Genomic DNA, 144179 nt, shown 5'->3' with positions numbered 1-144179 from the left:
CTCCGAGGAAAGCAGTCACCACCCCAGAACCCACAATGGTAAGGAGAATTGTGGACTGAAATATTGCCTTCTGGCCACCACATCTTGCTAGTAGCTGACAAAGGTCATTAACTCTTTGCCTAGGAAAACAGGATTATACTGTCCCCAGTTTCATAAAGACATGACAAAAATAATATGTTTATGAGTAATGACATTCTTTCACTTCTTAAGCTAAAGAAACAATGAAAAAAATTGAGAAGAAGCTAAGTAAATTTTCTGTCGTTCTCTGGATAGAAAACGAGAAAGAATTTCTAGCTCTTTAAGATAGTTAGAATTATACTAAACTATGTGGCTCACACTTTCCCTAGAGCCTAGCCACTGTTTATTTAATAGAATTTTTTTTTTTTAAAGTAACAAGCCAAACGGTTTCTTGTATTTCAGAATGGATTCCCACTAAATTCAATTTCTCTTTGGAAGAGCACATTTCTTCTTACTGCTAAATTTGAACCTTAGAATTTTCGTTTGTTCGGCAGTTTAGTGGAAGGAATAGTATGTGGAAGAATCTAGTGGAAGCAATGAAGTAAAGAGTATGGGTTGAGTCTAGCCTGAGGCATTTTCTGCTGGATGATCTTGGACCCAGTTACTGAGCCCTGGGAGTCTCATTCTCCTGCTCTGGGCAGCAGGGATGGTGATAAAGGTCTTGGGATTTCCAGCCCCTGCTCTGGGCTCTGTGAAATGAGATGATGTAGGCAACCGTGCGTGCCTGTCCGCAACTATGTGTGTAACCCAGTCTTCCCTGACGAGAGCTAATTCTGGGCAGACTGCTGTTTCTAGAAAAGGTTGACTCCTAAATTTCATTTTATTTGCCTTAATTCACTACCTAGGTAGCTCACTCCACTTCAGGGGCTGTTTCTCCTAACAGTTTCCATCCTCCACAATTCCAGTAAGTAGATCGAATTGTCATTATTAACCATGCAATGTGTATAAAGCATTTCCTAGTGGTAATTAAGATATAAAATACATCTCATGTTGTCTGGTGAAAATTCATTACACAGGGGCACCTGGGTGGCTACTGGGTTAAGCATCCAACTCTTGATTTTGGCTCAGGTCATGATCTCATGGGTTGTGGGATCCGTCATGGGTCAGGCTCTGTGCTCAGCAGGGAATCTGCTTCAGCCTCTCCTTCTGCTGCTGCCCCTGCCCCTGCCCTCTCTCTCTCTCTCCCAATCTCTACAGAGAATAATTAAATTCTTAAAAAAATTCATTATACAAATCATGTGTTGCCAGGACAAGTTCTAACTAGAACTAGGAAAAAATTTGAAGACGACTGTAATTTTATGTGTATCTTAAAGTGCAGAAAGAGGAAAAATATCAGAGGTGTATAATCTGATTTCGTTCCAATTCAGACATGTTATACCTCATTTAAGTTAGCCTATGACTTGTGGTCCTGTTGCTATATTAGCTAGTGTCTTTGGTTTATCTTAAATTACCTTTGTAAGGGAAGACATCGATCTCCATGGAGTATTCTCATAGAGCCCCATTTCCAATCTAGAAGAATGGACTGGGCGATCTGAGTTTGTGCATATGCTATGTACTTCCTTGGATTTTGTCACTTTGATTTCTTCTGAGAGCATATGATCTAGACAATTTAAAGTATAAAATCTATTGAATTGGTCTCCTACCTGAACAACCATACATAGTCATTATCGAACGAATTTGAAAGAGAAGAAAAGGAATTAAGAAAAATCATTCACAATTCCATTACATAAAAGCAATCACTTAAAAGCTGTGCTTTTTAAAATTATTTGCATTTTTTTCAAGTACCCTTTTAAAGATCTTATTTATTTACTTGAGAGAGAGCGAGAGAGAGAGACCGCATGCATGAGAGATCAGGAGCAGGGGGAAGGGGCAGAGGGAAAAGCAGATTCACTGATAAGCGGGGAGTCCGATGTGGGACTAGATCCCGAGACCCTGGGATCGTGACCTGAGCCAAAGGCAGAGGCTCGACCAACTGAGCCACCCAGGTACCCTGTGTCTTGGTTTTACACAAATCTAAGTATATGTTATTATAGTAAGTACTGTACATGCTATTATATGTTCTTCATTTTCTTAAAAGATTTATTTATTTAAGAGAGAAAGTGCACGCATTGCAAGTTGGGGGAGAGGCTGAGGGAGAGAATCTCAAGCAGCCTCCCCACTGATCCCATAGACCATTTGGGGGCTCGATCTCAGACCTATGAGGTCACGACGTGAGCTGAAATAACCAGTCCATGTTAACTGACTGAGCCACCCAGGGACCCCAAGCTCTTCATTTCTAAGGCCTGAGTCCTATCCCATTGAGTGCTTATAATTCATTATTCTTCTATTTTTTGGTAACAGTAGTAGTTAACAATTTAGACTTAAACCTTTTAAGAAATGTTCAGATTAGGGGCCTGGCTGGCTCAGTGGGAAGAGCATGTGACTCTTGATCTCTGCTTTGTGAGTTCGAGCCCCACATTGGGTATAGAGATTACTTTAAAAAAAAAAAATAGATAAACCCTCCCCTCTAGACTTGTTTAAAAAAGAAAATTCAGCTTATTTTCTTAGAGTAAATAAAAGTAGAAATGCTGGGTGGAAGAATATGAACATTTCTCAGGCTCTTGATACATGTTGTTGGGTGATGATTTTTCAGTGACACTTATTTGTAATTCCTTTTTCTCCTTTAGGTATACTCGGGATAATAATGTTCTGAGCCTAGAACAGAGAAAGTTCTATGAAGAAAATGGGTTTCTTGTCATTAAAAATTTGGTGTCTGATGCTGATATTGAACGCTTTCGGTACAGTAACCCTTCGTTGTTTTACAAAAATAGGTTGGGTTTGCAGTGGGAATGGGAGTAAGATGAGCGTGTGTGTTCAGACAGTTTTCGGTGATTGGCTCATTGGGAAGCGGTTAGGGACGTGAGCTCTGGAGCCAGACTGGCTGGCTTTCATGTTAGCCAGACTACTTCCTGTTGTGTGTCCTGGAGCAACGCACTTTCTACTCCTCTGTTTTCACACCTGTAAAATGGGGATGAAAATCGTATCTAGGCCCTAGTGTCGTTGTGAGGACTGGATAAGGTGAAGGACACACAGATGCCTTTGAACGGGGCCTGGCCCATGGTTAGTGTGAGAGAAGTTATTTGCCATTATTACTCAGGTACACCACATCACAGACGGTTCCTCACTGTTCTGTTAGGCGAAGGAATAGGTGAGTCCCCGCAGTGAGCTCCGGCCTCTCAGTGAGGAGACAGGGGCTGCTGCGCTGGTCATTTTCTCCTCTCCGTCCTCAGAACTACTCAGCCTGACCGGGAGGTCAGTCTGGTGCAGAGACACCACCCTGCTCAATCTCGGAGACTCTTTGTACAGGACTGGCCAGACAGGTGCCTGGAGCCTGCAGTAATGACATCATCTGCCAATTTAATTTTCTAGGAAGGAGTTTGAAAGGATCTGCAAAGGGGAGGTGAAACCAGAGGGAGTGAAGATAATGAGAGATGTAACCATTCCAAAATCAGAATTTACTCCAAGTGAAAAGACGGTTTCAAAGATCCAAGATTTCCAAGAAGATGAGAAACTCTTCAGATACTGCACTCTCCCTGAGGTTCGAGAACTTTCCTGCGTTTTCTTTGCAAGTGAATAACGCACCTGCAAGCTTGCCTCTAGAATTGCTTCACTTTATCTGGCCCCTCTGTTTTGTGGCTGGTGAGCAGGGGTTCTCAAATGGGGGCGGACATTTGGCGGCGCCTGGAGCCGTGTTGGCTTGGCACATGGTGGGGAGCCTGTGCTTCTCTTGGGGTAGCGGTGGGCATGGTGGGTGGGTGAGCTGCTAATGGAGGCCAGGGATTCTACAGTGTGCAGAATAGTCCCCTCCCCCAAATGATGACTTATCCAGCTCCAAATGTCAGTAGTGGGCAGATGGAGAACCCTCTTCTGGAGTCTGGTCATTATTCTTGGTTGCGAAGGGCAGGAATTCTGCCCTAGAGACAGAGCCTCTCTCACTGTGGATGTGGGCGTATCGACAGGAGGGACATTGCACATCCTATTCACTGGACATCCATTTATTGTTTCTTTTTGTCTCATGAACTGGTCAGTAGAGGTTTAAGTTTGTGTTCAGGTTTAAACTCATTTTTTAAAAAATCCATATTCTTTAAGAGTAGTTCAGATTTATGAAGACATCCACATAGTACAGAAGGGCACAAGATGAAAAGGAAAGTCTCCCACCCTCCAGCTCCACTCACCGCCGAGCTTTCTGGTGTATTCAACTAGAAGTCTTTCATGGCTATGCAGGTGCATCTGTGAACCCCCACCTTTTGTGTCACGTGGGAACATACTGGTTGTCCACTTTGCAAGTGTAGTTTCTATACTTACAGTAGATCTTACACATCTTTATATATCACATATACATTAATCTATATCATACTTTTAATTATTGCCTAACACCACATTGCATAAATGTATCACAGTTTATGAACAGTTTATTTAGAATGGTTTTAAAGGACACATTGCAAATAGTAGATGTTAGAAATTATAACCCCAAGTGCTGTTAGAGAATTTGCCCATGGGGGCACCTGGCTGGCTCCATTGGTAGAGCAGACTACTTTTTTTTCTTTAAGATTTATGCGTTGATTTTAGAGAGAGAGGAGGGGGAGGGTCAGAGGGAGAGGGAGAGAGAAAATCTCAAGCAGACTCCCTGCTGAGCACAGAACCTGACATAGGGCTGGATCTCTGGACCCTGGAATCATGGCCTGAGCTGAAACCAAGACTCAGTTGCTTAGCCGACGGAGCCACGCAAGTGGCCCAAGCATGTGGCTCTTGATCGCTGGGTTGTGAGTTCGAACCCCAGGCTGGTTGTGGAGGTTAATTATAACTTAAAAAAAATTCTTTTAAAAATGGGACACCTGGGTGGCTTAGTTGGTTAAGCACCTGCCTTGGGCTCAGGTCAGGATCCCTGGTCCTGGGATGGAGTCCTACATCAGGCTCCTTGCTCAGTAGGGAGCCCTCTTCTCCCTCTAACTACTGCTTTCTTTCTTGCTCTCTCTGACAAATAAATAAAATCTTAAAAAGAAACCACATTTAAAATAATTTTAAAAAATAAAGAAAATTTGCCTCATAAAAAAGACTGTGTACAGGTAAGCCAGCTCTGATGTCCAGCCCCTTGGGTGGGGGACAGGAGGGGATATGACTTCCCAACCTCAAGTCCTGCTATGGAAATGGAAGTTGTGTGCATCCATCAAGGAGGAAAATCTTAAAGTTAGAGGCGGCACAGGGTAGAGTAAGCACGACCGGGACATCCGGGTTTCCCACCCCTCTAAAATCAGAACCCTGCACTTGCTGGTTCATGCAATGATTTTTAGGAGGTGGGTCATGCTTTTAGTAGTTCGGTATTTATTTGAATGTGTATTGGGAAAAAAACCCAACACATCCTACCTATGACCTCAGGAATATTATTAATCGGGATAAGATGTAAGTTAATTTGGAAAAATTATTGGCTAACTATATTGGGCACCTCCGTAAAGTGTGATAGAAATGGTAAAATGGCTCTTGAGTGTCACTGAAGTTTAGAAAATACTGGTCAGAGGCACCTGGCTGGCTTAATTGTGGGACCATGAGACCCTTGATCTCAAGGTCCTGAGTTTGAGCCCCATGGTGGGATTAGGGATTATTTAAAAAAGAAAGAAAGAAAATACTGCCTATGGAAATTGCAAAAGTTGACACGCTTTATAAACAAATAAATAGGAGGCCTGACTTCTAGGATTTTGGTTTCATTTCAAGTTGCCAATATTCCTTCTACACAGGATCAAACAATGAGAAAGCAGTAGAATATGCTTCATTTTTTGGAGTCAGAATTGGAGATTCAGTACTATCTTTTTCATTGAATTGGCTCCGCACACTTGGGCAGTTTATTAGCTTTGGGCTTATTTGTGTGGGGTGTTCACTCTAAAGGATTATTCATCCATGGGGGCGTTACTTTTCAGGGATCGCTGTGTGGTTTAGGCGGGCTGATGCATAAAGCCCCCTGCAGGTAGTCGGCACACGCTGCCGAGTCCTTGCTGCATGTACCCCTCCGTCGGTGGGTTAGATGTAAAGAGGTAGCACCCCAGTTGCCCTTCTCTTTTCCTCTGGGCTATGCATGGCCGTTGCCCATGTTGGGGCCTCTCACGGTCCCTTCTTTTTTTCTTAAGCAGGCTCTAGGCTCAGCGTGGGGCTTGAACACACAACCCCAGCTCAAGAGTTGCATGCTCTACCTACTGAGCCAGCCAGGCGCCCCTCATGGTCCCTCCTTATGAAGAGTCCTGGTGGGGGAGGAAGAGGAAGCTGCCTGCTCGCTGGGCAACTATGGACAGCTCCAGTTGAAAGAAGGTTTATCTCTGCCCTTCCCAGTTGATATCTCAGAGAAACACATGCCTCTCTCTCTTGTTTTTTTTTTTTTTTTTAGATTTTTATTTATTTATTTATTTATTTGTTTGACAGACAGAGATCACAAGTAGGCAGAGAGGCAGGCAGAGAGAGTAAGAGAAGCAGGGTTCCCGCTGAGCAGAAAGCCCGATGCAGGCTCGATCCCAGGATCCTGGGATCATGTCCTGAACCGAAGGCAGAGGCTTTAACCCACTGAGCCACCCAGGCGCCCCCACATGCCTCTCTTGTAGAAAAAGTGGTTAGGGTTCCAACCGGCTTGGAAAAGCCTCTTTAATTCAGAGTGTTGCAGACTTGCTGTTACAACTTTTTCCTGCTTTCAAGCTTTGTTTGCAATGTTGCGAAGTACTAAGTGGTTTTTAAATATATATATATATATATATATATATATATATATATATTTGTTTGTTTGGAGGGGAGGGGCAGAGGGAGAGAATCTCTAGTCAACTCCCCACTGAACAAAGGGCCCAGTGCAGAGCTTGATCCTGTGACTATGTGATCATGACCTGAGCAGAAATCAAGAGTTGGAAGCTTCACTGACTGAGCGACCCAGGTGCTCCTACCAAATGTTGAATGATGGCATCTTCCCTCTTGTACTGATAATTGTACTTTGTGCCACTTTTGTGCATTGGATTTCTTGTCAAACTTTTTTTCTTCTTTTACCTTAGATTCTGAAATATGTGGAGTGCTTCACTGGACCTGATATTGTGGCCCTGAATACAATGCTGATAAACAAACCTCCAGATTCTGGTAAAGGGCTCTTATTTGTTATGGAGAAGCCCCCCACTCCAAAAAAAAAAAAAAAAAAAAAAAGAAAGGCAAAGAGAGTTTAAGGTGTTCTAACTCTAGCTGTGTGTGTAACTGCTAAATTTGGATAACTAAATATATATGTCCTTTTATTTGTCTTAAAAACAATAGTGAGGTAGAAGAGCGATTTCCGATGTTAACAATAATTAGGGTTATTGTTGGATTTCCGGATGACTGACTGGCTTGCTGCTCAAAAGTTTGGTTTTAGAAACATGACTGCTCATATACCATAGGCTCCTATTATTATAATGATCATCCCTAAGCTTTGTTAACTATTCTCACCAATGATGGTGTGAATTCCGTTTTCCTGATTGAAGATATTATTATTATCAAAATTAAAGTTTTTGTATAAATCACATACATCACTTGACTTAAAATGTCTTGTGCTTGCTAAAATGTAGCTCCTAAGATCTCACTCCCAGGGAAACTGATTTGGAAGCTAAAACCCAGGAATCTGCACCAAAAAAATTGTTTTTAAGTAGGCTACATGCCCAGCGTGGAGCCCAACACAGGACTTGAACTTATAACCCTGAGATCAAGACCTGAGCTGAAATCAAGAGATGCTTAACTGACTGAGCTACCCAGGCACCCCCAAGAATCTACATTTTTAAAGCCAACCTCAGCTCTTGGTCCATGCTGAGAAATTCTACTCTACTAGCAGTAATAAATTGGTCCTTCAGAATTCTTTATTGTTTTCCACATTTTCCTGGAGAAAAAGAGGCCAGGAGAGCTTTATGTGACTAGCCTGTAGTGTAGCACCACGAAATCTCTCCTACCCTGGATGTCTTGCTTAGAGACCTCGTGGTTGGGCATAGGGGGACAGTACCAAGTTCAGAGTGCAAAACAGGGAACCACGAAAATGTGGTTCTGTGATCTCTGATTCTACACGGTGACAAGTGCTCTTAGTTCTGCAAAGAACTTCTTGGAAGCCTTTTATTAATTTATTTCCTGGGTAGTGTTCGTATCAGCCGCTTAGAGGGCTAACAGGGAACTTCAAATTTGGTTACTCTCTTCAGTTGACCAAACTTTTCTTTGAGTACTACACTCTGTGCCCAAACCAGAGGTACAAAGGATTAAAGCACAACAGAGATCGTAACTGTTATGAGTTGCTAGAGAATGGTGTGAATCCCCGGCTGTGAGAAACCCAGAACAAAAGCGTGGGATCTGGAGTCACCCTGTCGATTTGATATTCCAATTTGGTGCTTCTCTCTCCGGGCTGATTGTCTGTAGTGTGGTTTCGCTTCTTTGTGTTTTGGAGGGATAGTCATTGATCTGGTTTTCAGGCAGAGGAGATGAATTCTGAGGTGCAAGTGTGCTTCAACAGCAGGTTCTGTTTCAGGCAAGAAGACGTCCCGCCACCCCTTGCATCAGGATCTGCAGTATTTCCCCATCAGACCCAGCAATAACATAGTTGCTGCTTGGACAGCCATGGAGCACATCGACCGGAACAATGGCTGCCTGTGTGTGCTCCCAGGCACTCACAAAGGCGACCTGAAGCCACACGCTTATCCCAAGTGGGAGGTATAAATCCCTTCTTTCTTTCCTTTTCTTTTTCCTTCCTTCCTTCTTTCCTTCCTTCCTTCTATCTTCCTTCCTTCCCTCCCTTCCTTCCTCCCTCCCTTTCCTTTTTAGGATTTTATTTATTTATTTATTTGAGTCAAACACAGAGAGAGGCAGGGATAAAGGGAGACAGCTCATGATACTTGCTCGTGATACTTGTGAGAGGTGGCGTGGGCCGAGAGAGGCAGCGGGGGAGGAACACGGACATGTAGACTCTGGTGAGCACGAGCTCAACATGCAGCTTGATTTTGTGACCCTGAGATCATAACCTGATCCCAAAATCCAGAGTCTGACACCCGACTCCCTGAGCCACCGAGGTGCCCCTAGAAGAGAAATCTTAACCGGAATATTGATTGTTTTGATTTTATTTTTATTCATTTATTTATTTTAAACGATTTTATTTATTTATTTGATAGAGAGAGAGAGGTCACAAGTAGGCAGAGACGCAAGCAGAGAGAGAGGGGCAAGCAGGCTCCCCACTGAGCACAGAGCCCAATGCAGGGCTTGATCCCAGGGCCCTGAGACCATGACCTGAGCCGAAGGCAGAGGCTTAAACCCCTGAGCGCCCCAGGCGCCCTAATGTTTTAATTTTAGATCAGATTCCACACAGAACTTTAACAATGAGATGGCATTTCCTTTCTTAGCAAAACATTGTTTTATGTTTTGCAACCAGGATCAGGGAAAATTCAAAGATGTCATGTGGAATAATCATTTTTCTTTCAACACATTTTGGAAAGCTGACCAGTGTGGGGAACTCTGGTAGGCAGTGTATAGGATCTAAAATCATCCAGCTTCATTGCAGAGGTCAGACATAAACACCCACAAGACCAGATTCATGTATCAGCTGCCAAGTAATTCTAACCCACTGACCGCTAGGTCTCAGGATAAAGACGAGGGAGGAATCATCTCCTTCCTGCTAGAGAGATCATCGAAGGCTCTGGGGAAGGATGAGTAGTATTCCATTGCCTGCCTGTTGCATGGTCTATTGATTGAACTATTGAATGGTTTTGAGCCCACGAACGGTGAGATCAAATCAGCTCTTCAAGAATGATAATCTGGAGCTCTAGAGGAGGAGGTACTGGAGGTGAGGAGTCCAGAGGCAGAGAAACCAGAGAGGAGACGATGAGTGTTGTAGGCCTCAGACAATAAAGTCTGAAAACCCCAGAAGAGCACGTGTTGTTCAGGTGGGAAGAATGCATGTGGGTTTTTTGTAGGAAGTAAAGAATCTGGCTTTCAGGACTTCTGTCTCAATTAGTTAGAATTCTTACACTGAGGACTAGTGCCAAGTGAAAATCTTTTGAGTCTGGATTCTGATATAAAATCTGAAATGGTGAGATTCATAAACTGTTGAGGTGAATGGGAAAACTGAGCTGAGGTTTAGGGAAAGTTTGTTGCAGGCAACAGACTGGGCTGTGGCTGATTTAAGCCAAAGAGAGTGTCTTGGAGGGTCATAGGCACACCCTGAGTCCATGGATAGGCTGGCTGGCTCTGTTAAGCAGGAAAGTGGGAGTGTGACAGAGGGAAGTCAGGATGGGGCACCTGGTGGAGCTGGTTGAACTGGACCATGACCAATGCCTTTGATCGATCCTCTGTTCAGATACGAAGTGATGACAGTGGGAGCATAGGTTACATATCCACCTAGCCAGGAGAGAAGTACACTGGATGAAAGAGCCCAACACAGTCCAGCAGGAACGAATCCTTCCCCCAGAAGAATGTGGGACAGTCTTATGAAGGGGACTGGGATACTGTGCTCTCCCCATAACCATTACTTAAAACAATGACTGACATTGGAAGTAGTTCTAAAAAAGCACAGTGTTGTAATTTACTGTTCTTGCTTTACTCTGGTTGTGACATGAGTGCTTTCTGAGCTCAGGAAACTTGAACATTTTCTCTCTTCTAGCTTAAGAAAACAGTTTGCTTCCCAGAGGTACTCCTGAATTGGAAGAATGATTTAGGCAAAGTTACGGGGGAGAAGAATATCATGTTGGGAAAGTGTGATTACAGATTCATGCTGGAAAGGGGATCTCCCACGTTAAGTGCAAAATGCAAAGTTGGTCTAGATCTTCATTTATAATTCAGTAATGAAGGATAAGTGGAAATTTCAGATTCTTCATTTGGTCCCCCCAACCCATGATTTTTACAACCAGATGTCTGAGAAGTTTTTGTGTATTTACAGTTGCTTTTAAGAATCTTTTTATGTCTTTCTCTTGACAGAACTTAGGAAACCTTTGCTTTTCTTAATGAGTCATTGATAAAATTCTTAATCATTGGGTTCCTCAAATAGAGTCTTGGTTCTCTTACGTGTTCTAGGGAGGAGTTAACATGATGTTCTACGGGATTCAGGACTATGATGAAAACTGCCCCCGAGTGCATCTTGTGATGGAGAAGGGAGACACTGTTTTCTTTCATCCTTTGCTCATCCATGGATCTGGTTGGAACAGAACTCAAGGATACCGGAAGGTATGCATTCACATCACTGTACTTTCCAAGGAGGAATACATTAGAAACAAAAATGTCAAGATATGTGAAACTTTATGAGATTTCTGACATTGAACTAAACTGGCATTTAGTCTGGTCTACTTACCAGGAAATCTATGTGCTACCTCATGCTTTTTTGCTCATATCAGTAAGAAGCCAGGTGAGCTCAGGATCCTAATCGTGCTGATAATGAATTATGAACATTCATAGAATTGCTTCAGAGGAAGGACGTACTTGGGAGCCAGAAACAATGGGTGACATATAAAAATCATAAAATCTGGAATGTATATAGCTCATAGTAACACAAAAGGGGAAAGTTTATAAATCTTTGTTATTTGGAAAACCATTATCAATTCTAAGCAAATATTCTGAATTGGCTGCCCAGACCTCAGATTTTGCAGGCAGCCATATTGTTCATCCCTGAGTCCCAGAATTTGTTTTTAGCTTCAGAATGTTTTAAACACCTAATGATTTAAAACGGACAGAATTTCTCATAGTCCCAGATTTCTCGCTTCTCAAAAATTCGACAGATCTGACAGTACTGTGGACTTCCATTTCCCCATATAACATGGCTCTCCATACTATATTGGGGGGGGTTTGTGGGGGCTGAGTGAAACCTTCCAGTTTTTCACACTAACTACCGCTGTCTCCCTGAGGTCAAGGGTTAGTTTCCAGGTTTCATCTTTTATTCATTCATATTTCTATCAGGTTGACAGGGCCATGATGAAGGTGAGGCATGAAGACACTCTTCTGGATCAAAATTTAATGAGGCTGGGGGAAAGGTGCAAAAAAAAAAAAAACCCTCAGCATTCAAGTTAAATGAAATTTTAGGGCAGTATTTAGAAAATCAAAATTAATGGAAAAAATATCCACGACATAAGGTGGTATCTCTGAATCCTCCAGAACCTTACACCAGTTAGAATGGCAAAAATCGACAAGGCAAGAAGCAACAAAGGTTGGAGGAGTTGTGCAGAAAGGGGAACACGCTTACACTGTTGGTGGGAATGCAAATGGGTGCAACCACTTTGGAAAACAGTGTGGAGGTTCCTCAAAAAATTAAAAATAGAGCTCCCCTATGACTCAGCAATTGCACCACTGGGTATTTACCCCAAAGATACAGATGTTGTGAAAAGAAGGGCCACATGCACCCCAATGTTCATAGCAGCAATGTCCACAATTGCCAAAATGTGGAAAGGGCCAAGATGGCCTTCAACGGATGAATAGATAAAGAAGATGGGGTCCATATACACAATGGAATATTACTCAGCCATCAGAAAGGATGAATACCCACCATTTGCATCAACATGGATGGGACTGGAGGAGATTATGCTGAGTGAAATAAGTCAAACAGAGAAAGTCAATTATCATATGGTTTCACTTATTTATGGAACATAAGAAATAGCATGGAGATATTAGGAGAAGGAGGGGAAAAATGAAGGGAGAGAAATCAGAGAAGGAGATGAACCATGAGAGACGAGGGGCTCCAGGAAACAAACTGAGGGTTTTAGAAGGGCAGGGGGTGGGATGGGGGGATTGGGTGAGCCTGGTGAGGGATATTAAGGAGGGCACAGATTGCCTGGAGCACTGGGTGTTATACGCAAACAATGAATCATGAAACACTACATCAAATACTAATGATGTACTCTATGGTGACTAACATAACAATAAAAAAAAAAAGAAAAGAAAAGAAAAAATATCCATGATGGGCACAATGCCAGGGTTGTAAATAAAGACTAGATCGGACTCTCCACCAGCATCGCCCTCAGAAGTGTGCAAGCAGGGGTTATAACCACAGGGACATAAATAATATGAGTGTTCCTGAGTTTCACTAATGTGGGCCTTTCTTAAAATAAGATTTTATTTATTTATGGCAGAGAGAGATAGCAAGAGAGGGAACACAAGCAAGGGGGGAGCTGGAGAGGGAGAAGCAGGCTCCCCCCTGAGCAGGGAGCCCGATATGGGGCTCAATCCCAGGACCCTGGGATCACGACCCGAGCTGAAGGCAGACACTTAACCAACTATGAACCCTTAAAAAAAAATACAAAAACACATGTATATGGGTGTGCCCTTTTCCTCTTTGGCCTCAGGTGTCACTCCTCCTTGGCATGGTAGGGGGGCTACTGTGGGAAATGGAGTTTGTGACTCCACGGCATAGAAATTCGATGTTCTGGGCAAAGCAGGCTGTCCCTTCAGTAGGCAGTCACCTCAAGAGAACTAACTTGAAACTAGGAAAGTGAGTTTTAAGTTTCGATTAGCTTGTCAGTTTTTCAAGAACGAGGAGAACTAAGTAACCTCCATCTTACCTTCAGACAGAAACAAGATGGGGATGGTATGTGAATGCTATTGGACTCAAAGTGTCCATTTTATTTCAAAGGGGGTAGTGTGTATATTATTGTCCTTTGCCAGGTATTTTTGTGGGTTGTTGTTTGTTTGTTTTCATGATCCGTAGCCATTGAAATGACAACCCACCACACACTCAACTGAGTAACTAACTTCCCTGACTAAGAAAATGATGAAGAACCCTGGAACACATTCCTGTTTAGGACTTGAGGACATCCACACACCAGAAAAATCACAGGTTGAAAAGTTAAAGTCCTCTTACTCATGTCATTATGTTCCCTGCCCCCTTTAAAAACAAGTATCGCAGGGAGCTAAAAACCTCTTGTATTTCTCAGTCAGACTTAAACTGTACCTGGGGAAAAAGAGATACTGAACCCTGAAGAGACTAATACAGGACAGCATGGAACATTCTAGAAATCAAACGCTGAGTGAAATAGCTGACTTCCTAAAAGAAGTCTCCCTGTTCGGTCTGGTGTTAATGGAATGGGTTTTTTCCCAGTATTAACCCTGTCACTCTGCACAGGCAATTTCCTGCCATTTCGCCAGTGGGGACTGCCACTACATTGATGTGAAAGGCACCAGTCAAGAACTCACTGAGAGGGATTTTTCACGGATAGGAAAAAAATTATACAGAATTCCAGATGACGCCAGGCTGCAGGTATGTTTTTCTGAGATGCTAGGTTAAGACTTTTTTGTCTTGTTTTCTTCAGATGCTTAACAACTGTCATACCTGTTGTAATTTAGAAGGATAACGTGCTTTGTTTAGAGCGCCTTGCAGAAGCACCGCTGAGACCCACTAAGAATGACAGTGAATTTCAGCTTGTACGCGCTTCCCCAGCGGGGGCATCTGAGCACCCCGTGCTTTTTGATGTCTTTGGCCACGCTGTGGTAGGCAGGCTATTCTGTTCCAGGATGGACAGGTGGAAACAGAAAACAGATCTGGAGGAGAGCAAGTGAAGGACAAGGCTACCTTCTGAACGCACAGGAGGAAAGTTAGAGGCTTGAGCCCTCAACCATAGGCTTCCTTTATTTATAGAGCATTTATTTACATATCTGCGAATCCAAGGAGACTCCCGAAAGCCATACCTAAGCAGGTTTTGTTTGGGTCAGTTGGCATCTGGAGTTTCATGGAGCAGACTTCAGAAACCACTGATGCTTATCAGTGGGGATAGAGACATTATTTCGTACCTTTCTACTTAATACACATCGCTTGTAAATTCCTTGTAACTAGAACACTCAAAGCTGATGGTGGTCACCAGACAATCTGTAGTCAAAGCAAAAATAAACATATTTACTTTGTAAATGAAGTCCATTTTAGCCGCTGAACCAAGAAGCTGATCCTATGATTTAATTTGCATTAATCATAAATGCATGCATTTCCTATGGGGGAGACCCCCAAGGAGACCGAGTGTCATGATAACTCTGGGCCTTCCAGGACTCTGAAGAGTACCATAGAGCAGCGCTAAGCTACTGTGCCAGTAGGAGTCATCTTCTGAAACGCCTTCCCAGCTTAAGAATCTGACTTCTCCCTTGCCCCTTCTCCCTTTATAGCATCTATGACTCTATCCCATATCTGCAAAGGCTCTCATTTCACACTGTAGATGGTAGACCATCTTGTCCTTCTCCCTTGGTCCAGTGCTTAAAATGCATCATATTTTGTCAAGTGGGGATTCCGTGCAACACTCTGAATTTTAAAGCAGAAAAAAAATGCATATATTATGTTTGTGGTTTGTCAGGTTGTGGTAAGTGATTGCCTTCCCTATTTATTTCATTTACTTGAGAGAGAGACAGAGAGACAGAGAGCAGGAAGGGCGGCGGGCAAAGGGAGAGGGAGAAACAGAATCCCTGCTGAGTGGGGAGCTTAATGAGGGGCTGGATCCCAGAACCTTGAGATCATGACCTGAGCCAAAGACCGATGCTTAACGGACTGAGCCACCCTAGTGCCTCGCCTGTATTTATTTGAAAGTGTTAGTCTTGCGGATATAGTTCCTCAGCTTTACTTAGAATAATGATATTAATTTCTGCTACATAGTTCTTTGTGAGTTATGAGAGCTCTTTCAGATCTCTAGTCTTACTTTCCTCACTAAATCCCAGTGCGTCAGTCATTCTCACTTTTCTTTTTTCAAGATCTCTTTATTTATTTGAGAGAGAGAGAGAGAGTGCACACAATCGGTGGGGGGAGAGGAGGGAAGGGGAGGGAATCTCCAGCAAACTCCTCACTGAGTGAGGAGCCTGAGACAGGGCTCGAACCCAGCACCCTGAGATCATGACCTGAGTCGGACACTTAACTGACTGAGCCACCCAGGAACTCCTCACTCCTCGCTCTTAGGGAGAAAGTGAAAAGTCCACGAGGTTGGCCTGAGTGATGTAAGTGACAGAGCTACATTTTGGAGTCAGGTCCAATTCCAGAAGCATTTTTTCCACCTGACCTAGCTGTTGGCTCAAAAATAAACAAGAAACAAAAAAGTCTGAATTGTTTTATTAAGAACAAAGGAAAAAAAAAAACCCAAATCAAGCCATAACTCCTGACATCGTTTGCACTTAGGAGCAGATCACTGTAAATGGGGCAGTGTCTAAAGGAACACAGAACAAGGGGCAGTGTGGACTGTTGTGACCAAACACTGTGCTCAGCCGGTTGAAGACACCTGTGGTCAACAGCAGCGCCAGATAACTCAGGCTGACCTTCTGGGGACTTGCTCTCTTAGTTTGGTCAACACTATTCTAGATGTGGGCAAGTACATTATTTGGAGTCTTAGAATATGGTTGTTTTACCAGTTGATGGGAGTACTGTGCAGTTTTTCCATTTAACTGTTGGTAGATGCTAGAAATCTACTTCATCTCATGCTGAACAGATCCCTGTGTTCCATCAACTGACTGTGTTTGGTTTTATTTCCAGGATCTGTTTCGATTTAAAGTGCGGCTGGTGAAAGGAAAGAGGATCAACCTATGAGGTAGCCGTTTGCTTGAGCTCTTAGAGAGAAAACAGAACAAATCAAGGTGCCTGGGGAAAATGTTTTCTTAACAAGCTATCCTCATCTTTTCTGTCGCTTGTTCTCCAAATCATGACACGAGGATAAGATACTTGCTGGTATGTGGTTAGTTCTGCGTGCAGAGCTGTTGCTTTCATGGAGGAAGATATGGAACAGTGGTCAGTTCCTGTCTTCAGGAAAACTGAGGGTTGCGGCTAATAAATGTGCTTCATGTCTAATTTAAGTGTGTTGAATCAGTTTCTTTCATTCAGTCAGCTCTTTGCCCAAGCAGAAAGGTATCCTTTGAGACTCAGGGTACGTGGACTCTGGCATCCCTCTTCTGGAAAACCCACCACCCCCTGGCTTCCTGGCATGAGAGACTTCTCAGATCTAGAGCACCATCTAACACAGGCACGTGTGATGAAGGGCACTGTGGAGTAGAAATAAGGGGGGATGCTTGTGCTCTGACACAGGATTCCTTGCATGACTTCTCCAACCCAGGCAGCCTCCTTAAAAAAAAAAAAAAAGACCGGATCTTTCCAAGCTGTTTTTCTCTGTTCCTGAAGAAGGAAGACTAAGGTGGCTTCATCAGCTACTTTTTATTGGGTAAGGCAGCTGAAAACCCTCAGCATTTATGAACGACACCTAAACTCTTTCAAACTACAGGGACAATTTTAGATAGTTTAGGTTTCTAATGGGCACGAACTGGGAGAATTTATTTTATTTTGAAGATTTTATTTATTGTTTTTAAGAGAGACCTACACACACACACACACACACACACACACACACACACACAAGAGCAGTGGTGGAGAGGGGTGGAGCGAGAGGCAGACAGCCCCATGAGCAGGAAGCCCGACAAGGGGCTCAGTCCCAGGAACCTGTGATCAAGACCTGAGCCCAAGGCACAGGCTTAATCCACTGAGCCACCTTGGGGCCTCATGGAGGGGGGTTTTATTTTATCCAGTGCCAGATTTGTACACGAGTTGGGGCAGCAAAGAGACATAGTCTTGATTTTTAAAAATAACAAGTTGCTAAGAAATAACAAGAGTCCCTTTCTTGTTACTCTGCTAAGCACGGGTATTCCTAAATCGAGCTTCACTGTTTTTGTCAGTTCCTTTGTGAGGGCAGCCTATTTAAGTTTAGGCCCAGCTGGAAACTGAAGAAGGCAAGACTGTCCCTCACACGGCTTAAGGAAACCGGATTACGGAGTCATTGGACATAAAATGTACATGAGGAAAGCCTGTGTAAACAGCATGGAGGGAGCCCTGTTCCACCAAAAAGCCTTTTGAAACCAATTTCAAATGTAAAATAAATTAGAAAAAATAAACTTCAATAGGAAAACCAGATAGCACAATTTGTTACTTCCCTTATGCATTTTGGAGCGCATGCCAATGAGTCAATCAGGAAACAAGGCATCGCCCATTTTATCTGTGTCCCTCTGGTCCGTTCCTTCATCTCACAAAGACCCAACCATCCGTTCCGGGTAATAGGACTAGGTGTGGAACAAAGACAGCACCGGGATGAGTTAGGACGGATCCTTTGGTCTGTGTGGACCCACCTGGAAAAGGTGGGAGCGAAGGTCAGCAGCAAAACGAAGAGCTGGAAGGGGGCTATCAGGGCATCTCGGCAGAATGAGGACCAGCTGGTCTCACGGTGGGTGTACAGGGGATTTACCCTGGGGGAGTGTTTTCTTTGCCCAGACACTAACCTCAAAGGACTGTAGGAGGTACTCAAAGTGCACACCAAAGCAAACAGAAAGGATCCCCTTCTACCAAAGCGAATAGGAAGGATCCTCTTCTGTTTGTGAACACACAAATAAAGGGAAAGATACTTTTGCTCGTGGATGAGAAGAATTAATACTGTTAAAATGTCCACACTACCCAAAGTCATCTACGGATTCAGTGCAATACTTACCCAAATTCCAATGGCATATTTCACAGAGTAGAAGAAATCATTCTAAAATTTGTACGGAATCACAAAAGATCCCCAAACCACCAGAGCCATCTTAAGGAGAAAAAGGAAAGGTATCACCCTCCCTGATTTCAAACTACATCACAAAGCTATAGTCAAAGAGTATGTTACTGCTACTAACACAGACATACACATGAATGGAACAGATTGAGAGCCTAGAAAAGACCCACACATACATGAACAATCCATCTATGATGACAAAGGAACCAAGAACATAGAATGGAAAAAAGACAGTTTCTTCAACAACTGGTGCTGGGAAAACTGGAGAGCCGCATGCAAAAGAGCGAAACTGGAACGCTGTCTTACACCACACACAAAAATTAACTCAAAATGAATCAAGACATGAATGTAAGACCTGAAACCATAAAATTCCTAGGAGAAAACCAAGGCAGTAAACTCCTTGACATGTGCTTTAGTGACATCTTTGTGGGTATGACTCCAAAGGCAAGGGAAACAAAAGCAAAAACAAACAAATGGGACTCCATCAAACCAAAAAGCTTCTGCCCAGCAAAGAAAACCATCAACCATCAACAAGAGAAGGCAACGTAGGGGCGCCTGGGTGGCTCAGTGGTTTAAAGCCTCTGCCTTTGGCTCGGGTCATGGTCTCAGGGTCCTGGGATTGAGCCCTACGTCAGGCTCTCTGCTCAGCAGGGAACCTGCTCCCCCCACCCCCCCGCCTGCCTCTCTGCCTACTTGTGATCTCTGTCTGTCAAATAAATCAATAAAATCTAAAAAAAAAAAAAAAAAAACCAAAAACCACAAAATCAGATATATCTATAAAGGATTTCTCAAGTATTAATATGAGAGTGTTAACCAGGACATTAAAAAGTTACCAATAAAGGGGCACCCCGGTGGCTCTGTTGGTTGGCCATCTGACTCTTGGTTTCCATTTAGCTTGTAACCTCAGGGTCATGGGATCAAGTCCCACAGAGGGCTCAGCACATAGCAGGAAGTCTATTTGGATTCTCTCCTTCTCCCCTCCCCCACTCCCCTGCACAGGTGCATGAGAGTCTCTCTCTAGTAAGTGAATAAATCTTAAAAAAATTTAAAAGTAAAATTAAATAGCCATCATCCACGTTAGCGAGTCAAATCAATCTGGCAAATCCACTTACAGGAAGTTTGTGGGGTGCTTAAAATCCAGAAGACATTTATTTCTGTTTCCCAATTTTTTATTTTGAGCAAGTTTAAGCAAAAACTAACAAAATAGTACAACAGACACCTCTAGAAATGTTAAGTTGCTGATATCCTACCACACCTGCGTATGTAGAACATATGCACACAGACACACACACACGGGCATAGGCATAAACATTCCTTTGTTATTTAGGTAGAGTCACTGTCATAAGTAAACCTCAGGCATTGTGACACTGTCACGTGGCGGGTGGGGGGCATCCCCAGACGATCAGAGGATTTCAGGTGATCAGAGTGCCGTGAATCTAGCCACAGCATTTCCACGGCAGATTTTATAGTATGCGAGAGCTCCCGGATATAAAATCACTGAGGTAAGGAGGGCCCAGGTGGCTCAGTGGGTTAAAGCCTCTGCCTTTGGCTCAGGTCATGATGGTTAAGCATCTACCTTCAGCTCAGGGCTTGATCCCAGTGTCTTGGGATCCAGTCCCTCGTCAGGCTCCTTGTTCCAACTCTATATGAGTGGAGAAAAATACATGGGGTTTTAACACAAGTTTTCTCCTGGAGAGCAGGATCATGAGTGAATTTTAGTTTTGAAAAATTCTTTCTCTAGTTTCAATTTTTCTACAATGCATATGCACTACATTTGATCACAAAACTTCAGACCTTAAATATATATATATATATATATTTAAAAATACATATATTTTCAAGTTTTATTTATTCATTTGAGAGTGAGTGAGAGAAAATACAAGCGGGTGGAGGGGAAGAGGCAGGGGGAGAAGCCGACTCCCCACTGGGACCCCAGGATCAGGACCTGAGCAGAAGGCAGATGCTTAACTGACTGAGCCACCCAGACGCCCCCAACCATGTGTACATATATATGAAAATTACAAATGCCGAGCTGGAATATACACGAGGGGCCATGGAAGGCTGAATGTTCCAGCAGGACTGACAGGCCTCTTCATTCTTGGGCAATTAATGTGGCATCAGGACCGGTAGCCTTGCTTACCCCCAGCAGAGTCTCCCGGTGCCTGTCTCCCTCCCCTCTGGCCGCACACACGCCCCGGGGAGAAGGTCCACCTGCAGCTTGCCTGCCCTTGCGAGAGTCTTACTGTCTTCCTCCCCAGCTAGGTCGTGAACGCTCTGCTCACAGGAAGGGCTGCTGTCCACTCTTTTCCCCTACTTTGCAGACACCCCTGCACAAGGGAGGTGCTCAAGGAGTGTGCGGAGGTTTGCGGGTTGATTTTTCTTCACTTCATGCCAGGTAATTTACCCCAGGCCTCTTGACATTTCTCAACCCGAACAACTCTGTAAGGGGCAATTTTATCCTTTCATCTTCTGCTGGACTGATACGTATGTATCTTTGAGGTTCGAGTTCATGCTGAAAGATCACAAATCTGGGCAGCGCACAGCCTGTCAGTCCCTCAGACTACTTTTAATTATGGCTGATACCGGAAGCAGGCTCGGAGAAAATACAGTCGCATCTCTTGGTGTGGAAATGATTTATGGAAAGCTTGTCTTATACCCACAACACACAGCTAAATTATATTCGTGCTCCTAGAATTAGATTTATCCTGTTTTTCTTATTTTCATGTGAGAAGACCATGATCTTTATGGGACAGATTCTGAAATTGTAATTCAGGTCTAAAGGAATGGGAATGAGTGGAGTGTGTGCCTGGGTACATGTGTGTTTGTGTGGTTTTTTTTCTTCCTTTCCTCCGGTTTTTTTGTTTCTTTCCTCCCTCTCTCAGTTTCGTCATAAAATACGAGAGATCAGCGGTGCCCAGCAGAAAGGGAGTGGGGATAGTCAGATGTTGTCACCTGGAGAGATTTTTTCCTTGGGTTTGAGGTCTCACCCAGATCATCCAGGATGATCTCATCTTGAGATCCTTAATCATACCCGCAAGGATACTTTTTCCAAACAAGGTCACTTTCACCCTTTTGGGGGGTTAGGACAGAAACATACTTTTTTTTTTTTTTTTTTGGTAGGTGGGCATGACTTTTGAGGGGAGAAGCTCAGGAATTCTGTTTTGAGATGTCTGTTAGATGATGTGGAAGCAGGGTCTGGAATCCTCTGGAGAGTTCAGGCCAAAGATATACATTTGGGGGTCATCAGTTTACAGGAGGAAATTAAAGTCACAAGATGGAGGTTACTGGGGAAACCCGTGTGTATAGAAAAAAGCTGTCAAAGGAGCCTGGGGGTGAGGGAGGCCCAGTGAAGGAGGCTGAGAAGGAACAGGGAGGGAAGTTGCGTGTGTGTTTTGCTGGCTCCTGTGATGCTTGGGGTCTAATAAGCTTCTAAATGAGAACGGATCTTTGGGTGCACCACATGGTAATCGCTGGTCAACTTTGACCGGCACTTTGGGCGGAATGGGGAGGGTAAAAGATTGACTGGCTTCCAAAGAAAAGGAGAGGAGAAAAACGGGAGACAGGAAATGTATCCAATTTTTTCAAGCTTTGCTGCAGGAAGAATGGAGAAATGGGTGAGTGAGAGCTGGAGGAAATGGCATCACCAGGGAGCCTTCAAGAGATGGGGCGCTGGCAGCGGACTCCTATGCTAACAGTGGAAGAGGGGATCCAACAGGGTGGAAAAGAAAAGGCGAATCGCTTGAAGAAGGTTCTGGAATAGTGAAGACAGGAGATGGGGTCACTGCCCAAGGGGAGGGCTGGCCTTCGCTGGGAGCGCTGAACTGCCCCCACAGCTGAGACAGTCCAGGATGGGGACAGCTGCAGGTAATGGCCGAGATGCTGGCTTCTGTTTGATGCACGAATGAATCTGACCAACTTTAAACCTTGCTCCTGAATTACTGGGATACGATCATCTCTTCTTCTCAGGAAAGAATGGCATATTTGAATCTGGGATTGATCGCACTTTCTCCTTCGTATAATGAAAGAGTTTTGGGGCACCTGCTGGCTCAGTTGGTGGCGCATGAAACGCTTGGTCTCCAGGATGTGAGCTTTGGCCTGAGTAGGGTACAGAGAACTGAAAAATAAAATCTTTAAGAAATGGTCATAAGTGTGCATAACTCTTAAACAATTTAATTCAAGTTTCTTTGGTCATGCTAATTTTTTTTAGCTGCGCAAATATGGCTATTGTTAAAAAATCATTTTCTTTAACTTCTTACACATCTGGGGAGAAGTATTCCTCAGATGGTTTTGGAAATCATTGTGTTTCAATGTTTGTCTTCAAGGTTACTTACAGTGTTTGGGGACACGAAGCACTTTGCTTGAAGAGGATGGGAAAAGGTGACTTTGAAGTGATCTTCAAAATTCCAGCTTTCATAAGAATAAACACCAAATGCTGAAGAAGAAAGAAATGGTCATTCTTGTGATAAGGTTGGTTTTATTAGTTTTCCTCTTCCAACGTTCTCAGATATTTTTATTTTAATAGCACAATTATTAAAGATGTGTACTTAAGGAATTTCCAAATAATCCAAATCACTGTTTTTTAAAACCGGGAACATTCATCAAATTACCTGCGGAGAAATTATTGTTCTAATTCCCCCATGGGATCTTCAATGAGACATTTAAAACCCATCATCCTTTAATTTAAAAGAGGCAGACAATAATTGGAAGCATTCGCAGATTTCCTTCGTCTCTGAACAACCATCCACTTAAACCAGCTCACAGTAGAGCGGCAGGGATTTTCACACACTTGTAAAACGAGGTATTTGGGGGGAACATTAAAACTACGGGTGTGAGTAGTCTCGTCTCACTGTCTTTCCCATTGGTCAGGGAAGTCAAGAACTTTCAGGGCCTGTGTGGGTAAATGCCTTGCCCTTTCAATCATCTGGGTTGGCCTGAATCTAATTTACATTTGCAGTGCCCACTTTCCACCAGGCGAGGGCGGTAAGGACTCACGAGTCACCCACGCCCGGTCCAGGAGCCCTTTTTCTCAGAAGCAGGAAGATGGAGAATCTCTTTCCTTTACCTACCAAAGGCCAGATACTTCACTTTAAACTATGATAAACATAAGCGCCTCTCCTGAAGACCCCTGGCAATCCAGTCAACGAGTTCAGGATCAGGTTCCAGCCCTGGGACGATCAATTTGTGGGCGATGAGGTGAAGAACTAAGAGGGGAAGGCCCAGGACATTTCTGTCAACCTAAAAACATCTGAGAGTCTGGGTGGGGAGGAACCATGGAAAAAGGAGAGAGAACCCAAAGACGAAGGCCAAAGGGCTAGCCTTGCTCTGGATGTTGACGATTGTCCACCCTGCCTCAGGGGAGATAGGCAGCAGCTAATAAACTAATTTCTGAGTCCTGGCCTGCTTTTCTCCGTGAGTATGGCCGTTTCACCACGTTACAGAAAGACATCCCTTAAGAAACGATAACATGTTTGGGGCATCCAGGTGGCTCAACGCGTGAAGTGGCTGGCTCTTGATTTCAGCTCAGGTGGTGTTCTTAGGGTCTTGAGATCCAGCCTGGCCTCTGGCTCAGCGCTCAGCATGGAGTCTGCCAGTTCCTCTCCCTTTGCTCCTCCCTCTGCTTTCTCCCTTCTCAAATAAATAAATAAATAAAATCTTAAAAAAAAAAAAAAAGAAATGATAACATGTTTATAAGATGAGACATTCTGGAAGTTACTCTTTAAGACAAAGAAATAATGAGAACAATGAGGGAGAGCCAAGAAACAGTGAGATGCTGTGTCAGTCACCTGCAGAGACTAGATGGGAAGGATATTTCAGAAAGAATTTCTAGTTCTTATAGCCATTATGGACAACAGTATGAAAGGTCCTCAGGAAATTAAAAATAGAACTATCATATGATCCAGGATTCCCACTGGATTCCAGTTCCAAAGGAACTGAAATTAGATTTCAAAGAGATATCTGCACTCCTACGTTCACTGCAACGCTTTTCACAAGAGCCAAGATATGGCAACAACCTAAGCGTCTGCCCTCAAGTGAAAGGATAAAGAAAATACGGTAGGCACACACAATGGAATATGATTCAATCCTAATTAGGAAAGAGATCCTGCCAGTTGTGACAACAAATGACATTATGACAACATGGATGGAGCTTGAGGGCATAATGCTAATGGCATAATCGTTTAAGGCTACTAAGTTTCAGGTATGCTAGGTAAATGGTTCTGGAGCTCTACAATACAGTATAGTGTCCGTAGCTTGCAATGCTGCATTATCTACTGAAAATTTGCTAAGAGAGTAGATCTTATGGTTGTGTCCTTACCACGTACACACAAAATAATGAGGGTAAGAGTGTGGGAGGGAACTTTGAGAGGTGATGGATGTTTATGACCTTGATGATGGTGGCTGAAATCCTGTATACTTGTCCCTGAAGTATTTGAACTGTTGGAAAAAGAAAAAAAAGAAACAGAGAAAGAGAGAAGGAAAGGAAGAAAGAAGAGAAAAGAAAAGAAAGAGGGAAAAGAGAAAAAATGAGTGAAAGAAGGAAGAAGGGGCAGGCAAGGGAGGGAAGATGGAGGAAAGGAAGGAAAGAAGGGAGGGAGGGAGAAAGGAAGGGAAGGAGGGAGCAGCGTCTGGCTGGCTTGGTTGGTGGAACGTGTACCTCCTCACGCTGGGGTCATGAATTCGACCACCATGTTGGGTGTAGAGATTATTCAAATAAACTTAGAAAAAAAGAAAAAAAAGAAAAAGAACTCGTAGTTCTTTTTTTTTTTTTTTAAGATTTTATTTATTTGGCAGACAGAGATCACAAGTAGGCAGAGAGGCAGGCAGAGAGAGAGAGGAGGCAGCAGGCTCTCTGCGGAGCAGAGAGCCTGAAGCAGGGCTCTATCCCAGGACGGTGGGATCAAGACCCTGAGCTGAAGGCAGAGGCTTTAACCCACTGAGCCACCCAGGTGCCCCTAGAACTTGTAGTTCTTAAGGAAATTTAAAATAATACTAGACTATGTGGATCAGACGTGTTTCACGGAGTCATTTATTTCATGTACCTTTTTTTCTTTTTCAATGAAAGCCAATATGTTTCTAATATTTCACACTGGATTCCCAATAAATTAAACGTATTTTCTGAACAGCACGTTACTTCTAGGGCTGAACATCTGAATTGCTACTTCAGCAGCAGAGAGACAGACACGTGGGACAAACTAGACTGAGAGTTTGGGAATGTGGGTCATGTTTTGGCTCATTTCTCATTGGGCGACTTAACCCGGTTGCTGAGCCCTTCAAAACCAGTTTCCCTGCTTTGTGCGCCAGGATCTCCGTGATCGCGGAGGAGCTGGGCGCGCGGGCAAGAAGTCCGCCCCGGATCGTGGCCCAGTGCGTGGACCCTGGAGCCCCCGTATCTCCGCACAATCAGGAATTCCCAGAGTTCCGAGCGCTGGGCCAGGTCCCTTCCGCTCGTCGCCCCGCCCGCCTCCACAGTGAAGACTGAGCCCCGCTGTCTCAACTCCTCGCGGGAGCCATGAACCAGTCCCACGCAGGCACCCGCCTGCGCATCGTGCTGGGACACCTCGGCCAGCGCTCGGCCGGCGTCGGCGTATCCTTTGGGCTGCGCGGGGCTCGGGCTGCAAGTGTGGTGGCCTCCAGGGCTCATGGCGCAGCCGCCCAGCGGACTGTTCCCCTTCCCCCGCGCCCGCGTCCCGGCATTGGTGTCAGCTGTCCCGGGGTGGGGGGCGGGGAGGCAGGAGGGTTCCCAGCGCGGGTAGCCCCAAGCTCTCAGCCGGGGGGCCCGGCCTGCCCCCTGGGCGGCCGCGTGACAGTGCGGGCCTGGGGCTGAAGTGGCCCAGCCCCAGCCTCCCGGGCCCTCCTAGGGCCTCCTAGTGCCCCTGCCTTGCCCCCGGGAGAATGGAAGTTCTTCCTGAGGGCCTGCTCTCAGCTAGTGTGGCGTTTTCTGCACTTGGCCGCGCGTGATCCGACCGCCCAGAGCCCGAGGCACGCGAAGCACAGTCCCAGTCGCTCCTAAACAGGAGCGCAGGGCTGCCTGGAGCACCCGGGGAGGGCGGACACTCGGGCAACAGTGCACTCACACTGATCATTATCAGTCAATGTTTTGGTGTGTTTCTTTTCTGTGCAGTTACATAATTACAGCCATCCTGTATAGATAGCTTTTTGCACCCATTTTTTCATGGTTACTAACATTATATAGTAAGGACATGGAACATTTCCACATCATTAAAAAACCTCTCCGAGGAAAGCAGTCACCACCCCCAGAACCCACAATGGTAAGGAGAAGAATTGTGGACTGAAATATTGCTTTCTGGCCACCACATCTTGCTAGTAGCTGACAAAGGTCATTAACTCTTTGCCTAGGAAAACAGAGGATTATACTGTCCCCAGTTTCATAAAGACATGACAAAAATAACATGTTTATGAGTAATGACATTCTTTCACTTCTTAAGCTAAAGAAACAATGAAAAAAATTGAGAAGAAGCTAAGTAAATTTTCTGTCGTTCTCTGGATAGAAAACGAGAAAGAATTTCTAGCTCTTTAAGATAGTTAGAATTATACTAAACTATGTGGCTCACACTTTCCCTAGAGCCTAGCCACTGTTTATTTAATAGAATTTTTTTTTTTTAAAGTAACAAGCCAAACGGTTTCTTGTATTTCAGAATGGATTCCCACTAAATTCAATTTCTCTTTGGAAGAGCACATTTTTTCTTACTGCTAGATTTGAACCTTACAATTTTCGTTTGTTTGGCAGTTTAGCGGAAGGAATAGTATGTGGAAGAAACTAGTGGAAGCAATGAAGTAAAGAGTATGGGTTGAGTCTGGCCTGAGGCATTTTCTGCTGGGTGATCTTGGACCCAGTTACTGAGCCCTGGGAGTCTCATTCTCCTGCTCTGGGCAGCAGGGATGGTGATAAAGGTCTTGGGATTTCCAGCCCCTGCTCTGGGCTCTGTGAAATGAGATGATGTAAGCACCCGTGCATGCCTGTCCGCAGCTATGTGTGTAACCCAGTCTTCCCTGATGAGAGCTAATTCTGGGCAGACTGCTGTTTCTAGAAAAGGTTGACTCCTAAATTTCATTTTATTTGCCTTAATTCACTACCTAGGTAGCTCACTCCACTTCAGGGGTCGTTTCTCCTAACAGTTTCCATCCTCCACAATTCCAGTAAGTAGATCGAATTGTCATTATTAACCATGCAATGTGTATAAAGCATTTCCTAGTGGTAATTAAGATATAAAATACATCTCATGTTGTCTGGTGAAAATTCATTACACAGGGGCACCTGGGTGGCTACTGGGTTAAGCATCCAATTCTTGATTTTGGCTGAGGTCATGATCTCATGGGTTGTGGGATCAGTCATGGGTCAGGCTCTGTGCTCAGCAGGGAATCTGCTTCAGCCTCTCCTTCTGCTCCTGTCCCTGCCCCTGCCCTCCCTCTCTCTCTCTCTCTCCAGAGAATAAATAAATTCTTTTTTTTTTCAAGTTTTTTTTTTTTTTTTTTATTTGACAGAGAGAGACATAGCCAGATAGGGAACACAAGCAGTGGGAGAGGGAGAAGCAGGCTTCCCACCAAGCAGGGAGCCCGATGTGGGGCTTGATCCCAGGACTCTGGGATCGTGACCTGAGCCGAGGGAGATGCTTAACAACTGAGGCACCCAGGCGCCCCGAATAAATAAATTCTTAAAAAAAAATTCATTATACAAATCATGTGTTGCCAGGACAAGTTCTAACTAGAACTAGGAAAAAATTTGAAGACGACTGTAATTTTATGTGTATCTTAAAGTGCAGAAAGAGGAAAAATATCAGAGGTGTATAATCTGATTTCGTTCAAATTCAGACATGCTATACCTCATTTAAGTTAGCCTGTGACTTGTGGTCCTGTTGCTATATTAGCTAGTGTCTTTGGTTTATCTTAAATTACCTTTGTAAGGGAAGACATCGATCTCCATGGAGTATTCTCATAGAGCCCCATTTCCAATCTAGAAGAATGGACTGGGCGATCTGAGTTTGTGCATATGCTATGTACTTCCTTGGATTATTCACTTTGATTTCTTCTGAGAGCATATGATCTAGACAATTTAAAGTATAAAATCTATTGAATTGGTCTCCTACCTGAACAACCATACATAGTCATTATCGAACGAATTTGAAAGAGAAGAAAAGGAATTAAGAAAAATCATTCACAATTCCATTACATAAAAGCAATCACTTAAAAACTGTGTTTTAAAATTTATTTGCATTTTTTTCAAGTACCCTTTTAAAGATCTTATTTATTTACTTGAGAGAGAGAGAGAGACTGCGCGCGTGAGAGATCAGGAGCAGGGGGGGAGGGGCAGAGGGAAAAGCAGATTCACTGATAAGCAGGGAGTCCGATGTGGGACTCGATCCCGAGATCCTGGGATCATGACCTGAGCCAAAGGCAGAGGCTCGACCAACTGAGCCACCCAGGTACCCTGTGTCTTGGTTTTACACAAATCTAAGTATATGTTATTATAGTAAGTACTGTACATGCTATTATATGTTCTTCATTTTCTTAAAAGATTTATTTATTTAAGAGAGAAAGTGCACGCATTGCAAGTTGGGGGAGAGGCTGAGGGAGAGAATCTCAAGCAGTCTCCCCACTGAGCCCATAGACCATTTGGGGGCTCGATCTCAGACCTATGAGGTCACGACGTGAGCTGAAATAACCAGTCCATGTTAACTGACTGAGCCACCCAGGGACCCCAAGCTCTTCATTTCTAAGGCCTGAGTCCTATCCCATTGAGTGCTTATAATTCATTATTCTATTTTTTGGTAACAGTAGTAGTTAACAATTTAGACTTAAACCTTTTAAGAAATGTTCAGATTAGGGGCCTGGCTGGCTCAGTGGGAAGAGCATGTGACTCTTGATCTCTGCTTTGTGAGTTCGAGCCCCACATTGGGTATAGAGATTACTTTAAAAAAAAAAAATAGATAAACCCTCCCCTCTAGACTTGTTTAAAAAAGAAATTTCAGCTTATTTTCTTAGAGTAAATAAAAGTAGAAATGCTGGGTGGAAGAATATGAACATTTCTCAGGCTCTTGATACATGTTGTTGGGTGGTGATTTTTCAGTGACACTTATTTGTAATTCCTTTTTCTCCTTTAGGTATACTCGGGATAATAATGTTCTGAGCCTAGAACAGAGAAAGTTCTATGAAGAAAATGGGTTTCTTGTCATTAAAAATTTGGTGTCTGATGCTGATATTGAACGCTTTCGGTACAGTAACCCTTCGTTGTTTTACAAAAATAGGTTGGGTTTGCAGTGGGAATGGGAGTAAGATGAGCGTGTGTGTTCAGACAGTTTTCGGTGATTGGCTCATTGGGAAGCGGTTAGGGACGTGAGCTCTGGAGCCAGACTGGCTGGCTTTCATGTTAGCCAGACTACTTCCTGTTGTGTGTCCTGGAGCAACGCACTTTCTACTCCTCTGTTTTCACACCTGTAAAATGGGGATGAAAATCGTATCTAGGCCCTAGTGTCGTTGTGAGGACTGGATAAGGTGAAGGACACACAGATGCCTTTGAACGGGGCCTGGCCCATGGTAAGTGTGAGAGAAGTTATTTGCCATTATTACTCAGGTACACCACATCACAGACGGTTCCTCACTGTTCTGTTAGGCGAAGGAATAGGTGAGTCCCCGCAGTGAGCTCCGGCCTCTCAGTGAGGAGACAGGGGCTGCTGCGCTGGTCATTTTCTCCTCTCCGTCCTCAGAACTACTCAGCCTGACCGGGAGGTCAGTCTGGTGCAGAGACACCACCCTGCTCAATCTCTGAGACTCTTTGTACAGGACTGGCCAGACAGGTGCCTGGAGCCTGCAGTAATGACATCATCTGCCAATTTAATTTTCTAGGAAGGAGTTTGAAAGGATCTGCAAAGGGGAGGTGAAACCAGAGGGAGTGAAGATAATGAGAGATGTAACCATTCCAAAATCAGAATTTACTCTAAGTGAAAAGATGGTTTCAAAGATCCAAGATTTCCAAGAAGATGAGGAACTCTTCAGATACTGCACTCTCCCTGAGGTTTGAATTGCTTCACTTTATCTGGCCCCTCTGTTTTGTGGCTGGTGAGCAGTGGTTCTCAAATGGGGCGGACATTTGGCAGTGCCTGGAACCGTGTTGGCTTGACACACAGTGGGGACCGTGTGCTTCTCTCGGGGTAGCAGTGGGCATGGTGGGTGGGTGAGCTGCTAATGGAGGCCAGGGATTCTACAGTGTGCAGAATAGTCCCCTCCCCCAAATGATGACTTATCCAGCTCCAAATGTCAGTAGTGGGCAGATGGAGAACCCTCTTCTGGAGTCTGGTCATTATTCTTGGTTGCGAAGGGCAGGAATTCTGCCCTAGAGACAGAGCCTCTCTCACTGTGATATGGGCGTATCGACAGGAGGGACATTGCACATCCTATTCACTGGACATCCATTTATTGTTTCTTTTTGTCTCATAAACTGGTCAGTAGAGGTTTAAGTTTGTGTTCAGGTTTAAACTCGTTTTTTGAAAAATCCATATTCTTTAAGAGTAGCTCAGATTTATGAAGACATCCACATAGTACAGAAGGGCACAAGATGAAAAGGAAAGTCTCCCACCCTCCAGCTCCACTCACCGCCGAGCTTTCTGGTGTATTCAACTAGAAGTCTTTCATGGCTATGCAGGTGCATCTGTGAACCCCCACATTTTGTGTCACGTGGGAACATACTGGTTGTCCACTTTGCAAGTGTAGTTTCTACACTTACAGTAGATCTTACACATCTTTATATATCACATATACATTAATCTATATCATACTTTTAAATTATTGCCTAACACTGCATTGCATAAATGTATCACAGTTTATGAATAATTTATTTAGAAAGGTTTTAAAGGACACATTGCAAATAGTAGATGTTAGAAATTATAACCCCAAGTGCTGTTAGAGAATTTGCCCATGGGGGCACCTGGCTGGCTCCATTGGTAGAGCAGGCTACTTTTTTTTCTTTAAGACTTATGCGTTTATTTTAGAGAGGGGGGGTGTGAGAGTAGGGGGAGGGTCAGAGGGAGAGGGAGAGAGAAAATCTCAAGCAGACTCTCTGCTGAGCACAGAACCTGACATAGGGTTGGATCTCTGGACCCTGGATTCATGGCCTGAGCTGAAACCAAGACTCAGTTTCTTAGCCAACTGAGCCATGCAAGTGGCCCAAGCATGTGGCTCTTGATCTCTGGGTTGTGAGTTCGAACCCCAGGCTGGTTGTGGAGGTTAATTATAACTTAAAAAAAATTTTTTTTAAAGTGGGACACCTAGATGACTTAGTTGGTTAAGCACCTGCCTTGGGCTCAGGTCAGGATCCCTGGGTCCTGGGATGGAGTCCTACATCAGGCTCCTTGCTCAGTAGGGAGCCCACTTCTCCCTCTACCTACTGCTTTCTTTCTTGCTCTCTCTGACAAATAAATAAAATCTTAAAAAGAAACCACATTTAAAATAATTTTAAAAAATAAAGAAAATTTGCCTCATAAAAAAGACTGTGTACAGGTAAGCCAGCTCTGATGTCCAGCCCCTTGGGTGGGGAACAGGAGGGGATATGACTTCCCAACCTCAAGTCCTGCTATGGAAGTGGAAGTTGTGTGCATCCATCAAGGAGGAAAATCTTGAAGTTAGAGGCAGCACAGGGTAGAGTAAGCACCACTGGGACATCCGGGTTTCCCACCCCTCTAAAATCTGAACCATGCACCTGCTGGTTCATGCAATGATTTTTAGGAAGTGGGTCATGCTTTTAGTAGTTCGGTATTTATTTGAATGTGTATTCGAACAAATAACCAGCACATCCTACCTATGACCTCAGGAATATTATTAATCAGGATAAGACATAAATTAGTTTGGAAAAATTATTGGCTAACTATACTGGCACCTCTGTAAAGTATGATAGAAATGGTAAAATAGCTCTTGAGTGTCACTGAGGATTAGAAAATACTGGTCAGAGGGAGGAGTCAAGATGGTGGAGAAGTCCCAGGCTGAGACGACATCGGGTAGCAGGAGATCAGCTAGATAGCTTATCTAACCATTGTGAATACCTACAAATGCAACGGGAAATCAAAGAGAAGGGGAACAATTCTAGAAACAGAAAATCGACGACTTTCTGAAAGGTAGGACCTGCGGAGAAGTGAATCCAAAGCAACGGGGAAGACAGATCACGGGGGGAGGGGCTGGCTCCCGGCAAGCGGCGGAGCAACGGAGCACAAAATCGGGACTTTTAAAAGTCTGCTCCATGGAGGGACATCGCTCCAGAGGCTAAACGGGGGGGGGAAGCCCACGCAGGGTCAGCATAATCCCAAGTCCCGCGGTGTCACAGAAGGACAGGGGGTGTCTGAGTGCCACGGAGCTCACAGTTATTAGAGTGGGGAAGCCAGCTACAGCGACAAAGCGGAGGAGTGAGAGAGATTGGGAGGCCGCCATCTTCATTCCCGTCCTCCAGAACTCTACGGAAAGCGCTCAGGGAACAAAAGCTCCCGAAAGCAAACCCGAGCGGATTACTTAGCCCGGCCCCTGGCAAGGGCACTGCAATCCCGCCTGCGGCAAAGACACTTGAGAATCACTACAACAGGCCCCTCCCCCAGAAGATCAACCAGAAACCCAGCCAAGACCAACTTCACTCACCAAGAACAGTGGAATTCTAGAGGAGGAGAAAGCAAATCTTATCTGGACAAAATGACAAGGCGGAAAAACTCACCACAAAAAAAAAGTACAAGAGGCAGTACCGAAGGCTGGGGACCTAATCAATACGGACATTGGTAATATGACAGATCTAGAGTTCAGAATGACGATTCTCAAGGTTCTAGCCGGGCTCGAAAAAGGCATAGGAGATATTAGAGAAACCCTCACCGGAGAGATAAAAGCCCTTTCTGGAGAAATAAAAGAACTAAAATCTACCCAAGTTGAAATCAAAAAAGCCATTAATGAGGTGCAATCAAAAATGGAAGCTCTCACTGCTAGGATAAATGAGGCAGAAGAAAGACTTAGTGACATGGAAGACCAAATGACAGAGAATAAAGAAGCTGAGCAAAAGAGAGACAAACAAATACTGGACCACGAGGAGAGAATTCGAGAGATAAGCGACACCATAAGATGACACAACATTAGAATAATTGGGATTCCAGAAGAAGAAGAAAGAGAGAGGGGAGCAGAAGGTATATTGGAGACAATTATTGGAGAGAATTTCCCTAATATGGCAAAGGGAACAAACATCAAAATCCAGGAGATGCTCAGAATGCCCCTCAAAATCAATAAAAATAGGTCCACACCTCGTCACCTGATAGTAAAATTTACAAGTCTTAGCGACAGAGAGAAAATCCTGAAAGCAGCCCGGGAAAAGAAGTCTGTAACATACAAGGGTAAAAACATTAGATTGGCAGCGGACCTATCCACAGAGACCTGGCAGGCCAGAAAGAACTGGCATGATATATTCAGAGCACTAAACGAGAAAAACATGCAGCCAAGAATACTATATCCACCTAGGCTATCATTGAAAATAGAAGGAGAGATAAAGAGCTTCCAGGACAAACAAAAGCTGAAGGAATTCGCAAACACCAAACCAGCTCTACAGGAAATATTGAAAGGAGTCCTCTAAGCAGAGAGAGACCCTAAAAGTCGTAGATCAGAAAGAAACAGAGACAATATACAATAACAGTTACCTTACAGGCAATGCAATGGCACTAAATTCATATCTCTCAATAGTTACCCTGAATGTTAATGGGCTAAATGCCCCAATCAAAAGACACAAGGTATCAGAATGGATAAAAAAACAAAACCCATCAATATGCTGCCTACAAGAAACTCATTTTAGACCCGAAGACACCTCCAGATTTCAAGTGAGGGGGTGGAAAACAATGTACCATGCTAATGGACATCAGAAGAAAGCTGGGGTGGCAATCCTTCTTTCAGATCAATTAGATTTTAAGCCAAAGACTATAATAAGAGATGACGAAGGACACTATATCATACTCAAAGGGTCTGTCCAACAAGAAGATCTAACAATCTTAAATATCTATGCCCCTAACATGGGAGCAGCCAACTATATAAACCAATTAATAACAAAATCAAAGAAATACATCGACAGTAATACAATAATAGCAGGGGACTTGAACACTCCCCTCACTGAAATGGACAGATCATCTAAGCAAAAGATCAACAAGGAAATAAAGGCCTTCAATGACACACTGGACCAGATGGACATCACAGATATATTCAGAACATTCCATCCCAAAGCAACAGAATACACATTCTTCTCTAGTGCACACGGAACATTCTCCAGAATAGACCACATCCTGGGTCATAAATCAGGTCTCAACCAGTATCAGAAGATTGGGATCATTCCCTGCATATTTACAGACCACAGTGCTCTGAAGCTAGAACTCAATCACAAGAGGAAATTTGGAAAGAACGCAAATACATGGAGACTAAACAGCATCCTTCTAAAGAATGAATGGGTCAACCAGGAAATTAAAGAAGAACTGAAAAAATTCATAGAAACAAACGATAATGAAAACACAATGGTTCAACATCTGTGGGACACGACAAAGGCAGTCCTGAGAGGAAAATATATAGCGGTACAAGCCTTTCTCAAGAAACAAGAGAGATCTCAAATACACAACCTAACCCTACACCTAAAGGAGCTGGAGAAAGAACAACAAAGAAAGCCTAAACCCAGCAGGAGAAGAGAAATCATAAAGATCAGAGCAGAAATCAATGAAATAGAAACTAAAAAAACAATAGAACAAATCAATGAAACTAGGAGCTGGTTCTTTGAAAGAATTAATAAGATTGACAAACCCCTGGCCAGACTTATCAAAAAGAAAAGAGAAAGGACGCAAATAAATAAAATCATGAATGAAAGAGGAGAGATCACAACCAACACCAAAGAAATACAACAATTATAAGAACATACTACGAGCAACTCTACGCCAACAAATTTGACAACCTGGAAGAAATGGATACATTTCTAGAGACATATAAACTACCACAACTGAACCAGGAAGAAATAGAAAGCCTGAACAGACCCATAACCAGTAAGGAGATTGAAACAGTCATCAAAAATCTCCAAACAAACAAAAGTCCAGGACCAGACAGCTTCCCAGGGGGAATATTACCAAACATTTAAAGCAGAATTAATTCCTATTCTCCTGAAACTGTTCCAAAAAATAGAAATGGAAGGAAAACTTCCAAACTCATTTTATGAGGCCAGCATCACCTTGATCCCAAAACCAGACAAGGATCCCATCAAAAAAGAGAATTACAGACCAATATCCTTGATGAACGCAGATGCGAAAATTCTCACCAAAATGCTGGCCAATAGGATCCAACAGTACATTAAAAGGATTACTCACCACGACCAAGTGGGATTTATTCCAGGGCTGCAAGGTTGGTTCAACATCCGCAAATCCATCAATGTGATACAATACATTAATAAAAGAAAGAATAAGAACCATATGATACTCTCAATAGATGCTGAAAAAGCGTTTGACAAAGTGCAGCATCCCTTCCTGATTAAAACTCTTCAAAGTGTAGGGATAGAGGGCACATACCTCAATATTATCAAAGCCATCTATGAGAAACCCACTGCAAATATCATTCTCAATGGAGAAAAACCGAAAGCTTTTCCGCTAAGGTCAGGAACACGGCAAGGATGTCCGTTATCACCACTGCTGTTCAACATAGTACTAGAAGTCTTAGCCTCAGCAATCAGACAACAAAAAGAAATTAAAGGCATCCAAATCGGCAAAGAAGAAGTCAAACTATCACTCTTTGCAGATGATATGATACTATATGTGGAAAACCCAAAAGGCTCCACTCCAAAACTGCTAGAACTTGTACAGGAATTCAGTAAAGTGTCAGGATAGAAAGTCAATGCACAGAAATCGCTCGCATTTCTTTACACTAACAACAAGACAGAAGAAAGAGAAATTGAGGAGTCAGTCCCATTTACAATTGCACCCAAAACCATAAGATACCTAGGAATAAACCTAACCAAAGAGGGAAAGAATCTCTACTCAGAAAACTATAAAGTACTCCTGAAAGAAATTGAGGAAGACACAAAGAAATGGAAAAATGTTCCATGCTCATGGATTGGAAGAACAAATACTGTGAAAATGTCTATTTTACCTAAAGCAATCTATGCATTTAATGCAATCCCTATCAAAATCCACCCATTTTTTTCAAAGAAATAGAACAAATAATCCTAAAATTTATATGGAACCAGAAAAGACCTCGAATAGCCAAAGGAATATTGAAAAAGAAAGCCAAAGTCGGTGGCATCACAATTCCAGACTTCAAGCTCTATTACAAAGCTGTCATCATCTAGACAGTATGGTACTGGCATAAAAATAGACATATAGATCAATGGAATAGAATAGAGAGCCCAGAAATAGATCCTCAACTCTATGGTCAACTAATTTTCAACAAAGGAGGAAGGTATGTCCAATGGAAAGAAGACAGCCTCTTCAACAAATGGTGCTGGGAAAATTGGACAGCCACATACAGAAAAATGAAATTGGACTATTTCCTTACACCACACACGAAAATAGACTCAAAATGGATGAAGGACCTCAATGTGAGAAAGGAGTCCATCAAAATCCTTGAGGAGAATGCAGGCAGCAACCTCTTTGACCTCAACCGCAGCAACTTCTTCCTAGGAACATCGCCAAAGGCAACAGAAGCAAGGGCAAAAATGAACTATTGGGATTTCATCAAGAGCAAAAGCTTTTGCACAGCAAAGGAAACAGTTAACAAAACCAAAAGACAGCTGACAGAATGCGAGAAGATATTTGCAAACGACATATCAGATAAAGGGCTAGTATCCAAAATCCATAAAGAGCTGAGCAAACTCAACACTCAAAGAACAAATAATCCAGTCAAGAAATGGGCAGAGGACATGAACAGACATTTCTGCAAAGAAGACATCCAGATGGCCAACAGACACATGAAAAAAATGCTCCACATCACTCGGCATCAGGGAAATACAAATCAAAACCACAATGAGATACTACCTCACACCAGTCAGAATGGCTAAAATTAACAAGTCAAGAAATGACAGATGCTGGCGAGGATGCGGAGAGAGGGGAACCCTCCTACACTGTTGGTGGGAATGCAAGCTGGTGCAACCACTCTGGAAAACAGTGTGGAGGGTCCTCAAAAAACTGAAAATAGGGGCGCCTGGGTGGCTCAGTGGGTGAAAGCCTCTGCCTTTGGCTCAGGTCATGATCTCAGGGTCCTGGGATCGAGCCCCACGTCAGGCTCTCTGCTCAGCAGGGAGCCTGCTTCCTCCTCTCTCTCTGCCTGCCTCTCTGCCTACTTGTGGTCTCTGTCTGTCAAATAAATAAATAAATAATCGTTAAAAAAATAAAAAAAAAAACTGAAAATAGAACTACCCTATGACCCAGCGATTGCACTACTGGGTATATATCCTAGAGATACAAACGTGGTGCTCCGAAGGGGCACGTACACCCGAATGTTTATAGCAGCAATGTCCACAATAGCCAAACTATGTAAAGAATGTAGAGGTCCATCAACAGATGAATGGATAAAGAAGATGTGGTATATATACACAATGGAATACTATGCAGCCATCAAAAGAAATGAAATCTTGCCATTTGCGATGACGTGGATGGAACTAGAGGATATTATGCTTAGCGAAATAAGTCAATCAGAGAAAGACAACTATCATATGGTCTCTTTGATATGAGGAAGTGGAGATGCAATGTGGGGGAGTTGGGGGGAGGTAGGAAAAGAAAAAATGAAAGATGGGATCGGGAGGGAGACAAACCATAAAAGACTCAATCTCAAAAAACAGACTGAGGGTTGCTGGGGGGAGGGGGGACGGGAGAGGGTGGTGGGGATATGGACATTGGGGAGGGTATGGGCTATGATGAGTGCTGTGAAAGGTGTAAACCTGGCGATTCACAGACCTGTACCCCTGGGGATAAAAATACATTATATGTTTATTAAAATAAATAAATTAATAATAAAAAAAAGAAATACGAGAGGTTTTTAGCTCCCTGCGATACTTGTTTTTAAAGGGGGCAGGGAACATAATGACATGAGTAAGAGGACTTTAACTTTTCAACCTGTGATTTTTCTGGTGTGTGGATATCCTCAAGTCCTAAACAGGAATGTGTTCCAGGGTTCTTCATCATTTTCTTAGTCAGGGAAGTTAGTTACTCAGTTGAGTGTGTGGTGGGTTGTCATTTCAATGGCTACGGATCATGAAAACAAACAAACAACAACCCACAAAAATACCTTGCAAAGGACAATAATATACACACTACCCCCTTTGAAATAAAATGGACACTTTGAGTCCAATAGCATTCACATGCGATCCCCATCTTGTTTCTGTCTGAAGGTAAGATGGACGTTACTTAGTTCTCCTCATTCTTGAAAAACTGACAAGCTAATCTAAACTTAAAACTCACTTTCCTAGTTTCAGGTTAGTTCTCTTGAGGAGACTGCCTACTGAAGGGACAGCCTGCTTTGCCCAGAACATCAAATTTCTATGCCGTGGAGTCACAAACTCCATTTCCCACAGAAGCCCCCACACCATGCCAAGGAGGAGTGACACCTGAGGCCAAAGAGGAAAAGGGCACACCCATATACATGTGTTTTTGTTTTTGTTTTTAAGGGTTCATAGTTGGTTAAGTGTCTGCCTTCAGCTCGGGTCATGATCCCAGGGTCCTGGGATTGAGCCCCATATCGGGCTCCCTGCTCAGGGGCAAGCCTGCTTCTCCTTCTCCAGCTCCCCCCTTGCTTGTGCTCCCTCTCTCACTATCTCTCTCTGTCATAAATAAATAAAATCTTTTTTTTTTAAAAAGGCCCAAATTAGTGAAACTCAGGAACACTCATATTATTTATGTCCCCGTGGCTATACCCCCTGCTTGCACACTTCTGAGGGCGATGCTGGTGGAGAGTCCGATCTAGTCTTTACTTACAACCCTGGCATTGTGCCCATCATGGATATTTTTTCTTTTCTTTTCTTTTCTTTTTATTGTTATGTTAGTCACCATAGAGTACATCATTAGTTTTTGATGTAGTGTTTCATGATTCATTGTTTGCGTATAACACCCAGTGCTCCAGGCAATCTGTGCCCTCCTTAATACCCCTCACCAGGCTCACCCATGCCCCCACCCCACCCCCTGCCCTTCTAAAACCCTCAGTTTGTTTCCTGGAGTCCCTCGTCTCTCATGGTTCATCTCCTTCTCTGATTTCTCTCCCTTCATTTTTCCCTTCCCTCTCCTAATATCTCCATGCTATTCCTTATGTTCCATAGATAAGAGAAACCATATGATAATTGACTTTCTCTGTTTGACTTATTTCACTCAGCATAATCTCCTCCAGTCCCATCCATGTTGATGCAAATGGTGGGTATTCATCCTTTCTGATGGCTGAGTAATATTCCATTGTGTATATGGACCACATCTTCTTTATCCATTTGTCCGCTGGAGGCCATCTTGGCCCTTTCCACATTTTGGCAATTGTGGACATTGCTGCTATGAACATTGGGGTGCATGTGGCCCTTCTTTTCACTACATCTGTATCTATGGGGTAAATACCCAGTAGTGCAATTGCTGAGTCATAAGGTAGATCTATTTTTAATTTTTTGAGGAACCTCCACACTGTTTTCCAAAGTGGTTGCACCCATTTGCATTCCCACCAACAGTGTAAGCGTGTTCCCCTTTCTCCACAACTTCTCCAACCTTTGTTACTTCTTGCCTTGTCGATTTTTGCCATTCTAACTGGTGTAAGGTTCTGGAGGGTTCAGAGATACCATGCTACATCATGGATATTTTTTCTATTAATTTTGATTTTCTAAATACTGCCCTAAAATTTCATTTAACTTGAATGCTGAGGGGTGTTTTGTTTTGTTTTTTTTTGCATCTTTCCCCCACCCTCATTAAATTTTGATCCAGAAGAGTGTCTTCATGCCTCACCTTCATCATGGCCCTGTCAACCTGATAGAAATATGAATGAATAGAAGATGAAACCTGGAAACTAACCCTTTAACTCAGGGAGACAGCGGTAGTTGGTATGAAAAACTGGAAGGTTTCACTCAGCCCCCCAAAACCCCCCAATATTTCGTATGGAGAGCCATGTTATATGGGGAAATGGAAGTCCACAGTACTGTCAGATCTGTCGAATTTTTGAGAAGTGAGAAATCTGGGACTATGAGAAATTTTGTCAGGTTTAAATCATTAGGTGTTTAAAACATTCTGAAGCTGGGGCACCTGGGTGGCTCAGTGGGTTAAAGCCTCTGCCTTCAGCTCAGGTCCTGATTCCAGGGTCCTGGGATCGAGCCCCGCATCGGGCTCTCTGCTCAGCAGGGAGCCTGCTTCCTCCTCTCTCTCTGCCTGCCTCTCTGCCTACTTGTGATCCGTCTGTCAAATAAATGAATAAAATCTTTTAAAAAAAAAAAAACATTCTGAAGCTAAAAACAAATTCTGGGACCAGGGATGAAAAATATGGCTGCCTGCAAAATCTGAGGTCTGGGCAGCCAATTCAGAATGTTTGCTTAGAATTGATAATGGTTTTCCAAATAACAAAGCTTTTATAAACTTCCCCCTTTTGTGGTTACTATGAGCTATATACATTCCAAATTTTATGATTTTTATATGTCACCCATTGTTTCTGCCTCCAAAAGCACAGGCTACGGGCTCCCAAGTACGTTCTTCCTCTGAAGCAATTCTATGAATGTTCATAATTCATTATCAGCACGATTAGGATCCTGAGCTCACCTGGCTTCTCACTGATATGAGCAAAAAAGCATGAGGTAGCACATAGATTTCCTGGTAAATAAACCAGACTAAATGCCAGTTTAGTTCAATGTCAGAAATCTCATAAAGTTTCACATATCTTGACATTTTTGTTTCTAATGTATTCCTCCTTGGAAAGTACAGTGATGTGAATGCATACCTTCCGGTATCCTTGAGTTCTGTTCCAACCAGATCCATGGATGAGCAAAGGATGAAAGAAAACAGTGTCTCCCTTCTCCATCACAAGATGCACTCGGGGGCAGTTTTCATCATAGTCCTGAATCCCGTAGAACATTATGTTAACTCCTCCCTAGAACACGTAAGAGAACCAACATGTAAGAGAACCAAGACTCTATTTGAGGAACCCAATGCTTAAGAATTTTATCAATGAGTCATTAGGAAAAGCAAAGGTTTCCTAAGTTCTGCCAAGAGAAAGACATAAAAAGGTTCTTAAGAGCAACTGTAAATACACAAAAACTTCTCAAGCATCTGGTAAAAATCATGGATTTGGAGGACCAAATGAAGAATCTGAAATTTCCACTTATCCTTCATTACTGAATTATAAATGAAGATCTAGACCAACTTTGCATTTTGCACTTAACGTGGGAGATCCCCTTTCCAGCATGAATCTGTAATCACACTTTCCCAACATGATATTCTTCTCCCCCGTAACTTTGCCTAAATCATTCTTCTATTACTTAGGAGTACCTCTGGGAAGCAAACTGTTTTTTCAAGCTGGAAGAGAGAAAGTGTTCAAGTTTCCTCAGCTCAGAAAGCACTCATGTCACAACCAGAGTAAAGAAAGAATAGTAAATTACAACACTGTGCTTTTTTAGAACTACTTCCAACGTCAGTTATTGCTTTAAGTAATGGTTATGGAGGGAGCACAGTATCCCAGTCCCCTTCATAAGACAGTCCCACATTCTTCTAGGGGAAGGATTCTTTCCTGCTGGACTGTGTTGGGCCTTTCATCCAGTGTACTTCTCTCCTGGCAAGGTGGATATGTAACCTATGCTAAGTCAATCTGACCTCCCACTGTCAACACTTCATATCTGAACAGAGGATCGATCAAAGGCATTGGTCATGGTCAAGTTCAACTGCCCCCATCAGGTGCCCCATCCTGACTTCCCTCTGTCACACTCCCACTTTCCTGCTTACCAGAGCCTTTCCATGGCCTCAGCGTGTGCCTGCGACCCTCTAATACACACTCTTTGGCTTAAGTCAGCCACAGCCCACTTCCGTTGCCTGCAACAAACTTTCCCTAAACCTCAGCTCAGTTTTTCCATTAACCTCAACAGCTTATGAATCTCACAATTTCAGATTTTATATCAGAATCCAGACTCAAAAGATTTTCACTTGGCACTAATCCTCAGAGTAAGAATTCTAAAATTGAGACAGAAGTCCTGAAAGCCATATTCTTTACTTCCTACAAAAAACCCACACGCATTCTTCCCACCTGAACAACATGTGCTCTTCTGGGGCTTTCAGACTTTACTGTTTTTTTTTTTTTTAAGATTTTATTTATTTATTTGACAGACAGAGATCACAAGTAGGCAGAGAAGTAGGCAGGGAGTGAGGAAGAAGCAGGCTCCCTGCTAAGCAGAGAGCCCGATGCAGGGCTCGATCCCAGGACCCCGGGACCACGACCTGAGCTGAAGGCAGAGGCTTTAACCCACTGAGCCACCCAGGAGCCCTGAGACTTTATTGTCTGAGGCCTACAACACTCATCGTCTCCTCTCTGGTTTCTCTGCCTCTGGACTCCTCACCTCCAGTACCTCCTCCTCTAGAGCTCCAGATTATCATTCTTGAAGAGCTGATTCGATCTCACCATTCGTGGGCTCAAAACCATTCAATAGTTCAATCAATAAATCATGCAACAGGCAGGCAATGGAATACTACTCATCCTTCCCCAGAGCCTTCGCTGGTCTCTCTAGCAGGAAGGAGATGATTCCTCCCTCATCTTTATCCTGAGATCTAGCAATCAGTGGGTAAGAATTACTTGGCAGCTGATACATGCATCTGGTCTTGTGGGTGTTTATGTCTGACCTCTGCAATGAAGCTTGATGATTTTAGATCCTATACACTGCCTACCAGAGTTCCCCACACTGGTCAGCTTTCCACAACATGTTGAAAGAAAAATGATTATTCTACCTGACATCCTTGAATTTTCCCTGATCCGGTTCCAAAACCTAAAACAATGCTTTGCTAAGAAAGGAAACGCCATCTCATTGTTAAAGTTCTGTATGGAATCTGATCTAAAATCAAAACAATCAATATTCTGGTTAAGATTTATCGTCTAGGGGCACTTCGGTGGCTCAGGAAGTTGGGTATCAGACTCTGGATTTGGGATCAGGTTATGATCTCAGGGTCACAAAATCAAGCTACATGTTGAGCTCGTGCTCACCGGAGTCTACATGTCCGTGTTCCTCCCCTGCTTCCTCTCTCGGCCCACGCCACCTCTCACAAATATCACGAGCAAATGTCACGAGTTGTCTCCCTTTATCCCTGTCTCTCTCTGTGTTTGACTCAAATAAATAAATGAATCAAATCCTAAAAAAGAAAAGAGGAAAGAAAGGGAGGAAGGAAGGGTGGGAAAGAAGGAAAGAAGGAAGGAAGGAAAAAGAAAAGGAAAGAAAGGGGCGCCTGGGTGGCTCAGTGGGTTAAAGCCTCTGCCTTCGGCTCAGGTCATGATCCCAGGGTCCTGGGATCGAGCCCCACATCGGGCTCTCTGCTCTGCAGGGAGCCTGCTTCCTCCTCTCCCTCTGCCTGTCTCTCTGCCTACTTGTGATCTCTGTCTGTCAAATAAATAAATAAAATCTTTAAAAAAAAAAAAAAAGAAAAGGAAAGAAAGAAGGGATTTATACCTCCCACTTGGGATAAGCGTGTGGCTTCAGGTCGCCTTTGTGAGTGCCTGGGAGCACACACAGGCAGCCATTGTTCCGGTCGATGTGCTCCATGGCTGTCCAAGCAGCAACTATGTTATTGCTGGGCCTGACGGGGAAATACTGCAGATCCTGATGCAAGGGCTGGCGGGATGTCTTCTTGCCTGAAACAGAACCTGCTGTTAAACCACACTTAACCTCAGAATTCATCTCCTCTGCCTGAAAACCAGATCAATGACTATCCCTCCAAAACCCAAAGAAGTGAAACCACACTACAGACAATCAGCCTGGAGAGATAAGCACCAAATTGGAATATCAAATCGACAGGGTGACTCCAGATCCCACGCTTTTGTTCTGGGTTTCTCACAGCAGGGATTCACACCATTCTCTAGCAACTCATAACAGTTACGATCTCTATTGTGCTTTAATCCTTTGTAACTCTGGTTTGGGCACAGAGTCTAGTACTCAAAGAAAAGTTTGGTCAACTGAAGAGAGTAACCAAATTTGAAGTTCCCTGTTAGCCCTCTAAGCGGCTGATACAAACACTACCCAGGAAATAAATTAATAAAAGGCTTCCAAGAAGTTCTTTGCAGAACTAAGAGCACTTGTCACCGTGTAGAATCAGAGATCACAGAACCACATTTTCGTGGTTCCCTGTTTTGCACTCTGAACTTGGTACTGTCCCCCTATGCCCAACCACGAGGTCTCTAAGCAAGACATCCAGGGTAGGAGAGATTTTGTGGTGCTACACTACAGGCTAGTCACATAAAGCTCTCCTGGCCTCTTTTTCTCCAGAAAAATGTAGAAAACAATAAAGAATTCTGAAGGACCAATTTATTACTGCTAGTAGAGTAGAATTTCTCAGCATGGACCAAGAGCTGTGGTTGTCTTTAAAAATGCAGATTCTTGGGGGTGCCTGGGTAGCTCAGTCAGTTAAGCATCTCGTGATTTCAGCTCAGGTCTTGATCTCAGGGTTATGAGTTCAAGTCCTGTGTTGGGCTCCACGCTGGTCATGTAGCCTACTTTAAAAAATTTTTTTTAGTTCAGATTCCTGGGTTTTAGCTTCCAAATCAGTTTCTCTGGGAGTGAGATCTTAGGAGCTACATTTTAGCAAGCACAAGACATTTTAAGTCAAGTGATGTATGTGATTTATACGAAAACTTTAATTTTGATAATAATAATATCTTCAATCAGGAAAACAGAATTCACACCATCATTGGTGAGAATAGTTAACAAAGCTTAGGGATGATCATTATAATAATAGGAGCCTATGGTATATGAGCAGTCATGTTTCTAAAACCAAACTTTTGAGCAGCAAGCCAGTCAGTCATCCGGAAATCCAACAATAACCCTACTTATTGTTAACATCAGAAATCGCTATTCTACCTCACTATTGTTATGATGTATGCTATTTTAAGACAAGTAAAAGGACATATATATTTAGTTATCCAAATTTAGCAGTTACACACACAGCTAGAGTTAGAACACCTTAAACTCTCTTTTCCTTTCTTTTTTTTTTTTTTTTTTTTGGAGTGGGGGGCTTCTCCATAACAAATAAGAGCTCTTTACCAGAATCTGGAGGTTTGTTTATCAGCATTGTATGCAGGGCCATAATATCAGGTCCAGTGAAGCACTCCACATATTTCAGAATCTAAGGGAAAAGAAGAAAAAAAGTTTGACGAGAAATCCAATGCACAAAAGTGGCACAAAGTACAATTATCTGTACAAGAGCCAAGATGCCTTCGTTCAACACCTGGTAGGAGCGCCTGGGTCGCTCAGTCAGTGAAGCTTCCAACTCTTGATTTCTGCTCAGGTCATGATCGCACAATCACAGGATCAAGCTCTGCACTGGGCCCTTTGTTCAGTGGGGAGTCGACTTGAGATTCTCTCTCTCTGCCCCTCCCTTCCAAACAAATATATATATACACACACACATACATACATACACACACACACATATATATTTTAAAACCACTTAGTATTTCACAACATTGCAAACAAAGCTTGAAAACACAAAGAAGTTGCAACAGTAAGTCTGCAACACTCTGAATTAAACAGGCTTTTCCAAGCCAGTTGGAACCCTAACCACTTTTTTTTTTACAAGAGAGGCATGTGTTTCTCTGAGATATCGCTGGAAAGGGCAGAGATAAACCTTCCTTCAACTGGAGCTCTCCATAGTTGCCCAGTGAGCAGGCAGCTTCCTCTTCCCCCCTACCAAGACTCTTCATAAGGAGGGACCATGAGGGTGCCTGGCTGGCTCACTAGGTAGAGCATGCAACTCCTGAGTTGGGGTTGTGAGTTCAAGCCCCACACTGAGCACAGCGCCTGCTTAAGAAAAAAAGAAGGGAGGGGCGCCTGGGTGGCTCAGTGGGTTAAGCCTCTGCCTTCGGCTCCAGTCATGATCCCAGGGTCCTGGGATCGGAGCCCCGCATCGGGCTCTCTGCTCTGCGGGGAGCCTGCTTCCTCCTCTCTCTCTCTGCCTCTCTGCCCACTTGTGATCTCTGTCTGTCAAATAAATAAATAAAATCTTTAAAAAAAAATAGCTTTAAAAAAAAAGAAGGGATCGTGAGAGGCCCCAACATGTGCAATGGCCATGCATAGCCCAGAGGAAAAGAGAAGGGCAACTGGGGTGCTACCTCTTTACATCTAACCCACCGACGGAGGGGTACATGCAGCAAGGACTCGGCAGCGTGTGCCGACTACCTGCAGGGGGCTTTATGCATCAGCCCGCCTAAACCACACAGCGATCCCTGAAAAGTAATGCCCCCATGGATGAATAATCCTTTAAAGTGAACACCCCACACAAATAAGCCCAAAGCTAATAAACTGCCCAAGTGTGCGGAGCCAATTCAATGAAAAAGGTGGTATTGAATCTCCAATTCTGTCTGACTCCAAAAAATGAAGCATATTCTACTGCGTTCTCATTATTTGATCCTGTGTAGAAGGAATATTGGCAACTTGAGCAGGAAATGCTTGAAATGAAACCAAAATCCTAGAAGTCAGGCCTCCTACTTGTTTGTTTATAAAGCGTGTCAAATTTTGCAATTTCCTTAGGCCAGTATTTTCTTTCTTTCTTTTTAAAATAACCCCTAATACCACCATGGGGCTCGATCTCAGGACCTTGAGATCAAGGGTCTCATGGTCCCACAACTAAGCCAGCCAGGTGCCTCTGACCAGTATTTTCTTTTTTTATTTAAATTAAATTTATTTATTTTAATAAACATATAATGTATTTTTATCCCCAGGGGTACAGGTCTGTGAATCGCCAGGTTTACACCTTTCACAGCACTCATCATAGCCCATACCCTCCCCAATGTCCATATCCCCACCACCCTCTCCCGTCCCCCCTCCCCCCAGCAACCCTCAGTCTGTTTTTTGAGATTGAGTCTTTTATGGTTTGTCTCCCTCCCGATCCCATCTTTCATTTTTTCTTTTCCTACCTCCCCCCAACTCCCCCACATTGCATCTCCACTTCCTCATATCAAAGAGACCATATGATAGTTGTCTTTCTCTGATTGACTTATTTCGCTAAGCATAATATCCTCTAGTTCCATCCACGTCATCGCAAATGGCAAGATTTCATTTCTTTTGATGGCTGCATAGTATTCCATTGTGTATATATACCACATCTTCTTTATCCATTCATCTGTTGATGGACCTCTACATTCTTTACATAGTTTGGCTATTGTGGACATTGCTGCTATAAACATTCGGGTGTACGTGCCCCTTCGGAGCACCACGTTTGTATCTCTAGGATATATACCCAGTAGTGCAATCGCTGGGTCATAGGGTAGTTCTATTTTCAGTTTTTTTTTTTATTTTTTTAACGATTATTTATTTATTTATTTGACAGACAGAGACCACAAGTAGGCAGAGAGGCAGGCAGAGAGAGAGGAGGAAGCAGGCTCCCTGCTGAGCAGAGAGCCTGACGTGGGGCTCGATCCCAGGACCCTGAGATCATGACCTGAGCCAAAGGCAGAGGCTTTCACCCACTGAGCCACCCAGGCGCCCCTATTTTCAGTTTTTTGAGGACCCTCCACACTGTTTTCCAGAGTGGTTGCACCAGCTTGCATTCCCACCAACAGTGTAGGAGGGTTCCCCTCTCTCCGCATCCTCGCCAGCATCTGTCATTTCTTGACTTGTTAATTTTAGCCATTCTGACTGGTGTGAGGTAGTATCTCATTGTGGTTTTGATTTGTATTTCCCTGATGCCGAGTGATGTGGAGCATTTTTTTCATGTGTCTGTTGGCCATCTGGATGTCTTCTTTGCAGAAATGTCTGTTCATGTCCTCTGCCCATTTCTTGACTGGATTATTTGTTCTTTGAGTGTTGAGTTTGCTCAGCTCTTTATGGATTTTGGATACTAGCCCTTTATCTGATATGTCGTTTGCAAATATCTTCTCGCATTCTGTCAGCTGTCTTTTGGTTTTGTTAACTGTTTCCTTTGCTGTGCAAAAGCTTTTGCTCTTGATGAAATCCCAATAGTTCATTTTTGCCCTTGCTTCTGTTGCCTTTGGCGATGTTCCTAGGAAGAAGTTGCTGCGGTTGAGGTCAAAGAGGTTGCTGCCTGCATTCTCCTCAAGGATTTTGATGGACTCCTTTCTCACATTGAGGTCCTTCATCCATTTTGAGTCTATTTTCGTGTGTGGTGTAAGGAAATAGTCCAATTTCATTTTTCTGTATGTGGCTGTCCAATTTTCCCAGCACCATTTGTTGAAGAGGCTGTCTTCTTTCCATTGGACATACCTTCCTCCTTTGTTGAAAATTAGTTGACCATAGAGTTGAGGATCTATTTCTGGGCTCTCTATTCTATTCCATTGATCTATATGTCTATTTTTATGCCAGTACCATACTGTCTAGATGATGACAGCTTTGTAATAGAGCTTGAAGTCTGGAATTGTGATGCCACCGACTTTGGCTTTCTTTTTCAATATTCCTTTGGCTATTCGAGGTCTTTTCTGGTTCCATATAAATTTTAGGATTATTTGTTCTATTTCTTTGAAAAAAATGGGTGGATTTTGATAGGGATTGCATTAAATGCATAGATTGCTTTAGGTAAAATAGACATTTTCACAGTATTTGTTCTTCCAATCCATGAGCATGGAACATTTTTCCATTTCTTTGTGTCTTCCTCAATTTCTTTCAGGAGTACTTTATAGTTTTCTGAGTAGAGATTCTTTCCCTCTTTGGTTAGGTTTATTCCTAGGTATCTTATGGTTTTGGGTGCAATTGTAAATGGGACTGACTCCTCAATTTCTCTTTCTTCTGTCTTGTTGTTAGTGTAAAGAAATGCGAGCGATTTCTGTGCATTGACTTTCTATCCTGACACTTTACTGAATTCCTGTACAAGTTCTAGCAGTTTTGGAGTGGAGCCTTTTGGGTTTTCCACATATAGTATCATATCATCTGCAAAGAGTGATAGTTTGACTTCTTCTTTGCCGATTTGGATGCCTTTAATTTCTTTTTGTTGTCTGATTGCTGAGGCTAAGACTTCTAGTACTATGTTGAACAGCAGTGGTGATAACGGACATCCTTGCCGTGTTCCTGACCTTAGCGGAAAAGCTTTCGGTTTTTCTCCATTGAGAATGATATTTGCAGTGGGTTTCTCATAGATGGCTTTGATAATATTGAGGTATGTGCCCTCTATCCCTACACTTTGAAGAGTTTTAATCAGGAAGGGATGCTGCACTTTGTCAAACGCTTTTTCAGCATCTATTGAGAGTATCATATGGTTCTTATTCTTTCTTTTATTAATGTATTGTATCACATTGATGGATTTGCGGATGTTGAACCAACCTTGCAGCCCTGGAATAAATCCCACTTGGTCGTGGTGAGTAATCCTTTTAATGTACTGTTGGATCCTATTGGCCAGCATTTTGGTGAGAATTTTCGCATCTGCGTTCATCAAGGATATTGGTCTGTAATTCTCTTTTTTGATGGGATCCTTGTCTGGTTTTGGGATCAAGGTGATGCTGGCCTCATAAAATGAGTTTGGAAGTTTTCCTTCCATTTCTATTTTTTGGAACAGTTTCAGGAGAATAGGAATTAATTCTGCTTTAAATGTTTGGTAATATTCCCCCTGGGAAGCTGTCTGGTCCTGGACTTTTGTTTGTTTGGAGATTTTTGATGACTGTTTCAATCTCCTTACTGGTTATGGGTCTGTTCAGGCTTTCTATTTCTTCCTGGTTCAGTTGTGGTAGTTTATATGTCTCTAGAAATGTATCCATTTCTTCCAGGTTGTCAAATTTGTTGGCGTAGAGTTGCTCGTAGTATGTTCTTATAATTGTTGTATTTCTTTGGTGTTGGTTGTGATCTCTCCTCTTTCATTCATGATTTTATTTATTTGCGTCCTTTCTCTTTTCTTTTTGATAAGTCTGGCCAGGGGTTTGTCAATCTTATTAATTCTTTCAAAGAACCAGCTCCTAGTTTCATTGATTTGTTCTATTGTTTTTTTAGTTTCTATTTCATTGATTTCTGCTCTGATCTTTATGATTTCTCTTCTCCTGCTGGGTTTAGGCTTTCTTTGTTGTTCTTTCTCCAGCTCCTTTAGGTGTAGGGTTAGGTTGTGTATTTGAGATCTCTCTTGTTTCTTGAGAAAGGCTTGTACCGCTATATATTTTCCTCTCAGGACTGCCTTTGTCGTGTCCCACAGATGTTGAACCATTGTGTTTTCATTATCATTTGTTTCTATGAATTTTTTCAGTTCTTCTTTAATTTCCTGGTTGACCCATTCATTCTTTAGAAGGATGCTGTTTAGTCTCCATGTATTTGCGTTCTTTCCAAATTTCCTCTTGTGATTGAGTTCTAGCTTCAGAGCACTGTGGTCTGTAAATATGCAGGGAATGATCCCAATCTTCTGATACTGGTTGAGACCTGATTTATGACCCAGGATGTGGTCTATTCTGGAGAATGTTCCGTGTGCACTAGAGAAGAATGTGTATTCTGTTGCTTTGGGATGGAATGTTCTGAATATATCTGTGATGTCCATCTGGTCCAGTGTGTCATTGAAGGCCTTTATTTCCTTGTTGATCTTTTGCTTAGATGATCTGTCCATTTCAGTGAGGGGAGTGTTCAAGTCCCCTGCTATTATTGTATTACTGTCGATGTATTTCTTTGATTTTGTTATTAATTGGTTTATATAGTTGGCTGCTCCCATGTTAGGGGCATAGATATTTAAGATTGTTAGATCTTCTTGTTGGACAGACCCTTTGAGTATGATATAGTGTCCTTCGTCATCTCTTATTATAGTCTTTGGCTTAAAATCTAATTGATCTGAAAGAAGGATTGCCACCCCAGCTTTCTTCTGATGTCCATTAGCATGGTACATTGTTTTCCACCCCCTCACTTGAAATCTGGAGGTGTCTTCGGGTCTAAAATGAGTTTCTTGTAGGCAGCATATTGATGGGTTTTGTTTTTTTATCCATTCTGATACCTTGTGTCTTTTGATTGGGGCATTTAGCCCATTAACATTCAGGGTAACTATTGAGAGATATGAATTTAGTGCCATTGCATTGCCTGTAAGGTAACTGTTATTGTATATTGTCTCTGTTTCTTTCTGATCTACGACTTTTAGGGTCTCTCTCTGCTTAGAGGACTCCTTTCAATATTTCCTGTAGAGCTGGTTTGGTGTTTGCGAATTCCTTCAGCTTTTGTTTGTCCTGGAAGCTCTTTATCTCTCCTTCTATTTTCAATGATAGCCTAGGTGGATATAGTATTCTTGGCTGCATGTTTTTCTCGTTTAGTGCTCTGAATATATCATGCCAGTTCTTTCTGGCCTGCCAGGTCTCTGTGGATAGGTCCGCTGCCAAACTAATGTTTTTACCCTTGTATGTTACAGACTTCTTTTCCCGGGCTGCTTTCAGGATTTTCTCTCTGTCGCTAAGACTTGTAAATTTTACTATCAGGTGACGAGGTGTGGACCTATTTTTATTGATTTTGAGGGGCATTCTGAGCATCTCCTGGATTTTGATGTTTGTTCCCTTTGCCATATTAGGGAAATTCTCTCCAATAATTGTCTCCAATATACCTTCTGCTCCCCTCTCTCTTTCTTCTTCTTCTGGAATCCCAATTATTCTAATGTTGTGTCATCTTATGGTGTCGCTTATCTCTCGAATTCTCTCCTCGTGGTCCAGTATTTGTTTGTCTCTCTTTTGCTCAGCTTCTTTATTCTCTGTCATTTGGTCTTCCATGTCACTAAGTCTTTCTTCTGCCTCATTTATCCTAGCAGTGAGAGCTTCCATTTTTGATTGCACCTCATTAATGGCTTTTTTGATTTCAACTTGGGTAGATTTTAGTTCTTTTATTTCTCCAGAAAGGGCTTTTATCTCTCCGGTGAGGGTTTCTCTAATATCTCCTATGCCTTTTTCGAGCCCGGCTAGAACCTTGAGAATCGTCATTCTGAACTCTAGATCTGTCATATTACCAATGTCCGTATTGATTAGGTCCCCAGCCTTCGGTACTGCCTCTTGTACTTTTTTTTTGTGGTGAGTTTTTCCACCTTGTCATTTTGTCCAGATAAGATTTGCTTTCTCCTCCTCTAGAATTCCACTGTTCTTGGTGAGTGAAGTTGGTCTTGGCTGGGTTTCTGGTTGATCTTCTGGGGGAGGGGCCTGTTGTAGTGATTCTCAAGTGTCTTTGCCGCAGGCGGGATTGCAGTGCCCTTGCCAGGGACCGGGCTAAGTAATCCGCTCGGGTTTGCTTTCGGGAGCTTTTGTTCCCTGAGCGCTTTCCGTAGAGTTCTGGAGGACGGGAATGAAGATGGCGGCCTCCCGATCTCTCGGCCCGGAGGAGCTGAGAGCTTGGGGTCCCGCTCCTCAGTGCGCCCTCAGTGAAAATCTCCCAACCGCCTCTGGCCTCCCTGACCTCTGGTCGCACCTGGAGTAAAGCAGTCAATTGCTCGCACTTGGAGAAAAGCGCCCGTTCGCTTCCATCTCCGTGGCCTCCGGCCGAGCTCCGAGCCCACCCAGCCTGAGACTGGCACAAGGTAACCCCGGGCTGAGAGCTCACTCCTCCGCTTTGTCGCTGTAGCCGGCTTCCCCGCTCTAATAACTGTGAGCTCTGCGGCACTCAGACACCCCCGGTCCTTCTGTGACCCCGCGGGACCTGGGGTTACACTGACCCCGCGTGGGCTTCCCCCCAGTTTAGCCTCTGGAGTGATGTCCCTCCGTGGAGCAGACTTTTAAAAGTCCAAATTTTGTGCTCCGTTGCTCCGCCGCTTGCCGGGAGCTGGCCCCTCCCCCCGGGGTCTGTCTTCCCGTCACGTTGGATTCACTTCTCCGCAGGTCCTACCTTTCAGAAAGTCGTCAATTTTCAGTTTCTAGAATTGTTGCTCTTCTTCTCTTCGATTTCCCGTTGGATTTGTAGGTGTTTGCAATGGTTTGATAAGCTATCTAGCTGATCTCCTGATACCCGATGTCGTCTCAGCCTGCTACTTCTCCGCCCACCTCTTGTATTTCTCAGTCAGACTTAAACTGTACTTGGGGAAAAAGAGATACTGAACCCTGAAGAGACTAATACAGGACAGCATGGAACATTCTAGAAATCAAATGCCGAGTGAAATAGCGGACTTCCTAAAAGAAGTCTCCCTGTTCGGTCTGGTGTTAATGGAATGGGTTTTTTTCCCAGTATTAACCCTGTCACTCTGCACAGGCAATTTCCTGCCATTTCGCCGGTTGGGACTGCCACTACATCGATGTGAAAGGCACCAGTCAAGAAGTCACTGAGAGGGATCTTTCACGGATAGGAAAAAAATTATATGGAATTCCAGATGACACCAGGCTGCAGGTATGTTTTTCTGAGATGCTAGGTTAAGACTTTTTTGTCTTGTTTTCTTCAGATGCTTAACAACTGTCATACCTGTTGTAATTTAGAAGGATAACGTGCTTTGTTTAGAGCGCCTTGCAGAAGCATCGCTGAGACCCACTAAGAATGACAGTGAATTTCAGCTTGTACGCGCTTCCCCAGCGGGGGCATCTGAGCACCCCGTGCTTTTTGATGTCTTTGGCCACGCTGTGGTAGGCAGGCTATTCTGTTCCAGGATGGACAGGTGGAAACAGAAAACAGATCTGGAGGAGAGCAAGTGAAGGACAAGGCTACCTTCTGAACGCACAGGAGGAAAGTTAGAGGCTTGGGCTCTCAACCATAGGCTTCCTTTATTTATAGAGCATTTACATATCTATGAATCCAAGGAGACTCCAGAAAGCCATTCCTAAGCAGGTTTTGTTTGGGTCAGTTGGCATCTGGAGTTTCATGGAGCAGACTTCAGAAACCACTGATGCTTATCAGTGGGGATAGAGACATTATTCCGTACCTTTCTACTTAATACACATCGCTTGTAAATTCCTTGTAACTAGAACATTCAAAGCTGATGGTGGTCACCAGACAATCTGTAGTCAAAGCAAAAATAAACATATTTACTTTGTAAATGAAGTCCATTTTAGCCGCTGAACCAAGAAGCTGATCCTATGATTTAATTTGCATTAATCATAAATGCATGCATTTCCTATGGGGGAGACCCCCAAGGAGACCGAGTGTCATGATAACTCTGGGCCTTCCAGGACTCTGAAGAGTACCATAGAGCAGCGCTAAGCTACTGTGCCAGTAGGAGTCATCTTCTGAAACGCCTTCCCAGCTTAAGAATCTGACTTCTCCCTTGCCCCTTCTCCCTTTATAGCATCTATGACTCTATCCCATATCTGCAAAGGCTCTCATTTCACACTGTAGATGGTAGACCATCTTGTCCTTCTCCCTTGGTCCAGTGCTTAAAATGCATCATATTTTGTCAAGTGGGGATTCCGTGCAACACTCTGAATTTTAAAGCAGAAAAAAAAATGCATATGTTATGTTTGTGGTTTGTCAGGTTGTGGTAAGTGATTGCCTTCTGTATTTATTTCATTTATTTGAGAGAGCCAGACAGAATGAGAGAGAGAGAGCGAGCAGGAAGGGCGGCGGGCAAAGGGAGAGGGAGAAGCAGACTCCCAGCTGAGTGGGGAGCTTAATGAGGGGCTGGATCCCAGAACCTTGAGATCATGATCTCAGCCAAAGACCGATGCTTAACGGACTGAGCCACCCTAGTGCCCCGCCTGTATTTATTTGAAAATGTTAGTCTTGCAGATATAGTTACTCAGCTTTACTTGGAATAATGATATTAATTTCTACTACATAGGTCTTTGTGAGCTATGAGAGCTCTTTCAGATCTCTAGTCTTACTTTCCTCACCAAATCCCAGTGCATCATTCTCACTTTTTTTTTTTTTAAGACCTCTTTATTTATTTGAGAGAGAGAGAGAGAGTGCACAAGGCGGGGGGAGAGGAGGGAAGGGGAGGGAATCTCCAGCAGACTCCTCACTGAGCGAGAAGCCCGAGACAGGGCTCGAACATAGCACCCTGAGATCATGACCTGCGTTGGACACTTAACTGACTGAGCCACCCAGGAACCCCTCACTCCTCGCTCTTAGGGAGAAAGTGAAAAGTCCACGAGGTTGGCCTGAGTGATGTAAGTGACAGAGCTACATTTTGGAGTCGGGTCCAATTACAAAACCGTTTTTACCACCTGACCTAGCTGTTGGCTCGAAAATAAACAAGAAACAAAAAAGTCTGAATTGTTTTATTAAGAACAAAGGAAAAAAAAACCCAAATCAAGCCATAACTCCCGACATCATTTGCACATAGGAGCAGATGACTGTAAATGGGGCAGTGTCTAAAGGAACACAGAACAAGGGGCAGTGTGGACTGTTGTGACCAAACACTGTGCTCAGCCGGTTGAAGACACCTGTGGTCAACAGCAGCGCCAAATAATACAGGCTGACCTTCTGGGGACTTGCTCTCTTAGTTTGGTCAACACTATTCTAGATGTGGGCAAGTACATTATTTGGAGTCTTACAATATGGTTGATTTACCAGTTGATAGGACTACTGTGCAGTTTTTCCATTTAACTGTTGGTAGATGCTAGAAATCTACTTCATCTCATGCTGAACAGATCCCTATGTTCCATCAACTGACTGTGCTTGGTTTTATTTCCAGGATGTGCTTAGATTTAGAGTGCGGCTGGTGAAAGGAAAGAGGATCAATCTATGAGGTAGCCGTCTGCTTGAGCTCTTTGAGAGAAAACAGAACAAATTAAGGTGCCTCCGGAAAATGTTTTCTTAACAAGCTATCCTAATCTTTTCTATTGCTTGTTCTCCAAATCATGACACGAGGATAAGGTACTTGCTGGTATGTGGTTAGTTCTGCGTGCAGAGCTGTTGCTTTCATGGAGGAAGATATGGCACAGTGGTCAGTTCCTGTCTTCAGGAAAACTGAGGGTTGCGGCTAATAAATGTGCTTCATGTCTAATTTAAGTGTGTTGAATCAGTTTCTTTCATTCAGTCAGCTCTTTGCCCAAGCGGAAAGGTATCCTTTGAGACTCAGGGTACGTGGACTCTGGCATCCCTCTTCTGGAAAACCCACCACCCCCTGGCTTCCTGGCATGAGAGACTTGTCAGATCTAGAGCACCATCTAACACAGGCACGTGTGATGAAGGGCACTGTGGAGTAGAAATAAGGGGGGATGCTTGTGCTCTGACACAGGATTCCTTGCATGACTTCTCCAACCCAGGCAGCCTCCTTAAAAAAAAAAAGACAGGATCTTTCCAAGCTGTTTTTCTCTGTTCCTGAAGAAGGAAGAATAAGGTGGTTTCATCTGCTACTTTTTATTGGGTAAGGCAGCTGAAAACCCTCAGCATTTATGAACGAAACCTAAACTCTTTCAAACTACAGGGACAGTTTTAGATAGTTTAGGTTTCTAATGGGCACGAACTGGGAGAATTTATTTTATTTTGAAGATTTTATTTATTTCTTTTAAGAGAGACCTACACACACACACACACACACACACACACACACACGCACGCGTGAGCAGTGGGGAGGGGTGGAGCGAGAGGCAGACAGCCCCATGAGCAGGGAGCCCGACAAGGGGCTCAGTCCAGGACCCTGTGATCAAGACCTGAGCCTAAGGCACAGGCTTAATCCAATGAGCCACCTTGGGGCCTCATGGAGGGGGGTTTTATTTTATCCAGTGCCAGATTTGTACACGAGTTGGGGCAGCAAAGAGACATAGTCTTGATTTTTAAAAATAACAAGTTGCTAAGAAATAACAAGAGTCCCTTTCTTGTTACTCTGCTAAGCACAGGTTTTCCTAAATCGAGCTTCACTGTTTTTGTCAGTTCCTTTGTGAGGGCAGCCTATTTAAATTCAGGCCCAGCTGGAAACTGAAGAAGGCAAGACTATCCCTGACAGGGCTTAAGGAAACCGGATTACAGAGTTATTGGACATAATATGTACATGAGGAAAGCCTGTGTAAACAGCATGGAGGGAGTCCTGTTCCGCCAAAAAGCCTTTTGAAACTAATTTCAAATGTAAAATAAATTAGAAAAAATAAACTTCAATAGGAAAACCAGATAGCACAATTTGTTACTTCCCTTATGCATTTTGGAGCGCATGCCAATGAGTCAATCAGGAAACAAGTCATCGCCCATTTTATCTGTGTCCCTCTGGTCCGTTCCTTCATCTCACAAACACCCAACCATCCGTTCCGGGTAATAGGACTAGGTGTGGAACAAAGACAGCACCGGGTGAGTTAGGACGGATCCTTTGGTCTGTGTGGACCCACCTGGAAAAGGTGGGAGCGAAGGTCAGCAGCAAAACGAAGAGCTGGAAGGGGGCTATCAGGGCATCTCGGCAGAATGAGGACCAGCTGGTCTCACGGTGGGTGTACAGGGGATTTACCCTGGGGGAGTGTTTTCTTTGCCCAGACACTAACCTCAAAGGACTGTAGGGGGTACTCAAAGTGCACACCAAAGCGAACAGAAAGGATCCCCTTCTACCAAAGCGAATAGGAAGGATCCTCTTCTGTTTGTGAACACACAAATAAAGGGAAAGATACTTTTGCTCATGGATGAGAAGAATTAATACTGTTAAAATGTCCACACTACTCAAAGTCATCTACGGTGTAATACTTACCCAAATTCCAATGGCATCTTTCACAGAGTAGAAGAAATCATTCTAAAATTTGTACGGAATCACAAAAGATCCCCAAACCACCAGAGCAATCTTAAGGAGAAAAAGGAAAGGTATCACCCTCCCTGATTTCAAACTACATCACAAAGCTATAGTCAAAGAGTATGTTACTGCTACTAACACAGACACACGCATGAATGGAACAGATTGAAAGCCTAGAAAAGACTCACACATACATGAACAATCCATCTATGATGACAAAGGAACCAAGAACATAGAATGGAAAAAAGATAGTTTCTTCAACAACTGGTGCTGGGAAAACTGGAGAGCCACATGCAAAAGAGCGAAACTGGAATGCTGTCTTACACCACACACAAAAATTAACTCAAAATGAATCAAGACTTGAATGTAAGACCTGAAACCATAAAATTCCTAGGAGAAAACCAAGGCAGTAAACTCCTTGACATGTGCTTTAGTGACATCTTTGTGGGTATGACTCCAAAGGCAAGGGAAACAAAAGCAAAAACAAACAAATGGGACTCCATCAAACCAAAAAGCTTCTGCCCAGCAAAGAAAACCATCAACCATCAACAAAAAAAGGCAACCTAGGGGTGCCTTTGTGGCTCAGTGGTTTAAAGCCTCTGCCTTTGGCTCGGGTCATAGTCTCAGGGTCCTGGGATCGAGCCCCACATCGGGCTCTCTGCTCAGCAGGGAGCCTGCTTCCCCCTCTCTCTCTGCCTGCCTCTCTGTCTACTTGTGATCTCTCTGTCAAATAAATAAATAAAATCTTAAAAAAAAAGAAAAGAAAAGGCAACCTACCAAATGAGAGACGACATTTGCAAGCCGTATATCTGATAATGGGTTAATATCCAAAATAATTAAGGAACTCATACAACTCAACAACAAAAAGAGAAACAACCTGATTAAAAAATGTGTAGGAGACCGAATAGACATTTCTCATACAACTCAACAACAAAAAGACAAACAACCTGATTAAAAAATGTGTAGGAAACCTAATAGACATTTCTCCAAAGGAGACAGATGGCCAAAGGCACCTGAAAAGATGCTCAACATCACTAAGACGTCCCCCTGTTCACTTCTATACCTATATACGTAGATATCTATGTGTATAGATATCTATGTGTGTGTGAGGTCCAGATGTACAGCTCTATAATTCAATATCCGTATACACTACCCTGTGATCACCAGTACAAGTCTAGTTACCAAGCATCACCATACAGTTGGCTTCCTTCACACCATGTCCCCTTCTCCTCTGGTAACCACTAATCTATGCTCTGTATCTTTGAGATTAATTTTGTTGGTTTGGGTTTCTTGGGTTTTTATTTTGTTTTATTTTGTATTTTGTTTTTAGATTTCAGATAGGAGTGAAATACAGTATTTGTCTTTCTCCAGCGTATTTTACTTAACGTAATACTCTCACATTCCACCCATGTTGTCGCAAATGGTAAGATTTCATTCTCTTCTGTGGCTGAGTAATATTCCAGGAAGCATCTGCCTTCGGCTCAGGTCATGATCTCAGGGTCCGGGGGTCAAGTCCCTACCTCCTACTCCCTGCTCAGTGGGGAGTCTGCTTCTCCCTCTCTCTCTGCCCCTCCTCCAGCTTGTGCTCTCTCTCTCTCAAATAAATAAATAAAATCTTTTTAAAAAATGAACAGGAAGAAATTGTGAACAACCTAGAAACTGGACACTCAGAAATACAACCTTTCTCTTGGTTATTTTAGGGATTTCTGCCCGGGGTTGGGAGCTGGTGATCCTCCTCTGTGAAGGATCTGCTCTTTACTATCAAGAGCCAGATAGTAAATATTTTCTGCTTCACAAGCTATACTCTCTGTGTCCCAAGGACTCACCTCTGCTGTTACAGCAGGAGGGCAGTCAGGGACAACAGCTCAGTAAAGAGGTGTGGCTATGATCCAATAAAACTCTATTCACAGAAACGGGACATCTGCCAGACTGGACCCTGGGGTTCTTCTTTGCCTACCTGGCACTGGATGAGTCTGTGTATTTAGGAAAGCAAACTATTGCCCTGCACCTTGACAAAAAGCTCTACCTGGCAGTGTGGGAACAATGCTTCAGAGCACTTCCCTGTTTCTTTGAGATGAACAGGAAGGTGTTGTGAGCCTGGCCCTGCCCCATGCAAGGCACAGCTTGCTTCCTTATGTGATGCGCAACTGTTTGTTTTTTCTTCCCTGATGTGGCCAGTTGCTAATGTAGATTAACTTTGGGACACCCTGTGAAGACTTATCCCAAGTCCTCTGGTGTGACATGTAGCCCAGAAGGAGGATGCTCTGAGATGGGGTGGGTGATACACAGGGCTCAAGGACACTGCTTAAATATGCACATTGGTATCCACCAGAAGTCTTGGTTGCAAACGACAGAAGCTGACCCTAAGCATGGGAAACAGAAAGCAGACCATGTGAGCAGGCTCTCCAGGGCTCAGGGAAATGCTATGTGGCCAGGTGTGCCGTGGACAGGAGCACAGCACAGTGGCTATGGTGATGGATGCCCCACCCACCCATCCTCGGGGCCCCTGCTTTGGAGTCAAAGCCCTGGGCACAGCGTGTGAGCCACAGGCCATGACTGGCTGCCACAGAGGTGGAAACAGAGCATGGGCCTTCCTGGTTCTGTTTGCCACCTGCCCTAAGACCATACTTCATGGTGGGTTGGGATAGCCTCAAAGCAAGATCGGGTAGCATAAAGAAAGAAGACGGACAAAATGTTTTCATCTGCTACAACAGCCACACATCTGGCTTTCATAGTCAGCCTGCCAGGGAATAGTAAAACCCACGTGAACTTGATGAAGGGAAGGGCTGTGTCTCTACTGGCTCTCTCAGGCCTGTCCTAGGTGCCTGTCTCAGTCCTTGAGTGATACAGGCTCATCACTGATCATCTGGGAAGCACACCAGGGCCCCTGGGAGCTCTGGCCTGGTGCAGCATTCTTAGGGCTGTGGTGATGAATCATTATGGGGTCACTGCCAATACTTCAGTAGGTCACAACCCCCGGTTTTTTTGTTTTTCTTCCCTTTGAGAGGGAAAGAAAGCATAGGGAGGGGAGGGAGAAGGAAAGAATCAAGCAGGTTCAATGCCCACTGCAGAGTCCTACGCCGGCTGGATCTCACAACCCTGAGACTGTGACCTGAGCTGAAATCAACAGTCAGACGCTCAACCGACTGCACCATCCAGGTGCCCTATAACCTCGATTTTTAAATAAAATTATAAAATAAAATAGAATGAGGGGTGCCTGGGTGGCTCAGTGGGTTAAAGCCTCTGCCTTTGGCTCAGGTCATGATCCCAGGGTCCTTGGATCGAGCCCCACATCGGGCTCTCTGCTCAGCAGAGAGTCTGCTTCCCCTGCTTCTCTCTCTGCCTGCCTCTCTGCCTGCTTGTGATCTCTGTCTGTCAAAAAAAAAGAAAATCTTTAAAATACAATAGAATGAAAAAAAAAACAGAGAAGAAATCAGAGAGCACCACATAAGGTAAGGAAAGCAATGTTTTCTGTTCTATTTTCTTTTAAAGATTTTATTTATTTATTTGTCAAAGAGAGAGACACAGATAGAGAGAGTACAAGCAGGGGAGCAGCAGGCAGAGGGAGAAGCAGGCTCCCAGCTGAGCAGGGAGCCGGATGCAGGACTTGATCCCCCGACCCTAGGATCGTGACCTGAGAGAAAGGTGGACGCTTAACCGACTGAGCCACCCAGGAGTCCCCTTACCCCTTACCCCTTACCCCTTCACCCCTTGGTGAAGCTTGGAGGATATGCAATGGGAAATGTCTATCTTAGTCCCAATTACTTAAACATCAGGGCTGGAGGCAGAAGTGGATGTCCCAACTCTTGTTAAAGGTTTTATTTATTTATTCGACAGAGAGATCACAAGCAGAGGGAACCGCAGGCAGAGGGAGGAGGGAGAAGCAGGCTCTCCACTGAGCAGGGAGCCCCACGGGGGGGACTTGATACCAGGACCCTGGGATCATGACCTGAGCCAAAGGCAGAAGCTTAGCCAACTGAGCCCCCCAGGCCCGTGCGGATGTCCCAACCCTTAAGTGGGGAATGCTGTCCCAGGAGACCAGAAAGAGGGACAGGGGACGTCAGGTAGGAAAGGACAGGGAGTGCATGGCAAATGGCCAGTGTGTCACAACAAACAGCCTGTTCCTTTATCCTAGGGCATTTACACAGAGGCTTCCTGGAGTCACTGCTGTGGGAGGAAGAGTGAGGAGGCGGTTTAGCAATTTAACTGCTGAGTCTTCCCCTTCTATCAGGGTGCAGACGCCCTGTGCTTTTGGGTTGTGTTTCTGGCCCTCCAAGCACTGCTAAGGAAGTTAACCTCTGAGGTCCCTCTGTGGCCAGTCTGTACCATGTATGGGGTGCCTTGGCAGTTGATTATGTTTGAATAATTTCCATTTCTCCTTTAACTAAAAGCAGCAGCAGCTAACACCTGTATTATGCCTTACTATGCACCGAGCACTGTTGTAAGCCCTGAACTTGTATTGATGCTTAAAAATAAATATATATATATTTATTAATATATATACATATATATATATAAATAAACATATATATATGTATGTATTTATGAGAGAGAACGGAAGGAGGGGCAGAGGAAGGAGAGAGAGAATCTTAAACAGGCTCCATGCCCAGTGCAGAGCCTGATGCAGGGCTTGATTTCATGACCTTGAGATCATAACCTGACCCGAAGTCAAGATCTGGCACTTAACTGACAGAGCCACCTAAGTTTCCCATATTGATGCTTTTAATTCTTGCAACAACTCTATAGTCTAAACACAATCATTATCCCTCTTTTAGAAATGAGACAACTCAGCACAGAAAGGTTAAGTAACATGCCTAAAGTCCATAGCTAGCAAGTGGTGGGGCAAGGATTGGAAACCCAACAATTGGGCTGCAGAGTCCTTGCCACTTTGTCATTGGAATAACGCATTAAATGATCATTTATACACTTTTAGTGAATGATTTTACTCCATATAATGTTAAGAACCTCAAATTTTTCCAAAATTTCAGCTATTCTACAATTCAACTTGTATTTCTTGAAATGCAACAGTGGCAAACAGTAAGAGTAATCTTTAATATAGATATTGATCATATTTATGGTAGTCGGTATTGTAAAGGGATTCTGTTGAATGCACAGAAACTGTGTCAAGCAATCCATTGATAAATAGCGGGGAATGAATAGTTTATAGAATCAGAATACATAAGATATAACAGAGAAGGTCTTAAGGATCATGTAGTCCAATCTCCTGATTTCATTCATTCATTCAATTATCAACACTCTGTGTGCAGGCATACACTGCACGTGAATCACGTAAAGATGATTAGGACATGCTTTCTGACTTCAAGGAGCTCACCTCTGGGCTATGAGAGCCCTCAGCTCAAAGGGTGGTGGTGGGGGTGGGGGGTTGTCTCTGGGCTCATACATGTGTCTGCAATTTATTGATTGTTAACCAAGAAAGGAGAATTAAAAACCCCTAATGGTACTTTACTGTTATATATAAACCGTTCTATATAAACATCTATAATAATTTAATTTCTATAAAGAGAATGTGTTCACATATTACAGTAGTTAAAAACTGATTTTTAAAAGTTCAAGCAAATGACTCTTGGTGGTAAAACCACAATGTGTTTTATTTCACTAGGCTAATAAGCAAGGGGGTTTGAGGAATTTGTTTTGTTTTGTTTTATTTTGTTTTGTTCTACAGAAAATAGCAGATACTAATACAGAAACAAGTCATTAAGTCTGAATCTGTTTGAGTTGGGCAAGTTCAAACCTTGGTTGCAGAACCAGTTTGAGCACAGGGGGACCTTTATGATGAGGATCCTGGGTCACTCCATGACATGGAGAGAGTTGGACCGCAGGCCTCCTGGCCAGGGACATAGTGCTTCAGGGAATCCAAGTCTCCCCTTCTCTAGCCGCTTCTTCAACCTCTTTCCCCACAAACCAGCTTCTCCTGGGTCCCAGCTGATGCTAGAAATGGGCTTTCACCACAGTGCGGAGTTTATGTCTCCCCTGTCCAACAGAGTAGTCAGACAGTGAAAATCTCTGTTTAAATTTCAGATTCCTTGCAATCCCTATCAAAATACCAACAGCATTTTTCACCAAACTTAAACCATCCTAAAATTTATATGGAATCACCAAAGACCTCAAGTCGCCAAAACAATTTTGAAAAAGAAAAACAAAACTGGAGGTATCGCAATTCCAGACTTTACATTATATGACAAAGCTGTATTCAATACGGTATCGTACTGGCACAAAAAAAGACACACAGATCAATGGAACAGAATAAAAACCCCAGAAACAAACCCACAAGCATATGGTCAATTAATCTTGGATAAGGCACGAAAAAATATCCAATGGGAAAAATTCTCTTCAACAAATGGTGCTGTGAAAACTGAACAGCTATATGCAAAAGAATGAAACTGGACCACTTTCTTACATCATTTATAAAAGTAAATTTGAAATGGATTAAAGACCTAAATGTGAGACAGGAAACCATTAAAATCCTAGCAGAGTGCACAGGCAGTAACTTCTCTGACATCAGCCATAGCAACATTTTTCTACATATGTCTCCTGAGGCAAGGGAAATAAAAGCAAAAATAAAGTATTGTGACTACATCAAAACAAAATGCTCCTGCAACTGCAAAGGAAACACAACAAAACTAAAAGGCAACATATGGTATGGGAGAAGGTATCTGCAAATGACATATCCAATTAAGGTTTAGTATCCTAAATATATGAAGAACTTCTGTAACTCAACACCCCCAAAACAAATGATCCAACACAAAAAAATGGGCAGAAGAAATGAACAGACATCTCTCCAAAGACATACAGATGGCCGATAAGACGAATGAAAAGATGCTCGACGGGGTGCCTGGGTGGCTCAATGGTTTCAAGCCTCTGCCTTAGGCTCAGGTGATGATCCCAGAGTCCTGGGATCCAGCCCCACATCTGGCTCTCTGCTCAGCAGGGAGCCTGTTCCCCACCCCAGTTGCCTGCCTCTCTGCCTACTTGTGATCTCTCTCAAGTAAATAAAATCTTTAAAAAAATCTTAAAAAAGAAAGAATGCACTGGAGGCACCTGGGTGGCTCAGTCAGTCAAGTTTCTGCCTTCAGCTAAGGTCATGATCCTGGGGTCCTGGGATCAAGTCCCACGACACACTCTCTGGTCAGCAGGGAGCCTGCTTCTCCCTCTGCCTCTGCCCCTCCCTCCACTCATGCTTGCATTTGTGTTCTCTCTCTCATGTTCAAATAAATAAATAAAGTCCTAAAAAAAAAAAAAAAGCACCGATCCGATCTAGCAGCTCCATTTCTGGGTGGATACCTGAAAGATTTGAAAACAAAGTCTCCAAGAGATGTCTGTATACCTGTGTTCACAGTGGTGTTACTTAGAGCAGCCAAAAGGCAGAAGCAACTGTACATCAAGAGATGAGTGGACAAACCCAGTGGGTACACACACAGTGGAATAGTATTCAGCCTCAAAAAGGGAGGGAATTCTGACTCATGCGACCGCATGGATGCGCCATGAGGATGTTATGCCAAACAGAAAATGCCATTCACAAGGAAAAACACTGCATGAGTCCATCTCTATGAGGTAGCGAGAGCAGTCCCCTTCATAGAGACAGCAGAATGGCCAGGGGCTGGAGGCAGGGAGGATGGGGAGTTAGTGTTTCCTAGGGGCAGGGGTTCAGTTTGGGAAAATGGAGAGAGGCCTACATGAATGGGGTGTAGAAAGGGCTAAGTCTAACGGTTGAGGCGTTCATAGTAACTTTTACTTAATGGTAATGTGATGGTAACGCCTCCATTATGTGGATTTTACCAAAATCTTAAAAAACAAAATAAAAAAATTGTAACGCGGAAAAAAGAAAACACCCTCAAATTTCCTAAGACACTAGAAAGGAGTATACACCCTGCCGCGTCCTGACGGTGCGCGGGAGAAGAATGAGGCACCAACAAGTCAGCCGCAAGAGAAAGGGAGCAGGGGACAGCAGTAGAAAATACTGTTGCCCCGAACAACTCCTCAGTCCCGCTTTTATTAGACAGAAACAGGAACCCACAGAGGAGCCCAAGAAGGCCAAACATTGGTCATAGGCCTTGGAGATAAACAACAAGGAGGGCAAAATATGTCTGGTCAAGCAGTATGAAGTTCATAGTTGAACAAGCACATTCAAGGGACTTATCTAACTAGCCCAGGTGCTCTCCGGGGGAGAAAGGGGAGATAACGGAAAAATGAAGCATCCCCCGCTGCTCAGCTTCAAGGCCCTATATTGTCGTCTCCCCCAAAGGCCTGTTGCCAGTATACGTTTTTCTTAAGGCTGTATCTAAACCTGCTTGGTAACTAGTACAATTTCCCATGGGTTCTCTTTTAAGCAATACGTTGTTCTGAGGGACGGTTGCAACACCCCACCCTAATTATCTGATGGCAAAGGCTTCTCCCCACTTGGAAAGATTTCGAAAGGGGCCACGCATGAAGTCCGCCCACAGCTGGGCGCTCCTGCCTTCAGGGCCACGTGGTGCCGGTCAGTCCCGAGCAGAGGCAGGCCAGTCCGTCCTGCACACAGTTCAGCACAGATCCCGGGGGCTTTGTGATTCAGTCCTGGAGGGGTGGCTCACCCTCTGAAGAAACACTTTTCTCCTCACCAGGTGCCTTGGAGTCTCTCCTCATGGTCTAAAACCGGCATTTCCTGGCCGTCTCCCAGGCCAACGACAGCGCCAAAGAAGCCAAAACAAAACCAGAACAGTCCTCAGCTTTCCTTGGAGATTCACTTAGGAATCCTCCTCAGACAGGCCAGAGGTGATATCCCAGCTCCGTTATTCACTCGCTGTGCTTGTCCCTCCACATCTTAGACCTCAGTTTCTTCATTTACCAGATGGAGCTTCCTGGGGTAGTTAGGGAATGAAGTAAGAGCATTGGCTGCATTTTTTTCTGTTCTTATTGTTTCTTGAGACGTCTACTCCGACTTCACTTTAGCAAAGATCTTAAAAAATGAGGTCCAGAGGCGCCTGGGTGGCGCAGTGGGTTAAGCCTCTGCCTTCGGCTCAGGTCATGATCTCAGGGTCCTGGGATCGAGCCCCACATTGGGCTCTCTGCTCAGCAGGGAGCCTGCTTCCCCCCCAATCCCCGCCTGCCTCTCTGCCTACTTGTGATTTCTCTCTCTCTGTGTCAAAAAAATAAAATCTTTAAAAAAAAAAGAGGTCCATGTTACCACTAAAAACAAAGAAAACCACCCCCAAATCAGGGACGACTGTGACTAGGATGTTGTTAGAACTGGGCAGGGAAGAGGGATGCCCCAGGCCAGCTTCAGTTAGGGTGACCCATAGGCCCCTATTATGTGTTGGTTCCTCTTTGCTCTGATGGGACCAGAAATCTTCCTCGGAACAAAAACCAACAAAAGCAAAAACACCTGCATCATCTAGGGCTTAGGAGACCCTCAGATTGTCTCCATTCATTCCTCATTATTTTCTTTAAACACTCGGGGGATACACACACACACACATACACACACATGGGGATATATATAAATATATATATATATACACACACACACACATATATATATACACACACATATATATACACACACACACACACACATATATATATATATATATAAAACAGGTGATGATCTGCTTTTATTAAGACACTTTGCCTCATTAAATTCAGGTAACTTGGAAGGGATGTGGGAAATTTGGGCAGGGTGTGTGGAAATGCAATAATTAGAGAATTGAACACTAGGACTTACAACATGGCAGAGACAGCTTTAGAAGATCTTAGGCTGACCACACTTTTGAGTGATGTGAAAAATTTACATTTGTTCCTGCCACACTTCTGACTCAGCGCTCAGAACTGCACTCCAAACAGTCTCACTGTCTCCCCCAGTCACACGAACAAACTCCCTTTCACACACCCGTACACGGAAGACTTCCCTCACACAAGCCCACATTCACCCACTTGTTGACTCTGGTACTGTCCACACAGACACCTTTTCATGCTATTCCAACAGAGAAACCCAGATGCCCACCAGCACGGGCGTCTGTGTTACCTGCACACTTAAGCCACATCCTGGCGTTCAGGCCTCCTTCCGTCAGGTTTGCCTGCACGCTGTTGCTGCTTCTTCGGCTTTCTGCCAAGTTCTCCACATAAATCCCCTGCAACGAGTATGTATCTGGTGACCATGCCCTGTTGGGCACTGTCATGACCCCTGGGAGCGAGAGAACTGAGGAAGAGGTGGTCTTTGCTCTCAGGGAATTCAGAATCTACTGGAGAAGGGGGATGGCGGCAGGGGGTGGGCAAGGGGGAACAGTGTAAAAATCTAAATGTTTGGGGTGAGGCTGGTCCTAAAACTGAGGTAGGGATAAGGAAAAGGGATGGCAAAGGGCAGGGGGGGAGGTGAGGCCACAAGGAAGAGAAAAGTGTCTTTAACCTGGAGAGGTCAGGAAAGACAGGTGTTGATAAGAAGGGAGTGCTTGAGAATAATCTTGAAAAGTTAAAAAGATTTTGCCAGGTGGGGTAGGAGGAGAGGTTGCTCACCGGAGAGGTTGTGAAGAAGGGGAGAATCCGCATGGCGTGGCCAGGGTGTGATATGCCAGAGCAAAGAGGGGAAGACAGGGTCGGGGCCGGGGGGACTGGGAGGTAAAACAGGGCAGATGATGAAAATACTTTTTTGCTTTGCAAAGGAACTTGGAATTTACTCAATATTCAGTGGTGAGGCATAAAGGGTGCTTTTGGTGGCAAGGAACAGGAAAAGTTGATTCTGAAGGCAACCAGTAACAAAACGGATTAACTCATGTAACTGGAAGCCCAGAGTGAGGGCACAATATGCTCAGTGTCATCAGAGGCCCAGGATATTCTCACCTGTTTCCTATTCTGGCCTCATCATGTTGCTCACGATCCCAAAATGGCTGCAGTGGCCTCAGGCACTGCATCCTCACATAGCATCCAGAGGCAGAAAAGAATTACCTCTCTTTTTTGTGTCTCCTTTTGTGTGTGTCTGTGTCTCTCTCTCTCTCTTTTTTTACTTACATAATCTCTACACTGTACAATGTGGGGCTCAAACTCACGACTCCAAGATTAAGAGTTGTATGCTCTTCCGACTGAGCCAGCCAAGTCTCTTTTTAAAAACTAGGAATCCTGTTCCAGAATCTTCCCCATTCCAGCGAGCTTCCTTTCACCCTTCAAGTTCATATATCCTTTCCCAAATCAATGATTAGCAAGATTTACTTGATTGGCTTGGCCAATCAAGACCTGTTGCCTGCTGCCGGAGTTGGAGTCCGGGGGTCCTGGAAGCCCATGACTGACAGAGGACTGGACAAAATCTTGGCTCTGTAGGCAGAGGGGGTGCAAGTCCCCTGGAGGGGTGAGGGTGGTGGTGTGACACAAATTTGCAATGCAGAAAAGTGACTGGGACAGTAGTTTGCAGGGTAAGAGAGAGAGAAATGAGAGTAGAGGCTGGAAAACCAGTGTTAAGGGGTGTGAAAGGACAGCCTCTATCAGGGCAAATGCATTCAGGGAAAAGGGGACTAGAGTGGATGGTATTTAAATATTTCATTTATTATTTATTTATTTGACAGACAGAGATCACAAGCAGGCAAAGAGAGAGAGGAGGAAGCAGGCTCCCTGCTGAGCAGAGAGCCCCATGCGGGGCTTGATCCCAGGACCCTGGGATCATGACTTGAGCCGAAGGCAGAGGCCCAACCCACTGAGCCACCCAGGCACCCCAGATGGTATTTAAGACATGGAAGAGATGGAAGTCTGATGGCCGATGATGAGGGAGGAAGAGCTGGGTGACCCCTGGTGCCTCAGGGCACTCACACTTTCCTGTGCCAAATTCACCCAAGAAACCTCAGCACAGCCACTCTGGGCCTCTCCAAAAGAAGGCTTTCCAAACCCTTCGAGATCCCTCGGAGAATGGGGACCCATGTTGACCAGAGGCATGTGGTTCCTTCTGCCATGAACTCACCTTCCTTTTTGGAATCTTTTAACCCACTGACTGTTCTTCGCCGCCTCTCCTGCTCATTCTTCTTCCTGCGCCTCATCTGTAAATCTGCACCTGCCTTAGGCTTCTTAGGCCAGAGAATTTCAGAAGGGGGTGCCTGGGATCTTGCTTGGTGTGTAGGCCACAGACCATTTTAAGAAGTTCAAGACCTAGGTCCTCAATTTCCATACATTCTCTTCCCAAGGCTGTTCTGTCCCAGAACGTGCCTGGATAGAGGTGTGGGTTCTCCTTCCCACATCTAACAAAAGACCTTCCAATATCTTTCTGAACCTTATTGAGATTTATTGCTCCAGGGAGTAAAACCCTTCAGAATTTTCTGCTCTGAGGAACTTCTGGTGAGAATAAAGTCAAGAGAATGTCAGAGGGAAAAGCCATAGGCAAAGGGATTGATTTCATCGCAGAGGCAAACTCAAGGTGAGGCTCTGTGCCTTACCTATTTATCTTAGAAGCAGAACTCAGAAGATGGTTGTCCTAGGAGGTATATTCGCAAATTTATTTAATCTGAAAAAAAAAGTCAGACTTTTGATGACAGCAAGTCTGCAGGGGGTTGATTTGATTTTATAATGGAGAACACAATATTTTTATAATGGAGAACACAATATTCTTTGCAATTTGGCTAGGTGGGATGTCCCCTGAAGCAATGGACAAAATACACAGCTCCCAGTGTTTTATAAAGTTAATGGGAGTTATGCATGTGATGAAATTTTTGTTAAAATATTTTATTAGCAAATAATAATTTAATAATAAATAATTTTAGTAGTCTTGATAAAATCCTTATTCTATTTTCCAGAAACTGGGAGAACAAATGAATTTAATGACAGGTAACAAATCTTTTTCCAACTCCAGTGGTTTCCAATTCTGTGTTTTCATCAAAATTGAAAGATGGCCTAATAGACCTGTCAGCTGATAGGTCTTTATAAATAACATTTCATGATAGATCACTAGAGATTTTTGACTTATAACTCAGATGACTGTAAAAGAATTGGGTGAGAGCTACTGTACTAAAAATCCTTGCCTCACCTATGTATTTACAAGAAAAACACATAGTTTCATCAGTTCATCAGTTTCATCAGTTCTTCTATCAATAAAAATGAAAAAATAGGAAAAATACTGTTGCTGAATCTTGTCCCAACCTAAAAAGAATACTCACCCACACATATATAATCTAATTTGCAAACAATGACACTCATTTCACAAAGAAGTGTTTAATGAAACACCTACAAGTCATCAACTGTTGTTTCTAATTTAGTAAGTAGTAATTACGTTGTTTGATCAGTTATGCACTAATATTAACTGTAATGACAACTCAATCCAGAAGAAAAAATTCTAACACCAGTGATTATGATTTCAGAAAAAACCCCAAACACCAAAAAACACAAAACACTGATAGAGAAGTGTGATATGGTGATAAATAAATGACTTACAAGCTTAAAGATACACCGCATTAGGAAAATACTTTGTGAAGAAGTGGGATGGAAAGGCTCTAGGGTCTTGCCACTTGCCATATCAGCCCAACGGATTGCAAACAAGGGTTCAAGGAGGAAGAGGGAAGTATACCAAATTTCCAACTGTTAAAGAAGAGCATGTTCATGCATTTTTTTTTTTTGAAGAAAATGGGTGATAGTGGCTGTGAAATCAGTACTGTATTTGGATTCCCTTCTATATATTTAAAAGAGCAATATGGTAACTCTACCTAAAAATTTGAATGCCTCTAATATGCCTAAGGTCACTTGTAATTATTTAAATGTATAAGCAAACTGTAGCTACCACCTTAAAAGGTGTGGGGAGAATCCCAGTTTTTAAAAAACAAATTTTTAAAAAGTAGGCTCTACGTCCAACATAGGGCTCCAGCTCATAGCCCTGAGATCAAGAGGCATGTGCAAGTGACTGAGCCAGCCAGGTGATCCTCAAAAGTTTTTTTTTAGACCTTGATGTTGAAAAAACATGACAGTCAACAACTGCAGAAATCAAAGTCAACCCCAATTTTTATCGACATACAACAAGTGCTGGCCATAAAACAAGTCTCCATAAATTTCAAAGGACTGAAATCATGTAAAATTGATTTTCTGACCATACATTTTATTGCAAGAGTTATCTGGAAAACCCCTGACTATCTGGAAATTAAACAACGTACTTTTAAATAACGCATGGGTGAAAGGAATCACGGGGGAGTTTAGAAAACATTTAGAAACCAATGACAAACACAACATATCAAAATTTGTGATATGTATCTAGAGGGGTGCTGACAGAGTACTCTATGAATTTAAATGTTTATATTAGAAAAGAAGAAAGAAGAAAAGAAATAAGCTTATTAGAGTTAAACTTCCCTCTTAAGAAGCTAGAACAAAAAATAAGACAAATAAGAGAAAAGAAGTAATAAAGAGTGTAAGTCAACTAAATAGAAAATGGGGGTGCCTGGGCGACTCAGTGGGTTAAAGCCTCTGCCTTCAGCTCAGGTCATGATCCCAGGGTTCTGGGATCAAGCCCCGCATGGGGCTCTCTGCTCAGCAGGGAGCCTGCTCCCACCCCCGCCCGCCTCCTCTCTGCTTATTTGTGATCTCTCCCTGTCAAATAAATAAACAAAATATTAAAAAAGAAAGAAATAGAAAATGGACAAGCGGTGAGGGGGGATCAATGAAAACAAAAGTTGGTTCTTTGAAAAGATTAATAAAAATAAAAAGAGAAAAAGAGAAAATGTGAGTTTCCAATTTTAGGAATGAAAGAGGGTCATTAATACACAGCACAGAAATAGGAATAGATTAAGAACAGGATATTATGTGCAGCTTTCTGCCAATAAACTTGGCAGCTGGCATCAAATAGAAGATCTGAATAGCCATATATCCATATATCTATCTGTAAAGAAACTGAAGCTGTAATTTAAAACTTCTCACAAAACTCCAGGCTCAGAGAAAACTGCTAGTTCTGATATCTTCACCAGTAAATTTTATCAAATATTTGCAGAAGAGATGATGTGAATCTTACACACAGTCTCTGAGAAAGAAGAGGAGGAGAGAATACTTCCAAACTCACTCTAGGAGGCCAGCATTACCTCGACACCAAAACCAATAAAAGATAATCCAAAGTAACTACAGACTGGTCGCCAGGAACACAGACCTCAAAACTCTAAATAAAATCGGAGAGGTACAATTCAGCAGTAAATAATCAGGATAATCCAGTATCACTAAGTAAGGTTTACTCCAGGAATACAAGGTGTGGGTTTCACATTTGAAAGTCAATCAAGGTAATCTATCATATCATGTCATAAAAGAAAAATGGTAGGATTATCTCAGTAGAGGCAGTAAAAGCATTTGACAAAAAAGCCAGTTACAGTAACGACAACAAGCCAAGCCGGGGAGCAGGCTAGAGGTAGAAGGAAATGATGTCATTCTGATAAAAGACACCTGCAGAAAACCAACTGCTGACACCACACTTAGTGAGGAGAGACTACACTTTCCCCGAGATGGTACTCTTCCACTTCTAAGCAACCTCTTACCATAGACTTCAGTTGCTGCGCTAAGGGAACATAAAGCATCCAGATTAGAAAGAGAGAAGGAAAACTCACTCACAAACAACATGACTGCGTACATAGAAAATCCTTAAGTATCTATAAAAGCCTACTATAAAAAGGGAATTGAGCAAGATTGCAGGATAAAAGGTCAACACACAAAAACATATAGCATGTGTATATATTAACGGTAAACAGAAAATAAAAAATCTAAATTCCATCTTAAAAAAACGCCATAAAATACTTAGGGATAAGTTCAACAAAAGTTGTGCAGAGCCTCTCTACAGAACAGTATGAAACATTGCTGCAAGGCATTAGAGGATCAAAATAAATGGAAAGGAACATTATGCCCCTGATTGGAAGACCCAATACTGTTAAGATTGCAATTCTCCCCAAATTAATCTCGCTAAAGTCCGTCTAAAATGTATATGGAAGTAGAGAAGCACGCAGAATAGCAAAAGAAGAAACACACAGTTGGAGGTCTTATGCCGTGCACTGTTAAGACCTAAAAAGCTACAGAAATCAAGACATTGTTATTGACTTAAGGGGAGACAAACCGATCAGAGGAACACAATAATCACACAGAGACAGGTGATTTTTGACAGACGCAGCAAAGCAATTCTATGGAGAAAGGAAAAATTTTTTGTCAAATGGTGCTGGAACAATCGGATATCTGTAAGGAGAAGAAGCAGAATGTTGACTCCGATCTCATACCATACACAAAAATCAGTTCAAGGTGGATTATATAACACTCATATAAGAAAATAGAGAAGATCTTTGAAACCTTGAATGAAGTATTTAAAAATTTGTAACTGACAAAATATTGTATCGAGAACATAAACAATCTTTAATAATAACACAGACTAATAAAAAAAGCAATGAGCAGAAGACTTAAACAGAAACTCTACAAAGGGGGACGCCTCAGTGGCTCAGTGGGTTAAGCCGCTGCCTTCGGCTCAGGTCATGATCTCAGGGTCCTGGGATCGAGTCCCGCATCGGGCTCTCTGCTCAGCAGGGCGCCTGCTTCCTTCTCACTCTCTCTGCCTATTTGTGGTCTCTGTCAAATAAGTAAATAAAATCTTAAAAAAAAAAAGAAACTCTACAAAGGGATACATACAAATGGCCAATAAGAACATGAGAAAATACTCAACATCCTTACTCATCTGGGAAATGCAAACCGAAACCATAATGTGATACGGTTTTATTAACACTCACTCAACCGACTCAGTTAAAAATAGTAACACTACCAGATGTTGGTGAAGATGTGGAGCAACTGGAACTGGTCTACATTGCTGGCTCCTCACACTCTCGATTTTGAGCCGTAAAGGCGACATTTCAACCTTCACCTACTGCTCCGTCTTGTTCTTAAAATTTGTGTAGGACCCCAGTGAGAAAAAGAGGGTCCTCAGTGATCTTATCTCTGAAACGCTGATAATCTGCCCCCCCACCCCCGAGGTTGAAGGTTGTCCTGAGAATCAAATGTAGTGATTCTGGCCTTGAGGCCAGACAGGCCCCCTGTGCGATCACACATAAGCTCGCTCTCATCTTTTTTTTTTTTTTTTTTTAAGATTTTATTTATTTATTTGACAGAGAGAGAGAGATCACAAGTAGGCAGAGAGGAAGGCAGAGAGAGAGGGGGAAGTGGGCTCCCCTCTGAGCAGAGAGCTCGATGTGGGGCTTGATCCCAGGACCCTTAGATCATGACCTGAGCCGAAGGCAGCGGCTTAATCCACTGAGCCACCAAGGCGCCCCTCTCATCTTTTTCTTGAACAGTTATTCCTACCCTTGGAACACTCTGTCCCCATCCCCTTGTGCCACGTGACAGCCAGTCTCTGCTTCTCTTGCTCCCCAGCTATTTCTACAAGGATGAGAGCCTCAAATATTGGCCTCCTTCCTGCCCTGGCTTCCAGCAGCCGCATCTCTATCGTCCATCTCTAGTTGCCCTTCCTGGAATCAGCTGTGCCAAGACATGCAAGTGGCAAGGATTTGGGGCCTAGGGACTTTGTTTGCTTTTTCAATGTTAACAATTTTACCATTATTGGCAATTCATGCTGTTAAGACTCCATAAGATCTTAGAGTAACCACTTCCCTTGCGTTACTTCAGCAAAAACAGAAACAAAAAAAATCAAAACAAATTAAAAGCCAGGCCGCTCAGCTAGGCAGCCAGTTGGGTAGCTAGGTAGCCAGCCCTGGTAGCAATGACCACAGCTTGTCAATTGCTCTGAGTTCCCAGAGATGTCGGGAGAAACGATGACGTGAAGGATGGTGTACATGTAATGAGATGTCAAGGGCTGCTGTTTCTAGGACAGATTTACTATATGCTTAAGGCTTTGTTTATATGCAAATGAAAATGATTTTTGAGCTCTATGCCCTGAGTTTGGCTGTTTTTCAAAAGGGTGCTAATCAGAGTCTAACTAGGTCATAGGATGAGATGCCATTTTTTTCTGATAGTCTCACTGGTTAGAACAGATTACCCTAATTTTCTAATCTGGTCCAAATCTGGACATATGGGGAGCATGATTTTCTTTCTTTCGTGTGTCCACATCTATATTTATCCTTCCTGTGTTGGATTTTTTGCTTTATCAAAAGGTAAGACCAATAACCCCAGTTTAGAATGCTTCCCCTGGTTCTCCCTCCTGGGGCATTCTGTGTTTATCCTTCAAAAACTTGTATCTTTCTCTATACCGGTACTCTGCTAGAAGCTTTCCTGCTTACACTGACCACTCTCTTTTCTAGACAATTCTTTGTCCCTATCAATGACTGGTGCTCACAGCTTATTATGTTGTCATTAAAAACAAAAACAAAAACAGAAACAATTGTTTCCAGTTGTTAATCTGTCAATTGGCCAGTATATTATTTGAGGGCAGGGCAGTGGCCCAAATACGTAATACTTATTAAATTATGCTTTTTCTTCTTCTTTTTAAAGATTTTATTTTTAAGTGATCTCTACACCCAGCAAGAGGCTTGAACTTATAATCCTGAGATCAAGAGTCACATGCTCTACTGACTGAGCCAGCCAGATACCCCAATTTATGCCTTTTCTTGGAAATGGAATTGAGTTACTGACAAATACCATTCTAGCTATGGACTCTCTTGCCATAAAGTAACCAATTCAGATCTTCCCAAAACAGGCCCTATATTTTAATAGGTGCTCCATGAATAAAGGTGGTATGGTCAATTAAATATGGAGGGATGCTGGGATTTTCCAGCTGCAGGACTTGTCAGAATCTTTAATATGCTTCTGCCTTGTGAATCTGGTCCCCAAATTTATTTGACTCTGTAACCCTTTCATCTTTGAGCACTTTGTAGTGCTAGTGTGTCCAAACTTTAGGGAAGCTACAGCCTAATATATTCCCCAGTGCTGGGGTACAACTGGGAAGTCACAGAAGATGATGCTTTCTTCTTCCAAGTTAGATGCACTTTGACATCTACTAGGAGGAAGAAGGCTGGGGTCTCACCTCCGTTTCCAGTCCCTTTGGTTTCCCAGGCCTGCCATGCAGGACTTAGCCTGGTAGAGCCCCCACAGAGGCTTGCCTTCAAAGCCATCCCCACGAGGATGGCAAGACAGGGCCCTCTGTGCCTATTTTCCTCTCGTCGCTGCCCAGACTTCCTGACACGGCTCAGTTCCTCTCCTCCCCGGGTCTGCCTTAAGACGTGCCAAGCTGCCAGAACTGTGGAGAGCTCAGAATACAAGCCATACATTCACCAGATTCCTGGACAGACAGGGACCCTAGCCAGCTTGGCCCACACTTCTTATCCCACAGACCTCACTTGTATGTGCTTCCACAGACCATGCCAATGCATCCTTTCCCTTCCGTTCTCCTAGATAGCCCATCCGGAGACCAGAAAGCTGCTCTGTGCTTCATCTCCAGAGACAGAGAGAGAGCATCTTTGTTCAGAGAACTGAACGACTCGTGGCACCAGCACAGGCCCACGTTATCAATAATACCTCTGTTCCTGCAAAGACATGCCAGACCCTGCCCTCTGGGCACTCTGTGGCTAGGGGGAGGCACGATACCAACATGGAATGGAGAGCAAGCATCTGTAGTCTCCATGAAGTGATGGGTGCACTGGAGTGGTCACAGGCTGGGAGGAATTCAGGGGGGAGAAATCAGATGGGTGTTGAAGTGGCTCATACAGAGAGCTGAGCTGGATCTAGAAAGTAAAGTTATTTTAAAAATAGCACTTTGGCTTTTTTCCTTGAGATTAGAAATGATTGTATGAACACTGTACAAAACTTGAAAAAAAGAACCCCCCCAAAACTAAAGAAAATCAAGACCACTCCCATTACAAGGTTTTTCAACACACACACACACACACACACACACACACACACACACACAAACACACAAACACACACACATTAATAAAAAACTGGAGGAATACCTGGATGGTTCAGTCAGTTGAGCATCTGAATTCAGCTCAGGTCTTGATCTTGGGGTCTTGGGATTGAGCCCGCCCATTGGGCTCCCCACTCAGCAGGGAGTCTGCGTTTCCTTCTCCCCACTCCTGCTCTCCCTCTCTCAAATAAATAAAATCTTTAAAAAAAATTCGGATCAGTCTCTGAATGTGTGTGTGTATATATGCATGTACATCTGTACACATGTATGATCAGTAGATATATATACTTGCACCAGCAGTTCCCAACCTTAGCTGTTCATTATAACTACCTCAAATGTTTGTAAAAGATATTGGTGCTCAACCTCACATAAACTGAACAAGAACCTTAGAAGTTGGGGTGATGGATATGTTAATTAGCTTGATTGTGATGATTATTCCACAATGCATACATCAAAACAGTTGTACAGGTTAAATATAGACAACTTCATTTTTCAATTATACCACAAAAAATCTGGCAAAAAATAAATTCAGGGATTTTTAATCAGCACTTACTGATCACACACACACACACACACACACACACACACACACACACACACAGGTTGAGGCCCAGGCACTGTGTATTTTTACAGCACCAGGGAGATCTGAATGTGCAGTCAAATGTGAGGTCCCTAACTCTAGACCTTCAGAGCAAAGTGAATGCACCTTCATCCATCCCAAGGGTGAGAACATTTGAGTCCCTCCATCTGAGGATTATGCTACAGTCCAGAAATTTAGTCTCCACCCTGCTCTACGTTGGGGATCTGCTTTGGCTGCATCTTGGGAGTTTGGTCTTGGGGCGGTGGCCTGGTGAGACTGGGGTTTGTGCTGGAATCCGGCCTTGGTGAGATGTACCCGAGTCTTGCTAGCTGGGTCAAGTCTTTGGTATCTAAAATAGTTGCACTCGATAAGCTGTTATCACGTCGTAGAGCAATAAACCCTTAGCAGTGGACTTCCTCCCCTAAAGCGTCGTTTTTAGGATGGGTTTTCAGCCACTCTGACCAGGATGGTCTTTAAATTCCTGACAGGTCAACTTCTGAGCAGTGAAGATTTGGGCTGTGATACACCAATGACCCCAGACCCCAAAGTGTCACTACCAAAGCATGGGCAGTGCAGGAAATGGGCAGTGGTTCAGTCTCTTAGGTCAAGAGACTGCTGGCGAAGGTGGGAGAAATGAGGTCTCAGCCAGAAGGCTCAGGCTTCTGGAGATGGGGGCACAGGCTGCCATGATGGAGGCAAGATGGGAGTGGCTAAGTACCCTGCTCTAGTGGCTGCCATAGGTAGTAGAGCAAAAGTCCTTCGCTTCATATCTCTGGTGGAGAGATGGGCCCCGGGATCCTCTCAGTCTAGGGTCTTAAGCCCAAGGTGTAATGAATCTCAGCACTCTTAGTGACCAGCTCTTTCTGGAACCATGAAAAAGAAGCCCAAGGAATGCAGTCAGGACCTGCTCAAGGTTCCCCTTCACAAACCCGAACCACCTCTACACCCCATTCTCTTCCTTTCCTTCCCCTCTCACAAAGAATTTGGCCAGTTTTTGTCATTCAGTGCACCCAAGGTCTTTTTATACACTCTACTGAGGCCAGACAAAGTGATTAATTTTCAGAACAGTTATGATCTATCCATTCAAGGCGATCTTCCGGAAAAAGAGGGTCAACTCACCTTTCCCTTACACCGATAACTGACTCTACCATACCCTATTCTAGAAGAATCAGCAAAGCCTGAGAACCTGTTAGTAGAACACCTCTGGTTAGAGCATCTGGTTGCCTACACTGTTATGGCTTCCTCTTGTCAACAACCATTATGACACCATGCGGCCAAGTCTTTGAAAACATTTCCAATTGATACATATCCTTCTCTCACACATATACCCTAACATATGCCCTGCTTTGTAGTCGGTATGGGATTTTCGTTCTTAAAGATTTTATTTATTGGAGAGAGAAAGAAGAAGAAGGAGGAGGGGCGAAGTGAGAGGGAGAAGCAGACTCCCCGCTGAGCATGGAGCTGGACACGGGGCGATCCCAGGACCCTGAGATCATAACTTGAGCCAAAGTCAGGTGCTTAACCAATCGAGCCACCCAAGCACCCACGGTATGGAACTTTTGATGGTGGTTGGGGGTAGTACATCACACAGAAAACAGAACAGAGGTGACAAAGAGAAGAGGTGGACAAAATACAAGGCAAGTTCAGAGGAACAGTGAGTAATCAGAAAGCCCCGAGTTCAGAGTGATTGGCAATACATTTAGCTGGCACAGGACAGGCACTGATCAATCAGAATCAAGGCTGGCTGTGGGAGCAGAGCAGGATTCTGCAGGCTCCCTGCTGGGCCAAACATCACCCCTTTCAAGAATGGATTGTGGAAAGCATGGGTTCTGGGGGAGAGCACGGAGCCCTGGCGGCAGTAGGGGGCTTTGGGAAGATGGCTCAGGAAAGTGGCAACTTATCTACTAACAGGAAAGTATTTTAATATTTTAGTAATAGTATAGCCATCAGAGTGCTTGCCTGCTGATATCAACCCGGACATGGGTGCTCTCCTAGTAGTACTCTATGCAGCTATAGAATGTTCCATGCCTTTTTCTGAATACGGACATCTCCTCTCAGACTTAATTCTACAGGGAGACCTCTAGAAACCATTTTCATGGGGACTAATAATATTCTGTAACATGGGAGGGGAAAAGCTATAAAGAAGTTCCATAACACTCTGGCTAGGCACTTAGAGAAATGAATGTCTTTTACAGAAAAATAAGAAACGAGGAAGGTTTCAGGCATGTCCTGACTCACAAAGCTCGCATTTTCCACACCCAACTGTGTCAACACAGTCAGCTCCGGAGGCACAACAAAAACACTGAAACAGTTTTCGTAAACTGTCACTCTTGCTCAAGAAACAGGTCTTCGCATTCCGTCTAAGGTGTTTTATTCTCACCACTCCTGAGACCTGAGGAGGTAGCAGGAAAAATGCTCATCTATATTTGTTATGGGGACTCCTGAGGAAGTTGAGTTCTGGGGATCCCCTGGTTCCCAGGGTCATGAGTCCCTCTTTTGGTATAATCCTTAATTCTCCCTATTAAATGGGCAGGGGGATCAGGCTCAGGAACATAATTAGTCCATTGAAAATGAAATAACAGGAAAGAACATTATACATATATATATATATATATGACCATATATATATGACCCATTTATTTATTTCTAGAGAGACAGAGAGTGTGCGAGCAGGGGGAGAGGCAGAGGGAGAAGGAGAAGCAGACTCCCTGCTGGGTGCAGAGCCTGCCTCAGGGCTGGATCTTATGAATCTGAGATCACGACCTGAGCCTAAATCAAGAGTCAGAAGCCCAACCAACTGAGCCACCCAGGCACCCCAGAGCATAACATATTCTTAATATTAGGTGCAGAAAATGGGCTTTTGCGTATTTGTTTTGGAAGAACACTTAACATGAGCCATAGCATCTAGTGATCTCATTTTACCTGGACACATTGTCCCCAAGGGCCATTTCCACTTACATGAGTCATGCCTGCAGGCCCTGGTGGATCAGGTGATATGTTGAACCGATGGCCTTGTCAGAGTTAAGATTGTAAAAGACAAAGTTAAACAGGCAAAGAAGACCTTATTCAGGACAATTGCAACAGAGGAGTGGCGCTAAACTCAATTCCACTGAAGCAAGGACCTGGAGGGATTTTAAGAGGTGGGGCGAGGGGCATCTCAGGCCAGCTTCATTTTGTTAACTGCCCTTCACAGTTGGAGCAAGGTGTCCACGGAAGCCAGGTGTCTTTCCTCCCACAGAGATTGGGAGACACGGGTGCTATCTCGTTTTCCTTGGGTTTGCGGACACACCCAGATCATCCAGGATGATCTCATCTTGAGATCCTTAATCATACCCGCAAGGACACTTTTTCCAAACAAGGTCACTTTCACCCTTTTGGGGGGTTAGGACAGAAACATACTTTTTTTTTTTTTTTTTTGGTAGGTGGGCATGACTTTTGAGGGGAGAAGCTCAGGAATTCTGTTTTGAGATGTCTGTTAGATGATGTGGAAGCAGGGTCTGGAATCCTCTGGAGAGTTCAGGCCAAAGATATACATTTGGGGGTCATCAGTTTACAGGAGGAAATTAAAGTCACAAGATGGAGGTTACTGGGGAAACCCGTGTGTATAGAAAAAAGCTGTCAAAGGAGCCTGGGGGTGAGGGAGGCCCAGTGAAGGAGGCTGAGAAGGAACAGGGAGGGAAGTTGCGTGTGTGTTTTGCTGGGTCCTGTGATGCTTGGGGTCTAATAAGCTTCTAAATGAGAACCGACCTTTGGGTGCACCACATGGTAATCGCTGGTCAACTTTGACCGGCACTTTGGGCGGAATGGGGAGGGTAAAAGATTGACTGGCTTCCAAAGAAAAGGAGAGGAGAAAAACGGGAGACAGGAAATGTATCCAATTTTTTCAAGCTTTCCTGCAGGAAGAATGGAGAAATGGGTGAGTGAGAGCTGGAGGAAATGGCATCATCAGGGAGACTTCAAGAGATGGGGCGCTGGCAGCGGACTCCTATGCTAACAGTGGAAGAGGGGATCCAACAGCGTGGAAAAGAAAAGGCGAATCGCTTGAAGAAGGTTCTGGAATAGTGAAGACAGGAGATGGGGTCACTGCCCAAGGGGAGGGCTGGCCTTCGCTGGGAGCGCTGAACTGCCCCCGCAGCTGAGACAGTCCAGGATGGGGACAGCTGCAGGTAATGGCCGAGATGCTGGCTTCTGTTTGATGCACGAATGAATCTGACCAACTTTAAACCTTGCTCCAGAATTACTGGGATACGATCATCTCTTCTTCTCAGGAAAGAATGGCATATTTGAATCTGGGATTGATCGCACTTTCTCCTTCGTATAATGAAAGAGTTTTGGGGCACCTGCTGGCTCAGTTGGGGGAGCATGAAACGCTTGGTCTCCAGGATGTGAGCTTTGGCCTGAGAAGGGTACAGAGAACTGAAAAATAAAATCTTTAACAAATGGTCATAAGTGTGCATAACTCTTAAACAATTTAATTCAAGTTTCTTTGGTCATGCTAATTTTTTTTTTAGCTGCGCAAATATGGCTATTGTTAAAAAATCATTTTCTTTAACTTCTTACACATCTGGGGAGAAGTATTCCTCAGATGGTTTTGAAAATCATTGTGTTTCAATATTTGTCTTCAAGGTTACTTTCAGTGTTTGGGGACACGAAGCACTTTGCTTGAAGAGGATGGGAAAAGGTGATTTTGAAGTGATCTTCAAAATTCCAGCTTTCATAAGAATAAACACCAAATGCTGAAGAAGAAAGAAATGGTCATTCTTGTGATAATGCTGGTTTCATTAGTGTTCCTCTTCCAATGTTCTCAGATATTTTTATCTTAATAGCACAATTATTAAAGATGTGTACTGAAGGAATTTCCAAATAATCCAAATCACTGTTCTTAAAACCGGGAACATTCATCAAATTACCTGCGGAGAAATTATTGTTCTAATTCCCCCATGGGATCTTCAATGAGACATTTAAAACCCATCATCCTTTAATTTAAAAGAGGCAGACAATAATTGGAAGCATTCGAAGATTTCCTTCGTCTCTCCACAACCGTCCACTTAAACCAGCTCACAGTAGAGCGGCAGGGATTTTCACACACTTGTAAAACGAGGTATTTGGGGGGAACATTAAAACTACGGGTGTGAGTAGTCTCGTCTCACTGTCTTTCCCATTGGTCAGGGAAGTCAAGAACTTTCAGGGCCTGTGTGGGTAAATGCCTTGCCCTTTCAATCATCTGGGTTGGCCTGAATCTAATTTACATTTGCAGTGCCCACTTTCCACCAGGCGAGGGCGGTAAGGACTCACGAGTCACCCATGCCCGGTCCAGGAGCCCTTTTTCTCAGAAGCAGGAAGATGGAGAATCTCTTTCCTTTACCTACCAAAGGCCAGATACTTCACTTTAAACTATGATAAACATAAGTGCCTCTCCTGAAGACCCCTGGCAATCCAGTCAACGAGTTCAGGATCAGGTTCCAGCCCTGGGACGATCAATTTGTGGGCGATGAGGTGAAGAACTAAGAGGGGAAGGCCCAGGACATTTCTGTCAACCTAAAAACATCTGAGAGTCTGGGTGGGGAGGAACCATGGAAAAAGGAGAGAGAACTCGAAGACGAAGGCCAAAGGGCTAGCCTTGCTCTGGATGTTGACGATTGTCCACCCTGCCTCAGGGGAAATAGGCAGCAGCTAATAAACTAATTTCTGAGTCCTGGCCTGCTTTTCTCCGTGAGTATGGCCGTTTCACCACATTACAGAAAGACATCCCTTAAGAAACGATAACATGTTTGGGGCATCCAGGTGGCTCAACGCGTGAAGTGGCTCGCTCTTGATTTCAGCTCAGGTGATGTTCTTAGGGTTTTGAGACCGAGCCTGGCCTCTGGCTCAGCGCTCAGCATGGAGTCTGCCAGTTCCCCTCCCTCTGCTCCTCCCTCTGCTTTCTCTCTCTCTCAAATAAATAAATAAATAAATAAAATCTTTTAAAAAAAAAAAAAAGGAAATGATAACATGTTTATAAGATGAGACATTCTGGAAGTTACTCTTTAAGACAAAGAAATAATGAGAACAATGAGGGAGAGCCAAGAAACAGTGAGATGCTGTGTCAGTCACCTGCAGAGACTAAATGGGAAGGATATTTCAGAAAGAACTTCTAGTTCTTATAGCCATTATGGACAACAGTATGGAAGGTCCTCAGGAAATTAAAAATAGAAGTACCATATGATCCAGCATTCCCACTGGATTCCAGTTCCAAAGGAACTGAAATTAGATTTCAAAGAGATATCTGCACTCCTACGTTCACTGCAACGCTTTTCACAAGAGCCAAGATATGGCAACAACCTAAGTGTCTGCCATCAAATGAAAGGATAAAGAAAATACGGTAGGCACACACAATGGAATATGATTCAATCCTAATTAGGAAAGAGATCCTGCCAGTTGTGACAACAAATGACATTATGACAACATGGATGGAGCTTGAGGGCATAATGCTAAGCAAAATAAGCCAGTCACAGGATTAATACTACCTGCTACCACTTATAGGAGGAATTTAAGAGTCAAACTCATAGAAGCAGAGAAAATGGTGGTTACCAGGGGTGAAGGGAGAGGGGAATGGAGAGGGGATGGTTTAAGGCTACCAAGTTTCAGGTATGCTAGGTAAATGGTTCTGGAGCTCTACAGTATACAGTATAGTGTCCGTAGCTCGCAATGCTGCATTATCTACTGAAAATTTGCTAAGAGAGTAGATCTTATGGTTGTGTCCTTACCACGTACACACAAAATAATGAGGGCAAGAGTGTGGGAGGGAACTTTGAGAGGTGATGGATGTTTATGACCTTGATGATGGTGGCTGGAATCCTGTATACTTGTCCCTGAAGTATTTGAACTGTTGGAAAAAGAAGAAAAAGAAACAGAGAAAGAGAAGGAAAGGAAGAAAGAAGAGAAAAGAAAAGAAAGAGAGAAAAGAGAAAAAATGAGTGAAAGAAGGAAGAAGGGGTAAGGAAGGGAGGGAAGTTGGAGGAAAGGAAGGAAAGAAGGGAGGGAAGGGGAGGGAGAGAAAGGAAGGGAAGGAGGGAGGAGCCTCTGGCTGGCTGGCTTGGTTGGTGGAACGTGTACCTCCTCACGCTGGGGTCATGAATTCGACCACCATGTTGGGTGTAGAGATTATCCAAATAAACTTAGAAAAAAAGAAAAAGAACTTGTAGATTTTTTTTTTTTTAAGATTTTATTTATTTGACAGAGATCACAAGTAGGCAGAGAGGCAGGCAGAGAGAGAGCGAGAGAGAGAGGAGGAAGCAGGCTCCCCACGGAGCAGAGAGCCTGATGCAGGGCTCTAACCCAGGACCCTGGGATCAAGACCCGAGCTGAAGGCAGACGCTTTAACTCACTGAGCCACCCAGGCGCCCCTAGAACTTGTAGTTCTTAAGGAAATTTAAAATAATACTAGACTATGTGGATCAGACGCGTTTCACAGAGTCATTTATTTCATGTACCTTTTTTTCTTTTTCAATGAAAGCCAATATGTTTCTAATATTTCACACTGGATTCCCAACAAATTAAACGCATTTTTTGAACAGCACGTTACATGTTTCTGATATTCCACACTGGATTCCCAATAAATTAAACGTATTTTCTGAACAGCACGTTACTTCTAGGGCTGAACATCTGAATTGCTACTTCAGCAGCAGAGAGACAGACACGTGGGACAAGCTAGACTGAGAGTTTGGGAATGTGGGTCATGTTTTGGCTCATTTCTCATTGGGCGACCTTAACCCGGTTGCTAAGCCCTTCAAAACCAGTTTCCCTGCTTTGTGCGCCAGGATCTCCGTGATCGCGGAGGAGCTGGGCGCGCGGGCAAGAAGTCCGCTCCGGACCTTGGCCCAGTGCGTGGACCCTGGAGCCCCCATATCTCCGCACAATCAGGAATTCCCAGAGTTCCGAGCGCTGGGCCAGGCCCCTTCGGCTCGTCGCCCCGCCCGCCTCCACAGTGAAGACTGAGGCCCCGCTGACTCGTCTCCTTGCGGGAACCATGAACCAGTCCCACGCAGGCACCCGCCTGCGCATCGTGCTGGGACACCTCGGCCAGCGCTCGGCCGGCGTCGGCGTATCCTTTGGGCTGCGCGGGGCTCGGGCTGCAAGTGTGGTGGCCTCCAGGGCTCATGGCACAGCCGCCCAGCGGACTGTTCCCCTTCCCCCGCGCCCGCGTCCCGGCATTGGTGTCAGCTGTCCCGGGGTGGGGGGCGGGGAGGCAGGAGGGTTCCCAGCGCGGGTAGCCCCAAGCTCTCAGCCGGGGGGCCCGGCCTGCCCGCTGGGCGGCCGCGTGACAGTGCCGGCCTCGGGCTGATGTGGCGCAGCCCCAGCCTCCCGGGCCCTCCTAGGGCCTCCTAGGGCCCCTGCCTTGCCCCGGGGAAAATGGAAGTTCTTCCTGAGGGCCTGCTCTCAGCTAGTGTGGCGTTTTCTGCACTTGGCCGCGCGTGATCCGACCGCCCAGAGCCCGAGGCAAGCGAAGCACAGTCCCAGTCGCTTCTAAACAGGAGCGCAGGGCTGCCTGGAGCACCCGGGGCGGGCGGACACTCGGGCAACAGTGCACTCGTACTGATCATTATCAGTCAATGTTTTGGTGTGTTTCTTTTCTGTGCATTTACATAATTACAGCCATCCTGTATAGATAGCTTTTTGCACCCATTTTTTCATGTTTACTAACATTATATAGTATGGACATGAAACATTTCCACATCATTAAAAAACCTCTCCGAGGAAAGCAGTCACCACCCCCTGAACCCACAATGGTAAGGAAAAGAATTGTGGACTGAAATATTGCCTTCTGGCCACCACATCTTGCTAGTAGCTGACAAAGGTCATTAAGTCTTTGCCTAGGAAAACAGGATTATACTGTCCCCAGTTTCATAAAGACATGACAAAAATAACATGTTTATGAGTAATGACATTCTTACACTCACTCCTTCAGCTAAAGAAACAGTTAAAAAATTTGAGAAGAAGCTAAGTAAATTTTCTGTCGTTCTCTGGATAGAAAACTAGAAAGAATTTCTAGCTCTTTAAGATAGTTAGAATTATACTAAACTATGTAGCTCACACTTTCTCTAGAGCCTAGCCACTGTTTATTTAATAGAATTTTTTTTTTTTGAAAAGTAACAAGCCAAACGGTTTCTTGTATTTCAGAATGGATTCCCACTAAATTCAATTTCTCTTTGGAAGAGCACATTTCTTCTTACTGCTAGATTTGAACCTTACAATTTTCATTTGTTCGGCAGTTTAGTGGAAGGAATAGTATGTGGAAGAAACTAGTGGAAGCAATGAAGTAAAGAGTATGGGTTGAGTCTGGCCTGAGGCATTTTATGCTGGGTGATCTTTGGACCCAGTTACTGAGCCCTGTGAGTCTCATTCTCCTGCTCTGGGCAGCAGGGATGGTGATAAAGATCTTGGGATTTCCAGCCCCTCTCTGGGCTCTGTGAAATGAGATGATGTAAGCAACCGTGCGTGCCTGTCCGCAACTATGTGTGTAACCCAGTCTTCCCTGATGAGAGCTAATTCTGGGCAGACTGCTGTTTCTAGAAAAGGTTGACTCGTAAATTTCATTTTATTTGCCTTAATTCACTACCTAGGTAGCTCACCCCACTTCAGGGGCCGTTTCTCCTAACAGTTTCCATCCTCCACAATTCCAGTAAGTAGATCGAATTGTCATAATTAACCATGCAAAGTGTATAAAGCATTTCCTAGTGGTAATTAAGATATAAAATACATCTCATGTTGTCTGGTGAAAATTCATTACACAGGGGCACCTGGGTGGCTACTGGGTTAAGCATCCAACTCTTGATTTTGGCTTAGGTCATGATCTCATGGGTTGTGGGATCAGTCATGGGTCAGGCTCTGTGCTCAGCAGGGAATCTGCTTTAGCCTTTCCTTCTGCTCCTGCCCCTGCCCTCTCTCTCTCTCTCCCAGTCTCTACAGAGAATAAATAAATTCTTAAAAAAAATTCATTATACAAATAATGTGTTGCCAGGACAAGTTCTAACTAGAACTAGGAAAAAATTTGAAGACGACTGTAATTTTATGTGTATCTTAAAGTGCAGAAAGAGGAAAAATATCAGAGGTGTATAATCTGATTTCGTTCCAATTCAGACATGTTATACCTCATTTAAGTTAGCCTATGACTTGTGGTCCTGTTGCTATATTAGCTAGTGTCTTTGGTTTATCTTAAATTACCTTTGTAAGGGAAGACATCGATCTCCATGGAGTATTCTCATAGAGCCCCATTTCCAATCTAGAAGAATGGACTGGGCGATCTGAGTTTGTGCATATGCTATGTACTTCCTTGGATTTTGTCACTTTGATTTCTTCTGAGAGCATATGATCTAGACAATTTAAAGTATAAAATCTATTGAATTGGTCTCCTACCTGAACAACCATACATAGTCATTATCGAACGAATTTGAAAGAGAAGAAAAGGAATTAAGAAAAATCATTCACAATTCCATTACATAAAAGCAATCACTTAAAAGCTGTGCTTTTTAAAATTATTTGCATTTTTTTCAAGTACCCTTTTAAAGATCTTATTTATTTACTTGAGAGAGAGCGAGAGAGAGAGACCGTGAGCCTGAGAGATCAGGAGCAGGGGGGAGGGGCAGAGGGAAAAGCAGATTCACTGATAAGCGGGGAGTCCGATGTGGGACTAGATCCCGAGACCCTGGGATCGTGACCTGAGCCAAAGGCAGAGGCTCGACCAACTGAGCCACCCAGGTACCCTGTGTCTTGGTTTTACACAAATCTAAGTATATGTTATTATAGTAAGTACTGTACATGCTATTATATGTTCTTCATTTTCTTAAAAGATTTATTTATTTAAGAGAGAAAGTGCACGCATTGCAAGTTGGGGGAGAGGCTGAGGGAGAGAATCTCAAGCAGTCTCCCCACTGAGCCCATAGACCATTTGGGGGCTCGATCTCAGACCTATGAGGTCACGACGTGAGCTGAAATAACCAGTCCATGTTAACTGACTGAGCCACCCAGGGACCCCAAGCTCTTCATTTCTAAGGCCTGAGTCCTATCCCATTGAGTGCTTATAATTCATTATTCTTCTATTTTTTGGTAACAGTAGTAGTTAACAATTTAGACTTAAACCTTTTAAGAAATGTTCAGATTAGGGGCCTGGCTGGCTCAGTGGGAAGAGCATGTGACTCTTGATCTCTGCTTTGTGAGTTCGAGCCCCACATTGGGTATAGAGATTACTTTAAAAAAAAAAAATAGATAAACCCTCCCCTCTAGACTTGTTTAAAAAAGAAATTTCAGCTTATTTTCTTAGAGTAAATAAAAGTAGAAATGCTGGGTGGAAGAATATGAACATTTCTCAGGCTCTCGATACATGTTGGGTGATGATTTTTCAGTGACACTTATTTGTAATTCCTTCTTCTCCTTTAGGTATACTCGGGATAATAATGTTCTGAGCCTAGAACAGAGAAAGTTTTATGAAGAAAATGGGTTTCTTGTCATTAAAAATTTGGTGTCTGATGCTGATATTGAACGCTTTCGGTACAGTAACCCTTCGTTGTTTTACAAAAATAGGTTGGGTTTGCAGTGGGAATGGGAGTAAGATGAGCGTGTGTGTTCAGACAGTTTTCGGTGATTGGCTCATTGGGAAGCAGTTAGGGACGTGAGCTCTGGAGCCAGACTGGCTGGCTTTCATGTTAGCCAGACTACTTCCTGTTGTGTGTCCTGGAGCAACGCACTTTCTTCTCCTCTGTTTTCACACCTGTAAAATGGGGATGAAAATCGTATCTAGGCCCTAGTGTCGTTGTGAGGACTGGATAAGGTGAAGGACACACAGATGCCTTTGAACGGGGCCTGGCCCATGGTAAGTGTGAGAGAAGTTATTTGCCATTATTACTCAGGTGCACCACATCACAGACGGTTCCTCACTGTTCTGTTAGGCGAAGGAATAGGTGAGTCCCCGCAGTGAGCTCCGGCCTCTCAGTGAGGAGACAGGGGCTGCTGCGCTGGTCATTTTCTCCTCTCCATCCTCAGAACTACTCAGCCTGACCGAGAGGTCAGTCTGGTGCAGAGACACCACCCTGCTCAATCTCTGAGACTCTTTGTACAGGACTGGCCAGACAGGTGCCTGGAGCCTGCAGTAATGACATCATCTGCCAATTTCATTTTCTAGGAAGGAGTTTGAAAGGATCTGCAAAGGGGAGGTGAAACCAGAGGGCATGATGATAATGAGAGATGTAACCATTCCAAAATCAGAATTTGCTCCAAGTGAAAAGACGGTTTCAAAGATCCAAGATTTCCAAGAAGATAAGGAACTCTTCAGATACTGCACTCTCCCTGAGGTTCGAGAACTTTCCTGCGTTTTCTTTTCAAGTGAATAACGCACCTGCATGCTTGCCTCTAGAATTGCTTCACTTTATCTGGCCCCTCTGTTTTGTGGCTGCTGAGCAGGGGTTCTCAAATGGGGGCGGACATTTGGCGGCGCCTGGAGCCGTGTTGGCTTGGCACATGGTGGGGACCCTGTGCTTCTCTTGGGGTAGCGGTGGGCATGGTGGGTGGGTGAGCTGCTAATGGAGGCCAGGGATTCTACAGTGTGCAGAATAGTCCCCTCCCCCAAATGATGACTTATCCAGCTCCAAATGTCAGTAGTGGGCAGATGGAGAACCCTCTTCTGGAGTCTGGTCATTATTCTTGGTTGCGAAGGGCAGGAATTCTGCCCTAGAGACAGAGCCTCTCTCACTGTGGATATGGGCGTATCGACAGGAGGGACATTGCACATCCTATTCATTGGACATCCATTTATTGTTTCTTTTTGTCTCATGAACTGGTCAGTCGAGGTTTAAGTTTGTGTTCAGATTTAAACTCGTTTTTTTAAAAAATCCATATTCTTTAAGAGTAGTTCAGATTTATGAAGACATCCACATAGTACAGAAGGGCACAAGATGAAAAGGAAAGTCTCCCACCCTCCAGCCCCACTCACTGCCGAGCTTTCTGGTGTATTCAACTAGAAGTCTTTCATGGCTATGCAGGTGCATCTGTGAACCCCCACCTTTTGTGTCACGTGGGAACATACTGGTTGTCCACTTTGCAAGTGTAGTTTCTACACTTACATTGGACCTTACACATCTTTATATATCACCTATACATTAATCTATATCATACTTTTAAATTATTGCATAACACCCCATTGCATAAATGTATCACAGTTTATGAACAGTTTATTTAGAATGGTTTTAAAGGACACATTGCATATAGTAGTTGTTAGAAATTATAACCCCAAGTGCTATTAGAGAATTTGCCCGTGGGGGCACTAGGCTGACTCCATTGGTAGAGCAGGCTACTTTTTTTTCTTTAAGACTTATGTGTTTATTTTAGAGAGAGAGGAGGGGGAGGGTCAGAGGGAGAGTGAGAGAGAAAATCTCAAGCAGACTCTCTGCTGAGCACAGAACCTGACATAGGGCTGGATCTCTGGACCCTGGAATCATGGCCTGAGCTGAAACCAAGACTCAGTTGCTTAGCCGACGGAGCCACGCAAGTGGCCCAAGCATGTGGCTCTTGATCTCTGGGTTGTGAGTTCGAACCCCAGGCTGGTTGTGGAGGTTAATTATAACTTAAAAAAAATTCTTTTAAAAATGGGACACCTGGGTGGCTTAGTTGGTTAAGCACCTGCCTTGGGCTCAGGTCAGGATCCCTGGGTCCTGGGATGGAGTCCTACATCAGGCTCCTTGCTCAGTAGGGAGTCCTCTTCTCCCTCTAACTACTGCTTTCTTTCTTGCTCTCTCTGACAAATAAATAAAATCTTAAAAAGAAACCACATTTAAAATAATTTTAAAAATAAAGAAAATTTGCCTCATAAAAAAGACTGTGTACAGGTAAGCCAGCTCTGATGTCCAGCCCCTTGGGTGGGGAACAGGAGGGGATATGACTTCCCAACCTCAAGTCCTGCTATGGAAATGGAAGTTGTGTGCATCCATCAAGGAGGAAAATCTTGAAGTTAGAGGCAGCACAGGGTAGAGTAAGCACGACCGGGACATCCGGGTTTCCCACCCCTCTAAAATCAGAACCATGCACTTGCTGGTTCATGCAATGATTTTTAGGAGGTGGGTCTTGCTTTTAGTAGTTCGGTATTTATTTGAATGTGTGTTGGAAAAAATCCCCCAGCACATCCTACCTATGACCTCAGGAATATTATTAACCGGGATAAGATGTAAGTTAATTTGGAAAAATTATTGGCTAACTATATTGGGCACCTCCGTAAAGTATGATAGAAATGGTAAAATGGCTCTTGAGTGTCACTGAAGTTTAGAAAATACTGGTCAGAGGCACCTGGCTGGCTTAATTGTGGGACCATGAGACCCTTGATCTCAAGGTCCTGAGTTTGAGCCCCATGGTGGGATTAGGGATTATTTAAAAAAGAAAGAAAGAAAATGCTGCCTATGGAAATTGCAAAAGTTGACACGCTTTATAAACAAATAAATAGGAGGCCTGACTTCTAGGATTTTGGTTTCATTTCAAGAATTTCCTGCTCAAGTTGCCAATATTCCTTCTACACAGGATCAAACGATGAGAAAGCAGTAGAATATGCTTCATTTTTTGGAGTCAGAATTGGAGATTCAGTACTATCTTTTTCATTGAATTGGCTCCGCAAACTTGGGCAGTTTATTAGCTTTGGGCTTATTTGTGTGGGGTGTTCACTCTAAAGGATTATTCATCCATGGGGGCGTTACTTTTCAGGGATCGCTGTGTGGTTTAGGCGGGCTGATGCATAAAGCCCCCTGCAGGTAGTCGGCACACACTGCCGAGTCCTTGCTGCATGTACCCCTCCGTCGGTGGGTTAGATGTAAAGAGGTAGCACCCCAGTTGCCCTTCTCTTTTCCTCTGGGCTATGCATGGCCGTTGCCCATGTTGGGGCCTCTCACGGTCCCTTCTTTTTTTCTTAAGTAGGCTCTATGCTCAGCGTGGGGCTTGAACGCACAACCCCAGCTCAAGAGTTGCATGCTCTACCTACTGAGCCAGCCAGGCGCCCCTCATGGTCCCTCCTTATGAAGAGTCCTGGTGGGGGAGGAAGAGGAAGCTGCCTGCTTGCTGGGCAACTATGGACAGCTCCAGTTGAAAGAAGGTTTATCTCTGCCCTTCCCAGTTGATATCTCAGAGAAACACATGCCTCTCTCCCTTTTTGTATTTTTTAGATTTTTTTTCATTTATTTACTTATTTATTTATTTATTTGACAGACAGAGTTCACAAGTAGGCAGAGAGGCAGGCAGAGAGAGTAAGAGAAGCAGGGTTCCCGCTGAGCAGAAAGCCCGATGCGGGCTCGATCCCAGAACCCTGGGATCATGTCCTGAACCGAAGGCAGAGGCTTTAACCCGCTGAGCCACCCAGGCGCCCCCACATGCCTCTCTTGTAGAAAAAGTGGTTAGGGTTCCAACTGGCTTGGAAAAGCCTCTTTAATTCAGAGTGTTGCAGACTTGCTGTTACAACTTTTTCCTGCTTTCAAGCTTTGTTTGCAATGTTATGAAATACTAAGTGGTTTTTAAATATATATATATATATATATACATATATATATATATATATATATATATATATGTTTGTTTGTTTGGAGGGGAGGGGCAGAGGGAGAGAATCTCAAGTCAACTCCCCACTGAACAAAGGGCCCAGTGCAGAGCTTGATCCTGTGACTATGTGATCATGACCTGAGCAGAAATCAAGAGTTGGAAGCTTCACTGACTGAGCGACCCAGGTGCTCCTACCAAGTGTTGAATGAAGGCATCTTCCCTCTTGTACAGATAATTGTACTTTGTGCCACTTTTGTGCATTGGATTTCTCGTCAAACTTTTTTTCTTCTTTTCCCTTAGATTTTGAAATATGTGGAGTGCTTCACTGGACCTGATATTGTGGCCCTGCATACAATGCTGATAAACAAACCTCCAGATTCTGGTAAAGGGCTCTTATTTGTTATGGAGAAGCCCCCCACTCCAAAAAAAAAAAAAAAAAGGAAAAGAGAGTTTAAGGTGTTCTAACTCTAGCTGTGTGTGTAACTGCTAAATTTGGATAACTAAATATATATGTCCTTTTATTTGTCTTAAAAACAATAGTGAGGTAGAAGAGCGATTTCCGATGTTAACAATAATTAGGGTTATTGTTGGATTTCCGGGTGACTGACTGGCTTGCTGCTCAAAAGTTTGGTTTTAGAAACATGACTGCTCATATACCATAGGCTCCTATTATTATAATGATCATCCCTAAGCTTTGTTAACTATACTCACCAATGATGGTGTGAATTCTGTTTTCCTGTTTGAAGATATTACTATTATCAAAATTAAAGCTTTCTTATAAATCACATACATCACTTGACTTAAAATGTCTTGTGCTTGCTAAAATGTAGCTCCTAAGATCTCACTCCCAGAGAAACTGATTTGGAAGCTAAAACCCAGGAATCTGCACCAAAAAAATTGTTTTTAAGTAGGCTACATGCCCAGCGTGGAGCCCAACACAGGACTTGAACTCATAACCCTGAGATCAAGACCTGAGCTAAAATCAAGAGATGCTTAACTGACTGAGCTACCCAGGCACCCCCAAGAATCTGCATTTTTAAAGACAACCACAGCTCTTGGTCCATGCTGAGAAATTCTACTCTACTAGCAGTAATAAATTGGTCCTTCAGAATTCTTTATTGTTTTCCACATTTTCCTGGAGAAAAAGAGGCCAGGAGAGCTTTATGTGACTAGCCTGTAGTGTAGCACCACGAAATCTCTCCTACCCTGGATGTCTTGCTTAGAGACCTCGTGGTTGGGCATAGGGGGACAGTACCAAGTTCAGAGTGCAAAACAGGGAACCACGAAAATGTGGTTCTGTGATCTCTGATTCTACACGGTGACAAGTGCTCTTAGTTCTGCAAAGAACTTCTTGGAAGCCTTTTATTAATTTATTTCCTGGGTAGTGTTCGTATCAGCCACTTAGAGGGCTAACAGAGAACTTCAAATTTGGTTACTCTCTTCAGTTGACCAAACTTTTCTTTGAGTACTAGACTCTGTGCCCAAACCAGAGTTACAAAGGATTAAAGCACAACAGAGATTGTAACTGTTATGAGTTGCTAGAGAATGGTGTGAATCCCCGGCTGTGAGAAACCCAGAACAAAAGCGTGGGATCTGGAGTCACCCTGTCGATTTGATATTCCAATTTGGTGCTTCTCTCTCCGGGCTGATTGTCTGTAGTGTGGTTTCGCTTCTTTGTGTTTTGGAGGGATAGTCATTGATCTGGTTTTCAGGCAGAGGAGATGAATTCTGAGGTGCAAGTGTGCTTCAACAGCAGGTTCTGTTTCAGGCAAGAAGACGTCCCGCCACCCCTTGCATCAGGATCTGCAGTATTTCCCCGTCAGGCCCAGCAATAACATAGTTGCTGCTTGGACAGCCATGGAGCACATCGACCGGAACAATGGCTGCCTGTGTGTGCTCCCAGGCACTCACAAAGGCGACCTGAAGCCACACGCTTATCCCAAGTGGGAGGTATAAATCCCTTCTTTCTTTCCTTTTCTTTTTCCTTCCTTCCTTCTTTCCTTCCTTCCTTCTATCTTCCTTCCTTCCCTCCCTTCCTTCCTCCCTCCCTTTCCTTTTTAGGATTTTATTTATTTATTTATTTGAGTCAAACACAGAGAGAGGCAGGGATAAAGGGAGACAGCTCATGATACTTGCTCGTGATACTTGTGAGAGGTGGCGTGGGCCGAGAGAGGCAGCGGGGGAGGAACACGGACATGTAGACTCTGGTGAGCACGAGCTCAACATGCAGCTTGATTTTGTGACCCTGAGATCATAACCTGATCCCAAAATCCAGAGTCTGACACCCGACTCCCTGAGCCACCGAGGTGCCCCTAGAAGAGAAATCTTAACCAGAATATTGGTTGTTTTGATTTTATTTTTATTTATTTATTTTAAAAGATTTTATTTATTTATTTGACAGAGAGAGAGAGAGAGGTCACAAGTAGGCAGAGACACAAGCAGAGAAAGAGGGAGAAGCAGGCTCCCCACTGAGCACAGAGCCCAATGCAGGGCTTGATCCCAGGGCCCTGAGACCACGACCTGAGCCGAAGGCAGAGGCTTAAACCTCTGAGCGCCCCAGGCACCCTAATGTTTTAATTTTAGATCAGATTCCACACAGAACTTTAACAATGAGATGGCATTTCCTTTCTTAGCAAAACATTGTTTTATGTTTTGCAACCAGGATCAGGGAAAATTCAAAGATGTCATGTGGGATAATCATTTTTCTTTCAACACATTTTGGAAAGCTGACCAGTGTGGGGAACTCTGGTAGGCAGTGTATAGGATCTAAAATCATCAAGCTTCATTGCAGAGGTCAGACATAAACACCCACAAGACCAGATGCATGTATCAGCTGCCAAGTAATTCTAACCCACTGACCGCTAGGTCTCAGGATAAAGACGAGGGAGGAATCATCTCCTTCCTGCTAGAGAGATCATCGAAGGCTCTGGGGAAGGATGAGTAGTATTCCATTGTCTGCCTGTTGCATGGTCTATTGATTGAACTATTGAATGGTTTTGAGCCCACGAACGGTGAGATCAAATCAGCTCTTCAAGAATGATAATCTGGAGCTCTAGAGGAGGAGGTACTGGAGGTGAGGAGTCCAGAGGCAGAGAAACCAGAGAGGAGACGATGAGTGTTGTAGGCCTCAGACAATAAAGTCTGAAAACCCCAGAAGAGCACGTGTTGTTCAGGTGGGAAGAATGCATGTGGGTTTTTTGTAGGAAGTAAAGAATCTGGCTTTCAGGACTTCTGTCTCAATTAGTTAGAATTCTTACACTGAGGACTAGTGCCAAGTGAAAATCTTTTGAGTCTGGATTCTGATATAAAATCTGAAATGGTGAGATTCATAAACTGTTGAGGTGAATGGGAAAACTGAGCTGAGGTTTAGGGAAAGTTTGTTGCAGGCAACAGACTGGGCTGTGGCTGATTTAAGCCAAAGAGAGTGTCTTGGAGGGTCGTAGGCACACGCTGAGTCCATGGAAAGGCTGGCTGCCTCTGATAAACAGGAAAGTGGGAGTGTGACAGAGGGAAGCCAGGATGGGGCACCTGGTGGAGGCAGTTGAACTTGACCATGACCAATGCCTTTGATCGATCCTCTGTTCAGATACGAAGTGATGACAGTGGGAGCGTAGGTTACATATCCACCTAGCCAGGAGAGAAGTACACTGGATGAAAGGCCCAACACAGTCCAGCAGGAACGAATCCTTCCCCCAGAAGAATGTGGGACAGTCTTATGAAGGGGACTGGGATACTGTGCTCCCCCCATAACCATTACTTAAAACAATGACTGACATTGGAAGTAGTTCTAAAAAAGCACAGTGTTGTAATTTACTGTTCTTTCTTTACTCTGGTTGTGACATGAGTGCTTTCTGAGCTGAGGAAACTTGAACATTTTCTCTCTTCTAGCTTGAGAAAACAGTTTGCTTCCCAGAGGTACTCCTGAATTAGAGGAATGATTTAGGCAAAGTTACGGGGGAGAAGAATATCATGTTGGGAAAGTGATTACAGATTCATGCTGGAAAGGGGATCTCCCACGTTAAGTGCAAAATGCAAAGTTGGTCTAGATCTTCATTTATAATTCAGTAATGAAGGATAAGTGGAAATTTCAGATTCTTCATTTGGTCCCCCCAACCCATGATTTTTACAACCAGATGTCTGAGAAGTTTTTGTATATTTACAGTTGCTTTTAAGAATCTTTTTATGTCTTTCTCTTGACAGAACTTAGGAAACCTTTGCTTTTCTTAATGAGTCATTGATAAAATACTTAATCATTGGGTTCCTCAAATAGAGTCTTGGTTCTCTTATGTGTTCTAGGGAGGAGTTAACATAATGTTCTACGGGATTCAGGACTATGATGAAAACTGCCCCCGAGTGCATCTTGTGATGGAGAAGGGAGACACTGTTTTCTTTCATCCTTTGCTCATCCATGGATCTGGTTTGAACAGAACTCAAGGATACCGGAAGGTATGCATTCACATCACTGTACTTTCCAAGGAGGAATACATTAGAAACAAAAATGTCAAGATATGTGAAACTTTATGAGATTTCTGACATTGAACTAAACTGGCATTTAGTCTGGTCTGTTGACCAGGAAATCTATGTGCTACCTCATGCTTTTTTGCTCATATCAGTAAGAAGCCAGGTGAGCTCAGGATCCTAATCGTGCTGATAATGAATTATGAACATTCATAGAATTGCTTCAAAGGAAGAAGGTACTTGGGAGCCCGTAGCCTGTGCTTTTGGAGGCAGAAACAATGGGCGACATATAAAAATCATAAAATTTGGAATGTATATAGCTCATAGTAACCACAAAAGGGGAAAGTTTATAAAAGCTTTGTTATTTGGAAAACCATTATCAATTCTAAGCAAACATTCTGAATTGGCTGCCCAGACCTCAGATTTTGCAGGCAGCCGTATTTTTCATCCCTGAGTCCCAGAATTTGTTTTTAGCTTCAGAATGTTTTAAACACCTAATGATTTAAAACCGACAGAATTTCTCATAGTCCCAGATTTCTCGCTTCTCAAAAAAAAAAAGATCTGACAGTACTGTGGACTTCCATTTCCCCATATAACATGGCTCTCCATACTATATTGGGGGGGGTTTGTGGGGGCTGAGTGAATCCTTCCAGTTTTTCACACTAACTACCGCTGTCTCCCTGAGGTCAAGGGTTAGTTTCCAGGTTTCATCTTTTATTCATTCATATTTCTGTCAGGTTGACAGGGCCATGGTGAAGGTGAGGTAAGAAGACACTCTTCTGGATCAAAATTTAATGAGGGTGGGGGAAAGGTGCAAAAAAAGGAAAAAACCCTCAGCATTCAAGTTAAATGAAATTTTAGGTCAGTATTTAGAAAATCAAATTTAATGGAAAAAATATCCACGACATAAGGTGGTATCTCTGAATCCTCCAGAACCTTACACCAGTTAGAATGGCAAAAATCGACAAGGCAAGAAGCAACAAAGGTTGGAGGAGTTGTGCAGAAATGGGAACACGCTTACACTGTTGGTGGGAATGCAAATGGGTGCAACCACTTTGGAAAACAGTGTGGAGGTTCCTCAAAAAATTAAAAATAGAGCTCCCCTATGACTGAGCAATTGCACCACTGGGTATTTACCCCAAAGATACAGATGTAGTGAAAAGAAGGGCCACATGCACCCCAATGTTCATAGCAGCAATGTCCACAATTGCCAAAATGTGGAAAGGGCCAAGATGGCCTTCAACGGAAGAATAGATAAAGAAGATGTGGTCCATATACACAATGGAATATTACTCAGCCATCAGAAAGGATGAACACCCACCATTTGTATCAACATGGATGGGACTGGAGGAGATTATGCTGAGTGAAATAAGTCAAACAGAGAAAGTCAATTATCATATGGTTTCACTTATTTATGGAACATAAGAAATAGCATGGAGATATTAGGAGAAGGAAGGGAAAAATGAAGGGAGAGCAATCAGGGAGGGAGATGAACCATGAGAGACGAGGGGCTCCAGGAAACAAACTGAGGGTTTTAGAAGGGCAGGGGGTGGGATGGGGGGATTGGGTGAGCCTGATGATGGGTATTAAGGAGGGCACAGCTTGCCTGGAGCACTGGGTGTTATACGCAAACAATGAATCATGGAACACTACATCAAATACTAATGATGTACTCTATGGTGACTAACTTAACAATAAAAAGAAAAGAAAAGAAAAAATATCCATGATGGGCACAATGCCAGGGTTGTAAATAAAGACTAGATCGGACTCTCCACCAGCATGGCCCTCAGAAGTGTGCAAGCAGGGGGTATAGCCACAGGGACATAAATAATATGAGTGTTCCTGAGTTTCACTAATGTGGGCCTTTTAAAAAAAAAGATTTTATTTATTTATGGCAGAGAGAGATAGCGAGAGAGGGAACACAAGCAAGGGGGGAGTTGGAGAGGGAGAAGCAGGCTCCCCCCGAGCAGGGAGCCCGATATGGGGCTCAATCCCAGGACCCTGGGATCACGACCCGAGCTGAAGGCAGACACTTAACCAACTATGAACCCTTAAGAAAAAAAACATAAACACATGTATATGGGTGTGCCCTTTTCCTCTTTGGCCTCAGGTGTCACTCCTCCTTGGCATGGTAGGGGGGCTACTGTGGGAAATGGAGTTTGTGACTCCACGGCATAGAAATTTGATGTTCTGGGCAAAGCAGGCTGTCCGTTCAGTAGGCAGTCACCTCAAGAGAACTAACCTGGAACTAGGAAAGTGAGTTTTAAGTTTCGATTAGCTTGTCAGTTTTTCAAGAACGAGGAGAACTAAGTAACCTCCATCTTACCTTCAGACAGAAACAAGATGGGGATGGTATGTGAATGCTATTGGACTCAAAGTGTCCATTTTATTTCAAAGGGGGTAGTGTGTATATTATTGTCCTTTGCCAGGTATTTTTGTGGGTTGTTGTTTGTTTGTTTTCATGATCCGTAGCCATTGAAATGACAACCCACCACACACTCAACTGAGTAACTAACTTCCCTGACTAAGAAAATGATGAAGAACCCTGGAACACATTCCTGTTTAGGACTTGAGGACATCCACACACCAGAAAAATCACAGGTTGAAAAGTTAAAGTCCTCTTACTCATGTCATTATGTTCCCTGCCCCCTTTAAAAACAAGTATCGCAGGGAGCTAAAAACCTCTTGTATTTCTCAGTCAGACTTAAACTGTACCTGGGGAAAAAGAGATACTGAACCCTGAAGAGACTAATACAGGACAGCATGGAACATTCTAGAAATCAAACGCTGAGTGAAATAGCTGACTTCCTAAAAGAAGTCTCCCTGTTCGGTCTGGTGTTAATGGAATGGGTTTTTTCCCAGTATTAACCCTGTCACTCTGCACAGGCAATTTCCTGCCATTTCGCCGGTGCGGACTGCCACTACGTTGATGTGAAAGGCACCAGTCAAGAACTCACTGAGAGGGATTTTTCACGGATAGGAAAAAAATTTTACGGAATTCCAGATGACACCAGGCTGCAGGTATGTTTTTCTGAGATGCTAGGTTAAGACTTTTTTGTCTTGTTTTCTTCAGATGCTTAACAACTGTCATACCTGTTGTAATTTAGAAGGATAACGTGCTTTGTTTAGAGCACCTTGCAGAAGCATCGCTGAGACCCACTAAGAATGACAGTGAATTTCAGCTTGTACGCGCTTCCCCAGCGGGGGCATCTGAGCACCCCGTGCCTTTTGATGTCTTTGGCCACGCTGTGGTAGGCAGGCTATTCTGTTCCAGGATGGACAGGTGGAAACAGAAAACAGATCTGGAGGAGAGCAAGTGAAGGACAAGGCTACCTCCTGAATGCACAGGAGGAAAGTTAGAGGCTTGAGCCCTCAACCATAGGCTTCCTTTATTTATAGAGCATTTACATATCTACAAATCCAAGGAGACTCCAGAAAGCCATACCTAAGCAGGTTTTGTTTGGGTCAGTTGGCATCTGGAGTTTCATGGAGCAGACTTCAGAAACCACTGATGCTTATCAGTGGGGATAGAGACATTATTCCGTACCTTTCTACTTAATACACATCGCTTGTAAATTCCTTGTAACTAGAACATTCAAAGCTGATGGTGGTCACCAGACAATCTGTAGTCAAAGCAAAAATAAACATATTTACTTTGTAAATGAAGTCCATTTTAGCCGCTGAACCAAGAAGCTGATCCTATGATTTAATTTGCATTAATCATAAATGCATGCATTTCCTATGGGGGAGACCCCCAAGGAGACCGAGTGTCATGATAACTCTGGGCCTTCCAGGACTCTGAAGAGTACCATAGAGCAGCGCTAAGCTACTGTGCCAGTAGGAGTCATCTTCTGAAACGCCTTCCCAGCTTAAGAATCTGACTTCTCCCTTGCCCCTTCTCCCTTTATAGCATCTATGACTCTATCCCATATCTGCAAAGGCTCTCATTTCACCCTGTAGATGGTAGACCATCTTGTCCTTCTCCCTTGGTCCAGTGCTTAAAATGCATCATATTTTGTCAAGTGGGGCTTCCGTGCAACACCCTGAATTTTAAAGCAGAAAAAAAAATGAATATATTATGTTTGTGGTTTGTCAGGTTGTGGTAAGTGATTGCCTTTCCTATTTATTTCATTTATTTGAGAGAGAGAGAGAGAGAGAGAGAGACAGAGACAGAGAGCAGGAAGGGCGGCGGGCAAAGGGAGAGGGAGAAACAGAATCCCTGCTGAGTGGGGAGCTTAATGAGGGGCTGGATCCCAGAACCTTGAGATTATGACCTGAGCCAAAGACCGATGCTTAATGGACTGAGCCACCCTAGTGCCCCGCCTGTATTTATTTGAAAGTGTTAGTCTTGCAGATATAGTTCCTCAGCTTTACTTAGAATAATGATATTAATTTCTGCTACATAGTTCTTTGTGAGTTATGAGAGCTCTTTCAGATCTCTAGTCTTACTTTCCTCACTAAATCCTAGTGCATCAGTCATTCTCACTTTTTTTTTTTTTTCAAGATCTCTTTATTTATTTGAGAGAGAGAGAGAGAGTGCACACAATCGGGGGGAGGGAGAGAGGAGGGAAGGGGAGGGAATCTCCAGCAGACTCCTCACTGAGTGAGGAGCCTGAGACAGGGCTCGAACCCAGCACCCTGAGATCATGACCTGAGTCGGACACTTAACTGACTGAGCCACCCAGGAACCCCTCACTCCTCGCTCTTAGGGAGAAAGTGAAAAGTCCGAGAGGTTGGCCTGAGTGATGTAAGTGACAGAGCTACATTTTGGAGTCAGGTCCAATTCCAAAACCATTTTTTTCCACCTGACCTAGCTGTTGGCTCAAAAATAAACAAGAAACAAAAAAGTCTGAATTGTTTTATTAAGAACAAAGGAAAAAAAAAACCCAAATCAAGCCATAACTCCTGACATCATTTGCACTTAGGAGCAGATCACTGTAAATGGGGCAGTGTCTAAAGGAACACAGAACAAGGGGCAGTGTGGACTGTTGTGACCAAGCACTGTGCTCAGCCGGTTGAAGACACCTGTGGTCAACAGCAGCGCCAGATAACTCAGGCTGACCTTCTGGGGACTTGCTCTCTTAGTTTGGTCAACACTATTCTAGATGTGGGCAAGTACATTATTTGGAGTCTTAGAATATGGTTGATTTACCAGTTGATAGGACTACTGTGCAGTTTTTCCATTTAACTGTTGGTAGATGCTAGAAATCTACTTCATCTTATGCTGAACAGATCCCTGTGTTCCATCAACTGACTGTGCTTGGTTTTATTTCCAGGATGTGCTTAGATTTAGAGTGCGGCTGGTGAAAGGAAAGAGGATCAACCTATGAGGTAGCCGTCTGCTTGAGCTCTTTGAGAGAAAACAGAACAAATCAAGGTGCCTGGGGAAAATGTTTTCTTAACAAGCTATCCTAATATTTTCTATCACTTATTCTCCAAATCATGACACGAGGATAAAATACTTGCTGGTATGTGGTTAGTTCTGCGTGCAGAGCTGTTGCTTTCATGGAGGAAGATATGGCACAGTGGTCAGTTCCTGTCTTCAGGAAAACTGAGGGTTGCGGCTAATAAATGTGCTTCATGTCTAATTTAAGTGTGTTGAATCAGTTTCTTTCATTCAGTCAGCTCTTTGCCCAAGCAGAAAGGTATCCTTTGAGACTCAGGGTACGTGGACTCTGGCATCCCTCTTCTGGAAAACCCACCACCCTCTGGCTTCCTGGCATGAGAGACTTCTCAGATCTAGAGAACCATCTAACACAGGCACGTGTGATGAAGGGCACTGTGGAGTAGAAATAAGGGGGGATGCTTGTGCTCTGACACAGGATTCCTTGCATGACTTCTCCAACCCAGGCAGCCTCCTTAAAAAAAAAAAAAAAGACAGGATCTTTCCAAGCTGTTTTTCTCTGTTCCTGAAGAAGGAAGACTAAGGTGGCTTCATCTGCTACTTTTTATTGGGTAAGGCAGCTGAAAACCCTCAGCATTTATGAACGAAACCTAAACTCTTTCAAACTACAGGGACAATTTTAGATAGTTTAGGTTTCTAATGGGCACGAACTGGGAGAATTTATTTTATTTTGAAGATTTTATTTATTTCTTTTAAGAGAGACCTACACACACACACACACACACACACACACACACACACACACACGCACGCGTGAGCAGTGGGGAGGGGTGGAGCGAGAGGCAGACAGCCCCATGAGCAGGGAGCCCGACAAGGGGCTCAGTCCAGGACCCTGTGATCAAGACCTGAGCCTAAGGCACAGGCTTAATCCAATGAGCCACCTTGGGGCCTCATGGAGGGGGGTTTTATTTTATCCAGTGCCAGATTTGTACACGAGTTGGGGCAGCAAAGAGACATAGTCTTGATTTTTAAAAATAACAAGTTGCTAAGAAATAACAAGAGTCCCTTTCTTGTTACTCTGCTAAGCACAGGTTTTCCTAAATGGAGTTTCACTGTTTTTGTCAGTTCCTTTGTGAGGGCAGCCTATTTAAATTCAGGCCCAGCTGGAAACTGAAGAAGGCAAGACTATCCCTGACAGGGCTTAAGGAAACCGGATTACAGAGTTATTGGACATAATATGTACATGAGGAAAGCCTGTGTAAACAGCATGGAGGGAGCCCTGTTCCGCCAAAAAGCCTTTTGAAACTAATTTCAAATGTAAAATAAATTAGAAAAAATAAACTTCAATAGGAAAACCAGATAGCACAATTTGTTACTTCCCTTATGCATTTTGGAGCGCATGCCAATGAGTCAATCAGGAAACAAGGCATCGCCCATTTTATCTGTGTCCCTCTGGTCCGTTCCTTCATCTCACAAAGACCCAACCATCCGTTCCGGGTAATAGGACTAGGTGTGGAACAAAGACAGCACCGGGATGAGTTAGGACGGATCCTTTGGTCTGTGTGGACCCACCTGGAAAAGGTGGGAGCGAAGGTCAGCAGCAAAACGAAGAGCTGGAAGGGGGCTATCAGGGCATCTCGGCAGAATGAGGACCAGCTGGTCTCACGGTGGGTGTACAGGGGATTTACCCTGGGGGAGTGTTTTCTTTGCCCAGACACTAACCTCAAAGGACTGTAGGAGGTACTCAAAGTGCACACCAAAGCGAACAGAAAGGATCCCCTTCTACCAAAGCGAATAGGAAGGATCCTCTTCTGTTTGTGAACACACAAATAAAGGGAAAGATACTTTTGCTCATGGATGAGAAGAATTAATACTGTTAAAATGTCCACACTACTCAAAGTCATCTACAGTGTAATACTTACCCAAATTCCAATGGCATCTTTCCCAGAGTAGAAGAAATCATTCTAAAATTTGTACGGAATCACAAAAGATCCCCAAACCACCAGAGCCATCTTAAGGAGAAAAAGGAAAGGTATCACCCTCCCTGATTTCAAACTACATCACAAAGCTATAGTCAGAGTATGTTACTGCTACTAACACAGACACACGCATGAATGGAACAGATTGAAAGCCTAGAAAAGACTCACACATACATGAACAATCCATCTATGATGACAAAGGAACCAAGAACATAGAATGGAAAAAAGATAGTTTCTTCAACAACTGGTGCTGGGAAAACTGGAGAGCCACATGCAAAAGAGCGAAACTGGAATGCTGTCTTACACCACACACAAAAATTAACTCAAAATGAATCAAGACGTGAATGTAAGACCTGAAACCATAAAATTCCTAGGAGAAAACCAAGGCAGTAAACTCCTTGACATGTGCTTTAGTGACATCTTTGTGGGTATGACTCCAAAGGCAAGGGAAACAAAAGCAAAAACAAACAAATGGGACTCCATCAAACCAAAAAGCTTCTGCCCAGCAAAGAAAACCATCAACCATCAACAAAAAAAGGCAACCTAGGGGTGCCTTTGTGGCTCAGTGGTTTAAAGCCTCTGCCTTTGGCTCGGGTCATAGTCTCAGGGTCCTGGGATCGAGCCCCACATCGGGCTCTCTGCTCAGCAGGGAGCCTGCTTCCCCCTCTCTCTCTGCCTGCCTCTCTGTCTACTTGTGATCTCTCTGTCAAATAAATAAATAAAATCTTAAAAAAAAAAAAAAGAAAAGGCAACCTACCAAATGAGAGACGACATTTGCAAGCCGTATATCTGATAATGGGTTGATATCCAAAATAATTAAGGAACTCATACAACTCAACAACAAAAAGACAAACAACCTGATTAAAAAATGTGTAGGAGACCGAATAGACATTTCTCATACAACTCAACAACAAAAAGACAAACAACCTGATTAAAAAATGTGTAGGAAACCTAATAGACATTTCTCCAAAGGAGACAGATGGCCAAAGGCACCTGAAAAGATGCTCAACATCACTAAGACGTCCCCCTCTTCACTTCTATACGTATATACGTAGATATCTATGTGTATAGATATCTATGTGTGTGTGAGGTCCAGATGTACAGCTCTATAATTCAACATCCGTATACACTACCGTGTGATCACCAGTACAAGTCTAGTTACCAAGCATCACCATACAGTTGGCTTCCTTCACACCATGTCCCCTTCTCCTCTGGTAACCACTAATCTATGCTCTGTATCTTTGAGATTAATTTTGTTGGTTTGGGTTTCTTGGGTTTTTATTTTGTTTTATTTTGTATTTTGTTTTTAGATTTCAGATAGGAGTGAAATACAGTATTTGTCTTTCTCCAGCGTATTTTACTTAACGTAATACTCTCACATTCCACCCATGTTGTCGCAAATGGTAAGATTTCATTCTCTTCTGTGGCTGAGTAATATTCCAGGAAGCATCTGCCTTCGGCTCAGGTCATGATCTCAGGGTCCGGGGGTCAAGTCCCTACCTCCTACTCCCTGCTCAGTGGGGAGTCTGCTTCTCCCTCTCTCTCTGCCCCTCCTCCAGCTTGTGCTCTCTCTCTCTCAAATAAATAAATAAAATCTTTTTTAAAAACGAACAGGAAGAAATTGTGAACAACCTAGAAACTGGACACTCAGAAATACAACCTTTCTCTTGGTTATTTTAGGGATTTCTGCCCGGGGTTGGGAGCTGGTGATCCTCCTCTGTGAAGGATCTGCTCTTTACTATCAAGAGCCAGATAGTAAATATTTTCTGCTTCACAAGCTATACTCTCTGTGTCCCAAGGACTCACCTCTGCTGTTACAGCAGGAGGGCAGTCAGGGACAACAGCTCAGTAAAGAGGTGTGGCTATGATCCAATAAAACTCTATTCACAGAAACGGGACATCTGCCAGACTGGACCCTGGGGTTCTTCTTTGCCTACCTGGCACTGGATGAGTCTGTGTATTTAGGAAAGCAAACTATTGCCCTGCACCTTGACAAAAAGCTTTACCTGGCAGTGTGGGAACAATGCTTCAGAGCACTTCCCTGTTTCTTTGAGATGAACAGGAAGGTGTTGTGAGCCTGGCCCTGCCCCATGCAAGGCACAGCTTGCTTCCTTATGTGATGCGCAACTGTTTGTTTTTTCTTCCCTGATGTGGCCAGTTGCTAATGTAGATTAACTTTGGGACACCCTGTGAAGACTTATCCCAAGTCCTCTGGTGTGACATGTAGCCCAGAAGGAGGATGCTCTGAGATGGGGTGGGTGATACACAGGGCTCAAGGACACTGCTTAAATATGCACATTGGTATCCACCAGAAGTCTTGGTTGCAAACGACAGAAGCTGACCCTAAGCATGGGAAACAGAAAGCAGACCATGTGAGCAGGCTCTCCAGGGCTCAGGGAAATGCTATGTGGCCAGGTGTGCCGTGGACAGGAGCACAGCACAGTGGCTATGGTGATGGATGCCCCCCCACCCCCACCCACCCACCGCCCCATCCTCGGGGCCCCTGCTTTGGAGTCAAAGCCCTGGGCACAGCGTGTGAGCCACAGGCCATGACTGGCTGCCACAGAGGTGGAAACAGAGCATGGGCCTTCCTGGTTCTGTTTGCCACCTGCCCTAAGACCATACTTCATGGTGGGTTGGGATTGCCTCAAAGCAAGATCGGGTAGCAAAAAGAAAGAAGACGGACAAAATGTTTTCATCTGCTACAACAGCCACACATCTGGCTTTCATAGTCAGCCTGCCAGGGAATAGTAAAACCCACGTGAACTTGATGAAGGGAAGGGCTGTGTCTCTACTGGCTCTCTCAGGCCTGTCCTAGGTGCCTGTCTCAGTCCTCGAGTGATACAGGCTCATCACTGATCATCTGGGAAGCACACCAGGGCCCCTGGGAGCTCTGGCCTGGTGCAGCATTCTTAGGGCTGTGGTGATGAATCATTATGGGGTCACTGCCAATACTTCAGTAGGTCACAACCCCCGGTTTTTTTGTTTTTCTTCCCTTTGAGAGGGAAAGAAAGCATAGGGAGGGGAGGGAGAAGGAAAGAATCAAGCAGGTTCAATGCCCACTGCAGAGTCCTACGCCGGCTGGATCTCACAACCCTGAGACTGTGACCTGAGCTGAAATCAACAGTCAGACGCTCAACCGACTGCACCATCCAGGTGCCCTATAACCTCGATTTTTAAATAAAATTATAAAATAAAATAGAATGAGGGGTGCCTGGGTGGCTCAGTGGGTTAAAGCCTCTGCCTTTGGCTCAGGTCATGATCCCAGGGTCCTTGGATCGAGCCCCACATCGGGCTCTCTGCTCAGCAGAGAGTCTGCTTCCCCTGCTTCTCTCTCTGCCTGCCTCTCTGCCTGCTTGTGATCTCTGTCTGTCAAAAAAAAAGAAAATCTTTAAAATACAATAGAATGAGAAAAAAAACAGAGAAGAAATCAGAGAGCACCACATAAGGTAAGGAAAGCAATGTTTTCTGTTCTATTTTCTTTTAAAGATTTTATTTATTTATTTGTCAAAGAGAGAGACACAGATAGAGAGAGTACAAGCAGGGGAGCAGCAGGCAGAGGGAGAAGCAGGCTCCCAGCTGAGCAGGGAGCCGGATGCAGGACTTGATCCCCCGACCCTAGGATCGTGACCTGAGAGAAAGGTGGACGCTTAACCGACTGAGCCACCCAGGAGTCCCCTTACCCCTTACCCCTTACCCCTTCACCCCTTGGTGAAGCTTGGAGGATATGCAATGGGAAATGTCTATCTTAGTCCCAATTACTTAAACATCAGGGCTGGAGGCAGAAGTGGATGTCCCAACTCTTGTTAAAGGTTTTATTTATTTATTCGACAGAGAGATCACAAGCAGAGGGAACCGCAGGCAGAGGGAGGAGGGAGAAGCAGGCTCTCCACTGAGCAGGGAGCCCCACGGGGGGGACTTGATACCAGGACCCTGGGATCATGACCTGAGCCAAAGGCAGAAGCTTAGCCAACTGAGCCCCCCAGGCCCGTGCGGATGTCCCAACCCTTAAGTGGGGAATGCTGTCCCAGGAGACCAGAAAGAGGGACAGGGGACGTCAGGTAGGAAAGGACAGGGAGTGCATGGCAAATGGCCAGTGTGTCACAACAAACAGCCTGTTCCTTTATCCTAGGGCATTTACACAGAGGCTTCCTGGAGTCACTGCTGTGGGAGGAAGAGTGAGGAGGCGGTTTAGCAATTTAACTGCTGAGTCTTCCCCTTCTATCAGGGTGCAGACGCCCTGTGCTTTTGGGTTGTGTTTCTGGCCCTCCAAGCACTGCTAAGGAAGTTAACCTCTGAGGTCCCTCTGTGGCCAGTCTGTACCATGTATGGGGTGCCTTGGCAGTTGATTATGTTTGAATAATTTCCATTTCTCCTTTAACTAAAAGCAGCAGCAGCTAACACCTGTATTATGCCTTACTATGCACCGAGCACTGTTGTAAGCCCTGAACTTGTATTGATGCTTAAAAATAAATATATATATATTTATTAATATATATACATATATATATAAATAAACATATATATATGTATGTATTTATGAGAGAGAACGGAAGGAGGGGCAGAGGAAGGAGAGAGAGAATCTTAAACAGGCTCCATGCCCAGTGCAGAGCCTGATGCAGGGCTTGATTTCATGACCTTGAGATCATAACCTGACCCGAAGTCAAGATCTGGCACTTAACTGACAGAGCCACCTAAGTTTCCCATATTGATGCTTTTAATTCTTGCAACAACTCTATAGTCTAAACACAATCATTATCCCTCTTTTAGAAATGAGACAACTCAGCACAGAAAGGTTAAGTAACATGCCTAAAGTCCATAGCTAGCAAGTGGTGGGGCAAGGATTGGAAACCCAACAATTGGGCTGCAGAGTCCTTGCCACTTTGTCATTGGAATAACGCATTAAATGATCATTTATACACTTTTAGTGAATGATTTTACTCCATATAATGTTAAGAACCTCAAATTTTTCCAAAATTTCAGCTATTCTACAATTCAACTTGTATTTCTTGAAATGCAACAGTGGCAAACAGTAAGAGTAATCTTTAATATAGATATTGATCATATTTATGGTAGTCGGTATTGTAAAGGGATTCTGTTGAATGCACAGAAACTGTGTCAAGCAATCCATTGATAAATAGCGGGGAATGAATAGTTTATAGAATCAGAATACATAAGACATAACAGAGAAGGTCTTAAGGATCATGTAGTCCAATCTCCTGATTTCATTCATTCATTCAATTATCAACACTCTGTGTGCAGGCATACACTGCACGTGAATCACGTAAAGATGATTAGGACATGCTTTCTGACTTCAAGGAGCTCACCTCTGGGCTATGAGAGCCCTCAGCTCAAAGGGTGGTGGTGGGGGTGGGGGGTTGTCTCTGGGCTCATACATGTGTCTGCAATTTATTGATTGTTAACCAAGAAAGGAGAATTAAAAACCCCTAATGGTACTTTACTGTTATATATAAACCGTTCTATATAAACATCTATAATAATTTAATTTCTATAAAGAGAATGTGTTCACATATTACAGTAGTTAAAAACTGATTTTTAAAAGTTCAAGCAAATGACTCTTGGTGGTAAAACCACAATGTGTTTTATTTCACTAGGCTAATAAGCAAGGGGGTTTGAGGAATTTGTTTTGTTTTGTTTTATTTTGTTTTGTTCTACAGAAAATAGCAGATACTAATACAGAAACAAGTCATTAAGTCTGAATCTGTTTGAGTTGGGCAAGTTCAAACCTTGGTTGCAGAACCAGTTTGAGCACAGGGGGACCTTTATGATGAGGATCCTGGGTCACTCCATGACATGGAGAGAGTTGGACCGCAGGCCTCCTGGCCAGGGACATAGTGCTTCAGGGAATCCAAGTCTCCCCTTCTCTAGCCGCTTCTTCAACCTCTTTCCCCACAAACCAGCTTCTCCTGGGTCCCAGCTGATGCTAGAAATGGGCTTTCACCACAGTGCGGAGTTTATGTCTCCCCTGTCCAACAGAGTAGTCAGACAGTGAAAATCTCTGTTTAAATTTCAGATTCCTTGCAATCCCTATCAAAATACCAACAGCATTTTTCACCAAACTTAAACCATCCTAAAATTTATATGGAATCACCAAAGACCTCAAGTCGCCAAAACAATTTTGAAAAAGAAAAACAAAACTGGAGGTATCGCAATTCCAGACTTTACATTATATGACAAAGCTGTATTCAATACGGTATCGTACTGGCACAAAAAAAGACACACAGATCAATGGAACAGAATAAAAACCCCAGAAACAAACCCACAAGCATATGGTCAATTAATCTTGGATAAGGCACGAAAAAATATCCAATGGGAAAAATTCTCTTCAACAAATGGTGCTGTGAAAACTGAACAGCTATATGCAAAAGAATGAAACTGGACCACTTTCTTACATCATTTATAAAAGTAAATTTGAAATGGATTAAAGACCTAAATGTGAGACAGGAAACCATTAAAATCCTAGCAGAGTGCACAGGCAGTAACTTCTCTGACATCAGCCATAGCAACATTTTTCTACATATGTCTCCTGAGGCAAGGGAAATAAAAGCAAAAATAAAGTATTGTGACTACATCAAAACAAAATGCTCCTGCAACTGCAAAGGAAACACAACAAAACTAAAAGGCAACATATGGTATGGGAGAAGGTATCTGCAAATGACATATCCAATTAAGGTTTAGTATCCTAAATATATGAAGAACTTCTGTAACTCAACACCCCCAAAACAAATGATCCAACACAAAAAAATGGGCAGAAGAAATGAACAGACATCTCTCCAAAGACATACAGATGGCCGATAAGACGAATGAAAAGATGCTCGACGGGGTGCCTGGGTGGCTCAATGGTTTCAAGCCTCTGCCTTAGGCTCAGGTGATGATCCCAGAGTCCTGGGATCCAGCCCCACATCTGGCTCTCTGCTCAGCAGGGAGCCTGTTCCCCACCCCAGTTGCCTGCCTCTCTGCCTACTTGTGATCTCTCTCAAGTAAATAAAATCTTTAAAAAAATCTTAAAAAAGAAAGAATGCACTGGAGGCACCTGGGTGGCTCAGTCAGTCAAGTTTCTGCCTTCAGCTAAGGTCATGATCCTGGGGTCCTGGGATCAAGTCCCACGACACACTCTCTGGTCAGCAGGGAGCCTGCTTCTCCCTCTGCCTCTGCCCCTCCCTCCACTCATGCTTGCATTTGTGTTCTCTCTCTCATGTTCAAATAAATAAATAAAGTCCTAAAAAAAAAAAAAAAGCACCGATCCGATCTAGCAGCTCCATTTCTGGGTGGATACCTGAAAGATTTGAAAACAAAGTCTCCAAGAGATGTCTGTATACCTGTGTTCACAGTGGTGTTACTTAGAGCAGCCAAAAGGCAGAAGCAACTGTACATCAAGAGATGAGTGGACAAACCCAGTGGGTACACACACAGTGGAATAGTATTCAGCCTCAAAAAGGGAGGGAATTCTGACTCATGCGACCGCATGGATGCGCCATGAGGACGTTATGCCAAACAGAAAATGCCATTCACAAGGAAAAACACTGCATGAGTCCATCTCTATGAGGTAGCGAGAGCAGTCCCCTTCATAGAGACAGCAGAATGGCCAGGGGCTGGAGGCAGGGAGGATGGGGAGTTAGTGTTTCCTAGGGGCAGGGGTTCAGTTTGGGAAAATGGAGAGAGGCCTACATGAATGGGGTGTAGAAAGGGCTAAGTCTAACGGTTGAGGCGTTCATAGTAACTTTTACTTAATGGTAATGTGATGGTAACCCCTCCATTATGTGGATTTTACCAAAATCTTAAAAAACAAAATAAAAAAATTGTAACGCGGAAACAAGAAAACACCCTCAAATTTCCTAAGACACTAGAAAGGAGTATACACCCTGCCGCGTCCTGACGGTGCTCGGGAGAAGAATGAGGCACCAACAAGTCAGCCGCAAGAGAAAGGGAGCAGGGGACAGCAGTAGAAAATACTGTTGCCCCGAACAACTCCTCAGTCCCGCTTTTATTAGACAGAAACAGTAACCCACAGAGGAGCCCAAGAAGGCCAAACATTGGTCATAGGCCTTGGAGATAAACAACAAGGAGGGCAAAATATGTCTGGTCAAGCAGTATGAAGTTCATAGTTGAACAAGCACATTCAAGGGACTTATCTAACTAGCCCAGGTGCTCTCCGGGGGAGAAAGGGGAGATAACGGAAAAATGAAGCATCCCCCGCTGCTCAGCTTCAAGGCCCTATATTGTCGTCTCCCCCAAAGGCCTGTTGCCAGTATACGTTTTTCTTAAGGCTGTATCTAAACCTGCTTGGTAACTAGTACAATTTCCCATGGGTTCTCTTTTAAGCAATACGTTGTTCTGAGGGACGGTTGCAACACCCCACCCTAATTATCTGATGGCAAAGGCTTCTCCCCACTTGGAAAGATTTCGAAAGGGGCCACGCATGAAGTCCGCCCACAGCTGGGCGCTCCTGCCTTCAGGGCCACGTGGTGCCGGTCAGTCCCGAGCAGAGGCAGGCCAGTCCGTCCTGCACACAGTTCAGCACAGATCCCGGGGGCTTTGTGATTCAGTCCTGGAGGGGTGGCTCACCCTCTGAAGAAACACTTTTCTCCTCACCAGGTGCCTTGGAGTCTCTCCTCATGGTCTAAAACCGGCATTTCCTGGCCGTCTCCCAGGCCAACGACAGCGCCAAAGAAGCCAAAACAAAACCAGAACAGTCCTCAGCTTTCCTTGGAGATTCCCTTAGGAATCCTCCTCAGACAGGCCAGAGGTGATATCCCAGCTCCGTTATTCACTCGCTGTGCTTGTCCCTCCACATCTTAGACCTCAGTTTCTTCATTTACCAGATGGAGCTTCCTGGGGTAGTTAGGGAATGAAGTAAGAGCATTGGCTGCATTTTTTTCTGTTCTTATTGTTTCTTGAGACGTCTACTCCGACTTCACTTTAGCAAAGATCTTAAAAAATGAGGTCCAGAGGCGCCTGGGTGGCGCAGTGGGTTAAGCCTCTGCCTTCGGCTCAGGTCATGATCTCAGGGTCCTGGGATCGAGCCCCACATTGGGCTCTCTGCTCAGCAGGGAGCCTGCTTCCCCCCCAATCCCCGCCTGCCTCTCTGCCTACTTGTGATTTCTCTCTCTCTGTGTCAAAAAAATAAAATCTTTAAAAAAAAAAGAGGTCCATGTTACCACTAAAAACAAAGAAAACCACCCCCAAATCAGGGACGACTGTGACTAGGATGTTGTTAGAACTGGGCAGGGAAGAGGGATGCCCCAGGCCAGCTTCAGTTAGGGTGACCCATAGGCCCCTATTATGTGTTGGTTCCTCTTTGCTCTGATGGGACCAGAAATCTTCCTCGGAACAAAAACCAACAAAAGCAAAAACACCTGCATCATCTAGGGCTTAGGAGACCCTCAGATTGTCTCCATTCATTCCTCATTATTTTCTTTAAACACTCGGGGGATACACACACACACACATACACACACATGGGGATATATATAAATATATATATATATACACACACACACACATATATATATACACACACATATATATACACACACACACACACACATATATATATATATATATAAAACAGGTGATGATCTGCTTTTATTAAGACACTTTGCCTCATTAAATTCAGGTAACTTGGAAGGGATGTGGGAAATTTGGGCAGGGTGTGTGGAAATGCAATAATTAGAGAATTGAACACTAGGACTTACAACATGGCAGAGACAGCTTTAGAAGATCTTAGGCTGACCACACTTTTGAGTGATGTGAAAAATTTACATTTGTTCCTGCCACACTTCTGACTCAGCGCTCAGAACTGCACTCCAAACAGTCTCACTGTCTCCCCCAGTCACACGAACAAACTCCCTTTCACACACCCGTACACGGAAGACTTCCCTCACACAAGCCCACATTCACCCACTTGTTGACTCTGGTACTGTCCACACAGACACCTTTTCATGCTATTCCAACAGAGAAACCCAGATGCCCACCAGCACGGGCGTCTGTGTTACCTGCACACTTAAGCCACATCCTGGCGTTCAGGCCTCCTTCCGTCAGGTTTGCCTGCACGCTGTTGCTGCTTCTTCGGCTTTCTGCCAAGTTCTCCACATAAATCCCCTGCAACGAGTATGTATCTGGTGACCATGCCCTGTTGGGCACTGTCATGACCCCTGGGAGCGAGAGAACTGAGGAAGAGGTGGTCTTTGCTCTCAGGGAATTCAGAATCTACTGGAGAAGGGGGATGGCGGCAGGGGGTGGGCAAGGGGGAACAGTGTAAAAATCTAAATGTTTGGGGTGAGGCTGGTCCTAAAACTGAGGTAGGGATAAGGAAAAGGGATGGCAAAGGGCAGGGGGGGAGGTGAGGCCACAAGGAAGAGAAAAGTGTCTTTAACCTGGAGAGGTCAGGAAAGACAGGTGTTGATAAGAAGGGAGTGCTTGAGAATAATCTTGAAAAGTTAAAAAGATTTTGCCAGGTGGGGTAGGAGGAGAGGTTGCTCACCGGAGAGGTTGTGAAGAAGGGGAGAATCCGCATGGCGTGGCCAGGGTGTGATATGCCAGAGCAAAGAGGGGAAGACAGGGTCGGGCCGGGGGGACTGGGAGGTAAAACAGGGCAGATGATGAAAATACTTTTTTGCTTTGCAAAGGAACTTGGAATTTACTCAATATTCAGTGGTGAGGCATAAAGGGCGCTTTTGGTGGCAAGGAACAGGAAAAGTTGATTCTGAAGGCAACCAGTAACAAAACGGATTAACTCATGTAACTGGAAGCCCAGAGTGAGGGCACAATATGCTCAGTGTCATCAGAGGCCCAGGATATTCTCACCTGTTTCCTATTCTGGCCTCATCATGTTGCTCACGATCCCAAAATGGCTGCAGTGGCCTCAGGCACTGCATCCTCACATAGCATCCAGAGGCAGAAAAGAATTACCTCTCTTTTTTGTGTCTCCTTTTGTGTGTGTCTGTGTCTCTCTCTCTCTCTTTTTTTACTTACATAATCTCTACACTGTACAATGTGGGGCTCAAACTCACGACTCCAAGATTAAGAGTTGTATGCTCTTCCGACTGAGCCAGCCAAGTCTCTTTTTAAAAACTAGGAATCCTGTTCCAGAATCTTCCCCATTCCAGCGAGCTTCCTTTCACCCTTCAAGTTCATATATCCTTTCCCAAATCAATGATTAGCAAGATTTACTTGATTGGCTTGGCCAATCAAGACCTGTTGCCTGCTGCCGGAGTTGGAGTCCGGGGGTCCTGGAAGCCCATGACTGACAGAGAACTGGACAAAATCTTGGCTCTGTAGGCAGAGGGGGTGCAAGTCCCCTGGAGGGGTGAGGGTGGTGGTGTGACACAAATTTGCAATGCAGAAAAGTGACTGGGACAGTAGTTTGCAGGGTAAGAGAGAGAGAAATGAGAGTAGAGGCTGGAAAACCAGTGTTAAGGGGTGTGAAAGGACAGCCTCTATCAGGGCAAATGCATTCAGGGAAAAGGGGACTAGAGTGGATGGTATTTAAATATTTCATTTATTATTTATTTATTTGACAGACAGAGATCACAAGCAGGCAAAGAGAGAGAGGAGGAAGCAGGCTCCCTGCTGAGCAGAGAGCCCCATGCGGGGCTTGATCCCAGGACCCTGGGATCATGACTTGAGCCGAAGGCAGAGGCCCAACCCACTGAGCCACCCAGGCACCCCAGATGGTATTTAAGACATGGAAGAGATGGAAGTCTGATGGCCGATGATGAGGGAGGAAGAGCTGGGTGACCCCTGGTGCCTCAGGGCACTCACACTTTCCTGTGCCAAATTCACCCAAGAAACCTCAGCACAGCCACTCTGGGCCTCTCCAAAAGAAGGCTTTCCAAACCCTTCGAGATCCCTCGGAGAATGGGGACCCATGTTGACCAGAGGCATGTGGTTCCTTCTGCCATGAACTCACCTTCCTTTTTGGAATCTTTTAACCCACTGACTGTTCTTCGCCGCCTCTCCTGCTCATTCTTCTTCCTGCGCCTCATCTGTAAATCTGCACCTGCCTTAGGCTTCTTAGGCCAGAGAATTTCAGAAGGGGGTGCCTGGGATCTTGCTTGGTGTGTAGGCCACAGACCATTTTAAGAAGTTCAAGACCTAGGTCCTCAATTTCCATACATTCTCTTCCCAAGGCTGTTCTGTCCCAGAACGTGCCTGGATAGAGGTGTGGGTTCTCCTTCCCACATCTAACAAAAGACCTTCCAATATCTTTCTGAACCTTATTGAGATTTATTGCTCCAGGGAGTAAAACCCTTCAGAATTTTCTGCTCTGAGGAACTTCTGGTGAGAATAAAGTCAAGAGAATGTCAGAGGGAAAAGCCATAGGCAAAGGGATTGATTTCATCGCAGAGGCAAACTCAAGGTGAGGCTCTGTGCCTTACCTATTTATCTTAGAAGCAGAACTCAGAAGATGGTTGTCCTAGGAGGTATATTCGCAAATTTATTTAATCTGAAAAAAAAAGTCAGACTTTTGATGACAGCAAGTCTGCAGGGGGTTGATTTGATTTTATAATGGAGAACACAATATTTTTATAATGGAGAACACAATATTCTTTGCAATTTGGCTAGGTGGGATGTCCCCTGAAGCAATGGACAAAATACACAGCTCCCAGTGTTTTATAAAGTTAATGGGAGTTATGCATGTGATGAAATTTTTGTTAAAATATTTTATTAGCAAATAATAATTTAATAATAAATAATTTTAGTAGTCTTGATAAAATCCTTATTCTATTTTCCAGAAACTGGGAGAACAAATGAATTTAATGACAGGTAACAAATCTTTTTCCAACTCCAGTGGTTTCCAATTCTGTGTTTTCATCAAAATTGAAAGATGGCCTAATAGACCTGTCAGCTGATAGGTCTTTATAAATAACATTTCATGATAGATCACTAGAGATTTTTGACTTATAACTCAGATGACTGTAAAAGAATTGGGTGAGAGCTACTGTACTAAAAATCCTTGCCTCACCTATGTATTTACAAGAAAAACACATAGTTTCATCAGTTCATCAGTTTCATCAGTTCTTCTATCAATAAAAATGAAAAAATAGGAAAAATACTGTTGCTGAATCTTGTCCCAACCTAAAAAGAATACTCACCCACACATATATAATCTAATTTGCAAACAATGACACTCATTTCACAAAGAAGTGTTTAATGAAACACCTACAAGTCATCAACTGTTGTTTCTAATTTAGTAAGTAGTAATTACGTTGTTTGATCAGTTATGCACTAATATTAACTGTAATGACAACTCAATCCAGAAGAAAAAATTCTAACACCAGTGATTATGATTTCAGAAAAAACCCCAAACACCAAAAAACACAAAACACTGATAGAGAAGTGTGATATGGTGATAAATAAATGACTTACAAGCTTAAAGATACACCGCATTAGGAAAATACTTTGTGAAGAAGTGGGATGGAAAGGCTCTAGGGTCTTGCCACTTGCCATATCAGCCCAACGGATTGCAAACAAGGGTTCAAGGAGGAAGAGGGAAGTATACCAAATTTCCAACTGTTAAAGAAGAGCATGTTCATGCATTTTTTTTTTTGAAGAAAATGGGTGATAGTGGCTGTGAAATCAGTACTGTATTTGGATTCCCTTCTATATATTTAAAAGAGCAATATGGTAACTCTACCTAAAAATTTGAATGCCTCTAATATGCCTAAGGTCACTTGTAATTATTTAAATGTATAAGCAAACTGTAGCTACCACCTTAAAAGGTGTGGGGAGAATCCCAGTTTTTAAAAAACAAATTTTTTAAAAGTAGGCTCTACGTCCAACATAGGGCTCCAGCTCATAGCCCTGAGATCAAGAGGCATGTGCAAGTGACTGAGCCAGCCAGGTGATCCTCAAAAGTTTTTTTTTAGACCTTGATGTTGAAAAAACATGACAGTCAACAACTGCAGAAATCAAAGTCAACCCCAATTTTTATCGACATACAACAAGTGCTGGCCATAAAACAAGTCTCCATAAATTTCAAAGGACTGAAATCATGTAAAATTGATTTTCTGACCATACATTTTATTGCAAGAGTTATCTGGAAAACCCCTGACTATCTGGAAATTAAACAACGTACTTTTAAATAACGCATGGGTGAAAGGAATCACGGGGGAGTTTAGAAAACATTTAGAAACCAATGACAAACACAACATATCAAAATTTGTGATATGTATCTAGAGGGGTGCTGACAGAGTACTCTATGAATTTAAATGTTTATATTAGAAAAGAAGAAAGAAGAAAAGAAATAAGCTTATTAGAGTTAAACTTCCCTCTTAAGAAGCTAGAACAAAAAATAAGACAAATAAGAGAAAAGAAGTAATAAAGAGTGTAAGTCAACTAAATAGAAAATGGGGGTGCCTGGGCGACTCAGTGGGTTAAAGCCTCTGCCTTCAGCTCAGGTCATGATCCCAGGGTTCTGGGATCAAGCCCCGCATGGGGCTCTCTGCTCAGCAGGGAGCCTGCTCCCACCCCCGCCCGCCTCCTCTCTGCTTATTTGTGATCTCTCCCTGTCAAATAAATAAACAAAATATTAAAAAAGAAAGAAATAGAAAATGGACAAGCGGTGAGGGGGGATCAATGAAAACAAAAGTTGGTTCTTTGAAAAGATTAATAAAAATAAAAAGAGAAAAAGAGAAAATGTGAGTTTCCAATTTTAGGAATGAAAGAGGGTCATTAATACACAGCACAGAAATAGGAATAGATTAAGAACAGGATATTATGTGCAGCTTTCTGCCAATAAACTTGGCAGCTGGCATCAAATAGAAGATCTGAACAGCCATATATCCATATATCTATCTGTAAAGAAACTGAAGCTGTAATTTAAAACTTCTCACAAAACTCCAGGCTCAGAGAAAACTGCTAGTTCTGATATCTTCACCAGTAAATTTTATCAAATATTTGCAGAAGAGATGATGTGAATCTTACACACAGTCTCTGAGAAAGAAGAGGAGGAGAGAATACTTCCAAACTCACTCTAGGAGGCCAGCATTACCTCGACACCAAAACCAATAAAAGATAATCCAAAGTAACTACAGACTGGTCGCCAGGAACACAGACCTCAAAACTCTAAATAAAATCGGAGAGGTACAATTCAGCAGTAAATAATCAGGATAATCCAGTATCACTAAGTAGGGTTTACTCCAGGAATACAAGGTGTGGGTTTCACATTTGAAAGTCAATCAAGGTAATCTATCATATCATGTCATAAAAGAAAAATGGTAGGATTATCTCAGTAGAGGCAGTAAAAGCATTTGACAAAAAAGCCAGTTACAGTAACGACAACAAGCCAAGCCGGGGAGCAGGCTAGAGGTAGAAGGAAATGATGTCATTCTGATAAAAGACACCTGCAGAAAACCAACTGCTGACACCACACTTAGTGAGGAGAGACTACACTTTCCCCGAGATGGTACTCTTCCACTTCTAAGCAACCTCTTACCATAGACTTCAGTTGCTGCGCTAAGGGAACATAAAGCATCCAGATTAGAAAGAGAGAAGGAAAACTCACTCACAAACAACATGACTGCGTACATAGAAAATCCTTAAGTATCTATAAAAGCCTACTATAAAAAGGGAATTGAGCAAGATTGCAGGATAAAAGGTCAACACACAAAAACATATAGCATGTGTATATATTAACGGTAAACAGAAAATAAAAAATCTAAATTCCATCTTAAAAAAACGCCATAAAATACTTAGGGATAAGTTCAACAAAAGTTGTGCAGAGCCTCTCTACAGAACAGTATGAAACATTGCTGCAAGGCATTAGAGGATCAAAATAAATGGAAAGGAACATTATGCCCCTGATTGGAAGACCCAATACTGTTAAGATTGCAATTCTCCCCAAATTAATCTCGCTAAAGTCCGTCTAAAATGTATATGGAAGTAGAGAAGCACGCAGAATAGCAAAAGAAGAAACACACAGTTGGAGGTCTTATGCCGTGCACTGTTAAGACCTAAAAAGCTACAGAAATCAAGACATTGTTATTGACTTAAGGGGAGACAAACCGATCAGAGGAACACAATAATCACACAGAGACAGGTGATTTTTGACAGACGCAGCAAAGCAATTCTATGGAGAAAGGAAAAATTTTTTGTCAAATGGTGCTGGAACAATCGGATATCTGTAAGGAGAAGAAGCAGAATGTTGACTCCGATCTCATACCATACACAAAAATCAGTTCAAGGTGGATTATATAACACTCATATAAGAAAATAGAGAAGATCTTTGAAACCTTGAATGAAGTATTTAAAAATTTGTAACTGACAAAATATTGTATCGAGAACATAAACAATCTTTAATAATAACACAGACTAATAAAAAAAGCAATGAGCAGAAGACTTAAACAGAAACTCTACAAAGGGGGACGCCTCAGTGGCTCAGTGGGTTAAGCCGCTGCCTTCGGCTCAGGTCATGATCTCAGGGTCCTGGGATCGAGTCCCGCATCGGGCTCTCTGCTCAGCAGGGCGCCTGCTTCCTTCTCACTCTCTCTGCCTGCCTCTCTGCCTATTTGTGGTCTCTGTCAAATAAGTAAATAAAATCTTAAAAAAAAAAAGAAACTCTACAAAGGGATACATACAAATGGCCAATAAGAACATGAGAAAATACTCAACATCCTTACTCATCTGGGAAATGCAAACCGAAACCATAATGTGATACGGTTTTATTAACACTCACTCAACCGACTCAGTTAAAAATAGTAACACTACCAGATGTTGGTGAAGATGTGGAGCAACTGGAACTGGTCTACATTGCTGGCTCCTCACACTCTCGATTTTGAGCCGTAAAGGCGACATTTCAACCTTCACCTACTGCTCCGTCTTGTTCTTAAAATTTGTGTAGGACCCCAGTGAGAAAAAGAGGGTCCTCAGTGATCTTATCTCTGAAACGCTGATAATCTGCCCCCCCACCCCCGAGGTTGAAGGTTGTCCTGAGAATCAAATGTAGTGATTCTGGCCTTGAGGCCAGACAGGCCCCCTGTGCGATCACACATAAGCTCGCTCTCATCTTTTTTTTTTTTTTTTTTAAGATTTTATTTATTTATTTGACAGAGAGAGAGAGATCACAAGTAGGCAGAGAGGAAGGCAGAGAGAGAGGGGGAAGTGGGCTCCCCTCTGAGCAGAGAGCTCGATGTGGGGCTTGACCCCAGGACCCTTAGATCATGACCTGAGCCGAAGGCAGCGGCTTAATCCACTGAGCCACCAAGGCGCCCCTCTCATCTTTTTCTTGAACAGTTATTCCTACCCTTGGAACACTCTGTCCCCATCCCCTTGTGCCACGTGACAGCCAGTCTCTGCTTCTCTTGCTCCCCAGCTATTTCTACAAGGATGAGAGCCTCAAATATTGGCCTCCTTCCTGCCCTGGCTTCCAGCAGCCGCATCTCTATCGTCCATCTCTAGTTGCCCTTCCTGGAATCAGCTGTGCCAAGACATGCAAGTGGCAAGGATTTGGGGCCTAGGGACTTTGTTTGCTTTTTCAATGTTAACAATTTTACCATTATTGGCAATTCATGCTGTTAAGACTCCATAAGATCTTAGAGTAACCACTTCCCTTGCGTTACTTCAGCAAAAACAGAAACAAAAAAAATCAAAACAAATTAAAAGCCAGGCCGCTCAGCTAGGCAGCCAGTTGGGTAGCTAGGTAGCCAGCCCTGGTAGCAATGACCACAGCTTGTCAATTGCTCTGAGTTCCCAGAGATGTCGGGAGAAACGATGACGTGAAGGATGGTGTACATGTAATGAGATGTCAAGGGCTGCTGTTTCTAGGACAGATTTACTATATGCTTAAGGCTTTGTTTATATGCAAATGAAAATGATTTTTGAGCTCTATGCCCTGAGTTTGGCTGTTTTTCAAAAGGGTGCTAATCAGAGTCTAACTAGGTCATAGGATGAGATGCCATTTTTTTCTGATAGTCTCACTGGTTAGAACAGATTACCCTAATTTTCTAATCTGGTCCAAATCTGGACATATGGGGAGCATGATTTTCTTTCTTTCGTGTGTCCACATCTATATTTATCCTTCCTGTGTTGGATTTTTTGCTTTATCAAAAGGTAAGACCAATAACCCCAGTTTAGAATGCTTCCCCTGGTTCTCCCTCCTGGGGCATTCTGTGTTTATCCTTCAAAAACTTGTATCTTTCTCTATACCGGTACTCTGCTAGAAGCTTTCCTGCTTACACTGACCACTCTCTTTTCTAGACAATTCTTTGTCCCTATCAATGACTGGTGCTCACAGCTTATTATGTTGTCATTAAAAACAAAAACAAAAACAGAAACAATTGTTTCCAGTTGTTAATCTGTCAATTGGCCAGTATATTATTTGAGGGCAGGGCAGTGGCCCAAATACGTAATACTTATTAAATTATGCTTTTTCTTCTTCTTTTTAAAGATTTTATTTTTAAGTGATCTCTACACCCAGCAAGAGGCTTGAACTTATAATCCTGAGATCAAGAGTCACATGCTCTACTGACTGAGCCAGCCAGATACCCCAATTTATGCCTTTTCTTGGAAATGGAATTGAGTTACTGACAAATACCATTCTAGCTATGGACTCTCTTGCCATAAAGTAACCAATTCAGATCTTCCCAAAACAGGCCCTATATTTTAATAGGTGCTCCATGAATAAAGGTGGTATGGTCAATTAAATATGGAGGGATGCTGGGATTTTCCAGCTGCAGGACTTGTCAGAATCTTTAATATGCTTCTGCCTTGTGAATCTGGTCCCCAAATTTATTTGACTCTGTAACCCTTTCATCTTTGAGCACTTTGTAGTGCTAGTGTGTCCAAACTTTAGGGAAGCTACAGCCTAATATATTCCCCAGTGCTGGGGTACAACTGGGAAGTCACAGAAGATGATGCTTTCTTCTTCCAAGTTAGATGCACTTTGACATCTACTAGGAGGAAGAAGGCTGGGGTCTTACCTCCGTTTCCAGTCCCTTTGGTTTCCCAGGCCTGCCATGCAGGACTTAGCCTGGTAGAGCCCCCACAGAGGCTTGCCTTCAAAGCCATCCCCACGAGGATGGCAAGACAGGGCCCTCTGTGCCTATTTTCCTCTCGTCGCTGCCCAGACTTCCTGACACGGCTCAGTTCCTCTCCTCCCCGGGTCTGCCTTAAGACGTGCCAAGCTGCCAGAACTGTGGAGAGCTCAGAATACAAGCCATACATTCACCAGATTCCTGGACAGACAGGGACCCTAGCCAGCTTGGCCCACACTTCTTATCCCACAGACCTCACTTGTATGTGCTTCCACAGACCATGCCAATGCATCCTTTCCCTTCCGTTCTCCTAGATAGCCCATCCGGAGACCAGAAAGCTGCTCTGTGCTTCATCTCCAGAGACAGAGAGAGAGCATCTTTGTTCAGAGAACTGAACGACTCGTGGCACCAGCACAGGCCCACGTTATCAATAATACCTCTGTTCCTGCAAAGACATGCCAGACCCTGCCCTCTGGGCACTCTGTGGCTAGGGGGAGGCACGATACCAACATGGAATGGAGAGCAAGCATCTGTAGTCTCCATGAAGTGATGGGTGCACTGGAGTGGTCACAGGCTGGGAGGAATTCAGGGGGGAGAAATCAGATGGGTGTTGAAGTGGCTCATACAGAGAGCTGAGCTGGATCTAGAAAGTAAAGTTATTTTAAAAATAGCACTTTGGCTTTTTTCCTTGAGATTAGAAATGATTGTATGAACACTGTACAAAACTTGAAAAAAAGAACCCCCCCAAAACTAAAGAAAATCAAGACCACTCCCATTACAAGGTTTTTCAACACACACACACACACACACACACACACACACACACACACACAAACACACAAACACACACACATTAATAAAAAACTGGAGGAATACCTGGATGGTTCAGTCAGTTGAGCATCTGAATTCAGCTCAGGTCTTGATCTTGGGGTCTTGGGATTGAGCCCGCCCATTGGGCTCCCCACTCAGCAGGGAGTCTGCGTTTCCTTCTCCCCACTCCTGCTCTCCCTCTCTCAAATAAATAAAATCTTTAAAAAAAATTCGGATCAGTCTCTGAATGTGTGTGTGTATATATGCATGTACATCTGTACACATGTATGATCAGTAGATATATATACTTGCACCAGCAGTTCCCAACCTTAGCTGTTCATTATAACTACCTCAAATGTTTGTAAAAGATATTGGTGCTCAACCTCACATAAACTGAACAAGAACCTTAGAAGTTGGGGTGATGGATATGTTAATTAGCTTGATTGTGATGATTATTCCACAATGCATACATCAAAACAGTTGTACAGGTTAAATATAGACAACTTCATTTTTCAATTATACCACAAAAAATCTGGCAAAAAATAAATTCAGGGATTTTTAATCAGCACTTACTGATCACACACACACACACACACACACACACACACACACAGGTTGAGGCCCAGGCACTGTGTATTTTTACAGCACCAGGGAGATCTGAATGTGCAGTCAAATGTGAGGTCCCTAACTCTAGACCTTCAGAGCAAAGTGAATGCACCTTCATCCATCCCAAGGGTGAGAACATTTGAGTCCCTCCATCTGAGGATTATGCTACAGTCCAGAAATTTAGTCTCCACCCTGCTCTACGTTGGGGATCTGCTTTGGCTGCATCTTGGGAGTTTGGTCTTGGGGCGGTGGCCTGGTGAGACTGGGGTTTGTGCTGGAATCCGGCCTTGGTGAGATGTACCCGAGTCTTGCTAGCTGGGTCAAGTCTTTGGTATCTAAAATAGTTGCACTCGATAAGCTGTTATCACGTCGTAGAGCAATAAACCCTTAGCAGTGGACTTCCTCCCCTAAAGCGTCGTTTTTAGGATGGGTTTTCAGCCACTCTGACCAGGATGGTCTTTAAATTCCTGACAGGTCAACTTCTGAGCAGTGAAGATTTGGGCTGTGATACACCAATGACCCCAGACCCCAAAGTGTCACTACCAAAGCATGGGCAGTGCAGGAAATGGGCAGTGGTTCAGTCTCTTAGGTCAAGAGACTGCTGGCGAAGGTGGGAGAAATGAGGTCTCAGCCAGAAGGCTCAGGCTTCTGGAGATGGGGGCACAGGCTGCCATGATGGAGGCAAGATGGGAGTGGCTAAGTACCCTGCTCTAGTGGCTGCCATAGGTAGTAGAGCAAAAGTCCTTCGCTTCATATCTCTGGTGGAGAGATGGGCCCCGGGATCCTCTCAGTCTAGGGTCTTAAGCCCAAGGTGTAATGAATCTCAGCACTCTTAGTGACCAGCTCTTTCTGGAACCATGAAAAAGAAGCCCAAGGAATGCAGTCAGGACCTGCTCAAGGTTCCCCTTCACAAACCCGAACCACCTCTACACCCCATTCTCTTCCTTTCCTTCCCCTCTCACAAAGAATTTGGCCAGTTTTTGTCATTCAGTGCACCCAAGGTCTTTTTATACACTCTACTGAGGCCAGACAAAGTGATTAATTTTCAGAACAGTTATGATCTATCCATTCAAGGCGATCTTCCGGAAAAAGAGGGTCAACTCACCTTTCCCTTACACCGATAACTGACTCTACCATACCCTATTCTAGAAGAATCAGCAAAGCCTGAGAACCTGTTAGTAGAACACCTCTGGTTAGAGCATCTGGTTGCCTACACTGTTATGGCTTCCTCTTGTCAACAACCATTATGACACCATGCGGCCAAGTCTTTGAAAACATTTCCAATTGATACATATCCTTCTCTCACACATATACCCTAACATATGCCCTGCTTTGTAGTCGGTATGGGATTTTCGTTCTTAAAGATTTTATTTATTGGAGAGAGAAAGAAGAAGAAGGAGGAGGGGCGAAGTGAGAGGGAGAAGCAGACTCCCCGCTGAGCATGGAGCTGGACACGGGGCGATCCCAGGACCCTGAGATCATAACTTGAGCCAAAGTCAGGTGCTTAACCAATCGAGCCACCCAAGCACCCACGGTATGGAACTTTTGATGGTGGTTGGGGGTAGTACATCACACAGAAAACAGAACAGAGGTGACAAAGAGAAGAGGTGGACAAAATACAAGGCAAGTTCAGAGGAACAGTGAGTAATCAGAAAGCCCCGAGTTCAGAGTGATTGGCAATACATTTAGCTGGCACAGGACAGGCACTGATCAATCAGAATCAAGGCTGGCTGTGGGAGCAGAGCAGGATTCTGCAGGCTCCCTGCTGGGCCAAACATCACCCCTTTCAAGAATGGATTGTGGAAAGCATGGGTTCTGGGGGAGAGCACGGAGCCCTGGCGGCAGTAGGGGGCTTTGGGAAGATGGCTCAGGAAAGTGGCAACTTATCTACTAACAGGAAAGTATTTTAATATTTTAGTAATAGTATAGCCATCAGAGTGCTTGCCTGCTGATATCAACCCGGACATGGGTGCTCTCCTAGTAGTACTCTATGCAGCTATAGAATGTTCCATGCCTTTTTCTGAATACGGACATCTCCTCTCAGACTTAATTCTACAGGGAGACCTCTAGAAACCATTTTCATGGGGACTAATAATATTCTGTAACATGGGAGGGGAAAAGCTATAAAGAAGTTCCATAACACTCTGGCTAGGCACTTAGAGAAATGAATGTCTTTTACAGAAAAATAAGAAACGAGGAAGGTTTCAGGCATGTCCTGACTCACAAAGCTCGCATTTTCCACACCCAACTGTGTCAACACAGTCAGCTCCGGAGGCACAACAAAAACACTGAAACAGTTTTCGTAAACTGTCACTCTTGCTCAAGAAACAGGTCTTCGCATTCCGTCTAAGGTGTTTTATTCTCACCACTCCTGAGACCTGAGGAGGTAGCAGGAAAAATGCTCATCTATATTTGTTATGGGGACTCCTGAGGAAGTTGAGTTCTGGGGATCCCCTGGTTCCCAGGGTCATGAGTCCCTCTTTTGGTATAATCCTTAATTCTCCCTATTAAATGGGCAGGGGGATCAGGCTCAGGAACATAATTAGTCCATTGAAAATGAAATAACAGGAAAGAACATTATACATATATATATATATATATGACCATATATATATGACCCATTTATTTATTTCTAGAGAGACAGAGAGTGTGCGAGCAGGGGGAGAGGCAGAGGGAGAAGGAGAAGCAGACTCCCTGCTGGGTGCAGAGCCTGCCTCAGGGCTGGATCTTATGAATCTGAGATCACGACCTGAGCCTAAATCAAGAGTCAGAAGCCCAACCAACTGAGCCACCCAGGCACCCCAGAGCATAACATATTCTTAATATTAGGTGCAGAAAATGGGCTTTTGCGTATTTGTTTTGGAAGAACACTTAACATGAGCCATAGCATCTAGTGATCTCATTTTACCTGGACACATTGTCCCCAAGGGCCATTTCCACTTACATGAGTCATGCCTGCAGGCCCTGGTGGATCAGGTGATATGTTGAACCGATGGCCTTGTCAGAGTTAAGATTGTAAAAGACAAAGTTAAACAGGCAAAGAAGACCTTATTCAGGACAATTGCAACAGAGGAGTGGCGCTAAACTCAATTCCACTGAAGCAAGGACCTGGAGGGATTTTAAGAGGTGGGGCGAGGGGCATCTCAGGCCAGCTTCATTTTGTTAACTGCCCTTCACAGTTGGAGCAAGGTGTCCACGGAAGCCAGGTGTCTTTCCTCCCACAGAGATTGGGAGACACGGGTGCTATCTCGTTTTCCTTGGGTTTGCGGACACACCCAGATCATCCAGGATGATCTCATCTTGAGATCCTTAATCATACCCGCAAGGACACTTTTTCCAAACAAGGTCACTTTCACCCTTTTGGGGGGTTAGGACAGAAACATACTTTTTTTTTTTTTTTTTTGGTAGGTGGGCATGACTTTTGAGGGGAGAAGCTCAGGAATTCTGTTTTGAGATGTCTGTTAGATGATGTGGAAGCAGGGTCTGGAATCCTCTGGAGAGTTCAGGCCAAAGATATACATTTGGGGGTCATCAGTTTACAGGAGGAAATTAAAGTCACAAGATGGAGGTTACTGGGGAAACCCGTGTGTATAGAAAAAAGCTGTCAAAGGAGCCTGGGGGTGAGGGAGGCCCAGTGAAGGAGGCTGAGAAGGAACAGGGAGGGAAGTTGCGTGTGTGTTTTGCTGGGTCCTGTGATGCTTGGGGTCTAATAAGCTTCTAAATGAGAACCGACCTTTGGGTGCACCACATGGTAATCGCTGGTCAACTTTGACCGGCACTTTGGGCGGAATGGGGAGGGTAAAAGATTGACTGGCTTCCAAAGAAAAGGAGAGGAGAAAAACGGGAGACAGGAAATGTATCCAATTTTTTCAAGCTTTCCTGCAGGAAGAATGGAGAAATGGGTGAGTGAGAGCTGGAGGAAATGGCATCATCAGGGAGACTTCAAGAGATGGGGCGCTGGCAGCGGACTCCTATGCTAACAGTGGAAGAGGGGATCCAACAGCGTGGAAAAGAAAAGGCGAATCGCTTGAAGAAGGTTCTGGAATAGTGAAGACAGGAGATGGGGTCACTGCCCAAGGGGAGGGCTGGCCTTCGCTGGGAGCGCTGAACTGCCCCCGCAGCTGAGACAGTCCAGGATGGGGACAGCTGCAGGTAATGGCCGAGATGCTGGCTTCTGTTTGATGCACGAATGAATCTGACCAACTTTAAACCTTGCTCCAGAATTACTGGGATACGATCATCTCTTCTTCTCAGGAAAGAATGGCATATTTGAATCTGGGATTGATCGCACTTTCTCCTTCGTATAATGAAAGAGTTTTGGGGCACCTGCTGGCTCAGTTGGGGGAGCATGAAACGCTTGGTCTCCAGGATGTGAGCTTTGGCCTGAGAAGGGTACAGAGAACTGAAAAATAAAATCTTTAACAAATGGTCATAAGTGTGCATAACTCTTAAACAATTTAATTCAAGTTTCTTTGGTCATGCTAATTTTTTTTTTAGCTGCGCAAATATGGCTATTGTTAAAAAATCATTTTCTTTAACTTCTTACACATCTGGGGAGAAGTATTCCTCAGATGGTTTTGAAAATCATTGTGTTTCAATATTTGTCTTCAAGGTTACTTTCAGTGTTTGGGGACACGAAGCACTTTGCTTGAAGAGGATGGGAAAAGGTGATTTTGAAGTGATCTTCAAAATTCCAGCTTTCATAAGAATAAACACCAAATGCTGAAGAAGAAAGAAATGGTCATTCTTGTGATAATGCTGGTTTCATTAGTGTTCCTCTTCCAATGTTCTCAGATATTTTTATCTTAATAGCACAATTATTAAAGATGTGTACTGAAGGAATTTCCAAATAATCCAAATCACTGTTCTTAAAACCGGGAACATTCATCAAATTACCTGCGGAGAAATTATTGTTCTAATTCCCCCATGGGATCTTCAATGAGACATTTAAAACCCATCATCCTTTAATTTAAAAGAGGCAGACAATAATTGGAAGCATTCGAAGATTTCCTTCGTCTCTCCACAACCGTCCACTTAAACCAGCTCACAGTAGAGCGGCAGGGATTTTCACACACTTGTAAAACGAGGTATTTGGGGGGAACATTAAAACTACGGGTGTGAGTAGTCTCGTCTCACTGTCTTTCCCATTGGTCAGGGAAGTCAAGAACTTTCAGGGCCTGTGTGGGTAAATGCCTTGCCCTTTCAATCATCTGGGTTGGCCTGAATCTAATTTACATTTGCAGTGCCCACTTTCCACCAGGCGAGGGCGGTAAGGACTCACGAGTCACCCATGCCCGGTCCAGGAGCCCTTTTTCTCAGAAGCAGGAAGATGGAGAATCTCTTTCCTTTACCTACCAAAGGCCAGATACTTCACTTTAAACTATGATAAACATAAGTGCCTCTCCTGAAGACCCCTGGCAATCCAGTCAACGAGTTCAGGATCAGGTTCCAGCCCTGGGACGATCAATTTGTGGGCGATGAGGTGAAGAACTAAGAGGGGAAGGCCCAGGACATTTCTGTCAACCTAAAAACATCTGAGAGTCTGGGTGGGGAGGAACCATGGAAAAAGGAGAGAGAACGCGAAGACGAAGGCCAAAGGGCTAGCCTTGCTCTGGATGTTGACGATTGTCCACCCTGCCTCAGGGGAAATAGGCAGCAGCTAATAAACTAATTTCTGAGTCCTGGCCTGCTTTTCTCCGTGAGTATGGCCGTTTCACCACATTACAGAAAGACATCCCTTAAGAAACGATAACATGTTTGGGGCATCCAGGTGGCTCAACGCGTGAAGTGGCTCGCTCTTGATTTCAGCTCAGGTGATGTTCTTAGGGTTTTGAGACCGAGCCTGGCCTCTGGCTCAGCGCTCAGCATGGAGTCTGCCAGTTCCCCTCCCTCTGCTCCTCCCTCTGCTTTCTCTCTCTCTCAAATAAATAAATAAATAAATAAAATCTTTAAAAAAAAAAAAAAAGGAAATGATAACATGTTTATAAGATGAGACATTCTGGAAGTTACTCTTTAAGACAAAGAAATAATGAGAACAATGAGGGAGAGCCAAGAAACAGTGAGATGCTGTGTCAGTCACCTGCAGAGACTAAATGGGAAGGATATTTCAGAAAGAACTTCTAGTTCTTATAGCCATTATGGACAACAGTATGGAAGGTCCTCAGGAAATTAAAAATAGAAGTACCATATGATCCAGCATTCCCACTGGATTCCAGTTCCAAAGGAACTGAAATTAGATTTCAAAGAGATATCTGCACTCCTACGTTCACTGCAACACTTTTCACAAGAGCCAAGATATGGCAACAACCTAAGTGTCTGCCATCAAATGAAAGGATAAAGAAAATACGGTAGGCACACACAATGGAATATGATTCAATCCTAATTAGGAAAGAGATCCTGCCAGTTGTGACAACAAATGACATTATGACAACATGGATGGAGCTTGAGGGCATAATGCTAAGCAAAATAAGCCAGTCACAGGATTAATACTACCTGCTACCACTTATAGGAGGAATTTAAGAGTCAAACTCATAGAAGCAGAGAAAATGGTGGTTACCAGGGGTGAAGGGAGAGGGGAATGGAGAGGGGATGGTTTAAGGCTACCAAGTTTCAGGTATGCTAGGTAAATGGTTCTGGAGCTCTACAGTATACAGTATAGTGTCCGTAGCTCGCAATGCTGCATTATCTACTGAAAATTTGCTAAGAGAGTAGATCTTATGGTTGTGTCCTTACCACGTACACACAAAATAATGAGGGCAAGAGTGTGGGAGGGAACTTTGAGAGGTGATGGATGTTTATGACCTTGATGATGGTGGCTGGAATCCTGTATACTTGTCCCTGAAGTATTTGAACTGTTGGAAAAAGAAGAAAAAGAAACAGAGAAAGAGAAGGAAAGGAAGAAAGAAGAGAAAAGAAAAGAAAGAGAGAAAAGAGAAAAAATGAGTGAAAGAAGGAAGAAGGGGTAAGGAAGGGAGGGAAGTTGGAGGAAAGGAAGGAAAGAAGGGAGGGAAGGGGAGGGAGAGAAAGGAAGGGAAGGAGGGAGGAGCCTCTGGCTGGCTGGCTTGGTTGGTGGAACGTGTACCTCCTCACGCTGGGGTCATGAATTCGACCACCATGTTGGGTGTAGAGATTATCCAAATAAACTTAGAAAAAAAGAAAAAGAACTTGTAGATTTTTTTTTTTTTAAGATTTTATTTATTTGACAGAGATCACAAGTAGGCAGAGAGGCAGGCAGAGAGAGAGCGAGAGAGAGAGGAGGAAGCAGGCTCCCCACGGAGCAGAGAGCCTGATGCAGGGCTCTAACCCAGGACCCTGGGATCAAGACCCGAGCTGAAGGCAGACGCTTTAACTCACTGAGCCACCCAGGCGCCCCTAGAACTTGTAGTTCTTAAGGAAATTTAAAATAATACTAGACTATGTGGATCAGACGCGTTTCACAGAGTCATTTATTTCATGTACCTTTTTTTCTTTTTCAATGAAAGCCAATATGTTTCTAATATTTCACACTGGATTCCCAACAAATTAAACGCATTTTTTGAACAGCACGTTACATGTTTCTGATATTCCACACTGGATTCCCAATAAATTAAACGTATTTTCTGAACAGCACGTTACTTCTAGGGCTGAACATCTGAATTGCTACTTCAGCAGCAGAGAGACAGACACGTGGGACAAGCTAGACTGAGAGTTTGGGAATGTGGGTCATGTTTTGGCTCATTTCTCATTGGGCGACCTTAACCCGGTTGCTAAGCCCTTCAAAACCAGTTTCCCTGCTTTGTGCGCCAGGATCTCCGTGATCGCGGAGGAGCTGGGCGCGCGGGCAAGAAGTCCGCTCCGGACCTTGGCCCAGTGCGTGGACCCTGGAGCCCCCATATCTCCGCACAATCAGGAATTCCCAGAGTTCCGAGCGCTGGGCCAGGCCCCTTCGGCTCGTCGCCCCGCCCGCCTCCACAGTGAAGACTGAGGCCCCGCTGACTCGTCTCCTTGCGGGAACCATGAACCAGTCCCACGCAGGCACCCGCCTGCGCATCGTGCTGGGACACCTCGGCCAGCGCTCGGCCGGCGTCGGCGTATCCTTTGGGCTGCGCGGGGCTCGGGCTGCAAGTGTGGTGGCCTCCAGGGCTCATGGCACAGCCGCCCAGCGGACTGTTCCCCTTCCCCCGCGCCCGCGTCCCGGCATTGGTGTCAGCTGTCCCGGGGTGGGGGGCGGGGAGGCAGGAGGGTTCCCAGCGCGGGTAGCCCCAAGCTCTCAGCCGGGGGGCCCGGCCTGCCCGCTGGGCGGCCGCGTGACAGTGCCGGCCTCGGGCTGATGTGGCGCAGCCCCAGCCTCCCGGGCCCTCCTAGGGCCTCCTAGGGCCCCTGCCTTGCCCCGAGGAAAATGGAAGTTCTTCCTGAGGGCCTGCTCTCAGCTAGTGTGGCGTTTTCTGCACTTGGCCGCGCGTGATCCGACCGCCCAGAGCCCGAGGCAAGCGAAGCACAGTCCCAGTCGCTTCTAAACAAGAGCGCAGGGCTGCCTGGAGCACCCGGGGCGGGCGGACACTCGGGCAACAGTGCACTCGTACTGATCATTATCAGTCAATGTTTTGGTGTGTTTCTTTTCTGTGCATTTACATAATTACAGCCATCCTGTATAGATAGCTTTTTGCACCCATTTTTTCATGTTTACTAACATTATATAGTATGGACATGAAACATTTCCACATCATTAAAAAACCTCTCCGAGGAAAGCAGTCACCACCCCCTGAACCCACAATGGTAAGGAAAAGAATTGTGGACTGAAATATTGCCTTCTGGCCACCACATCTTGCTAGTAGCTGACAAAGGTCATTAAGTCTTTGCCTAGGAAAACAGGATTATACTGTCCCCAGTTTCATAAAGACATGACAAAAATAACATGTTTATGAGTAATGACATTCTTACACTCACTCCTTCAGCTAAAGAAACAGTTAAAAAATTTGAGAAGAAGCTAAGTAAATTTTCTGTCGTTCTCTGGATAGAAAACTAGAAAGAATTTCTAGCTCTTTAAGATAGTTAGAATTATACTAAACTATGTAGCTCACACTTTCTCTAGAGCCTAGCCACTGTTTATTTAATAGAATTTTTTTTTTTTTGAAAAGTAACAAGCCAAACGGTTTCTTGTATTTCAGAATGGATTCCCACTAAATTCAATTTCTCTTTGGAAGAGCACATTTCTTCTTACTGCTAGATTTGAACCTTACAATTTTCATTTGTTCGGCAGTTTAGTGGAAGGAATAGTATGTGGAAGAAACTAGTGGAAGCAATGAAGTAAAGAGTATGGGTTGAGTCTGGCCTGAGGCATTTTATGCTGGGTGATCTTTGGACCCAGTTACTGAGCCCTGTGAGTCTCATTCTCCTGCTCTGGGCAGCAGGGATGGTGATAAAGATCTTGGGATTTCCAGCCCCTCTCTGGGCTCTGTGAAATGAGATGATGTAAGCAACCGTGCGTGCCTGTCCGCAACTATGTGTGTAACCCAGTCTTCCCTGATGAGAGCTAATTCTGGGCAGACTGCTGTTTCTAGAAAAGGTTGACTCGTAAATTTCATTTTATTTGCCTTAATTCACTACCTAGGTAGCTCACCCCACTTCAGGGGCCGTTTCTCCTAACAGTTTCCATCCTCCACAATTCCAGTAAGTAGATCGAATTGTCATAATTAACCATGCAAAGTGTATAAAGCATTTCCTAGTGGTAATTAAGATATAAAATACATCTCATGTTGTCTGGTGAAAATTCATTACACAGGGGCACCTGGGTGGCTACTGGGTTAAGCATCCAACTCTTGATTTTGGCTTAGGTCATGATCTCATGGGTTGTGGGATCAGTCATGGGTCAGGCTCTGTGCTCAGCAGGGAATCTGCTTTAGCCTTTCCTTCTGCTCCTGCCCCTGCCCTCTCTCTCTCTCTCCCAGTCTCTACAGAGAATAAATAAATTCTTAAAAAAAATTCATTATACAAATAATGTGTTGCCAGGACAAGTTCTAACTAGAACTAGGAAAAAATTTGAAGACGACTGTAATTTTATGTGTATCTTAAAGTGCAGAAAGAGGAAAAATATCAGAGGTGTATAATCTGATTTCGTTCCAATTCAGACATGTTATACCTCATTTAAGTTAGCCTATGACTTGTGGTCCTGTTGCTATATTAGCTAGTGTCTTTGGTTTATCTTAAATTACCTTTGTAAGGGAAGACATCGATCTCCATGGAGTATTCTCATAGAGCCCCATTTCCAATCTAGAAGAATGGACTGGGCGATCTGAGTTTGTGCATATGCTATGTACTTCCTTGGATTTTGTCACTTTGATTTCTTCTGAGAGCATATGATCTAGACAATTTAAAGTATAAAATCTATTGAATTGGTCTCCTACCTGAACAACCATACATAGTCATTATCGAACGAATTTGAAAGAGAAGAAAAGGAATTAAGAAAAATCATTCACAATTCCATTACATAAAAGCAATCACTTAAAAGCTGTGCTTTTTAAAATTATTTGCATTTTTTTCAAGTACCCTTTTAAAGATCTTATTTATTTACTTGAGAGAGAGCGAGAGAGAGAGACCGTGAGCCTGAGAGATCAGGAGCAGGGGGGAGGGGCAGAGGGAAAAGCAGATTCACTGATAAGCGGGGAGTCCGATGTGGGACTAGATCCCGAGACCCTGGGATCGTGACCTGAGCCAAAGGCAGAGGCTCGACCAACTGAGCCACCCAGGTACCCTGTGTCTTGGTTTTACACAAATCTAAGTATATGTTATTATAGTAAGTACTGTACATGCTATTATATGTTCTTCATTTTCTTAAAAGATTTATTTATTTAAGAGAGAAAGTGCACGCATTGCAAGTTGGGGGAGAGGCTGAGGGAGAGAATCTCAAGCAGTCTCCCCACTGAGCCCATAGACCATTTGGGGGCTCGATCTCAGACCTATGAGGTCACGACGTGAGCTGAAATAACCAGTCCATGTTAACTGACTGAGCCACCCAGGGACCCCAAGCTCTTCATTTCTAAGGCCTGAGTCCTATCCCATTGAGTGCTTATAATTCATTATTCTTCTATTTTTTGGTAACAGTAGTAGTTAACAATTTAGACTTAAACCTTTTAAGAAATGTTCAGATTAGGGGCCTGGCTGGCTCAGTGGGAAGAGCATGTGACTCTTGATCTCTGCTTTGTGAGTTCGAGCCCCACATTGGGTATAGAGATTACTTTAAAAAAAAAAAATAGATAAACCCTCCCCTCTAGACTTGTTTAAAAAAGAAATTTCAGCTTATTTTCTTAGAGTAAATAAAAGTAGAAATGCTGGGTGGAAGAATATGAACATTTCTCAGGCTCTCGATACATGTTGGGTGATGATTTTTCAGTGACACTTATTTGTAATTCCTTCTTCTCCTTTAGGTATACTCGGGATAATAATGTTCTGAGCCTAGAACAGAGAAAGTTTTATGAAGAAAATGGGTTTCTTGTCATTAAAAATTTGGTGTCTGATGCTGATATTGAACGCTTTCGGTACAGTAACCCTTCGTTGTTTTACAAAAATAGGTTGGGTTTGCAGTGGGAATGGGAGTAAGATGAGCGTGTGTGTTCAGACAGTTTTCGGTGATTGGCTCATTGGGAAGCGGTTAGGGACGTGAGCTCTGGAGCCAGACTGGCTGGCTTTCATGTTAGCCAGACTACTTCCTGTTGTGTGTCCTGGAGCAACGCACTTTCTTCTCCTCTGTTTTCACACCTGTAAAATGGGGATGAAAATCGTATCTAGGCCCTAGTGTCGTTGTGAGGACTGGATAAGGTGAAGGACACACAGATGCCTTTGAACGGGGCCTGGCCCATGGTAAGTGTGAGAGAAGTTATTTGCCATTATTACTCAGGTGCACCACATCACAGACGGTTCCTCACTGTTCTGTTAGGCGAAGGAATAGGTGAGTCCCCGCAGTGAGCTCCGGCCTCTCAGTGAGGAGACAGGGGCTGCTGCGCTGGTCATTTTCTCCTCTCCATCCTCAGAACTACTCAGCCTGACCGGGAGGTCAGTCTGGTGCAGAGACACCACCCTGCTCAATCTCTGAGACTCTTTGTACAGGACTGGCCAGACAGGTGCCTGGAGCCTGCAGTAATGACATCATCTGCCAATTTCATTTTCTAGGAAGGAGTTTGAAAGGATCTGCAAAGGGGAGGTGAAACCAGAGGGCATGATGATAATGAGAGATGTAACCATTCCAAAATCAGAATTTGCTCCAAGTGAAAAGATGGTTTCAAAGATCCAAGATTTCCAAGAAGATAAGGAACTCTTCAGATACTGCACTCTCCCTGAGGTTCGAGAACTTTCCTGCGTTTTCTTTTCAAGTGAATAACGCACCTGCATGCTTGCCTCTAGAATTGCTTCACTTTATCTGGCCCCTCTGTTTTGTGGCTGCTGAGCAGGGGTTCTCAAATGGGGGCGGACATTTGGCGGCGCCTGGAGCCGTGTTGGCTTGGCACATGGTGGGGACCCTGTGCTTCTCTTGGGGTAGCGGTGGGCATGGTGGGTGGGTGAGCTGCTAATGGAGGCCAGGGATTCTACAGTGTGCAGAATAGTCCCCTCCCCCAAATGATGACTTATCCAGCTCCAAATGTCAGTAGTGGGCAGATGGAGAACCCTCTTCTGGAGTCTGGTCATTATTCTTGGTTGCGAAGGGCAGGAATTCTGCCCTAGAGACAGAGCCTCTCTCACTGTGGATATGGGCGTATCGACAGGAGGGACATTGCACATCCTATTCATTGGACATCCATTTATTGTTTCTTTTTGTCTCATGAACTGGTCAGTCGAGGTTTAAGTTTGTGTTCAGATTTAAACTCGTTTTTTTAAAAAATCCATATTCTTTAAGAGTAGTTCAGATTTATGAAGACATCCACATAGTACAGAAGGGCACAAGATGAAAAGGAAAGTCTCCCACCCTCCAGCCCCACTCACTGCCGAGCTTTCTGGTGTATTCAACTAGAAGTCTTTCATGGCTATGCAGGTGCATCTGTGAACCCCCACCTTTTGTGTCACGTGGGAACATACTGGTTGTCCACTTTGCAAGTGTAGTTTCTACACTTACATTGGACCTTACACATCTTTATATATCACCTATACATTAATCTATATCATACTTTTAAATTATTGCATAACACCCCATTGCATAAATGTATCACAGTTTATGAACAGTTTATTTAGAATGGTTTTAAAGGACACATTGCATATAGTAGTTGTTAGAAATTATAACCCCAAGTGCTATTAGAGAATTTGCCCGTGGGGGCACTAGGCTGACTCCATTGGTAGAGCAGGCTACTTTTTTTTCTTTAAGACTTATGTGTTTATTTTAGAGAGAGAGGAGGGGGAGGGTCAGAGGGAGAGTGAGAGAGAAAATCTCAAGCAGACTCTCTGCTGAGCACAGAACCTGACATAGGGCTGGATCTCTGGACCCTGGAATCATGGCCTGAGCTGAAACCAAGACTCAGTTGCTTAGCCGACGGAGCCACGCAAGTGGCCCAAGCATGTGGCTCTTGATCTCTGGGTTGTGAGTTCGAACCCCAGGCTGGTTGTGGAGGTTAATTATAACTTAAAAAAAATTCTTTTAAAAATGGGACACCTGGGTGGCTTAGTTGGTTAAGCACCTGCCTTGGGCTCAGGTCAGGATCCCTGGGTCCTGGGATGGAGTCCTACATCAGGCTCCTTGCTCAGTAGGGAGTCCTCTTCTCCCTCTAACTACTGCTTTCTTTCTTGCTCTCTCTGACAAATAAATAAAATCTTAAAAAGAAACCACATTTAAAATAATTTTAAAAATAAAGAAAATTTGCCTCATAAAAAAGACTGTGTACAGGTAAGCCAGCTCTGATGTCCAGCCCCTTGGGTGGGGAACAGGAGGGGATATGACTTCCCAACCTCAAGTCCTGCTATGGAAATGGAAGTTGTGTGCATCCATCAAGGAGGAAAATCTTGAAGTTAGAGGCAGCACAGGGTAGAGTAAGCACGACCGGGACATCCGGGTTTCCCACCCCTCTAAAATCAGAACCATGCACTTGCTGGTTCATGCAATGATTTTTAGGAGGTGGGTCTTGCTTTTAGTAGTTCGGTATTTATTTGAATGTGTGTTGGAAAAAATCCCCCAGCACATCCTACCTATGACCTCAGGAATATTATTAATCGGGATAAGATGTAAGTTAATTTGGAAAAATTATTGGCTAACTATATTGGGCACCTCCGTAAAGTATGATAGAAATGGTAAAATGGCTCTTGAGTGTCACTGAAGTTTAGAAAATACTGGTCAGAGGCACCTGGCTGGCTTAATTGTGGGACCATGAGACCCTTGATCTCAAGGTCCTGAGTTTGAGCCCCATGGTGGGATTAGGGATTATTTAAAAAAGAAAGAAAGAAAATGCTGCCTATGGAAATTGCAAAAGTTGACACGCTTTATAAACAAATAAATAGGAGGCCTGACTTCTAGGATTTTGGTTTCATTTCAAGAATTTCCTGCTCAAGTTGCCAATATTCCTTCTACACAGGATCAAACGATGAGAAAGCAGTAGAATATGCTTCATTTTTTGGAGTCAGAATTGGAGATTCAGTACTATCTTTTTCATTGAATTGGCTCCGCAAACTTGGGCAGTTTATTAGCTTTGGGCTTATTTGTGTGGGGTGTTCACTCTAAAGGATTATTCATCCATGGGGGCGTTACTTTTCAGGGATCGCTGTGTGGTTTAGGCGGGCTGATGCATAAAGCCCCCTGCAGGTAGTCGGCACACGCTGCCGAGTCCTTGCTGCATGTACCCCTCCGTCGGTGGGTTAGATGTAAAGAGGTAGCACCCCAGTTGCCCTTCTCTTTTCCTCTGGGCTATGCATGGCCGTTGCCCATGTTGGGGCCTCTCACGGTCCCTTCTTTTTTTCTTAAGTAGGCTCTATGCTCAGCGTGGGGCTTGAACGCACAACCCCAGCTCAAGAGTTGCATGCTCTACCTACTGAGCCAGCCAGGCGCCCCTCATGGTCCCTCCTTATGAAGAGTCCTGGTGGGGGAGGAAGAGGAAGCTGCCTGCTTGCTGGGCAACTATGGACAGCTCCAGTTGAAAGAAGGTTTATCTCTGCCCTTCCCAGTTGATATCTCAGAGAAACACATGCCTCTCTCCCTTTTTGTATTTTTTAGATTTTTTTTCATTTATTTACTTATTTATTTATTTATTTGACAGACAGAGTTCACAAGTAGGCAGAGAGGCAGGCAGAGAGAGTAAGAGAAGCAGGGTTCCCGCTGAGCAGAAAGCCCGATGCGGGCTCGATCCCAGAACCCTGGGATCATGTCCTGAACCGAAGGCAGAGGCTTTAACCCACTGAGCCACCCAGGCGCCCCCACATGCCTCTCTTGTAGAAAAAGTGGTTAGGGTTCCAACTGGCTTGGAAAAGCCTCTTTAATTCAGAGTGTTGCAGACTTGCTGTTACAACTTTTTCCTGCTTTCAAGCTTTGTTTGCAATGTTATGAAATACTAAGTGGTTTTTAAATATATATATATATATATACACACATATATATATATATATATATATATATATATATATATATATGTTTGTTTGTTTGGAGGGGAGGGGCAGAGGGAGAGAATCTCAAGTCAACTCCCCACTGAACAAAGGGCCCAGTGCAGAGCTTGATCCTGTGACTATGTGATCATGACCTGAGCAGAAATCAAGAGTTGGAAGCTTCACTGACTGAGCGACCCAGGTGCTCCTACCAAGTGTTGAATGAAGGCATCTTCCCTCTTGTACAGATAATTGTACTTTGTGCCACTTTTGTGCATTGGATTTCTCGTCAAACTTTTTTTCTTCTTTTCCCTTAGATTTTGAAATATGTGGAGTGCTTCACTGGACCTGATATTGTGGCCCTGCATACAATGCTGATAAACAAACCTCCAGATTCTGGTAAAGGGCTCTTATTTGTTATGGAGAAGCCCCCCACTCCAAAAAAAAAAAAAAAAAGGAAAAGAGAGTTTAAGGTGTTCTAACTCTAGCTGTGTGTGTAACTGCTAAATTTGGATAACTAAATATATATGTCCTTTTATTTGTCTTAAAAACAATAGTGAGGTAGAAGAGCGATTTCCGATGTTAACAATAATTAGGGTTATTGTTGGATTTCCGGGTGACTGACTGGCTTGCTGCTCAAAAGTTTGGTTTTAGAAACATGACTGCTCATATACCATAGGCTCCTATTATTATAATGATCATCCCTAAGCTTTGTTAACTATACTCACCAATGATGGTGTGAATTCTGTTTTCCTGTTTGAAGATATTACTATTATCAAAATTAAAGCTTTCTTATAAATCACATACATCACTTGACTTAAAATGTCTTGTGCTTGCTAAAATGTAGCTCCTAAGATCTCACTCCCAGAGAAACTGATTTGGAAGCTAAAACCCAGGAATCTGCACCAAAAAAATTGTTTTTAAGTAGGCTACATGCCCAGCGTGGAGCCCAACACAGGACTTGAACTCATAACCCTGAGATCAAGACCTGAGCTAAAATCAAGAGATGCTTAACTGACTGAGCTACCCAGGCACCCCCAAGAATCTGCATTTTTAAAGACAACCACAGCTCTTGGTCCATGCTGAGAAATTCTACTCTACTAGCAGTAATAAATTGGTCCTTCAGAATTCTTTATTGTTTTCCACATTTTCCTGGAGAAAAAGAGGCCAGGAGAGCTTTATGTGACTAGCCTGTAGTGTAGCACCACGAAATCTCTCCTACCCTGGATGTCTTGCTTAGAGACCTCGTGGTTGGGCATAGGGGGACAGTACCAAGTTCAGAGTGCAAAACAGGGAACCACGAAAATGTGGTTCTGTGATCTCTGATTCTACACGGTGACAAGTGCTCTTAGTTCTGCAAAGAACTTCTTGGAAGCCTTTTATTAATTTATTTCCTGGGTAGTGTTCGTATCAGCCACTTAGAGGGCTAACAGAGAACTTCAAATTTGGTTACTCTCTTCAGTTGACCAAACTTTTCTTTGAGTACTAGACTCTGTGCCCAAACCAGAGTTACAAAGGATTAAAGCACAACAGAGATTGTAACTGTTATGAGTTGCTAGAGAATGGTGTGAATCCCCGGCTGTGAGAAACCCAGAACAAAAGCGTGGGATCTGGAGTCACCCTGTCGATTTGATATTCCAATTTGGTGCTTCTCTCTCCGGGCTGATTGTCTGTAGTGTGGTTTCGCTTCTTTGTGTTTTGGAGGGATAGTCATTGATCTGGTTTTCAGGCAGAGGAGATGAATTCTGAGGTGCAAGTGTGCTTCAACAGCAGGTTCTGTTTCAGGCAAGAAGACGTCCCGCCACCCCTTGCATCAGGATCTGCAGTATTTCCCCGTCAGGCCCAGCAATAACATAGTTGCTGCTTGGACAGCCATGGAGCACATCGACCGGAACAATGGCTGCCTGTGTGTGCTCCCAGGCACTCACAAAGGCGACCTGAAGCCACACGCTTATCCCAAGTGGGAGGTATAAATCCCTTCTTTCTTTCCTTTTCTTTTTCCTTCCTTCCTTCTTTCCTTCCTTCCTTCTATCTTCCTTCCTTCCCTCCCTTCCTTCCTCCCTCCCTTTCCTTTTTAGGATTTTATTTATTTATTTATTTGAGTCAAACACAGAGAGAGGCAGGGATAAAGGGAGACAGCTCATGATACTTGCTCGTGATACTTGTGAGAGGTGGCGTGGGCCGAGAGAGGCAGCGGGGGAGGAACACGGACATGTAGACTCTGGTGAGCACGAGCTCAACATGCAGCTTGATTTTGTGACCCTGAGATCATAACCTGATCCCAAAATCCAGAGTCTG

At 43.8% G+C, this 144179-nt stretch overlaps 5 protein-coding genes across 7 annotated transcripts in view; 4 read left to right on the top strand and 1 right to left on the bottom strand.

The window, feature by feature from the left end:
- Positions 1–16804, top strand: part of LOC308347263 (phytanoyl-CoA dioxygenase, peroxisomal-like) — a 17856-nt gene extending 1052 nt beyond the window's left edge. Inside the window, exons 2-9 of the mRNA XM_080810495.1 lie at positions 864–922; positions 2685–2795; positions 3427–3595; positions 7077–7158; positions 8555–8736; positions 11086–11235; positions 14117–14251; positions 16490–16804. Coding sequence (XP_080666621.1) covers positions 864–922; positions 2685–2795; positions 3427–3595; positions 7077–7158; positions 8555–8736; positions 11086–11235; positions 14117–14251; positions 16490–16543 — 942 coding nt within the window. The 3' untranslated portion in view covers positions 16544–16804. The remainder of the gene's footprint in view (positions 1–863; positions 923–2684; positions 2796–3426; positions 3596–7076; positions 7159–8554; positions 8737–11085; positions 11236–14116; positions 14252–16489) is intronic.
- Positions 16805–25819: 9015 nt separating this feature from the next.
- Positions 25820–70963, top strand: LOC308347264 (phytanoyl-CoA dioxygenase, peroxisomal-like). Of its 3 annotated transcripts, none has more exons than XM_080810498.1 (6): positions 25820–26118; positions 27634–27692; positions 29654–29764; positions 30396–30564; positions 53836–53970; positions 56207–56515. In XM_080810498.1, the coding sequence occupies exons 1-6, from the start codon at positions 26044–26046 to the stop codon at positions 56258–56260; spliced, it is 603 nt and encodes a 200-aa protein (XP_080666624.1). In that variant the 5' UTR covers positions 25820–26043; the 3' UTR covers positions 56261–56515. The 3 variants fall into 3 exon arrangements, with proteins under 3 accessions (XP_080666624.1, XP_080666623.1, XP_080666622.1); XM_080810497.1 differs by lacking the exon at positions 56207–56515 and adding an exon at positions 69772–70963 and having other exon boundaries at positions 25826–26118; XM_080810496.1 differs by lacking the exon at positions 56207–56515 and adding an exon at positions 66844–67365 and having other exon boundaries at positions 25826–26118.
- Positions 41370–46782, bottom strand: LOC308348016 (phytanoyl-CoA dioxygenase, peroxisomal-like; the record flags this gene model as incomplete). Its single annotated transcript, XM_080811838.1, has 4 exons — positions 41370–41615; positions 44170–44351; positions 45757–45838; positions 46768–46782. 4 exons carry the CDS (start codon positions 46780–46782, stop codon positions 41388–41390), a joined length of 507 nt encoding a protein of 168 aa, XP_080667964.1. The 3' UTR covers positions 41370–41387.
- Positions 70964–86418: 15455 nt separating the features above from the next.
- On the top strand, positions 86419–104210 carry LOC308347262 (phytanoyl-CoA dioxygenase, peroxisomal-like). Its single transcript, XM_080810494.1, has 9 exons — positions 86419–86704; positions 88224–88282; positions 90037–90147; positions 90779–90947; positions 94465–94546; positions 95933–96114; positions 98461–98610; positions 101509–101643; positions 103899–104210. The coding sequence occupies exons 1-9, from the start codon at positions 86630–86632 to the stop codon at positions 103950–103952; spliced, it is 1017 nt and encodes a 338-aa protein (XP_080666620.1). The 5' UTR covers positions 86419–86629; the 3' UTR covers positions 103953–104210.
- Positions 104211–134108: 29898 nt separating this feature from the next.
- Positions 134109–144179, top strand: part of LOC308347261 (phytanoyl-CoA dioxygenase, peroxisomal-like) — a 17836-nt gene continuing 7765 nt past the window's right edge. Inside the window, exons 1-6 of the mRNA XM_080810493.1 lie at positions 134109–134425; positions 135946–136004; positions 137759–137869; positions 138501–138669; positions 142199–142280; positions 143667–143848. Of these exons, the coding sequence (XP_080666619.1) occupies positions 134351–134425; positions 135946–136004; positions 137759–137869; positions 138501–138669; positions 142199–142280; positions 143667–143848 (678 nt within the window). The 5' untranslated portion in view covers positions 134109–134350. The remainder of the gene's footprint in view (positions 134426–135945; positions 136005–137758; positions 137870–138500; positions 138670–142198; positions 142281–143666; positions 143849–144179) is intronic.

This window comes from Martes martes (genome assembly GCF_963455335.1).
Source record: "Martes martes genome assembly, chromosome: 8".
NCBI lineage: Eukaryota > Metazoa > Chordata > Mammalia > Carnivora > Mustelidae > Martes > Martes martes.
Note: the sequence above shows the minus strand (reverse complement) of the source record. Positions and strands in the feature narration are given on the sequence as shown.

Coding starts and splice junctions, on each gene's coding strand:
- LOC308347262 (XM_080810494.1), top strand. CDS start 86,630: ATGAACCAGTCCCACGCAGGCACCCGCCTGCGCATCGTGCTGGGACAC. Junction 94,547..95,932: donor AAACAAACCTCCAGATTCTG/GTAAAGGGCTCT, acceptor GTTCTGTTTCAG/GCAAGAAGACGTCCCGCCAC. Junction 98,611..101,508: donor GAACTCAAGGATACCGGAAG/GTATGCATTCAC, acceptor CACTCTGCACAG/GCAATTTCCTGCCATTTCGC.
- LOC308347264 (XM_080810496.1), top strand. CDS start 26,044: ATGAACCAGTCCCACGCAGGCACCCGCCTGCGCATCGTGCTGGGACAC. Junction 27,693..29,653: donor TTCCATCCTCCACAATTCCA/GTAAGTAGATCG, acceptor TTTCTCCTTTAG/GTATACTCGGGATAATAATG. Junction 53,971..66,843: donor CAGATGACACCAGGCTGCAG/GTATGTTTTTCT, acceptor TCTCCTCACCAG/GTGCCTTGGAGTCTCTCCTC.